General features: G+C 39.7%; 19 protein-coding genes and 2 non-coding genes across 37 annotated transcripts; 14 read left to right on the top strand and 7 right to left on the bottom strand.

Moving 5' to 3' along the window:
- Nucleotides 1-1,612: 1,612 nt before the first annotated feature.
- On the bottom strand, nucleotides 1,613-3,355 carry LOC141911110 (uncharacterized). The gene is made up of 2 exons (XM_074802070.1): nucleotides 3,223-3,355; nucleotides 1,613-2,990 (listed from the first exon to the last, which is right to left on the bottom strand). Exon 2 carries the CDS (start codon nucleotides 2,981-2,983, stop codon nucleotides 2,222-2,224), a length of 762 nt encoding a protein of 253 aa, XP_074658171.1. The 5' UTR covers nucleotides 2,984-2,990; nucleotides 3,223-3,355; the 3' UTR covers nucleotides 1,613-2,221.
- Nucleotides 3,356-5,754: 2,399 nt separating this feature from the next.
- On the top strand, nucleotides 5,755-8,426 carry LOC141910578 (uncharacterized). The gene is made up of 4 exons (XM_074801270.1): nucleotides 5,755-5,836; nucleotides 5,936-7,158; nucleotides 7,359-7,887; nucleotides 8,131-8,426. Exons 1-4 carry the CDS (start codon nucleotides 5,755-5,757, stop codon nucleotides 8,424-8,426), a joined length of 2,130 nt encoding a protein of 709 aa, XP_074657371.1.
- A 2,495-nt stretch (nucleotides 8,427-10,921) lies between these two features.
- Nucleotides 10,922-24,907, bottom strand: LOC141910971 (GTPase-activating protein skywalker-like). Of its 2 annotated transcripts, XM_074801880.1 has the most exons (11): nucleotides 24,838-24,907; nucleotides 19,693-20,033; nucleotides 18,861-19,177; nucleotides 18,664-18,768; nucleotides 18,260-18,350; nucleotides 17,039-17,136; nucleotides 16,473-16,694; nucleotides 16,169-16,255; nucleotides 15,416-15,574; nucleotides 13,992-14,200; nucleotides 10,922-13,540 (listed from the first exon to the last, which is right to left on the bottom strand). In XM_074801880.1, the coding sequence occupies exons 2-11, from the start codon at nucleotides 19,982-19,984 to the stop codon at nucleotides 13,405-13,407; spliced, it is 1,716 nt and encodes a 571-aa protein (XP_074657981.1). In that variant the 5' UTR covers nucleotides 19,985-20,033; nucleotides 24,838-24,907; the 3' UTR covers nucleotides 10,922-13,404. The 2 variants fall into 2 exon arrangements, with proteins under 2 accessions (XP_074657981.1, XP_074657980.1); XM_074801879.1 differs by lacking the exon at nucleotides 16,169-16,255 and having other exon boundaries at nucleotides 17,039-17,196.
- Nucleotides 16,839-16,932, top strand: Trnay-gua (transfer RNA tyrosine (anticodon GUA)). Its single transcript is given in 2 exon segments — nucleotides 16,839-16,876; nucleotides 16,896-16,932. It is a non-coding gene; the product is annotated as a tRNA-Tyr (tRNA).
- A 105-nt stretch (nucleotides 24,908-25,012) lies between the features above and the next one.
- Trnag-gcc (transfer RNA glycine (anticodon GCC)) lies at nucleotides 25,013-25,083 on the top strand. Its single transcript has one exon. It is a non-coding gene; the product is annotated as a tRNA-Gly (tRNA).
- A 289-nt stretch (nucleotides 25,084-25,372) lies between these two features.
- LOC141911047 (choline-phosphate cytidylyltransferase A-like) lies at nucleotides 25,373-42,047 on the top strand. Of its 7 annotated transcripts, XM_074801996.1 has the most exons (13): nucleotides 25,373-25,545; nucleotides 25,766-25,990; nucleotides 27,306-27,326; nucleotides 28,093-28,188; nucleotides 30,071-30,088; nucleotides 31,951-32,059; nucleotides 32,632-32,748; nucleotides 33,960-34,111; nucleotides 34,465-34,547; nucleotides 35,328-35,466; nucleotides 36,026-36,193; nucleotides 38,173-38,836; nucleotides 39,037-42,047. In XM_074801996.1, exons 2-12 carry the CDS (start codon nucleotides 25,892-25,894, stop codon nucleotides 38,440-38,442), a joined length of 1,272 nt encoding a protein of 423 aa, XP_074658097.1. In that variant the 5' UTR covers nucleotides 25,373-25,545; nucleotides 25,766-25,891; the 3' UTR covers nucleotides 38,443-38,836; nucleotides 39,037-42,047. The 7 variants fall into 7 exon arrangements, with proteins under 7 accessions (XP_074658097.1, XP_074658099.1, XP_074658098.1 ...); XM_074801998.1 differs by lacking the exon at nucleotides 27,306-27,326; XM_074801997.1 differs by lacking the exon at nucleotides 30,071-30,088.
- A 726-nt stretch (nucleotides 42,048-42,773) lies between these two features.
- On the bottom strand, nucleotides 42,774-45,837 carry LOC141911048 (WD repeat-containing protein 53-like). The gene is made up of 2 exons (XM_074802004.1): nucleotides 45,722-45,837; nucleotides 42,774-45,183 (listed from the first exon to the last, which is right to left on the bottom strand). Exon 2 carries the CDS (start codon nucleotides 45,101-45,103, stop codon nucleotides 44,081-44,083), a length of 1,023 nt encoding a protein of 340 aa, XP_074658105.1. The 5' UTR covers nucleotides 45,104-45,183; nucleotides 45,722-45,837; the 3' UTR covers nucleotides 42,774-44,080.
- Nucleotides 45,838-47,702: 1,865 nt separating this feature from the next.
- Nucleotides 47,703-50,813, top strand: LOC141911074 (F-box/SPRY domain-containing protein 1-like). Its single transcript, XM_074802038.1, has 3 exons — nucleotides 47,703-48,270; nucleotides 48,964-49,039; nucleotides 49,370-50,813. Exons 1-3 carry the CDS (start codon nucleotides 47,707-47,709, stop codon nucleotides 49,477-49,479), a joined length of 750 nt encoding a protein of 249 aa, XP_074658139.1. The 5' UTR covers nucleotides 47,703-47,706; the 3' UTR covers nucleotides 49,480-50,813.
- A 3,057-nt stretch (nucleotides 50,814-53,870) lies between these two features.
- Nucleotides 53,871-60,411, bottom strand: LOC141910791 (uncharacterized). Of its 5 annotated transcripts, none has more exons than XM_074801598.1 (6): nucleotides 60,353-60,411; nucleotides 56,760-56,819; nucleotides 56,164-56,412; nucleotides 55,487-55,603; nucleotides 54,842-55,058; nucleotides 53,876-54,527 (listed from the first exon to the last, which is right to left on the bottom strand). In XM_074801598.1, the coding sequence occupies exons 3-6, from the start codon at nucleotides 56,397-56,399 to the stop codon at nucleotides 53,964-53,966; spliced, it is 1,134 nt and encodes a 377-aa protein (XP_074657699.1). In that variant the 5' UTR covers nucleotides 56,400-56,412; nucleotides 56,760-56,819; nucleotides 60,353-60,411; the 3' UTR covers nucleotides 53,876-53,963. The 5 variants fall into 5 exon arrangements, with proteins under 5 accessions (XP_074657696.1, XP_074657699.1, XP_074657698.1 ...); XM_074801597.1 differs by lacking the exon at nucleotides 60,353-60,411 and adding an exon at nucleotides 56,905-57,026; XM_074801595.1 differs by lacking the exon at nucleotides 56,760-56,819 and having other exon boundaries at nucleotides 53,871-54,527; nucleotides 60,353-60,387.
- Nucleotides 57,240-62,720, top strand: LOC141911312 (ribonuclease H2 subunit B-like). Its single transcript, XM_074802303.1, has 11 exons — nucleotides 57,240-57,387; nucleotides 57,976-58,044; nucleotides 58,169-58,276; nucleotides 58,742-58,815; nucleotides 59,493-59,607; nucleotides 59,945-60,012; nucleotides 60,395-60,497; nucleotides 60,601-60,682; nucleotides 61,472-61,547; nucleotides 62,362-62,433; nucleotides 62,537-62,720. The coding sequence occupies exons 1-11, from the start codon at nucleotides 57,333-57,335 to the stop codon at nucleotides 62,633-62,635; spliced, it is 921 nt and encodes a 306-aa protein (XP_074658404.1). The 5' UTR covers nucleotides 57,240-57,332; the 3' UTR covers nucleotides 62,636-62,720.
- A 2,056-nt stretch (nucleotides 62,721-64,776) lies between these two features.
- Nucleotides 64,777-67,542, top strand: LOC141911022 (galactoside alpha-(1,2)-fucosyltransferase 2-like). Its single transcript, XM_074801968.1, has 2 exons — nucleotides 64,777-64,891; nucleotides 65,974-67,542. Exon 2 carries the CDS (start codon nucleotides 65,979-65,981, stop codon nucleotides 67,143-67,145), a length of 1,167 nt encoding a protein of 388 aa, XP_074658069.1. The 5' UTR covers nucleotides 64,777-64,891; nucleotides 65,974-65,978; the 3' UTR covers nucleotides 67,146-67,542.
- A 3-nt stretch (nucleotides 67,543-67,545) lies between these two features.
- On the top strand, nucleotides 67,546-69,393 carry LOC141911023 (galactoside alpha-(1,2)-fucosyltransferase 2-like). Its single transcript, XM_074801969.1, has 2 exons — nucleotides 67,546-67,726; nucleotides 68,172-69,393. The coding sequence occupies exon 2, from the start codon at nucleotides 68,177-68,179 to the stop codon at nucleotides 69,263-69,265; it is 1,089 nt and encodes a 362-aa protein (XP_074658070.1). The 5' UTR covers nucleotides 67,546-67,726; nucleotides 68,172-68,176; the 3' UTR covers nucleotides 69,266-69,393.
- Nucleotides 69,394-70,569: 1,176 nt separating this feature from the next.
- LOC141911069 (galactoside alpha-(1,2)-fucosyltransferase 2-like) lies at nucleotides 70,570-77,194 on the top strand. 2 transcript variants are annotated; one of them, XM_074802030.1, is made up of 2 exons: nucleotides 70,570-71,060; nucleotides 75,309-77,194. In XM_074802030.1, exons 1-2 carry the CDS (start codon nucleotides 71,039-71,041, stop codon nucleotides 76,427-76,429), a joined length of 1,143 nt encoding a protein of 380 aa, XP_074658131.1. In that variant the 5' UTR covers nucleotides 70,570-71,038; the 3' UTR covers nucleotides 76,430-77,194. The 2 variants fall into 2 exon arrangements, with proteins under 2 accessions (XP_074658131.1, XP_074658133.1); XM_074802032.1 differs by lacking the exon at nucleotides 70,570-71,060 and adding an exon at nucleotides 74,806-74,861.
- On the top strand, nucleotides 71,831-74,294 carry LOC141911114 (uncharacterized). Of its 2 annotated transcripts, none has more exons than XM_074802075.1 (2): nucleotides 71,831-72,329; nucleotides 73,114-74,294. In XM_074802075.1, the coding sequence occupies exon 2, from the start codon at nucleotides 73,116-73,118 to the stop codon at nucleotides 73,641-73,643; it is 528 nt and encodes a 175-aa protein (XP_074658176.1). In that variant the 5' UTR covers nucleotides 71,831-72,329; nucleotides 73,114-73,115; the 3' UTR covers nucleotides 73,644-74,294. The 2 variants fall into 2 exon arrangements, with proteins under 2 accessions (XP_074658176.1, XP_074658175.1); XM_074802074.1 differs by having other exon boundaries at nucleotides 71,831-72,619; nucleotides 72,991-74,294.
- Nucleotides 77,195-79,068: 1,874 nt separating the features above from the next.
- LOC141911289 (secretory phospholipase A2 receptor-like) lies at nucleotides 79,069-83,573 on the top strand. Its single transcript, XM_074802286.1, has 11 exons — nucleotides 79,069-79,145; nucleotides 79,300-79,398; nucleotides 79,548-79,730; nucleotides 80,568-80,644; nucleotides 81,344-81,371; nucleotides 81,574-81,675; nucleotides 82,138-82,158; nucleotides 82,399-82,554; nucleotides 82,995-83,077; nucleotides 83,226-83,403; nucleotides 83,509-83,573. The coding sequence occupies exons 1-10, from the start codon at nucleotides 79,097-79,099 to the stop codon at nucleotides 83,397-83,399; spliced, it is 972 nt and encodes a 323-aa protein (XP_074658387.1). The 5' UTR covers nucleotides 79,069-79,096; the 3' UTR covers nucleotides 83,400-83,403; nucleotides 83,509-83,573.
- A 701-nt stretch (nucleotides 83,574-84,274) lies between these two features.
- LOC141910577 (uncharacterized) lies at nucleotides 84,275-87,128 on the top strand. Its single transcript, XM_074801269.1, has 8 exons — nucleotides 84,275-84,292; nucleotides 84,616-84,673; nucleotides 84,825-84,884; nucleotides 85,037-85,219; nucleotides 86,037-86,113; nucleotides 86,628-86,655; nucleotides 86,846-86,944; nucleotides 87,100-87,128. The coding sequence occupies exons 1-8, from the start codon at nucleotides 84,275-84,277 to the stop codon at nucleotides 87,126-87,128; spliced, it is 552 nt and encodes a 183-aa protein (XP_074657370.1).
- Nucleotides 87,057-88,245, top strand: LOC141911374 (lymphocyte antigen 75-like). Its single transcript, XM_074802373.1, has 5 exons — nucleotides 87,057-87,120; nucleotides 87,355-87,519; nucleotides 87,648-87,730; nucleotides 87,947-88,126; nucleotides 88,227-88,245. Exons 2-4 carry the CDS (start codon nucleotides 87,399-87,401, stop codon nucleotides 88,112-88,114), a joined length of 372 nt encoding a protein of 123 aa, XP_074658474.1. The 5' UTR covers nucleotides 87,057-87,120; nucleotides 87,355-87,398; the 3' UTR covers nucleotides 88,115-88,126; nucleotides 88,227-88,245.
- A 507-nt stretch (nucleotides 88,246-88,752) lies between these two features.
- Nucleotides 88,753-90,908, bottom strand: LOC141911139 (uncharacterized). 2 transcript variants are annotated; one of them, XM_074802112.1, is made up of 4 exons: nucleotides 90,796-90,908; nucleotides 90,125-90,365; nucleotides 89,462-89,911; nucleotides 88,753-89,366 (listed from the first exon to the last, which is right to left on the bottom strand). In XM_074802112.1, the coding sequence occupies exons 2-4, from the start codon at nucleotides 90,219-90,221 to the stop codon at nucleotides 89,119-89,121; spliced, it is 795 nt and encodes a 264-aa protein (XP_074658213.1). In that variant the 5' UTR covers nucleotides 90,222-90,365; nucleotides 90,796-90,908; the 3' UTR covers nucleotides 88,753-89,118. The 2 variants fall into 2 exon arrangements, with proteins under 2 accessions (XP_074658213.1, XP_074658212.1); XM_074802111.1 differs by having other exon boundaries at nucleotides 89,462-90,365.
- Nucleotides 90,909-91,621: 713 nt separating this feature from the next.
- LOC141910576 (allatostatin-A receptor-like) lies at nucleotides 91,622-102,015 on the bottom strand. Its single transcript, XM_074801268.1, has 4 exons — nucleotides 101,754-102,015; nucleotides 100,084-100,148; nucleotides 92,980-93,124; nucleotides 91,622-92,595 (listed from the first exon to the last, which is right to left on the bottom strand). The coding sequence occupies exons 1-4, from the start codon at nucleotides 102,013-102,015 to the stop codon at nucleotides 91,622-91,624; spliced, it is 1,446 nt and encodes a 481-aa protein (XP_074657369.1).
- A 5,316-nt stretch (nucleotides 102,016-107,331) lies between these two features.
- Nucleotides 107,332-109,821, top strand: LOC141910575 (von Willebrand factor A domain-containing protein 2-like). The gene is made up of 4 exons (XM_074801267.1): nucleotides 107,332-107,425; nucleotides 108,502-108,653; nucleotides 109,195-109,362; nucleotides 109,489-109,821. The coding sequence occupies exons 1-4, from the start codon at nucleotides 107,332-107,334 to the stop codon at nucleotides 109,819-109,821; spliced, it is 747 nt and encodes a 248-aa protein (XP_074657368.1).
- Nucleotides 109,822-110,398: 577 nt separating this feature from the next.
- On the bottom strand, nucleotides 110,399-115,800 carry LOC141911209 (alkaline ceramidase 3-like). 3 transcript variants are annotated; one of them, XM_074802189.1, is made up of 10 exons: nucleotides 115,548-115,800; nucleotides 114,002-114,112; nucleotides 113,629-113,681; nucleotides 113,409-113,461; nucleotides 112,622-112,703; nucleotides 112,153-112,244; nucleotides 111,814-111,924; nucleotides 111,512-111,616; nucleotides 111,224-111,269; nucleotides 110,399-110,524 (listed from the first exon to the last, which is right to left on the bottom strand). In XM_074802189.1, exons 1-10 carry the CDS (start codon nucleotides 115,651-115,653, stop codon nucleotides 110,465-110,467), a joined length of 819 nt encoding a protein of 272 aa, XP_074658290.1. In that variant the 5' UTR covers nucleotides 115,654-115,800; the 3' UTR covers nucleotides 110,399-110,464. The 3 variants fall into 3 exon arrangements, with proteins under 3 accessions (XP_074658290.1, XP_074658291.1, XP_074658292.1); XM_074802190.1 differs by lacking the exon at nucleotides 115,548-115,800 and adding an exon at nucleotides 115,388-115,473; XM_074802191.1 differs by lacking the exon at nucleotides 115,548-115,800 and adding an exon at nucleotides 114,202-114,241.
- Nucleotides 115,801-118,004: the final 2,204 nt, after the last annotated feature.

Here is a 118,004-nt window from a genome sequence, read left to right as displayed (position 1 = left end):
GAATGATTTAGAAAACTGTTAAAGTTTTCCTCTTTGTTTTTATGTCAATTAAAGTCTATCCATTTTGTACTATTTTACAAACCCATGGACAGCATATCACAAAACAAACTCATCGAGCATCTAAACTCTCATCATTAGTGGAGAACGACAGCGAGTCTGAATTGCTTATAGTTTATTATTATCTATATCAATAGTCAATTTGAATGCACTTCCGTTTCCGGCGCTTCAAATTGAAAACTACGTACAATATCGATTGATTTTTCTGCATTAAACTCTTCACAGAGTTCCCACACGCCATCGATGCGAAATAGACTCCATTCCCCGAGACCAATATTCCACGGGCTAAAATTCGAATGTTTGACCCCATCCAGTATAGTGGCTTATTCAGAACCTCGCGCGTGATCTAAACCTTGCTTCACACAACAACGCAGTTGATCTTTACCCACGTTTTCGCGCGTTGTACCAGTATATATATTGATTTTTTTTTTTTGGGGGGGGGGGGGCACTATGAAAGTGCAATGAATAGTGCCGTTTCAAACTCCTCAGAATGCACCAAATAACATGGTCAATTTTCAAATGATTTATGTTTGACCACCAATAATTATTTGGTTGCTACTACTCCCCCTGCGTTCAATAATTTGATTCCCGCATTGAACTAGCTAGATTAGATTGTGAATTTATCTCTGGCATCATCAATATTCATGTCTGCATATATAATGGGTACGGATGAAATCATCCATTGTCCCCAAGTTTGACCCGACGCCAAACAACAGGCGTCACTGTATGATACGCATGTACGAACAAGGGCAAGGATCGTAATTAAAACATGTATGGAATGATGGTTGTTAATGATGATGCGCAGTTTGGCAGACTTTGACAACAAATTGGTAGAGAAAACTGAGTGAAAATTGTGTGTGGAATTAGATTGAAATTACACTTACACGCGCGCGATATCTCGAATGCGGAGCCAGGAATTTTGAATAGGGGGCCCAACAAATCCGAGGTCTAGTTGTAGTACACGTACTCGGTAGCCCCCCCCCCTAAACAAAAAAAAAATTAATTGATGAAAAATGCATAATTTTCAAAGGGATTCTAGAACAAAATGACCAGCAATAATTTGTATGTGTTACTTTCATAAGCCAGGATTTGAAAGTGTGATCTTGACAAAAAATAGGGGCCGAGCCGCATAGGCCCCACCTTTGGATCGGCCCCTGCAATTGGTTTTTGTTAACACCAAAGAAATGATTTCAAGTAGAATATCCAAAATACGAATGTTACGGTCGTTTCTATTTTCAGACAGCGCAGAAAACTGTCAACAATGTGCGCTATAGTTACCATGGTTGCAGTGACGTATGCCCGTACACTTGGCACTTGAATGGCGTCTATGACGTCACACCCGAATGCTGTTCGTACCCGTTATGCAACAGAGCGACACCTGGATTTGATAAATTGAACTATTCATTGTCGGTCATCATTTTGGCAATGTTCGCTAGTTTGATAACGCGCATTTGATAATCACGATAATAGAATGTATATAATTCACTACAAGATAAGATTAAGATTAAGATATAATAACTTTATTCTCCTGACTAAGAAATGGTTGTATTAGGAGGTCTAAAAAGGTCGTAGATTTAAGAAAAACACAATGGCGAAAAGATACAAGATAATCCTTGCTGAAGCGTAGTATGTGGCGCCCCCACATGAGTTATCACGTTGAAAAACAGAAAATTATGACCACTTATTGTACTGGATAATACAGATGCGTATGCGTGATGTATCTAATAGCTTATGACACACTGACATTACGTAGGTCTATCGATTTTCCGATATCAAAACCATTTCAGAGATAAAATGTTCAATGTATGCATCTGAACGTCATGGTTTTAGTTGATTCTTAGAAATTTAGAGTCGTTTCAGTGTGCACTTAGTTCACATGTATTCACTCTAGTGGCTGATTCACCTTTCTACGAATTATCATGAAACTTTTTGTGAATTTGATCTGAATCTTGTTGATATTCGTTCTCAAATCCTATGGAATTATACACAGGGGCTCATAGTTGAAGTTTGGGGGTGAAATGTAGCTTAGATCGACCAGTGTCCCAGGTACTTTTAAGTACTACATACTCTGTGGACACAGGGTGTACCGAGCTGCATTTCACCCACAAATCAAACCAAATTTAAAGAATCAAATAAATAAGACTTCAAAAGTTACATTCGTTGTCTATCTAGAGTCACAACATTCACAGGTGTAAGAGGCGAGTACAATGCAAATGATAGCGATTAGAAAACTCAAACCCACGTGCACAAAATATATCGGAAAAACGAGGGATACAACCGTCAAATAGGCAGCCATGGCCAACGCAACGATGACGGAACACACAGCGAATATCCTCGCGGACGCAAGTTTTCTAGTATTGCTTTTAGCAGTATGGGCCGCGATACCCGTGCTTATGTACAGCGCACCACCCCAGTAACCGTAGTACAGCCCGCCGAGACCTGTAGCTACTTGTAGATATATACCAAAACCGACGCATACAAAGCCGAGAATGATGAGAAGTATATCGCAGCATGTGATACCGCCTCGTCGTAGTCCAGGTCGTTGAAGTGTCGCGACTGTTGCAGGTTGTTGCTGTATGACTATAGCTGGTCCACCAGTCGCTGTGTACGCTACTTGTGGTTGACTTGCGTAGGCGTAGTTAACTTGACCCTGCCCAGGTTGCCCAGGCTGACCGTACATTACCAGTCCTGGTTGGCCGTACGGTACTTGTCCTGGCTGGCCGTACGGTACTTGTCCTGGCTGGCCGTACGGTACTTGTCCTGGTTGGCCGTACGGTACTTCTCCTGGCTGCCCGTGCGGTACTTGTCCTGGTTGGCCATTTAGTGGTGCTTGTCCTCCTTGCTGGCCGTATGGAGCTTGCGTCGGATCATACTGCGGTTGCATCGGAACGACTTGATCGTATAATGGAGGTTTCTCCGAAGACATTTTCGTCCTGTAATTCGAATAGCGTTCTCGTAAATATATCGAATCGGAACAAAAATACGCGGGGCTGGAGAAATTGAGAATCTGTGATCTACGTAGACGGTACGAGGAGCAAAGTGAAGGATTTTTACATTGAAATTTTAATCATATCCATTTTCTTACGTACTCAGCCTTTAATTAACCTGATGATGAACTTATTCTGACAATGCGAATTATAGCTTGTTTTTCATCCGTCAACTTACCTGATGTACTTTCCTCTATACCGAACACTCTTCAGAACAAATCGGTAAATCCTATAGCACTAAATACAACTCCGTGTTGGTGGCCTGCACTTGCTATGCAATGGACGAGATAACGGAGGAGTTCAAATATGCTTATCGCCTTTGATGACCTCTAAAAGTGACCCTGCGCACGTTACTTGATTATGCGTCATTTTGATTACTGGGAATATTTCGTTCTCGAATTCTACGGGATTAATGAGAACAATTGCAAAAGTCAATTCGCTATATTCGGATGCAGTTCCGGGTATAAGTTCACGATAAGTAGATACATGATATGATAAAGATGAATTACAGCAGGGCCGGCGGAAGCAAGTTGACATTGGCCTGGCTTTGACGGCGTGAGGTGTCAACCATCCGAACAATTCGCGTTTGTTTTTTCCTCTACGGGTTCGGGGTCTTCCCCGGCGAAATATCTTTTGACGGTTGCATTTCAAAGGCTTTTGGGTTATTCGACACGATAGTTTTCTGGTTGATTGAGCCACTTGTTATATGTTACGGATAATAATGTTATAGACGCAGCTTTTTCAAAGTCGATCACAAAATACGTTTTCAGGGATGGGTGCAGCTAGCTGAGGTTCCTGAAAACCTTCAAGAAAAAATCATCATCGACAAAATTATTGGCCCGGCACTTGTCCTGACACTTGCCTCCGCCGCCCTAGATTATAAGGCATAATGAGTAGCGAGAAAAAATACTAGTTTTGAATTGGTTCTAATTAGGTACTTATCTTTGGAAACATGTAATTTTATTGTTTTATACCAGGATGTTTGTTAATGCACGTATTGAAAAAATAAATCAATTCAATCGATGAAATATCGGTTAGTATTTATTGCCGGTGGTCTAGATATATGTTTCATCATGCAACCAAATGGACCTCACTTCATTAGAAAAACAACTCTCAAACATCATGTAATTTAGATTTTATTCAACTTGAAAATGACGAGTTAAAGTTAAAAGGTACATTTGTGTCTATGGCCGCGTTCACACTACCAATAGATAGCCGGTCTAATAAGTACCTCTTGGGGTAACGCTGGGGCAAATTTGGGTCTAAATAACGTAGTGTGAAAACGGTTTAAGTAGCGTCGCAACATTCACAGGTATAAGAGGTAAGTACAATGCAAACGATATCAATTAGCAAACTCAAGACCACGTGAACAAAATATATCGGGAAAGTGAGGAATGCAACCATCAAATAGGCAGCCATGGCCAACGCAACGATGAAAGAACAGATTGCGAAAACCCTTGCGTACAAAAGCTTATTAGTTTTGCTTATTGCAGTTTGGGCCACGATACCTGCGATTATGTACAGCGCACCACCCCAGTAACCGTAGTACAGCCCGCCGAGACCTCTAGCTACTTGTAGATATATACCAAAACCGAAACACGCTGAACCGAGAATGATAAGTATATCGCAGCATGTGATGCCGTTTCGTCGTAGTCCAGGTCATTGAAGTGTCGCGACTGCTGCAGGTTGTTGCTGTATGACTATAGCTGGTCCACCAGTCGCTGTGTACGCTACTTGTGGTTGACTTGTGTAGGCGAAAAATTGTCACATCAACATGAAACACCCCACCCAATAACCGTGATGTGTTGTCCTCAAAAAACCTCCAACCAATTTATATAGTTATCTAGATTCACATTAGAATTCATGTCATATACATCGCTACTGCTCGGTACTTTTGTCGTATTTTCCATGGTGGCCCAAAAAGTGATCATTCTGAAACTATCGGAGGTTGCTCGTTCTCCCTGCTTGGCGTATAAGCTAAATTCCAAAGGGAGAGACCAACAAATTCATGAATGTGCGCGCTAACAAGGCAGATTGAGATAAACCAAAATTACTTAATCAAAATGATCATTGATAGTTTTGCTCATTGATTATAAGACCGTGTTGCGTAGTAAATGAGTTTGTTTCTCTTAAAAGGAAGTGAACAAGTTGGTACCCATGATTGCAAATTCTCGCAGAGCCACGCGGTTACCTAGGAATCGGAATTTTACATCAGAACGTATGCGCGGCCCTCACACTCGGTCTCTGAATGAAATTGATGAAATGTCAAAAAGTGTACAAATTGAGAAAAACTTGAATCCGTCACTATCAAAGGAATCTTCCAGTCGAACAACGGATATAATTGCCTACACATAAGTCGAAGGAAACCATGACAGAAGTCATTTATCAGGGTACGGCGGCCATTTTGTTTTGACTGGAGCCAGCTGTGTTTAATGTATGCGGGTATTTTACATCAAAAGGTATGTACTTATATTATATCAAACCTTCGCGCTATTTGATTTTTATGTTTAAATACATAATAGATCAACGCGTCGACCAATGAGGCAAAACCATTGAATGTTTTCTTCCCACTTGGACGGGTGAAGATCGCGCGATAGTTGAGCGTTTGCAGCTATGACAGGGTCCGTGGACACCACCTTCAGCCATAGGTTTTATCCGAAGCCTGTGATTTATTCTTTCTAGCGATAGGGGCTACAGAATCAGCTACAGAATGGAACAAATGTTTTGCTTCCTGATTTTGCTGTTGGTGTTTAGTACTGTCTGTGTGAACCGAACAACGGCTTATCAACAAGGTGCGTCTTCATTTATTTCAGCCTTTGTTCGATTATGAGAACTAAGATTAACCCACTGTTAGCGGAAAGCTAGCTTAACTAGTAACTTATTATTTCCAGCTCCCAATTTGCACGCTACACGGCAAGGTTCATGCGACGCTAAAAGCCCGACATGCGAACTGACGCTGATTATCGAGGAAAAACTGACGATGATGCACGGAAGTACAGCCCTCGTGACCTATAACGGTTTGTTGTATAAATACGCCGATGTGATGGCGGTAGCCAATGCTGGGTGGCGCTACAATCTACTAGCTGGATCTGAAGTGAACCCGGATGAGGTTTTGGTCGCAGACGGTTTTAGAGTGCCACGATTGGCCATAACCGCCAATGGATCTTTGCCAGCGCCACCTATCGAAGCATACGAAGACCAGGAGATGGTGATAAAGGTCGTCAATAGATTACGAACCGAAAACGTGGCCATTCACTGGCACGGTATCCATCAAATTGATACCCCTTGGATGGACGGAACAGCCTTTGTGACGCAATGCCCAATTTTGCCCGGACAAGAATTTACATATCGGTTTATAGCGGGCCCTGGTGGCACGCATATGTACTACTCAAGTATCGGGGATCAACGTAGTGTAGGCCTCTACGGAGCGTTCGTCGTCAAGTCGAATTCAACGACAAACCATAACGCGGCCGCCGAGTCCGGGGAACCGGAACGGGAACACGTGGTCGTGCTGTCCGACTGGTCTCATTATACAACGGACAAAGAGCTCATTACTCGCCCGTCACGTGACCCGAACTTAGCGCAGTCTAGCAAGCGTATTCAATCGATACTAGTGAACGGTAGAGGGCGCAATAACGATCGTTTACATCAGACATTTTCACCGTTGACTGAGTTTCACGTTGAACTGTTGACCGTGTATCGGTTTCGAATGATCAATGCAGCATCTGAGTCGACGTTCAAAGTTTCGGTTTTCGGAAACCAAGTTGACGTCGTGGCCGTCGACGGCTCCGAAATCCAGCCGGTCAAGGTCGACTACATCAACATCGGCCCTGGCGAGCGAGTGGATTTTCTGTTAGACGTTATGAGTCTGCAAGACACGTGGTTACACGCCGAGGCGGGAATCATTACGGGTGACGCTATAATACGGATCAACGATCCTCGCTTGCCGACCGTCGGAAAAACGGAGCGACAAGAACCGTTCGCCATACCGAGACAGTGCACGATCGCGAAACCGTGCGTTGAATTCGCTTGTCCTTTTAGTAACTATGGACCCGCGGCTGTTTCAACCTGTTTAAACTGGAATACTATCAACGCAGCAGCTGGCAGTCCAACGGTATGTTTTATTGACCAACCAACATTTCTGTCTAAATAAATCGATTTTCAGATTTGCATAATTTTTGCATGAATCAGATTTGCATATGCTTAACCTTACTTTTCTCTATCTTAGAACAAATTGAAATTGAATGTCATATTATGATATAGTGTGACATTGCAAGAAACTTGAATCATTAAGGAAGATCCTCTTGAATTCAGGTGCCGTCTTTTTCTGCGTCGTCCGTTGAACTGTTCATGAATTTCGGTTTTCCCAGCGCCGGCGTCAACTATCGTCCCGGTTCCGTGAACGGTATCCGATTCGTCCAGCCGACCGGATCATTGTTGACCAGTCGCTGGTCGCATAGTAACGGTATCCTGTCGACCCCGTGCACCGATCAGAGCGGATGCAGCGGCGTCGCCATCTGTAACTGTACGTCCAGTGTAGAACTAGCGGCCGGCGCTACCGTTCAACTCGTGCTGTCCAGTATAGGTGAAGGTCGCGCGCAGGTACCCGCACATCTTCACGGGCATCGATTCCACGTTTTGAAGGTCGCCTTCGCGCGGCTGAGTAGTGAAACCGGTCGCGTAACCGACGATAACTCAGATCTGGAATGCGCGAACGGAACGACCAAGCTACCATTCTGCAATCGAGTGCGATGGTCGAATACGTCACTAACCGGTGATGACGTCACCAATTTGAATTTAGTCAACCCACCGCTGAAAGATAGTGTCACCATTCCGTCAGGAGGTAATGACTGAAAATGTGGAAATAATCGTTCGTTTACCATTGAAGTTGATGAACGTAGGCTTCGATTGAACGTTTTCCGATTTAAGTATCAATTCCGGAAATATCCACCGGCCATTTCTATCGGGTTTACAGATTACTCTATTCCGGAATAGGTATTCTGGTCGAAAACCAACGAGGCAAAATCCCAGAATCGGTAGAAACCAATCGAAAACTGCTTTACGTTCCTTTCGATTTTCTTTTTAGGATATGTGGTTTTGCGATTCAAGGCCGATAATCCTGGTTTGTGGTTACTGCATTCGATGGTAGTCGATCAACAGGAAAGCGGAATGGCAACATTACTATCAGAAGCAGAGGACAGGGTACCGTACCCACCACGAGGGTTCCCACAATGCGGCAGCTTCAACGGAAATTTCAAAATCAACAGATTCAACGACCAACAATACAAAAAGGAAACCAGAGTTGTTAGCGATAAGAACGCGGTAGTCGAGAAAACCGCTAAAATAGGTAACGAAAGAGGATTGAATCAGAGGCGCGAGTGAGTGGCATCTGAAGAGGAGTGAGGTTTGAATCTGGGGTAGAGGGAAGGTAATAGATGTGGAAGTGCGGGGGTTTCATGATAGGTTAATGAATGTGGGTTGGGTATGAGATTTCAGTAACTATCAAGTAACCAATTTCAAGTAACCAATTTGTGGATGAGCAGGAATTGGGAGAGAACGATATGATCTGTAAATGGATAAAGATGATCAGCGAGAATTGGTTCAGAGATCAGCATCGATGCCCTATTTCAATGATTGTCCTTTTAATTATATGCATTTGAAACTTCTGAAAACTTGCACGGCTTGTACTTTCAGTTGTTGAATGTAAAGATAAGGGTCTTCAATGTAAAAAATGGAGGAATTACTGTCATCGTTACGACGGCGCATACGTGCGTTACATGGCTGAAAACTGCGCTAAAACATGCGGATTGTGTCGACAGCATCGCAGTAAAAAACAACATCACGCAACTACTTCACCTAAAGTCGTCTTCGTGTGCGTATTTTGTGATATCACGTTCTTCTCATCCTCGCTTGCCAGGGGTCCGGTATCACTCCCGAACTCGCTTCCACCAGCCCCCTGGCCTCACGAAGCGTGATTTCATTACTGGCGCTGTTGCGCGTGACGTCATATATCGATTTGCGAAATACTTCCTTGTTCGGTAAAACGTTCGCTGATTGGTCAATTTAACGGGAAAACCAACAGAAGTCTACTGTCGGTTTGTTACAAGCGCTGTGATTCTGGTCGGCTAGTAACGACTCCAACGACTCGTGAGGTCAAGGGGTTCGGGGAACAGCTTAAGCGTAGTGGGTTCGAATCCCTTGACGGGTAAAGATGCGTTCTTCTACACGTATGGGTATCGGTAACGTTACTGTGGCAATCGAGGATAGGTTCGGTTCATAATCGTAGTCTTTTACGAGTAACGGTGGGACCTCATTACAACGAACTCCTCCAGTATATATGTGTTATTGAAATTTTCCTACTTGGAACAAAAGTCAAAGTTTTTTTTATAAATGTAACCGATAAATCGTTATATCCGAGGTCATGTAAAGAGGTTCCGCGATATCAAATTTTTGAAAAAATTCCTCTTTAAAGCTTCGAAAAAGTGCGGAGCCCCGGGGAGACCGTGACATAGTGAAAGATATATTTTCTTCTTATTCGAACGAACAGATTATTTCGTTCCCACGACAAAAATATTTCGTTTCGTAAAAAGCGTGTCGAAATACATAAAATCCTATAATTTTGAAAATGTTTTCTATTCTCAGGAGATGCCGCGATAAGGAGATTAATTGCCCGGTTTGGGCGTCATACTGTAACGTTCCCGGTAACAAAATATACATGGAGAGAAACTGTCGTAAAACGTGCGGGTTTTGCAGAAAGATTCCAAACGCTGTCGTCCGAACGAACTTGCGAAATCGACTTCACGCGCCGTCTTTCAATTTCGGCTGAAACGCTTTTAAGACTTTGTACATAGTAGCATTCATCTAGTTATGTAGTTGTGAAGATATTAGTCATTGAAAGTTGTTGAAAAGGCCCTATAATGGGGTACCGGCAACTCGACGAGCTACGTTACTTTTCCGCCCGTTTCAATTTTCCAGCAACTAAACGCGCTTTTATATCATCTTATCAAAGTAAATCAGTTATTTTTGAATACCGAACGCCCGATTCTGTGGATTGTTAAACTGCTTGGCAGCTTTTCTTAATGATAACTATTTTGAGATCCAGGCAAAAGGTTGGTTGAAATTGAACTACGTTCGTCTATTCGAAAAGATAGTTTTCCAGACACAGTTTTACACCAAAAATTTATCATTCTACGTTTCACCTCGATGAACAACGGATTACGTCCTCTCTGCTAAACACTAGTAAATTATAATAATATTTCGTCGCTTTCATTGAAATTTTACAAAAAAATCCAAAGAAATCAAGATTTTCATAACCAATACACGGCAACTGTGGAAACACACATATCATATACTGTAAACATTACATACATCGGTTGTGGGAGTTTCAGACGTCAACCGACTGTTATCCGCGCAATCTGGTGGGTTGCCGGTACCTCGTTGAGATGGGTGGTCCTTTTCGAGATATAAACTGATTTCCACGAGCGGTTCCAATTAGCTTTCTCCCGTTGCCGCTGGAAACCGCTCGTGAATACCAGCTTAAGTTATACGTTATATCTGACCCTAGAATTGAGAGGGTCGAGTCCGCGGTAATTCATGATGGCAAATACATCGTCGAGTTTGTGGACATTGTTTTAATCATTTAAACGTTACTTTTTTGATTCGAGTCAATTAATAAAGGAAAGTGATAAACTGTTTGCGAGTTGTTCTGATATAAGCTGCAGTCCACACGAACCATAAGGAAAACGGCTGTCCAAGGTCCAGGGGACATCTTTTATGGACAGCCTCAAATAGGCATATATCATCCTCCACGATTTCCAGCGATGTCTTTTCGCCAGAGATCGTCAATAAAACTACAGATATTATAATAATAATACATGTTTATTTTATTGCTTTAAAGCACATTTTTGGTTCACATCGAACAAAGCTGAACATTTATTCCTAATTAACGGCGACCTTCATCATTCAACCTCGGCATTACTCAAAGATTCAACTGAGAGGTAAGCAGCGGATCCAGGGGGACTTTTTTGAGTGCCCTTTTTCATTTTGTCACCAAAGGGAGTACAATATAACCTTTGTGGATGTCTAAGTGTCATTTTGGGCTGTGACAGGCTCTTCAAAATTGTCCTCTATATCCGCACCTGGAGGTAGCAAGAGCAAATCTATCACTGATTCCATTCCATCTACCCTCCTCCCACAAACAGCAACATCTAGGCAAACTTCCCCTCCCCTCTCCCAAGAGAACATATACAGAGTACTTATTATGCACTATCATAACACTAACAATACGTACTTTGCATACATTGTACAATATTGCAAAACTTATAAATCACAAATCTGACCACAATTGAGTATCATTTCGCTAATAACTTGGCACTATGTATTTTAAATCTATAAAACACGACCCGGTTCTACGCCAGAGTAGTGCATTAAACCAGGCAGACGCGAGATCGAACATTCGAGATAAAATACGATTCTCACGGCACCAAATTCTCAAACAGGATTTATGGTTACCGTGTAACAGCCAAATAAATCTTGGCCGTCTGCAACTGTTTTGCGGAAAATTGCTATTTTCAAACCTATACTTTTAAAGCTCCATAAATTCCTATTAGATTGCGACAGTACAGATTGTATCAATATTGCACGTTGAAATGAATAGGTTTGTTTTACACGTGACTAAAGTAGACTCCGCTCTAGTCCGGCCCTTTTGGGACCGTAAATTTTTGTTCGACTTCTGTGTGATATCAGAGTTAGATGTCATCAGACATTGCTTCTCATATAAAGTGTTGAAAATATATTTCTTTACTCTTTTCAATATTTCATAAAAGACAAATAGGTGAATCTTCGCGTTGTTCAATTCGAGCGGGGTCCATCTTTTACTTGCACTCGATCAGTATTTTGTGCATAGAATTTGGTACTGGACAAACAATAATCTCTATCATATCATTCATATTTATCATGTATAAAACAGTTTATAACTGTTACCACGCGCTCCTTAAAAAAAAACAACAAAATCTTAACACTATGATTATTACGGCATTAGACTCATCCTCTTGTGGTAATCCAAATTATTTTGATCTGACGAAATAAACCTGATTTATTAAAAATGCCGATTAAACATCATATCAAACATCAATAATACAACAGGGTCCCCACAGTTCAGTCATTTCTGGATATAAGCAGTTTCATAGGAAAAAATTTCAAATTTCGAGGAAGTGTGTCTGCATCCCAATAACAATAGACTCCTCCTAGATTGATACTGTTTATCTCGGTAAACCATTAATTCCGTGGTTTTATAAGCGAATTCCTATCTTAATTCGGTAACCACCTAACTGGGCGACAAATCCTGGTCTTAACTGATTTAGTCGAATAAAAGGAGTTTCAAGCACATTTGAAAGCATTTTCCATTCTTAAGGAGTTCTTAAGGTATTAAGGAGTTGTAGGGACCCTGTAATATCTGGATCAGATCAAAAATTCTGGTAACACTGTTCTGGAGTAAGCAGGGTAGATTGCGCTGCTCTTCTTGCCACCGAGTCTACTTCACTGATACGGCAACCGGCTTCAAAGATGTTTCCACAAACTTCTTTTTGTAAAAGATCTATGCCCATATTTGGAATAGACCGGCACAGAACTGCATTGCTAACATAACATATATACATCAACAAGAGTATAACATACAGACATACGTGTAACAAAAAATATCACTCTCATGTGCAAGCACTGGCAAGTGAGGGATTGACTTTTCACATCAATTCCAATATAATTTAATTTTATGTACAGTATTATGTTGGAACTTTTTGGATTGGACCTTATTTTTGGACCTTTAAGATTTGTTCAACATTATTTCAGTAGGGCCTATAGTCCGGACTAAACCACAGCCTGGTTACTGACTAAACCACAGTTTGGTTACTGACTACTTGTAAACTGTAGTCCAGATACTGACTAAACCACAGTCCGGTTACTGACTAAACCACAGTCCAGTTACTGACTAAACCACAGCCTGGTTACTGTCTAAACCACAGTCCGGTTACTGACTAAACCACAGTCCAGTTACTGACTAAACCACAGCCTGGTTACTGACTAAACCACAGTCCAGTTACTGACTAAACCACAGTCCAGTTACTGACTAAACCACAGTCCAGTTACTGACTAAACCACCGTTCGGTTACTGACTACTTGTAAACTGTAGTCCAGATACTGACTAAACCACAGTCCGGTTACTGACTAAACCACAGTCCAGTTACTGACTCAACCACAGTTCGGTTACTGACTGTCTATAAATAAGACTGACATTTGTTATACATTAAGTAAAGCCGCACCACACATTGGAACAAAAGCACTTTGAAGATTATTTTATGCGAGTTCATTGTAAACCAAAAACTTCAACAGTCGAACATAGAAACTGTGTACTCGAGCACAACGGTTCGTTATTAAAGGTGGCGCTAGTGTCCGATTCGCCGTGTCGTAATTCTTCATCCAGTCGGATAGCGACACCATCACTGCAAAATAGAAAATAGACAAGTCACTCGTTTGAATGCGATATTCTGCAAATATTCATCATCAATATTATTGAATACGGAGTTGAGCATTAAAGAAAGAAGTTTTTCTAAAAAACAAACTAAGGATTCGGAATTTTTCCCTTGTAAACGGTAGAACTATCACAAAAAGCGCTCTCCAGAATCAGGTGATGACTGGGATAGAAATGTTGTGAGCTCGAAAGCTGGGAGTCAATATCAATATCAATATTCATCACAATTTTTACACGTATTTATTTTGAAGTCCTTCCATGGATTTACGTGGAAAATACTATTTCATTCCCTTTGCCCTCCCATTTCTTTTCTGTAAACAATCCGTACTCAAAGTAATTAAAAATCAGGCCTGAGAGAAGGTTTGTAAGATTCTCTGACTCGGAGTGAGGTGTTCCGATGAAACAAGCAAACGCTGACTTACCCTCCACCGATCATCAGCACGTTATGATCGCCGGCTATGAACAAGTTCTGTTTGGCGGTGACGTCCTGTTTGCATCCGACGCCGACCCAGTCGTATTTAACGAGTCGCGGTTGGAACGAGAACAGAAACGTTTCACCCGTGCCGAAAAACGACAGCTTGTCGCGTTTACGTCGACACGACAACGACATCGATAAATATGCACCGAATTTCTGAAGGAAAAAAAAAGCAAAATTTTTAATTCATTGAAGATAGAAATAAGAACGGTTTTTACAGACAAGTGACAGACTTATGCAGCTATCAATGTGAACCCTGACCCCCCCTAGTTCATCCATCGCCAGGATTTCGACGTGAAAATTGGTGGATCCTGAACGAAGACTTTTTTAGTAATTAACGAATCTCTGGCGAACCCAAAAGAAATGGGTGTCGTATCTCTATCGAATGCGTGACGATTATGTATTCATTGAGCATCGAATGTCTGGCGGATTCCAATCTAAACCTACTTCGAAAGTCTGACGAAAAGCGGTTTGATATGCGGTTTGAACATACGGGACATATAGTCAGTTTACCTTCCGTTGTTACGCTCCCGATCGGATATGTCGCTTCACTAAAACGTCAGGTCGCCAGAGCCTCTATATCGTGGGAAATTCTCACAGAAGTTGTCACATTTAATTGTTAGCTTAGCATTATTTATCACTTCAATCTGGTATTTCTTTTACAATGAAGTTTGATCTTGGAAGAAACATGACGTTGCTTCATCTATCATGTCTGCAGCATGTCACTGCTGTTTCAAAAGGCTTATAAAATGAGTTAAGTTTTGTTAAGATTTTATAGTTTTAATAAAAGAAATGAAATTAATAAACATGCTACATTGTGTCGAATACCTGGCGTATTGTATTTCTTAAGGAAATCTGTCTAGTGGAAAGCTGTCGAAGCCCTGACGAGGTTATTCTATAAAAGTGACGAAAACCTGACTAATGTCATCTATGGTAATAGTGATAATCTGTCGAAACCTGAGCGGAAAGATTTATGGTATGTGTCGAATTGGAGTCGAATGTCTGAACTAGGGGGGGGTCAGAGTTCACATTGATAGCTGCATTAGTACATCAACACACCGCAATGAGGTGGACTAGCAAAGTCCATCACAATTTATACACCGCACTGCAGTGCGGATACACTGGAAGGGTTAAAATGACTGAATGAGACAATTAAGTACATCAATACACCACAGTGCAGTGTACTAGCAAAGTCCATCATGATTTATACACCGCACTGCAGTGAGGATGCACTGAAAGGGTTAAAATGACTGAATGAGACAATTAAGTACATCAATACACCACAGTGCAGTGTACTAGCAAAGTCTATCACGATTTATACACCGCACTGCAGTGCTGAAAGAGTAAAAACGACTGAATGAAATAAGTTACCTCTCCGTTTGAAGTTTGTATTATAATAATGATAGGTTCCGATTCTTCACATCGACTGTACAGTGTTTTAATGCTTGTTCCGTGTTCCTGGGTCGTGTACAGTAACGTCGGCTGATAAACCGTCATCCTAGTCGGTACCCACTGCCATAACATCTGCCACTGTAACGCCAATTCAAAAACTATTACAGATTCAATTTTCTATTCAGATTCCGCGTAATTCATCTTATGCACATTCAGAATCAACCCATTACAAAAAATTACCAATTTCAATTCGTTTTATAATATACAGTTAATGGCTCGACTACAGCAGAATTTGGAAACTCAACTAAAAACTAGGTCAAATCTACATGCCCAGTACATGCGGCCAAACGAACGACAAGAAGGTTAAACTTCTAATAACAAAATTCAAGCCTTTACCTCGGGCTAACAAGCTAGTTCAGGCGGCAATATTTCAGGTTATTGAACAACCTTTTAAACACCTAAATACATAGAGCTATTTACCTATTATTCTTACATGCATTTTTCTCGCGAAAAAAGTTAAGGGCTAACATAAAATTCAATTGAATTTAGGAAAATTATAAGATGCACCATGCGTAGAAGCCTGGAAGAAAAATCCGCTCTAACATTTAATAATACAACCGATCTGGAGGCAGACGCTTGGGCGTTGAAATCATTTCAAGGCAGTAAAACTAAAAACGAGGTCCTACGTATTTCTGGAGACATTGAAATTATACCAGACATCGAAGAACTTACATCTTGTAACGTCAATATGGCAGATTTAACGTCTGCCAGGGCGATGACGCCGAGCGACCTTGACCTCGAACGAGGACAGCTGGCGAACTGCAACGCAGCGAAGTGTACAGAATCGGAAAACATCGCAAGATTTAGTTTTAAGCAGAAATTTTATCGTTTGTTTTTTTAGACCTATCAGGTTCGAATTCACAGATATAGTTTATACAAATGTGAGTAAATTGGAGCAAATTGATTCGAGTTAGAAGGAGTCTACTATAAATCTGTCCGACAACTAACGCCCTCTATATGTAGCAGACTAACTGACCTGATCGTGAGACAACAGTGAACCGCTAGGTACGCAAACTGAGTGCACATCGTTTATTTCGCTGGCCGATTTCGAAACTTTCAAATCGAGCGATTCGCACGACGCCGATTTAGTTAAATGAGGCACCTGCAGGTGGCGCACGCTGTTCAAGTACATCTCATTTTTGACTTGTAGTTTGTGGATTTCTTTTTTCGTGAAGCCGCGAAGATTTCGAAACGCAACCTGTTGAAATAGGAAATACGATTTGTATCAATTATTGTCAGGATGTTTTTTTTTCTAACAGGTGAATCCAATGACTCCATTACCCACACCTGGCATCAGAGACAGTAAAATACTTAGTCTCAAGACGTTACAATTATAATATCTGCCCTCGGTAGCTCAGTTGGTAGAGCGGAGGACTGTAGAGGCATCGCCATAGCTGACTTCCTTAGGTCGCTGGTTCAAATCCAGTCCGAGGGCAACATTTTTTTTCGATATCAAAAATCTTTCCGCAAGTTTTGATAAAAGATTCAAACTTATCAAACACAATTTTGAGATCAACGGAATGAATCGAATTTGTATAATACCTTGAACAATTTTTCCCTGGTGACAGGAATCTCTTCGCAGAACTGGCTGATCGACGAGCTAATGCCGAGGGTCGGTTTACGCTGCGGAGACTGTTTCACTGGAAATGCAACGCACGATATCAGAGGTGATAAAACACGCCTCCGACGACGATGTTTACCTAAAAAAATGTCCGAGCGTGCAAGCTTTGTGAGAGCGTTAATGAAAATAGTGAAACCTACGCGGACCGTGAGACCGTTAACCAACACCTACGGGCAACGAGAGAGATAGGGTACTGGTACACCACCAGATGGCATGACTAACAGTCCGTTTTAAGTAGTAGTTCAGATTAGTTCAATATCAGTGTTCATAGCAGGAAGGCCGACGCAAAAGTAAGCACTTTCAGGGTGGTCACTTTTTTACTTGCTTTTCCCCCGACTATTCCTGTCCGTATTTAGTATAGTTTTCATCGACGATTGATTCCCAAAAGAGAAAAAGTTCATCCAATTTCAAATAAGAAACGTTGACGGAATTGAAGCGTGAAAGACCGAGTAACTACTAGTGAACCTTGCCAATCCTCACTTGCCACGGTAGCAGTACCGATACCCCGTTTGAAAGAAACTTTTCTTAAACGTGAAAAAAGAGAAAGTTACGTAGATTTGAAGCAAAGATGTTTTAAAACCTATTCAAATGGTGTTTTACAGTAAAAATGAAAAAAAATATTAGTACCGGGTATATATAGATATAATGCGTGCGTCATGCAAGCTAATAGCCTAAAAGCATACATACATAGTGCTTGAAAAATTCTAAAATAATGACGAGTGAGAGGATGTTCAGTTATATGTCGTTTGCCTAAAAATATGTGCACTTTTAAACTAGTTTTATTGATCACTCATGAACCATGCGTGAAATTTCATCCAGAAAATTTACATAAACCGGCAAATACTTCGTTTTTAAATTCTAAGCAGCTCAAAACCAGGGGGCTGGTTTTATATAGTGGTATCATCCTAAACCGGGGCTTTAACTCGATTGAAAATGAATTATGGAGTTTCGTCCCCAGGTTGAAATTAATACCAGTCTACAAAACGAGTGCCCAGGGGCCTAACTCCGTGACAATTATGTCGTAAACTTATCAACGGGTTCCGACCAACCAGGGACACAGGATTGCCAGGATTGGGGATATTACTTTCAGGGACTGCTCCGGGTGTCAGCAAACCGGAGCCGTTCTCCTGGTGCGAACTTACCCACATGTTTGTTGTATAATATAAGAATGGCCAACGCGATCCGATAAAATACTTTCATTCCTTCGAACAGGTAACAATCCATAATACGAACCTAGAAATACAACATAGATAACAACTATACTCACTCGCCAGGGTAACAACACGCCATTCCCGACCGTCGATGCAGACAGTAGCAGTTTTAATTGTGATTTTAGGTTTTTGCTTCATATTCAAATCCACCCAACTGTGGAACTACTGGATTCATATTAAACCCACACAACTGTGGAACTAGACAAATAATTAAACGCAAGTGGAACTGGATCCAGAGTCCATTCAAACTGGCACAACAGTGGAACTGGATTGAGAGGCAAGTTAACATAACTGCGGAACTGGGCATCAATGACAATAAGATAAGTGTAACTTACCAGATAAGCGAATGGTAAGTCTCTGAGAATCCACCACATCCAGTGAGTCCACGGAGGTTGATCCGATTCATTCGTTTGTTTACAAATATAAGAATATGTGGAACGCTGAAATTATCGAAATTTCCATAAAATATCAGATCATCAAAATTCATCTCAACGAGTCCAACGTTTCCCGTCGATTTTTAGTGAAAACTTACGGCGTATTTTTTAGCTAAATCACGTAAGACTAACGCGGACGCTTCGTACGATAATTTCGTCTGCGTCAGGAAATCGCCTTTGGTATTGCGCACGAGTCCGTATACGCAGTTGAAGCAGTCCTCGTCCGACATATAGTGCAGGAATAAACTGGCCGTGGCGAACAACGACGGACTGAACGTGATATCGGGATTCGTTTGACCGATGATGCAGATGATTTTCTTGACGACGTGAACGCCTCGGTTGTTCAAGTGATAGTGACACATGAACGACGGGTCGACGAATGACGGTAGCGACACCTGGTGGCTGTCGTCGTGACCTACAACGAAATAAGATCCATACATCGATACATGTACAAAATAGGCCTAACTTCCGAGTAGGTTTTTCCAGAGTGATGCAAAGTCTTTGTTTCTGTAGTTTCTTTGAGAAACTACAGGGTCCCTACAGATCAGTCATTCCAGGATATAAGGAGTTTTCAAGGAAGAAATCTAAAATTTCAAGGAAGCACCTGCATCACTTTGATATCACAATTATAGCAGACTCCTGCTAAATCAGGACCCTGTTAAAAACTATGAACCACGAAGTTGACTATCTATCAGGATATAGTCAAAACGGTGTGATTAACTATCAACCCTATTTTTCATTAACCCTCTCAGGGCGTCTACATCACAATCTTTATCTCGGTAAACCAGTTATTCGGTGCTTTTACAAATTTACAATCACAAATTTCATCGCAATTTACAAAACGACCCGGCCAATTAGGAGAAACAAGGTAAAATTTTGTTTAGCCAGGACCCTGTTACAAACTATGAACCACGAGGAGATAAAACTTACCGTGTCCGAACAACGAGTCCAACATCTCTTGATAAATACTGCCGGAATCTTTATAGCAATGTTTACACAACGTCGACCAGAGAACTTTACGAATATCGTGATTAACGGGCCACGCCTGATCGCGCAGGAACAACTTCAACTTTTTATGATCGCCCGCCGCGAGCATCGCGTTCAGCTCCGTGTCGGTGGCGAGCGACGCAGCCGACGACGTCGGAGCCGGAGTCGGAATGAAATTGTGGTCGACGTGTTCCGTGAACAGGTCGCGATGATGTAACAACATTTCGCCGTTCATTGTTGGTCGTCGCTACGGAAATGCGCCAATTTTTCGAGCGTGAACGGATCTGAAAATATACGGACAAGTGAAAATGTTCGAAATTAAACAGTTCAGATATCAGTAAAACATAGGCCTAAGTGTTTCTATACGTATATAGGAGACATCATAAAAAACGTTATCGATTCAGGGACGGTTCATTTAGTACTCCGCAATCTACGTGATCTTAATCATTATCAGGATTGACGCTTTTATTTGACTCGCTTTATCCCTGACTTTTAACTATCGACTCTATTCTTCATTAACCCTTTCATGGTGTCTACATCACAGAGCGATGAAAAAATCGATGACGTACTTCGCAAGTTCACCGCATCGCGGTGTATTAATGTTGTAAGTGATGAGTTTTTAAGATGGCAGCAGTGAAATATTTGTAACTAACGATACGCCGCGCTTTTATTCCCAGCCATGCGGGTACCTATTACCTAGTTAATCAGCACTGAAAGGATTAAGTGTGGGATTTGAAGCATTATCCTCACAGCACGGTTGGTTGCACAGTTTTTAGAAATTCATTCACTTTCAATTAGTTGAATTGAGTGAAATTCTAAATGAACCGGAACCGTGGAAAACTGGGACCTGATATGTATTCAAATTCATGATCAAAACCACGCCATTTTATACAGCGTATAACGAAGTGCTGTGAATTTGATGTTGGGATTGAGCAATCAAAAATACATCACAAATCAAGTCAGCTGCAGATTAGACCCGAGAGCAGGGAAAGCGAGGAGAGAGTGGAGAGAGCGAGGAGAGTCGTTCATTATGGATATTTCGTAATAATCAAGTTCGCTTTCATTAATCATAGTTTATAGAGTAGAAATTAATGACCAACTCGACAACTATCTGAAAGCTGTAATCTGAATACCGGCTTTGGGTTATTCCTAGAACAGTGTGAATACCAGCTGATATTACGGGTTACCCCTAGAACAGTGTGAATACCAGCTGATCTTACGGGTTACCCCTAGAACAGTGTGAATATCAGCTGATCTTACGGGTTACCCCTAGTACAGTGTGAATACCAGCTGATCTTACGGGTTACCCCTAGAACAGTGTGAATACCAGCTGATCTTACTGGTTACCCCTAGAACAGTGTGAATACCAGCTGATCTTACGGGTTACCCCTAGAACAGTGTGAATATCAGCTGATCTTACGGGTTACCCCTAGAACAGTGTGAATACCAGCTGATCTTACGGGTTACCCCTAGAACAGTGTGAATATCAGCTGATCTTACGGGTTACCCCTAGAACAGTGTGAATACCAGCTGATCTAACGGGTTACCCCTAGAACAGTGTGAATATCAGCTGATCTTACGGGTTACCCCTAGAACAGTGTGAATATCAGCTGATCTTACGGGTTACCCCTAGAACAGTGTGAATATCAGCTGATCTAACGGGTTACCCCTAGAACAGTGTGAATACCAGCTGATCTTACAGGTTACCCCAAGAACAGTGTGAATACCAGCTGATCTTACGGGTTACCCCTAGAACAGTGTGAATACCAGCTGATCTAACGGGTTACCCCTAGAACAGTGTGAATACCAGCTGATCTAACGGGTTACCCCAAGCGATGGCTGGAGTTAACACTACTTTCTGCATAGCCTCATGTTCGCCTCATTCAGCAAAAAAACCTACACAGTAAAGCTTGATTTTTTCTTCTAAGAAACTAAAAGAAACAAAAGCAGAAATCCGAGGGTGGCATTCCTCCTATCCCTGGATATTGTCACAGATGCGCTAGAGCCGCGAACAAAGACTGTCATTAAAGGCTACAGATAGAGAATGAATGCGATACTGTCGAACAGGGGTCCTCGTGTCAACACGAACTCTATACGTGACCGTGAATTTTAATGAAAATCGTAGTCAGTGTCAAATTAGCCGCGATCGTCTCAAAACATAAATCAATACTTTCCGACGACTGGAAATTTAATATCGACGAAATGTCGTGACGCGGAACGCGACAGACATCGATACTCGACGATACGATATCTTCACTAACTGAATCCCGATATTCATATATGTTTAAGAACACGGTCTGTGGTAGCAAGAGAATTCCCAGGCAGTGTTCTCAGCAACAGGTTTCAGGAGGGCGGCCACCTCTTTCATCTTTACATCCATCCCTCCCTCTGAAAATCCGCCACTCCTTATAAAATATCTGCTGCCCCTACCAGAACGGATGTCAATATTGTTATCAATGCTGATATTTGCTCGGAAATACATTTGAGCTTATGTGAAAAATAGAAGATTCCACCAAAATTAAGCTTAAGTATTTTTTGCGTGATCGAAAGCCTTGCTTCTTCAGCAGTCTCGATGTGGTACAAAACACTTCACAATGAATGCGGCCCATTTAAAATCCCAGCATATGGAGAACACTGCCAAAGGGTTCGAATTTCACTGGTTTCAGTAAGAGGGCTTCGAGGAAATCTTTATTTCAAATATTTGGATTGCGACATTTCCTGCGACGAACAAAACTCAGTGAGTAAAACTAGGTCCTTACTTTGATTACAGGCCTGAACTCAATCAGTTATCATATCGATATCAAGGACATAATTATGCCTAACCTCGATTATAGGTACATTCAAGAGGATTCTAGCTCAAAATTGAACTTGACCCTTTAGATTCTTGGCGAATGCATGATGCAGAGAAGAAATTCTGAAATACCAATAGATGCTACACTGAACACTGATTTGTGGCTCCTCAGCCAAATAAATTTTTAGTTTGCATTCTTAAATACAGCCCTACAAGAACCAGGCCTCAGTCGCATAGGGTCCGAATCCAAAAATGGTCTTTATAACTTAAGACTGGTCTTCAGTCATACGATTAGCTAGGGGCCAGTTCCATAGTCATAGCTTAGATTTAAGACTAGTCTAAGACTATCCTAGTTCTAAAGCCAATCTAACAACTTAAAACCAGTCTTAAGATTAAAGACGACTTTTGGTTTTAAGTCTAAACTATAGAACTGCCCCCAGACGGTCTTAAATCCAAGCCAAATCGTAAAACTGGCCCCTGAAGATCTTGTTCTATCAAGCAGTTTTCAGAAGAATATTTCTATCAGTGAATATCAGAAGAGAGAATCATACCTCGGCTGTCTGCGGTGATGAATGTCGTTGTTGTCGTTGAACCGCTCTACCTCCAGTCTCTCCGCACACACAGCTTCTCGACAGTATAAGGTAGAGTAATAGAGAATTTATTGATATTTCAGAGCTCACTATTTCCCAAACATACCTCGATGCTCCGAGCAGCTAGGTGTAGTCGAGTAAATTAGCCTCCGAGACCAGCTGATTATTGCGGGACCCTGTTGCGCTCGTTTGTAAATGTCAAAAGACGGCTACATTTTTCTTCATCGATTAACCGAATTAGACAAGACTAATTCAGTGGTTGAAGGCAGTTAACCGAATGAGTGGACTGATTATATCGAATTGCAAATCTACGTTGTAGTAGGCTACCTTCCTTACGTCAAGCTCTTCCAAGCCTTTGGTATATGAGTATCGTGTACACAAACATCCATTTTCAACAATCTTTCTAGTCAGTATTTATCTGTTGTTCCCGAACAACGGAACCCTGTAGGTTCATACATCATCTGGTGTTCAGACTATCTTTGACAGCCCTTCTAATTCTTAGACACTGTGGTTGTTTTGTTGAGTACTGATCCAACATGACCCACTAACACTATGGCTTAAGATTGCTTCGGAATCATTTTCTTTCTGGAACATTGGGGGAGGGTAAGAGGGAGGGGTTCTGTCAGGTACAAAGCCTATCTATGTCTGCTGTGGACTGTCAGAATCTAATTTCAGGTATAAGGCCTGAGACACTTCCCCTGCAGTTACTTTTTAACCAGATGAAATATTACAGATACAAAAAAATGCAAGTTTAAATGGGTTTGAATGTAAAATGGTCACAGAAATTCAATATTCTACGTCAGAAAATTAGAAAAAAACCATGATTTCGATCCATTCTCCATAAATGGACTGCCTTCAGACAATATTGTTCTCTGCAAAGTCACCAAATAATCGTTCCTTACCATAAAAACTGAGTTTACTAAAAAAGGCGATTGTCTTATAATTAGACATTAGCAACATATCGGCACTTCCTTAAAAGTATTAAGAAACAAAGTCGTTCATTAGTGTTTGCAGTAGATCAGACACGAAGGGTCTTGGTGAAGATATGGGGTGTAAGGAACATCGCGGAACAAACTGTGGCACCACGTCAATCGACCAACAGGTCAACACGCATTTACCACCATCTCTCATACTCATCACAAAATTACATGCCACAATAGTCCTATCAAAAACCATTGACTTGTAATTTCCAAAAACACCACAATATCGAAATTCGCTACAATTGAAATATCATTCTCACTTGCAATTTTCAAACACAAATAGGGCCTAGGGCTAGGCCTAGGCCTAAATCTTTTTGGCCATTTTTTGTAGAACTGCCTATAATCTAGACCCAGGCCTAGGCCTATGCCAACGAGGCAACATTTGTAATCTTGACGACTGTCGATCACTCAACTATATCTGTACTGTACTTCGATTTCCGATTTCCAACTCAAACCCCCTGTTTCGCTCCCGGCAGGTGTGGTGGGTTTGTAAGGGACACCAAAACAGAAAATCAAACGAAATCTACCAATCAAATAAATAACAGGGTCAATCCCTAATTTCAGATAAAAAAGGCAATATTTCTCGACTAGGGCAAGGCAGGCCGGGCAGTTGATCCTTGTTGTTGACCCCTTTCTGAGTAGAAGAGCAGCACTCAACTGTCACCTGATGATTACTGCACAAAAATATCAAAAGTGAACCACAGAATAAGAAACGATTGTAACTTACGTTCACAGTGAGCAGTTATCTGTTCAGTATATTCCCACTGTATCTATCCTGGTGTATTATCAGTATTCAGTGTTTTGAAGCTACAAATCAAAAGCTTCCGGGTGTCAAAATAACTTCCGGGTTGCAACGCTTACTTTATTATTCAAATATGAGAGAAATCCAATCAATGCCAGAAGCATCGGTGGTTCAGTGGTAGAATTCTCGCCTGCCACGCGGGGGGCCCGGGTTCGATTCCCGGCCGATGCAACGATTTTTTTCCGGCCGATGCAACGATTTTTTTTCGAAGATTTCCATAGCCCCGGAAAAATTAACGTTCAACCGCTCGCTGTTCAGATTTTTTTAATCAAATTATTGCTAAGATAGGCCAGGCTTCTGTTGTAGCCACCCCTGACCCCTTCGTCACGCTTAGTATAATATAAATAAATAAATTGAATTTAATCCAGCTATGGCATGCGAGGCTAAATTTGAATTGAATTGGAGTACACCGATATTGATGACGTATTCAACACGGGCTGTTTATTTCCGGGTTTGGAAGAATGGGAATATTTACGGATATTTGACGCTACAACAGCTGTTTTACTTAGTTCAGTTATAGGAAGAAGTGTCTGGATTTCAAGAGCAGTAACAACAGCAGCGGCGGCGGTGGCACGTTACAGTGACAAGCGCTGCTACTACTCGGAGCTGAAATACGAGAGAATCAAATGAAACGTAAGCGTACGTGCAACTCAAGTCTCAACTCGTCTCAACAAGTCGTAAATTGACAGTAGTTGACAGTTGTTGTATTTATTACTGCTACTACTAGTGACCTAGTTTCTCTTTCAGTCGCTGCGGAGATATCGAACTAATGTCTGTTTCAACTTGACTTGAGAGTACATCAGTCGTCATTCTGTCAAATAAGTTTGTGTTAACTGTTCTTCTCGTATTACAGGCCCTTTCCTGGGTGAGAGAAAAGTGCAACGCATTTTGAGAAAAAGTCAATCGAAACACTGAGTGTAAGACGCCTGACTCATTTTGATGCAGTAGCCCGGTACACTACGCTGAGATAGAAACGAAAATGTCGTCGGGTCGAAAACGAAAACCGTCGGATTTAAACGAAGATTGCGGCAATGGAAAGTTGAGCGAACAGACTTCTGAACAGCCTGTCAAACGAAGGGTAAGCTTTGTTTAGTATCTCTCCTTGCTTTTATCAGATTTGGTTCGTAATTTTTTACAGGAATCCCTCAGCCTTTGAGCTTGACAATACCGTCAGGACGTTCTCATGCATTGAGTTGTCGAAAGAATTGTCTAGATTGAAATCATTAAAATGGGCCTGGCAATCAAAGATGTCTTGTGCTGGCTAAATCTTTAACACAAGACAGCCTGGTATTGTAAACTGGGTACTATCTAAATTATTTCTAGGAATAAAGCATTAACACCGGCCTGTTTCTGTAGACTGGGTATTAAAAAAGTTATACTTTGGAATATAACATTAACACCAGTCTCTGTCCTCTACTACTACAATACAGCTGGGTCTATTCAGTGTTCTTCATATGCTGGAATTTTGAAGGGGGTGCATTCATTGTTGAGCGTATGGCTGCTGAACTAGCAAGGCTTTCAATCCCCCGAAAAATACAGAAAATTAAACTTGATTTTCTGTAATCTTCTATTTTTAACATTAGCTCGATGTAATTCAAAGCAGTTATCAGCATTGATAGAATATTGACATCATCTCTGGTAGGGGCAGTAGAGATATTCTATTAGGGGTGACTGATTTTCAGAGGGATTGATATAAAAAAGAAAGGGTTGGCCACCCCTCTAAAACCTGTTATGGAGAACGCTGCCTATTGTAGTTTATTGCTTTGAATAAAATGTTTGACTTTGGTATCTATAGACTTTGGCATTGATACTCTGTATAACCTGCTATATGTTTATGAGTTTATCTAATCAGTAGACCTGCTATTTGTAGTTGTAGAATAAATCATGATATCTATAAGTACATTGTATTTCACAAGTGAAGATTTTTTTCTATTTTTGTTTGGATCTAACTGTGAAACTGGATCCAGCTGATTATATCTACACAACTGTGGAACTGGAACCAAAATCAAATTTGATTCAGACAACTGTGGAACCGGGGCCGGTGTCTGATTTTATCTACACAACTGTGGAACTGGGACCAAAGTCTGATTATACCCACACAACTGTGGAACTGGATTCAGAATCAAAACAAATCCGCACTACTGGGGAACTGGGTCCAGTTAAATAAACGCCGCTAGGCTCATTTGGAACTGCCTTCAGTCAAATTGAACCCACAACTGTGAAATAAGTGTCAAAAGTCAAATCAAACCCATTGATCCACAGTGAATACCTTTAACTGTAAAAATGATATACCGTAATGATATAATAGGGTTAGGTAGAGAATGATAGAAAATCCTGTTTCGATGTCAATGCTTGCTTGTTCAGTGTTGTATTATTTGTTGTCTTGTTTCTAGCGTTATTGCTCGATCAACGAGGTAAGAAAGCTAACAATCACCCATAGTTACGGATGAATAGTAACTAGTTAGTAACTAGTTAGAACGACTCGGGTTTTTTTCGTGCCTAAATTCACGAAAAAATCTTAAAACTCTCAAATTGATTTAATCTCTTCTCGTTAAGTCAATTCTTCGTGAAATGGGGCCCGACCCGATTATTTTTTAGTTTGTCTGACATCTTATTTTATTAACGTTCATCTGGTTTTTCTAGCTGCTTTTGACACCAAAGCATGTGCCGTATCTGATTCATAGTGCCTATAGAACGGTAGATCACATTATAGGGGTTAGTTTATAGGTGTCTAATCATTTGGGAATTTCACGATGTCGAAGGGGATTTATGGACTTAGACATTTTTTCCGAAAGGGTCTCGGTGATGTCATTAGGGGTAATGAACAAAACCCACAGTTGATGAATCAACGATTCATTTGAGTTTTTACTAAACTTCATCAACAGAGAAATGAAAATGGATTCTTTTTCGTTTCACTGATGAAAAAGTTTAGTCAAAACTTCGAAACTGTCAGAATGAACTGGTTAATGATCATCTGTCGGTTTTGTTCATTAACTCTGAAATATTGAGATCAAATCAGTGATCAATATCAGTCTACCAGGGGTGTTTATGGTGCCTGCCTGTCAGCACGGTTTCTGTTATAATTTCAGTTTTTGTTGTTTATTTATTTCGTCGATTAATTTTGTAATTCTGTTCTGTTTTGTTTTTTTTTTTTCGTTTTTTTTTCTTTCATGTTTATAGCGTGGCAGACCCTCGCGTAATACTCAAAATAAAAATCACCAATCTGCTAACACCAATTCAGCTGCTCCTCCCGAGACTGATGCAGTCTTGAAAAAGGTATCGTCTATCTCGGTCATCGACCGCTCTTGCTTAAATGTCAGATATCAGTCCGTAGCCTGCATGGCTCCTATACGACCCTTCAGACATCAAAATTATCGATCACAATTCATCTTCCAAGTTTGGATGATCCAGGCTTCTTATTGTACGTAAACTACAAACAGCAGATATAATATATTTAATCAGGACACTTTCAAAAGGTGAACGTCCACATTTCACACGTGTTCAATGCTTCACCTTCAGCGACATTTTTAATTGAAAATTTATCAGCATTTTATCAGCTCTCTTTTAAAAACTGATCGCGCACACTTCGCATGTGTGTTCAGAACTTCACCCGAGACATTTTTATTTTTGATTGAAAAGTAATAGGAAACCCCTGACATTAGACCTTGTATCGGCTCACTTTCAGAAACTGATCGTCCAAATTTCACATGTGTTCTGAAAATAAAAATCCGAGACATTTTTATTTTCGATTTAAAAAATTGAATTGGAAACATCTGACGTATATAGCTATCGTATCGGCATACTTCGCTCTACCACGTCTGAAGGGGGTGGCTCAAGATGGCTCTCGATTGATATCTGCATCAGTATCCACCATTGATAAAACACTATATCCGTGTTGTGACGATAAAATAACCAGAATCCCGCAATGATAATGAAAGACACAAAGTCCGAATATATTTTCTAGAGCCAGTAGTTTATTCGACGTTTGACTTTTCCTCCCTGAAGATGGCTATTAGAGTATAGTCGAAACGTCGAATAAATTACGGGCTTTAGGAAACATTTTCGCACTTTCATTATCATTGCGGGATTCTTGTTATCTTATCTGCATCCACCATTTTGCTGATCTCTTATTCCTCTTTTTGCTGTGCTGCTATGCCAAAAAATCTCATCCCTTCTATATCTGCTAGTATGACTTTTAATGGGTTGTAGGCCATTTGGTGCGGGTGCCAGAACGCAATTCACAGCTCAAAATAGTCAATCATCCTACATGTTTATGCCCAGCGTAACTGGTTGATAATGATCGTTGTATTGTGAATAATAAGCGAGCCGACTGGAAATATTTAATTGCATAATTTCATACACATCTTCCCTCAGCTATTCGGTATGCAGACAGTCATCTGACCAAGCTGTTACCTGTGTTTGTATTAGTCGGCTAGAGTTTATTATATCTGTGTGTCTAGGGTCGACACATCCCGTTACAAAAAAAAGATGTACCAGTTAGTTATATATTGAATTATTTGTGCAATCATCCCGTATTAAATTAAACTCATATAGGGTCTAAAAGTGGAACGAACTAGATTGAGATCCAATGTCACACAACTGTGGAGATGGCTCCAGAATCCGTATTAACCCCACAATTGCGGAAGTCGTGTCACACTTATCCGCACTGTGAAGGGGTGGATGTAGGAGGTATTTTCTGGCCTGGGGGGGTGCCTAGGCCCTTGCCTCACCATTGAGATTGGCCTCTGAATTGTTAAAACCTGAATATTAGACACTCATCATCTCGGAAATTGCATCTTTTCGAATTCATTTCTTGACAAATTTCTCACAATGAGGGGAACTTCGATATAGTTATCGGAGGAATGCCCTTTCTTTTCCTCTGGACCCTGCCTTCCGATATTCCTAGATCCGTCCCTGGGTCTGTGTTGGAATTGCTCGTCAGCTGGCTATGGGGCGTAACGTCTTTCTATCGCATACTTGGTCTAGGCCCGATGAATGCCCCCTGATGAATGCCCATCTCGGGAGCTATTTAGTTCAAAAATCTTTCTTCTTTCCCGTACTTGACTTAATGAACACTCCCTGTAGAGATCTGATAGCGTGTATTAAGTGCGATGTGTATTTGTATTCTTTTCTGATTTTTCTAACGATTCTTTTTCAGGCCCTTTACGTAAAACAGGTGACAAAAATCATATTCGAAATCTTCAGCCGTGATTTAAGATTTGACTCAAACAGATTGGAAACCTTTAGAATCAAGGGCGGATTTAGAGGGCCACCTCAAAATTCCAGCGTGCCATCCAAAAAGTCAGGAAATGACTTCTGAGAAAACTTCAAAAATCTAGATTGGCCCTGATAGAGGCAAAAATTGCCCCGGTTTGTCCAAAGTTGTGGGATGGCTACCAGAACCCCTACCAATGCAGCCCTCGCATTGCCAAATCTGCCCTTGGTCCATCTGCTTCAAACAATCCTAAATCCGCCCTTGGGAATTAAATCAGAATTCAAGAACTAGTTTTTCAGTTCACGGTTAGAAATTGACTCCAAAACTACAACATTGAATATGAACTCGTGGTCAAACTTAACCGGCAACTGTGGACTCCAATTGATTGAGCAATTGAGGCTGGTCCATCAGAGACCTTGTGTAACTCGACTAAATTTCGTTTAGGACATACAGTAAACCTCGTCTAACTAAGGATAGGAAAACATGTTAGGAAGTCAGAAATGTCCGAATTGGTCAAAAGTCCGAGTTGGTCATGTCCAAGTTGGTCCGAGTTGGTCATGTAAGGCGAGGTTTTATGTATTTCTTGTATCAAAATTGCTTCAAACACGAATAGAAGTCTTTTTGAGAAATATCATGAGTTTAGCAAGGTTTTTGTATCCCGCCATACATATGATTACAATAACCTATTTTTAAGAGCAAATTCCGACACAATTGCGCAATAGTTTTGACATTTTAGTGTCGAAATAATGTTAGAAACAACAACCTTTGATCGATTTTACAAAGTTCAGAATTTATCTAATTTTTTAATCAGAATTCGATCATATCTAGAAGTATTGATTCTAAGACTAAGATGATTTTCTCAATGAATCACTGTATTTAGATAACAACAGTTCTAATTTTATTTGGGTGTAGAAATTACTGACAAATTCATCAATTGTTTGATTTTTACAACGTAGAAAAGCATTGAAAACAGTTTCTAAATATGTGTTGAAACCTGAAAAAGGCAGTTAGTTACCGATAGCCTATAACTGATATAACAATTCTTATTATATGCCCAAGCAAAAAATCTCGTAAGGTCTATAACAAAATGCTTGTCAGTCCCAAGTGAAGGATTCTACATTGAATTTCTATTTGATTAACAATGATATTTGCAAAAAGGACATGTTTCCAAAGTTTCTTGGGGGCAACTGCCCCTCAGCCCCCACTATCTAAGCCCTGTATTTAATTGAAACTATACTGACAATGCACGCAATTATTTTTGCCCTTTGAATCTTGGTTAAGGTATGCATGGCACCTACTATATAGGCATGCGATAAAACCCCATTTCTAAAAATACTCGAGATTTCTAGTACAAAGTACTAACTATGGTATTAGTACGCGGTATTAGACCCTGTACGCGAATGCCATTAAAAACTCAATTCACTTTCTCTTTCAAACCGGTCCGAGATTTCGATCATGGTAACAAGTCGTTTCAAGACCCAGTTCCACAATTACGAGTTGAGTTAAACTCTCAGTTCGTTTTCAATCGGTTTCGAACTTCGTCGTGAAATTGTAACTCGTCGCAATTGTGGAACCAGGTCCTGTTTAATTCTTATTTTACTAAATTTTTTTTTCGTTAATAGTTAAAGACTTGCTTTTGATTTGATTCAAATTCGTAGAAGGGAATTGTTAACCCTTTCAGTGCGTTTACACCGCAGTGCGGTGTATAAATCGGTGATGGACTTCATCAGTACACCGCATCGGAATTAATTAGCACTGAAAGGGTAAGTGATATTCGTCACTTTTACCGATAATTGATATCTCGTTCTCGAATTATGTTGTAGGCGTTGTGCGAACCAGCTCCGTTCAGCGACGATCCAGCCGCCATATTAGAGCGCGAATCTATCGATTACTCAATAAAAATCACCAAAGAAATGGCCAACGATGGTTCAGGTAAGAGATGTCCCGATTTCGGGAATTTCACTGGTTTGTATTGGATTTAGAGGATGCTTTTTATACCAATTTAGCCATCGTGTACTTCTTACTCCTTATAATAATATAAGTCAAGATTTGACACTGAGTTAACTCATTGGAATTCACAACTACATATATGTCTAGGGTCAAATCGATGTGAAAAATCCTTTGAAAATGTAAAAAGAATATGAGAATGTGTGAAAAAATTGTTTAAAAAATGTCCGTCAAAATATTGAGATCGCCTCCTAAGCCATGTAGCCTATTGCATAGATCAGAATTAATGCACAAGCTGTGTTTGAGAGATCTTAGATCGATATATCCGCATTGTGATCGTTATTGTTATATAGGCTGTGATAAGCCTCTTTCGGATTGCAAAAAAGATACAATGAATGCAATGCAAATACCTTAACATGAAAAGAATATGAGAAATCTGTTAAAGAAAAGAAAATATGAAAAAAAGCCAATCGTAAGGATCCCAAAAAAAATGGTTTGATCCGATTCCTGCCAGCCGACCCATTCAACTGAATCATGTATGATATATATATTTATAGCTGGACGACCGGTTCGTGTTTATGCCGATGGAATTTACGACATGTTTCACTCAGGACACGCCCGACAACTGATGCAAGCCAAAGGTTCATTCCCGAATGTCTACTTAATTGTCGGAGGTACATGTTTGAAAGCAAAATCCCTTAGAATGCCTTTCTCCTTTTGAAACTTACCTTATATCCAGGAATGACCGATCTGTAGGGACCCTGTATAATCCAGGTATGACCGATCTGTAGGGACCCTGTATATCCAGGAATGACTGATCTGTAGGGACCCTGTATATCCAGGAATGACTGATCTGTAGGGACCCTGTATATCCAGGAATGACCGATCTGTAGGGACCCTGTATATCCAGGAATGACTGATCTGTAGGGATCCTGTATATCCAGGAATGACTGATCTGTAGGGACCCTGTATATCCAGGAATGACCGATCTGTAGGGACCCTGTATATCCAGGAATGACCCATCTGTAGGGATCCTGTATATCCAGGAATGACTGATCTGTAGGAACGCTGTATAATCCAGGAATGACTGATCTGTAGGGACCCTGTATATCCAGGAATGACCTATCTGTAGGGACCCTGTATATCCAGGAATGACTGATCTGTAGGGATCCTGTATATCCAGGAATGACCGATCTGTAGGGATCCTGTATATCGAGGAATGACCGATCTGAAGGAACCCTGTATATCGAGGAATGACTGATCTGTAGGAACCCTGTATATCCAGGAATGACTGATCTGTAGGGACCCTGTATATCCAGGAATGACCTATCTGTAGGGACCCTGTATATCCAGGAATGACCTATCTGTAGGGACCCTGTATATCCAGGAATGACTGATCTGTAGGGATCCTGTATATCCAGGAATGACTGATCTGTAGGGACCCTGTATATCCAGGAATGAATGATCTGTAGGGATCCTGTATATCCAGGAATGACTGATCTGTAGGGACCCTGTATATCCAGGAATGACCTATCTGTAGGGACCCTGTATATCCAGGAATGACCGATCCGTAGGGACCCTGTATATCCAGGAATGACCGATCTGTAGGGATCCTGTATATCCAGGAATGACCTATCTGTAGGGACCCTGTATATCCAGGAATGACCGATCCGTAGGGACCCTGTATATCCAGGAATGACCGATCTGTAGGGATCCTGTATATCGAGGAATGACCGATCTGAAGGAACCCTGTATATCGAGGAATGACTGATCTGTAGGGACCCTGTATATCGAGGAATGACTGATCTGTAGGGACCCTGTATATTGAGGAATGACTGATCTGAAGGAACCCTGTGAATAAAGTTGTCACGTTGTTCGGTTACAGTTTGTAATGATGAATTGACTCACACGTGTAAAGGTAAAACGGTAATGAACGAAGTGGAACGCTACGACGCGCTGCGACATTGTCGTTACGTCGACGAAGTGCTCACTAGCGCCCCCTGGAATTGTACACCCGAATTCCTCGAGAAATACAAGGTACGAATAATATATACGCATTGGGAATTTAAAGGGTAGCGCCACTGAGTTGGAAAACTCAGGGGGTCAGAAAAAATCAGGGAATTTGACAAATTTTACCGAAAACCTGGAATTGAGCGGGTTTTTCTTCGTCAATACCTGATTCAATGAAAAATGAATGAATTGTAACATTTTAAACTGAAAAATTTCTTTGATTCACTCAGGGAATTTTGTGTAATTACTTGGAAAAATCGAGGAAAACTTGTGGTATTTGCAAATTGGTGGAAAGTGGCGCCACCCTGATTTATTGAGTTACATATCTATAGTCTACACTTAGTTCCTATGAACAAAAATCTGTCATAATTTCATTGTAGATTGATTTCGTAGCTCATGATGACCTCCCGTACGGTGCTGGTAATGAGGATGATATATACGCGCCGCTGAAAGCAGATGGCCGGTGAGTTTCAATATTCTAAACCTTTGTTTATTGAACCCCTAAATGGAATCAATTTCTACGAAGGGATCATTAAATCTATACCGTACTCAAGTGTGGAACTGAAATGCAGGTAGAATTGTTTTTTCCCAGGGTTAGATACCAATCGACGAAACTGTGGGAATTTTGAAATATGTCGCCCGATGCCGATAGAATTCGCGATCCTCTGAACTCTGAATGTTTGCTGTGATGAAATTAAGCAATCGATTTTTCCTGGCAGCTGCTGCTGTGACTATTCATATGTTACGCATATATCAGTGATCAAATTGCTGCAGATGTAAACAATAAAACTTCAACTGCGATGATGCTTGTCCACTGTTCAGTTCACATGTGTTCAATATTGATTTATTAACTGTTAGGATATTTAAGAATTGGCTACTTATTATTTTTGTTGGAGCCCGGTTTGAAAGTTTTACTCGAGCATCTGTAGGGTAGCACGAGTGTGAAGGTGTTCAATGAGTCGGTGGAATGGAAACCTTGTCTCGGGATGGATCTGTGGGATGGATGTCTTGGATGGGTCTGTAGGGTGAAAAGCTTTTCTCAGGATGGGTCTGTGGCATGTGCCTTAGCATGAGTCTGTGAGGTGGATGTCTTAGGATGGGTCTGTGGGGCATGACCTTTCACGATACCAGCTCCAATTAACAGGGTCCACGGTGAGCGTCCCTTTTCCTCATCTGCAATGATGCCGTGCAAAGTTTTCGTTCCCTTCTCTTTAATAATGATTTCTTACTGATTTATTTGAAGATTTGTTGCTACTCAGAGAACGGAGGGTATATCTACTACAGACGTGATAGCTCGCATCATTAAAGACTATGATATGTACGTTAGACGTAACCTATCACGAGGTTACACGAGAAAAGAGCTCAATGTCGGATTTATGAAGGTATCTACACTTACCTCTACTCTACCTCTTAATCTCTGCTAGTTAATCTACTTTACCCTTTCAGTGCTGATTGATAAATACCCTCATAATTTCATAGTACCTCTTTCCAGATATTTACCTACTTACCCTCTCAAAACCTTTTTAACACGCCACACGATTTTTGAATTGTTTTCATTACCGGGGTACCGGATACTTCCAGAAGCTTCCCCTAAGATAGTGTCTTGTACAGTGGCATTGTACATGTATGATTCAGACCCTTGCCAAGCTCTTTTGAAGGGCAGTTCTGTTTTAAGAAAAAGGGCACTTTTTCAATGCAAAAAGGTCCACTTTCCTATTGAAAAAGGACAGATTCTTAAATATGAATTTTTCGATAACTGATTCTTGTTGTGTAGCATAACTTTTGTGCATCGGGTTTTCTTGTAGGGGATTTAGGAGTATATTCCTAGCTGGTACATACTCAACATGCTACGGAACTACGAGTGTATACTCCTGTGCAGTCAACGTGTTAAACGATTGAATTCAATATTGCTAAGCATTCCGTGAATATTTTCGTTTTCAGGAGAAAAAGATACAATTTCAAGAGAAATACGAAACGATTAAAGACAAGGGCAAAAATCTGATCGATAAAGTCGAGAACAAGTCGAAAGAGATTATACAGAAGTGGGAAGATAATTCACGCGAGATTATCGGCAATTTCCTCGAGTTGTTCGGGAAAGACGGACGAATCGTAAGTATTTTACTCGCTTACCATTTTGTGGTTGTACATTGAAATACACTTCAATCGATTTTTTACCCAATTTGACGGCAACGAAATTAAAACCGAGTTTAGGTAGTTTAAAGGATAGAAATTTGCTTACAAAACCACTGAATTATCGGTTTACCGAGATAAGCAGTACCGATTTATGAGGAGTGTACTGTAATTGGGATATGAAAGTAATGCGGACACTTCCTCAAAATTTGAGATTTTTTCCTTTTTAAAACTCCCTGAAAACTCCTTATAGGTCTATCCAGGAATGACTAATCTGTAGGGGCTGTGTAGGTGTAGTTAGTTAGCTAATCGTTGGTGTTTAGCTTTTATAAGCTTTTACACCAACGTCTGCGGAAATATCCGAGCGTGAAACCTTGGAGTAGTCATTTTCAAATGATTACTCCAAGGTGAAACTAAACCACAGACAGGTTACTGATTATGTAGGTGGCGCTAGTATGATGTGATACTGTCTGGTACGATCCCCTGTCACGGGGTAAGATTATCCGCATATTAAACGTGTATTGTAGATGAATGGTGACGTTCCTGGTTTTCGCACTTTACGAAGTAATTTGATTTTACATTTTGGCTCGCATATTCTAAAAGCTAAAAGGAAACACTGGCAAGCGGGTCGCGGTACAACATAGCAATCTTGAGCATGATTCACGCCGTATCTGTCATTGCACGAGTATCTTTTAAAATGCCCGTTCTGTGCGTATGAACTATCAGCCACATCTCCCATTGTAGAGGGGAATTCAGATAATCTATAGGTCTCAAAACTTATGGGTACAGGGAAAGTTTAATTCAAGTTTATACAAAATTTTAGCGACTTCCAAAGACAAGATATTATGGATAACCATTCCCGAGGGCCTAAAATATGGGTATATTCGAATATATTGAGAATCCCACATTGATATAATGAAAGATGTAGTCCGAACAGTTTCCTTAAAGCTAATAATTTATTGATTTGATGTTTTGACTATAACCTAATAAGTCATCTTCAAGAAGTCATCTTCATTCCTGCAGGTTATAGTCAAAACGTTAAATCAATTAATTATGAGCTTAAATAAAACTTTTCAGACTTATTTCTCGTTAGATCGGTGCGGGATTCTCTATATATGGTCACAATACGGACATAGTGTTTCACCAATGGTTTTAGGAATATTTGAATTCAAGAATGATGTAATCGAACTTTGGGCCTAGAAAGATAATTGATACCACAGCTGAATTCTTGATACTGCATTTGATAACACAGCTTGAAATTTGACAGATGTTCCTTTGGCAGAAGGTCCAGCACTGAGCATATGGGGTGAAATAGCAGGTGCTTGCTCCACCCCCTATCAACATGTGTTCATTACAGCATATTGTACAAATATCATTAAGCTTTATTGGTTTACTATGAAATTCTAGCTTACAAATTTAAAGCTTCTAGGGTTGCAATATCAATAAATACTGATTACCAATCTATTCTCGATTGGAAAATGGTGGTTATTGGCAAATATGAAATGCCTCAGACTGTATAACCAGGAATTACATGATTATGTCTTCTTCAAATGGACCGTCGTTGCATGGTGAATGCAGTTCCACAGTTGCAGCAACTGAAACCTGATGTCTCGGGATCAGAGTCGAATTAACTGCGTACAAATTAGGAACTAGACCCAGAGGCCAATTAAACCCACACAACTATAGAATTGGATCTATAGTCAAACAACTGTTATACCACACAACTGTAGAACTGGGTCCAGGGACAAATTTAACCCACTCAACTGTGGAACTGGACCCAGAGTCAACTGCCGATTCAACTGGGGCACTGGAAAGTAAACCCAAGCTTGAATCTACGTTTTTTTATCGGATGAAAAGAGGGATAATTTCGAAAACGCCAGCTTGATAAACTGGTAGATCCGGTGACTGATCGCGTCTGCACGTCAAAGGGGTTAATTCATCTGTTATCTATTTTTCAGAGTTCTTGGTTGACAGAAAGTCGAATCCGAGTGGCGCGAGCGATATCGCCGTCGAATGAATCGCCTCCAGGGAGTCCCGGCAGTCATCCTCCGACTCCGCCGTTGAGTCCTCCGTCGCCGAGCAGCAGTCCGCCGACGAAACGCGGCCGGATATCGCCGTCCCAGCCGACTGCATCCGCGACCTTGAGCAGTTTAAAGGCGACCGCGTACTTCGATGACGACGACGACGAAAGCGAAGTGGACGATTTCGCTCACGAATTATTCGTATAATCGACGAGATCTTTTAAAAACGATGCGCAAAATTTTATCCGATCGAAACCTAGATCAAATTCATTCTCGTATCAGTAATTTAAGCAAGACGCAAACAAACCGCGCAATGCAGGGTCGGATCCGGATGCATATTGTATTAGGTGTAGGCACTGAAAAAAGTGCACCAATTTTTTCCGAAATGGAAAAGGTACACTCAAAACAAGTTGATGGACTTGTGCAAGTCTCGCAAGTCCCGCCATGATAAACGTCGGAAAAGATTAGATCGCTTTTATAGGACGAAAAAAAAAAAACTGAATTTCGTAATTAGAAATATTCGTTTGCGTCGTTCCATGTTTTGAAACGGTTTGATGGGATTCATCGCGTGTGCTCTCGTTGTTTGAGCGAAGTGATTACGGTATAGTCTTTCCATATATATATAAATATATATATATATATATATATAAATATATATATATATATATATATATATATATATATATATATATATATATATATATATATATATATATATATATAAAACTGCTGCTGCTGTGGCTTAACAAATTTATATGTGGGGTTTCAACATATGTGTAATTTCGCGCTTTTTATGTTTAGATATTTCCACGTGGATTTTTCTGTACATGGGGCCATAGCTTGCACCGTAAAGCCTGCCTACCCCTACTGGTTCGAGTTAAAAGTGGTTTGTTGATAATTGTGTATTCTCCTATACATAAGTTGCTTCATTTTTTTTCGAGTAAGGACACGAATAAAGACAGTTGAAAACCTACACATCAAATTCTAATCCAGTTGATTTAAGCTTCGGTCTTTTGGGCGTCGGTTAGTTGACTTGCTTTTCGTGCGAAAACCACTTTAAACTGTGTGGTAGGTGCGTTGGCGGTTGTAGGGTAGGCAGGTTTGGACGTACGTAGTAGATCTCCGGCGTAAATGTTTTGTAGGCTTATTTTAGAAATTGTTAATCGTTAACGTATATTGTATATTGCTTATATATTAAATTATGATATAAATGATTGTTTAGGCTTGAAACGTTGATGTTTATTAGGCAGTTGTAAGAATATTTGTATTTTCGGGTATATGATTTTAACATTCCTGTTGTCGGGGACGTCACTAGGATTTTCTAAATCAGGGGGTCAGAATTAATACAAGCGGAACTATTCGCCACACTTTGCACTGTATCCGCCAAATTCTAACAACTTTTAAGGCAACATATTTATGAAATTGCTGGTATGTGAAAAAACAAAATTCAGATCTAAAATATGCGGGACTTGGATTTACAAAAGGGGGGTTGTCCACATCCCTGACCCCCTCTGGTGACAACGCCCATTGTTGTTAATTGCCAGTGTAAAAATTGAGAAAGAGAGATTAGTTACCGCTGTTAACAGTGTGTCATACGTGTAATCATCCAAAGAACCAGTCTACACTTCAGATAAAACCAGCTGATTTTCTTCCGACAACCGATCGAAGAATTCAAGTCCTTCTAGAGTAACTTGTGATAAACAATCATCTATCTATACTTAAGTTATCGATGCTGCAGAATATATTTCTAAATGATGATGAAAATCCGTAACCGCAAAAACAGTACAAATCTCATTTTCTAATGAGTAAATATATTTATTGTTGCCAACGTTTTTGGGAGTTACATAATTTACAGTAAACGTTTGCTACGATACCAGGTACTTACTGATTAGAATATGAGATTAGTAGTGTTTTTTTGCTATTACGGATTTTCAACTATTTGAATCTGTCTTCCATTGCCTATCTTGAAATGACACCTTCTGTTTCAATAAACTAGTCGGGGAAACTATAGATGAATCGTATTGAGCAATATTGAGTACCAGGTCGTGATTGCGAGATTTCTCGGAAAATTGCAACGAAGGTTTGAATGTCTGAGGGGTTAGGTCCAGGTTGCTGATTGATACACGCGTCGTAAGGTCATTAGTTGATTCAACCCAAGTATCAAATCTGTATCAGACATGAATGATTCAACCTAAGTATCAAATCTGTATCGGAGATGAATGATTCAACCCAAGTATCAAATCTGTATCAGATATGAATGATTCAACCCAAGTATCAAATCTGTATCAGGCATGAATGATTCAACCCAAGTATCAAATCTGTATCAGATATGAATGATTCAACCCAAGTATCAAATCTGTATCAAATATGAATGATTCAACCCAAGTATCAAATCTGTATCAGACATGAATGATTCAACCCAAGTATCAAATCTGTATCAGATATGAATGATTCAACCCAAGTATCAAATCTGTATCAGATATGAATGATACAACCCAAGTATCAAATCTGTATCGGAGATGAATGATTTAACCCAAGTATCAAATCTGTATCGGAGATTAATGATTCAACCCAAGTATCAAATCTGTATCGGAGATGAATGATTCAACCCAAGTATCAAATCTGTATCAGATATGAATGATTCAACCCAAGTATCAAATCTGTATCGGAGATGAATGATTCAACCTAAGTATCAAATCTGTATCGGAGATGAATGATTCAACCCAAGTATCAAATCTGTATCAGAGATGAATACCTTGCGTAGACAAAGATCATTTGAACAATGACAATTTCTTCATAGTTTCCTGATTGAGATCGAGTCAAAATAAGCTGCATTTTGTTATTGAAGTAACGCGTTTTTCTAATCAGTTTGTGCGTGGTTAATGAAGTTTATTTGATGAGCAATTTGTAATTTATATTTATTTAATGCTTAATTCATATAGAGTTCAATCGGAAAATAGTTTTTCGATTAGTACAAAAGTTTGAATTTAAAGATTTTTTTCTTAAAAACTTTTCAGTGTTGCAGAAAATGTGATATGCCGTTAACTACTAAGGGGTCATTCATTTATTACGTACGCATTAGTTCGTTATAAAAGTAAATATAATACGCTCAGACATGATACATACCGGTACTGGAGATTTTATTTTCAAACCAGTTGAAATTTTGCGTGCTATGATTCGTGTGCTTTTATTACCTGTTGATGATATGAATTCTAGTTATTTGCCACCTTCTATAATTTCCAATAGAACAGGACAAGGTTCATAGTTCCCATGACCAATTTCATTTAAGGACTTTCAAGGACCCCCTTCTCAGGGCTTTTTTGATAGTTCATAAAATTTCCAATATACATTTGGTCCATTCATCAGACTAGTGTAGGCTACTAGATCTAACAATACTGATCGTGTGCACCATAGCTGTTGAGGCGATGCCATCCAAGGCCCATGACAATGATTTTAAGGATTTTAGAGCCCGTTCCAATATATTCAAGGCCTTGAATTGACAAATTCCCATTTAAGGACTTTCAACAACCGCTATGAACTCAGCCGGGAGCTGTTAGACAGTTATGGGCTGAAATTCAATGAACTAAATCTTGTAGATTCAACTGGCTCATATTTTGCTTTGCCGTGAAACCCGATTCGCGATGTGGTGGCAAATTGAACTAAGATTTAGCTGTATATTTGTATACACGTATGTATTTCTATATCTAGTGAGGTATATATATATATACACAGAGCTTGTAATTATTGCTATGAATTATAGCGACATTAACGTGTAAATTCAGCTTGCGATGATAAAATGACATTCATTAGAATTTGCCACTTTTCTCTCATTTACTTTTTTTTAAAGTCAAAAGGTAGGACTTTTCAGCAGTTTTTGTGAAAGTCAGGCGCACAAATCAGGACGTTACGTAATACTTAGTCGTAAGGATGGCTGGCAACGTTTATACAGGATAGGGACCCCCCTGTAAACCCCCATGGTGGTATCATGATTCTGTGTAGGAGACAGACAAGGGCCGCGCACATCTCCCTGTGATCCCAATTGACAAGAAAAATGAAAACCCTTGTCCCTTTGCCCAAGTGGTATGCAGATACTGCTTCCATCACTAAAATGGCTTGTTCACCGCATACTGTACTCTTCTTCCTCGTTAGCAGAGCGCCATATTCTGCAGGGGCGAATCCAAGGGGACTTGTAATAATAATAATTGACATTTATATAGCGCAGGTATCCTAACTAGTCTTGTTCAAATGCGCTCCAAACTTGGTATTATTACCCCCAGCCTATAACTCTATTCCATGTATCAGTCATCTCACCCTGGGGAGAGGTAACTTGTACAAGTCCATAAATCTTTTTTGAGTAATATTGCCTAAGGGGATATCAGTGTCCTTCTGGAATGTGACACGTCCTTCAAATATTCTCCTCTAGATCTGACCCTACTCTATTCTAGCCTCCTCTTATCATCTCGATGAGTTATAACAGGACGAACTCGTGATTCAGATCCTAGATAAGATATCTAATATTGACTCATTGAAATTGGGTGATATGAAGATTTATTCATTATTTACACGTACATTGTTCTATCATTAATAGTATACACTTTAAACACCAAATTTTGAGAAAAATTCCGACCTCATCATAGATACATTCAATCACTCACCACACAATTATCCACAAATTATGAGAAAAAAACTCGAGAATAAATTAAGGATATTCTATCCATTTTTGCATAGTTTGCGCTGTTTTATGTTGATATCAATTTTTTACATCCATGAAATTAGAAAACTATCAAACCAGCCCCTAGTCTGAATACCAGTCGTGGTTACGGTTCCCTCGAACAACTGTGGAACGACGACTAGGTACTAGACTAACCAGCCCCAGTTCTATTCTTTGTTGTACCTTGGAGTAATCATTTCAATGATCACTCCAAGGTTGTACATAGTAACTGAGAGGGGACTGTACAGCGGAACCTCGTTACAACGAACTTCAGGGGACCTGAAAAATATGTTTGTTATATCTGATAGTTCTTTATATCCAGCATGAAATTATCAACATTTCCCTGTTAAGGTTGATATTGATAGTCTATAAAATAGGCCCTAGGGCTCAGGAAACCATTTGTTCATTATTAGTGAGAGGTAATACTATATAGAGTAGTACTATATAGGTTTTAACTTGTTTACTCGACGCACAAGCTTTCATTACAAATAATAGCTTCATCAGGTGAATCAACATTTATCTACATAGTATAAAATTCTAAGTTTGTAATAACTGATTAATCGTTATTATAACGAGGTTCCTCTGTGTACTCTAAGAACTGTTTCGGACACGTCTGGCTGCGTTGGTTCGTACAACATAGATTTGTAATGTGAACATTTTTAAACATCGATCTTCAAAATCAACACAACACATCGTAGAATAAACATAAGAGAAGTGCATCTGCAATATTTAAACAGAGCAGATGTACGGATTAAACTAAAGCGATGACAACTGACTATACAAAACAGAATGCAGAATTTAGATTCGAAATACCCGGTAATAGGGGAGAGGAATAAAACAGAATCCCTACAAATTGTTACCCTTAACATTTCTAAACTTGGTTTCTAATTTGGTAACTGCTTAATCGGGTAAAAAATTCAGGTCCCAACTGTATCGATTGAGGGATAGTTTACTATAAGACTAGACAAAAATTACTAATTGCCTTTCTCAAAATTGAAACAGTCTAAAAGGAGTTCTAGGCCTTGTTAAAATCAAAGGAGTTTCAAGCACCATATCCTGTTTTGTAGGAGTTTCTTAAGGAATCAAGAAGTAGAAAGGAGCCTGTTAGAAATAAGGGGGGGGGATAAAATTCATCTAACTCAAAGTATACGCGCTGATTAGTTTTGATTGATCAACGACTAGAATTTGATTTCCGTTTTGTTTCCAACTCGACAAACCGTTCACTTTACTCCCGTGTTCGAAAATCTTCACCGCGTCGTCTGCGCTATCGGCGGCGCCGGTGTCCGTCGCGCTTGTACCGGCGGCGTCATCCAACGATTCCTTCTTCTTCTTCGGCGGCGTTAAAATCTCGGCGACGTTCTTCCAAACAGCGACCGTCGAATCGTTGGCGCCGGAGATGAGAACGTGCGATCCGAATGCGGCGAAGTGAACGCACGCGACGCCCTGACGATGCGCGTTCAACGACTTCTTATAAAACACGCCTTTACCCGACGTGTCGAACAGTTTAATCTGCGCGTTGTCCAATCCGGCGGCGAGAACGGCGCCGTCTGCCGATATACACACCGAATGAACTAACGGCGGATTCAGCACGAATCGCGATTCGTCGGTTTTATCGACGAGTTCGTTCATATCGAATCGACGCAGCGGTCGCGCGCGTTTAAAATCCCAGCGCACGACGTTGCAGTCCATTCCGCCGGTGATGATCTCGGTCGGTCGGTCCGGTCGGAACGCCGCCGTCGTGCAGATGTTATCGTGTTTCCGCAGCGTTTTGAACAGTCGCCGATTCTTCAAATCGACGACGCGAATCGCGCCCGAATCGTCCGCCGCCGATAAATACTGCTCCGCGCTGGCGCCACCTATACGCAGATCGTTCACTTCGTCGGCGTTCACCGAATAGACGAACAGCGGCGTTTTTAAATTGCGCGAGTCGTAGTTATAAATCTGGTCGCCGGCCGCGGCGTAAATCTCCGGTTTAGAACGCGCGAGTCGTACGGCGTTCACTCCGCCCGTGCCCGCCGTTATTTTACCGGTCGCGACGCCGTCGGGCGTCCACAGAATCAACGACGAATCCTCGTCGCCCGAGGCGGCCATTTTGTCGGCGGCGTCGACGCACAAGACCGTAGACAGGTGCCCGACATCGAACTTTACGGCGGCCATATTTATTTTACAACATCGATCGACACAGTTTTAGATACAACGTGCGGAAAAAAATTACGTATAAACCAATTATTGAACACCTAGAAAATATAACAGACATTTGAATATTAGATTTTATCTGAATTCGGGCGACTGAAAGATTTGTACAACTGCAAACATTTCTAATTGCCTATTTCTCAAAGTGAGAGTTTTGGGCATTGTCTTCAAATCAAAGGAGTTTCAAGCACCTTAAAAAGCATTTTCCGTAGAAGTTTCTAAGGAACCAAGAGTTGTAGGTTGTATGGACCCTGGAAAACAGTCCAGACATAGACGGAAAACTGATGTTAGGCTGAAATAACCTATTCTAATTGCCTATTTCTTGAAGTGAGAGTTTTTGGAATTTTGCTCAAATTAAAGGAGTTTCAAGCACCTTTAAAAGCAATTTCCATAAGGAAATTCTAAGGAATCAAGAGTTGTAGGGAATCTGGAAAATAGTCCGGACATAGACGAAAAACTGATTGATTGTTTGGACGATCTAACAACAAATATTTAACAAGCCGGATAAAGCAGCCGTCCTGATAATCGCAAAACGTCAATATTTCTGACTGTTTTCGGGATTCAAATCGGTTTTAAACGTACCTCGGGTGAAGTATGAATCTCTTTAAGCCTCACGTCTGCTGTCTCTTCCGAATAAAACTTTACCGCGATGATTGAACGTATAAAACGATGTACGATTCCCGATAGTTTCCCACGTTCTAAAATTAATATACAATCCATACAATAATCAATGACGGCCCTTCTTTTTTCAGATAAGATGGCAAATATTAAATAAAATAATCAAATAAATAGACGAAATCGGAATACTTTTTCAGGATTGCTATAAATAAGGAATGTTGGAACTGTTAGTTCTCATGGGTCGAATCGGAGAGATTGTTTCTCTGAGCCAATCATGTCGGCTCTGACATTCACAACACTAACCTCAATAGTAATAAACAACTAGTGATGGATTTAGGGGGAGAGGGTCACCGAGACATTGTGCAGCCCCTAGGGTACATCCCCTAAATGTTGTGCACCAACCTTTCCAGAGCATTGAGTCTAAAAACATCGAGATACTTGTAAAAATGTATCTAGCGGACTCCCGCGTCTTACCAATGAAACCGGCCCCTGCTTTATTGGCACTACCGAGTCAATTCCTGGATGCACCGCTAACAGCAAAGATATTCCGATATCTTGTTTCTGATTTAATGATGTCATAGGGGGACTTACTTGTTTTCTAATTCTTCAGTAGCTCTGATTTCTCGTAGGTCTCCGGCGACATTTACAACGCCGTAACACGTTATAATCAATCCAAACAAACACTGCACCAATATCTGAACGAAATTACATCAGAAATATCCTTCAAATACAACACACAGTTGACGGACCTTGTTAAGGCCCTTTCATGGAGTAGGTACTGCCACAGTAGTTAGTTACCTAATCGTTGGTGGTAAGTTTTGATAATCAGACGAGCTTATCCGATCGTGAAACTAAACAACAGACAGGTTACTGACTTTTTCTGCTTGTCAAACATAAACTAATCTACGTAATTCATTTATTTCTGATTCTAGACGATATCAACCGAAGGTTCTATGTATCAGGATTTAGAGGGGGTCCAACCCCCTAAATTTGAAGGTCCCTAGGCCTAAAAAGAAATCCTAAGTGACATTTTGTTATCAAACGAAGGTTCTATGTATCTTATCTGATCAGTTTAAGGGGACGTTATAGATGTGGCTAAAAAAAAGCTGGAACAGCGCAGCGGACTAGGCTGGCGGCGATATCATCCAACCTTCTTCATTCACGTGTCATGATATGTTGGCGATCGCTGACAAGTATTCTTTCAAGACAAATCAGCCAACAATTCATAAATTTAAAATCGTTGAACTTACATCGATAGGTAAACGGGTGAATTCTTGTTCTGTTAAACGTATGTACGTGCGATCTGTAAAAAAAAAAATAATGACCGTCAGGTGCTGCCACCTCGTTCGAACTATACCAAAATTATCGACATATTTTAGCCATTTTTTACAATTTAAAAGCGTAACTTACGTTGAGTAGCCGAGTAGGCAGCGTGCAATAAAGACAACAGTCCGAAAACAACACAAAGTTTCTGTAAAGTCGATGCCATTACTGTCAAATTAGCGCCAGAATTTCTGCGTTCGTACCTAAAAATCTTCCAGTCACGAATTCGCCATTTTTCACCGGTGTCGCCGCCTATCAAGCATTTTTGAGAATTTGAATTACATTTGCGGCTGATGAAATATCATAATTTGTTAGAATTGTTTATGGCTTCGAAAAGCCATCAAAATTAAAATCAATTCAGCTGTTTTTAATATCACGGGAGAAGACATGGTAGAATTTTATATCATTTTCATTCAACAATAAGTTTGACTTAAATCTACCTATTTATCCACTAATTATAAATCTAAGTGATCTTCTGTCAGTTTGTTTATTGTTTTCTTAAAAGACCGTTATGATGTACAAAACAAAACTATATTGGTAAATAAATTCTAAATTTGATTGAATTCAATGAAATAAAGTCAACAATTGAATTGAATTGAAATTGAATCATCATGGCTTCTGCTGTCATGAAATTCTCATCGGGAATTTTGGAGATAATTTTCAGCTATTTGGAGCTGGAGGACCTGAGAAACTGCGCGCTGACCTGCAAGTCCTGGTATCGAATCCTGAACGACGAGAATAACGACGTTTGGCGCTTTCACTGCGTCAGGAAACTCGCCGAAGTGGCCCTGAAATCGAACATTCTCAGCAATGTACCCACTTACAAGGCGAAATTAAAATCCTTTTTCCACGCCTGGAACCCGAACGACTGTTCGCGCAATATGTACATTAAAGACAACGGATTTACGATCCATCGCAATCCGGTCGCGCAAAGCACGGACGGCTCACGCGGCAAAATCGGTTTCAAAAACGGCCGACATTGTTGGGAAATTTGGTGGGAAGGACCGCTCGGTACGGTCGCCGTGATCGGCATCGCGACGAAAAAAGCGCCGAATCAGTGCCACGGATACGTAGCGTTACTAGGCAGCGATGATCAGAGTTGGGGTTGGAATCTGGTCGATAATAATTTATTACATAACGGAGATTGTCAGGGCAACTACCCTCAATTAAACAATGCTCCGAAATATCAGGTAAGAGACAGTACTGTACTCCTCCAATGTGAGAAACGACTCCTCCAGTGCAATGTGCTCCAGATGGAGTGCTATGATATCACCCCTTCAGCAGTGAGAGTGCTCCATTGTGAGCTATCACTCTTCCAGCACTCCAGCAGTGTGAGATATCACTCCTCCAGCACTCCAGCAGTGTGAGATATCACTCCTCCAGCACTGAGTGTGCTCCATTGTGAGATATCACTCCTCCAGCTCTGAGTGTGCTCCATTGTGGGATATCACTCCTCCAGCACTGAGTGTGCTCCATTGTGAGATATCACTCCTCCAGTAGTCTGAGATATCACTCCTCCAGCAATGAGGAGTGCTCCATTGTGAGATATCACTCCTCCAGCAATGAGGAGTGCTCCATTGTGAGATATCACTCCTCCAGCAGTGTGAGATATCACTCCTTCAGCAGTGTGAGATATCACTCCTCCAGCAATGAGGAGTGCTCCATTGTGAGACATCACTCCTCCAGCAGTGAGAGTGCTACATTGTGAGCTATCACTCCTCCAGTATGCTCCAGAACCCAGTTCGACAGTTGTGATTTAAGATTTGACTCGAGAGTTAACTCATTGAAAATGAACTAATTTTAACTCGGAGTTAACTCTAAACTCATAACTGTGGAGCTGGATCCTGATGTAGTATTTTAAGGTTTATGTATCCATATTGTAGGTTGGTGAACGAATACGGGTTATACTAGACTGTGAAGACAATACTCTTGCATTTGAAAAAAATTACGAATTTTTAGGTGAGTTACATGTAGTGGACAGCTAGGGCCAATAGTGATCAGGCCTGATAGTTGGCCCCGGGTAAATTCCTTGTGGACAGCTATGTTCAAGTGATAGTGGCCGAGCTGTAAAAGACTGCTATGGATTCAAATACTGTGTTTTCAATAACAGCCAGGTCCCAGGTCTGTCTGTTGTTTGTAAAGGACCCGCCTGGTTTTTCAAACTAGCTTTTGTTTCAGGGACTGTGACATAGGCTAGGGGGAACCCTCCTGCTTTTCTAAGGGACCTGGCTTGTTAATTTCTTATCGAAAACACTGGAATATAATTGCGTAAAAATGTTCTATTTGTAGGAGTTGCATTTAGAGGATTACCAGATACTCATCTTTACCCTTCAGTATCAGCAGTTTACGGCAATACAGAAGTATCAATGGTGTACTTAGGTCAACCGCTGGACGGATAGCGACACGGTCCGTCTGTCAGTCAGTCAGCAAACATTCAACGCGATGTGTGCGAACGGTGGACACGACGTTATATTTTGCATTTTAAACTTTTGAATTTATCGCCGGGACGTATTCGTTCGGGGGCGGATGAGGATCTGAGGTGGCGAAATCTCATGACAAAACGAAAACCAACGAATCTCAGCAGCTGCTACAAAAACAACGACGACGATAGTTTCGCCTGCAACGTTTTTCAGCTATGACGGGTAGTCACAGCCACCACGGCTGTCTCCAGGGAAAATTGATACTCCAATTTCCTCCATTTAGGTACTTAGTCTTTTATCTGCAGGCACCTGATTCAGGCAGATGAGTTCAAACATATGGCATACTGACAAAACGAAACATCGAATTAACCCTTTCAGTGCCGACTAATTTATTTGAAAATTTTAAAAAATTCCACCCTTCTGTGTTGAATAACGAGCATACGGCTGAAGTGCGTCTACATCGCAGTGCGGTGTATTGTTAGTTACGAATATTTAACTTAGTTTGACAGGTACTGCCATCTTTCAATAAAGATAAAAACTAATTTCCGATAACTACAATACACCACGCAGTGCAGTGTACTAGCTAAGTCCATCACGATTTATACTCCGTACTGAAAGGGTTAATCCGTCAAAGTGTCATATTTTACCGGTCACAACTAAAACATCAAATTTACTCGTATAATCTACGCACATTATATACTCAAAATATCATATTTGATGCATAAAGATACCCTAGATTAAACTGTCAAAATTACAACTACACGGTGAGGCTTACCCATCAATTTTATCATGTTATAACCTTCTAAACATTGAATTTTAATCAGCAGACTTTCTTATTTTAGAAGAGAAACATTTTGACAGTCTATGATGGCAATTTGTTTTGATAGTTGTATTCTTCATATTTGATCAGTTAAACATGATGATTTTAGTTTTGACTGGTAAAAATCTGGTGACTACATTCGATGTTTCATCCAAGCCATGCGAAGATGTTGTCATGTGGCGATATCTGTTTAATTAGTACAACCTGTGATTCCCGATGACGAAGAGCTTCTTCCGAACGTTAAAATAAAGTCGGAACTTTCTTTGGTATTAGCGGAGTGGCATTAATGTTTTAAAAGTGCCAAATTTGTGTTCGAACTCCTGGTTTTCGTTCGGCTTCGACGCCGGAAATTCCGAAGCGTGTTTGTTTCGAATCATTAAAATAATCATGACGTCTCACTCTCATCAATGATCTTATGATGGAAAGATCTACTGAATTGTGTTCATCATTCATCTTCACTCACGTCAGCCGCAGAATAACGAAATAGCTTACTCAGAGGATGGGGAGGAAGGGAGGGGTGGGTGGTCAAATCTTTAATTTATTAAAAGTGAATTTATGTAAATTATTATACGTATGTAAATATGTTATATAGAAATAGAGTCGAAAATGTTCGAATCGAAAACTTAGAAAATACCGATTTTCATTCAACGCAGTAATAGAATTAAGTATTTAATTATTACGTTTTCTCAAAAATTGCGTCAAATCTAGCGCGCGCGCATAGCGAGTAAAACATCGAAACAAGAAACATTTGTGTTCGTGCATGTGTAGTTTACCCGCTATTGCACATAGTGAAACAAGAAACGTACCTACAGCGTCGCTAAGTGATGAGAAAGTAGTAATTGTATGAAATGGTTAATGATTTCGATCAGTCATACGATCCGATCTTCGTCACTAGTTGTTTATTATGTTGGTATTTCTTGTTTAGCTATTCCGTGATATCGAACTCAACAGAAACAATTTTCTCAGTCGGTTTCTCAAAACTGTGTTTCTTGTTTTAGTGCAATGTATGAAACCTGTGCGTGCTACTAGTCTTAACTGATTGAGAGTTGGTGTCTTTCGGATTTAGGCAATTTTTCTTTTTGTTAGAAAAGACAAAAATTGTCATTTTTGATCGTGTAAAAACTGATATTATTGATTAGAGAGTATTGAGAATATTTTATCGCGTGCGCGTTTGTTTGTTTTACACTGGTTTATGTAATTTATATGGAAGAGCAAACCAATCAAATTTAACTATTTATCGGCGGCCGAAAAAAACTTAATTCGATTTCGACTCGTGACTTGGCCTCTCGCAGTGGTTCATCGTAGCATTGGTCTTGTCACGTTATGAATTCATGGAAATTTTACCTCTTATATTCGGGGTTTGAACGAAATGTACGATATTGAAATCGCGAGGTTTTCTGTTTATGTTGGTAGCAATCTGCAGCCTGAAGCCACCCACTTAAAAATTCACACCGCAAAGTACAATGTATTGTAAGTGTATCAAGTATGGATGAGCACTTTCTGTTTGAATGTGCTAACAAAATAGAGACAATGTATGGTGTTTGTAGTTCATTTTCAATGGGATACCAGCAAGGCAACCATTATTATATACAATAGACTTCGCTCAAGTCAGACCTTTTGGGACCGTAAAAATGTATCCGACTTGAATGTTATAGGCGCTTTTACGAAACTGAATCTTTGTAAATCGATTTAAGTTTCACGTTTACGGCACGCGGTTAAGTGAATCCGATTTGGTAAATCAACTCGTTTATGGAAGCGGTTTAGTAAACTGATTTATTAAATCGACTAACTTGCTCGCCGAGCAAGTTAGTGGCGATTTAGTCAGTGAAATCCAACATGGTGTCCTCTTCGACCGCGGGCTTAAGACATCTATCGCAGACCATCATCTATCAATAGTTCGGTCACCATTGACGCCCATTTTCGTTTGAATCGCGACCTTTAAATTGATTAGACTCATTTACGAAAACCGATTCGATTTACTAAACCTTTTCCGACATCGAATCGGATTTAGCTAAACCGAATCAGATTCAATTTCGTAAAAGCGCCTTATGTTTTTCATGTAACCTGTCACAAAAATATTGCAACAAACATCGGAGAGTTGAACAGTTATCCGAGTCCGACTTGGGCAGAGTCTGCTGTAGAATAGAAATTTAATGTAGAACCCTTCGCTCGGGATTTACAAGCATTTTGTTATCCAGACCTAACATTGTTTTTGTTTGGGCATATAAGAATTGTTAAACAGTGGAATCTCTAACAACGATTTTCACAGGACCAGAAAATCTGTTCGTTATAACCGATAGTTCTATATACAGTGGAACCTTGTACAACGAACTTCAGGAGACCAGAAAATCTGTTCGTTATAACCGATAGTTCTATATACAGTGGAACCTCGTTACAGCGAACTTCAGGAGACCAGAAAATCTGTTCGTTATAACCGATAGTTCTATATACAGTGGAACCTCGTTACAGCGAACTTCAGGAGACCAGAAAATCTGTTCGTTATAACCGATAGTTCTATATACAGTGGAACCTTGTACAACGAACTTCAGGAGACCAGAAAATCTGTTCGTTATAACCGATAGTTCTATATACAGTGGAACCTCGTTACAGCGAACTTCAGGAGACCAGAAAATCTGTTCGTTATAACCGATAGTTCTATATACAGCGGAACCTCGTTACAACGAACTTCAGGAGACCAGAAAATCTGTTCGTTATAACCGATAGTTCTATATACAGCGGAACCTCGTTACAGCGAACTTCAGGAGACCAGAAAATCTGTTCGTTATAACCGATAGTTCTATATACAGCGGAACCTTGTTACAGCGAACTTCAGGAGACCAGAAAATCTGTTCGTTATAACCGATAGTTCTATATACAGTGGAACCTCGTTACAGCGAACTTCAGGAGACCAGAAAATCTGTTCGTTATAACCGATAGTTCTATATACAGTGGAACCTCGTTACAACGAACTTCAGGAGACCAGAAAATCTGTTCGTTATAACCGATAGTTCGTTATTATCCAGTATGAAAATAATGAAATTTTCTTACTCAACTCGGGGACACAATTCTATATTTGTTATATCCGATGAATCGTTGTAGCAGAGTTCGTTATAAAACGAGGTTCCACTGTATCGGTTTTTGACTTGATAGGCAACACCTTTTTTGGTCCCCCCCCAACAATCAAATGCTAGGTACGACCCTTGTGAACACATGTACATTGTGGCGATGACTAAATGTCGAGGTCAAAGGGGTGCATTGTTCAGGCCGAGTTTTGGTACCGACATAACAAAAAACTCGGGATTAGGGGACATTATGAAATTAAAAAACCTCAACAGAATGCATGCATAGGAACCAGTCCAAATGCTGGGATGGGCACCAGTCTACTATTTGTAGATGTACTATTGCGTTTAAAACCATTTGAAATCTTAAATATGTCGTCGTTTAATGTGTAATGTCTATTGTTTGTTCGTTGATAATAAAATTCAACAATTTTATTGTAATAAAACGAATCCATTCTTTGTGTTATTTTTGCCTTCATTATCTATGAGTAATGCTAAATCGTAAGGACAGAGTGTACCACACTCACCATACATAAAAGAAACACAGAAATTTTTTTCAAGATTTTAAAGGAATTATTTCTATTTCACTTCAGACTTTTTTTCTCTTCTTTAGGTTTACGCGTTTTATCGGGACGTGGCGCCATCTTTTGAATTTTAGCTGCTTTATAATCCGGTTTTTGGCGCGAATTGTCTGAAACGAATTTCTTTTTCACCGGTTTGCGTTTAATGCCAGATTTCGAGTCCGATTCTGACTTTGACGCGAATCCTAAGATCCCGTCCATAACGAGTGGTTTATTTTCCGCTTCGAACTTCGTCTTAGTTTCCCGATCAGACATGTCTGAATCCGAGTCCGTCGTGTCTATTTTAATGAAATCCGCGTTAGTTTTGAAATCGGTTTTCCAATCTTTCCGCATTACGTACAAATCATTAAAATCAGTCCCGCCTGCTGATGACTCATCGCCATGGCAACTAACTATTTCGTCGACCTCGCTATCATCATCACTTTCCTCATCACAATTTTCCTCTAATGTCTCCTCGTCGATACTAGACGCCGCGTTTGATAATCCCATGAATTCTATCGGTTTGCTAACTTCGTTCACATAATCCACGATGGAGTCCAAACCCGCATTTTCATTTTCACCGCGTTTCTATAAGATATTATGCAGAAAGGAAATGAACAATTTGCGACAAGAGTTTTAAAGAGAAAATGATACTTAGGCTTATACAATTGATACCTTGTTTTTCATTTCTGCTAAGCTTGAAAAAAGTTGACCCAGCCAGCCACCTATCTAACCTGTACATTACTTTTTTTAAAAATCATGATCAAGCTTACCATTACAGACCCGGCAGTTATAGAGAACAACTGATTACAAATTTCCTCGCAGTTTATAGTATGACCCGACGGATTATGAGAAACAAGGTATTCTATTTTTAGCCTTAATTGACGCGGAACTTCGCTTGCCTTTATTCCTAAGGTTGTCAAACATTTCCGCCGTAATAACTCGCCGAATATCGCGCTGAAATCGTGCATACAGACAGCTGGGCACCCTCTGGTGGCGAGTAATGGAATTAACATCTTAGTCAGTTGAACAGGCGACGATCGACAGATCATCACGCAGCGTAGATTGTCTCGTTCTAAATGTTTCATAACTTCGTTCATTCCGCACACGAACTGACACCTGAAATCAAGCGCGAGAGATCGATTGATGCAGATACAAACCCGGAGCATGGAGCTACCTACTTTAGCTTGGAGCCAGAATCCCTCAGCCTGGAGCCACCCCTTCAGACCAGAACTGGAATCCCTTCAAAATGGAGCTACCCCCTTTAGCTTGGAGCTTCCCCTTCAGACCAGAACTAGAATCCCTGAGTGGAGCTACCACCAATCTTGGAGAACCAGAATTCCATCACCCGGAGCCACCCCTTTGGACTAGAACCTGGATCCCCTAAGCCTGGAGGCACCTCTTTAGCCTGGATCCGGCGTCAATCTCATTATGTCATCAATTTTCCAATTAGAAGAACTGGAATTCGCATTTTTCATTTTGTCTGCAGGAGATACTAACAATGCCTCAGATTGATCGAGGTCTGTATGAATCCTATAACAACGTACCTCAGTTCGATGATATCCGGATGTTTCTGATTAAACGAGTTTCGTTCCGTAATTCTTTCGTTCTTCGTTTTACCATCGACCGCGTAATGCTGATCCAATCGTAGATCGATAAAATGACTGGAAAAATTTACACAAACAAAATAAACTGTGGTCATATCGTACGTTTCAGTCGAGTTTTGATTTCATTCTGATGTCTAAAACTTGTTCATTTAGATTCTATATTCTTGAATTTCAATGAGCTATGGTACAGGAAAAAAATTCATAATAGTAAAAATGGTACAACTCTTATTTTCTGATGGGTAGATATATTTCTTGTTGAAAATATCTGATCTACACCGCAGCGCGGTGTATGAATAGCTGTTTTACCTAGCTAGTACACACACCGCATAACAATGCAATAGACTAGCTAGTTCACTGCATCACGGTGCAATAGACTTAAGTTTTAATAATATAAAGTTATCTAGTTTTATCTCTATTGAAAGATTGCAGCACTTGGCAAACAAAGTTCAAAATTAGTAATTAACGATACAATGCGCCTGCGGCGTAGACGCACTAAAATGCTATGACCGTTATTCAACACACTGGGGTGGAATTTCTTTAAATGTTTACCTCCAACGTTTTCATGTAATGATTAGTCAGCACTGAAAGGGTTAACGAAAAACAAACTTATCTAATACCGTTTCAAAGTTTGTAGAATATTCGTCTGTTCAGTTCTGGGAACGTCAGGCCACGTCGCCTCCTCGTACGGGTCGAGTAACGTGGTCTTCTTCGCCTGTTGTTTCTTTTTCTGAGCTTTCAACTTTCGGCTGTTCAACGATTTTCGCAGTTGTTTCGCGTCTATTTTCGGCGCGTTTTTCTTCTCGACCGTGGTTTCTAGACGATGGTCAGCGGGTTCTTCTGTCTCCTGCATCATGATGTTTGATAACCTGTTGAATGAAAACGATCAATATCATTGGGATAGTCTATCATCGGGTAGTATGTAACAGGGTGGCGCCAGTTTTTGCCCATTTACAAATTCCCCGAGTCCCCCCCCCCCCGAATTTTCCATGACCATGTCCAACACGCAAAATTCCACTACTACGTGTGTGCCGGGGGGGGGGGGGGGGGGGGCATGTTAGATATCTCACCAACTTACTCCAATTTCTATTCGGGTAAAAGTGCAGATCCACACCTCTCGTGATTGACGCAATCTACTGAATGCCAGAATCCTGGCTAAAATCATTCTACTCTCTAGTGAAGATATCTTAAAATTTACCAATGGCAATGTACGTACTGAATTGCTGATGACACTGTCTGTCACTGTCGTCACTGATGTCGTGATGACATTTTGAATCTGAAACAATGATATTTAACGTAATTGATTGAACGCGGAGAGGTGCGGATCTGCACTTTTACCTCTATTCGTTTTTTGAGCTTACCCGTTATGCAATTATTACTCGTTATTTATTATCATAGCGGTACAACACCGCCGTAATGCAAAAAATGAGAAACGGTCTGGTAATGGTTACCGGTCTCTATCGGGACAGGCAACCAGTCTAAATGAACCCGCGTACGGTGCTCAACGACCTTGAGTATGAATCACTACCGGTACGCTTACTGTCAAATTTTTAAAATGTCTATTTTGCATTTTGTTATTTTAAAATTTGTAACTTTATTGAATGTGGAAATCTTATATGTAATGTTTAAAGTGAGGACCAATAAAGAATTGAATTTAATTGAATTGAATTGTCAGTCTCAAGGTCGTTACGCGCATCTTTATTTTGTTAATTTACGATTTTTCTGGCGCGGTTTATTTCAATAATTTCACTTTTTCACTATAGATAGAAATTCCTCCCGAAGTTGGAGGATGGCAGAAGAGCTAGGAAGAGTAAAACAGAATCAATGCATCCTCATTTTACCTGGTAATTTTAGTCAGACTCAGAGGCCTACTACACACACCTGGCCGAACCGAATTCTGAGTCGGTCCTGTAGCTTCCTACTTGTTTGCCATTTCTCCTTGAAATTTGTGATGGGTATTCTTTGGCAAGGGTTATTTTAAACCTGAGATAGGTATTTTTTATCAGCCAATTATGGCGCAATTGGCGGCCATCTTGGTGTCATCAGTAGACAGTACTGATTCGTAGATGGGAAAAAGTTTTTCCACATTATATTGATACCTAAGCATGATTTGTTACCACATTCAATTAGAAAGTTGTAGCCCATAACGTGTTTTATGATTTTGGTGAGTATCAAGGTCATTGGTTTTTGTATATGGCCACCAGGGGGCGTTGACACCTGGGAAAACACTGCACTTGAACTCTGCTATCATTTCTGAATCCGTCTCTGCAACTGAAGTTCTTTCAAATTATCAAAGATTTTGGTATATTGTAAGGAAACTTAAACCCATTGCTAAACATTTAAATCACGACTCGTCACTTCTCTTTATTCTATGCAACTCCTTTCAACTCTTCAATTGATTCGAGAATTTTTATTTTTTTGAATCATTCTAGAAACGTCTCTCAGCGCTCAAGATACAGAAAATGGTCAGAATTTCTATCAAATCAGACATCCCAAAACAGGTCAGTTCTCGTTCAGACTGTCCGCATCGGTCTATAGATAATATCGCTTGCAATTCGATGATGTCATAGGGGGACAGGAGGTAACGAACGCGATGTTTTAATTTTGCGTTAATTTTTTTTCCAGGGGAATCGTGTTTATTCATGATTAGCAATGGAGGAACTCGGCTGCACGAAGTGATCAAATTTGATGAAAGCTATCGTTCGTGGTTCATCGGAAATCATGTTCAACAAGGTATCGATATGTTACACTGTATCTGATTGTTATAAGATAATTGATCTTTGTAATATGTGTTACACCGTCAGATTGACAGACGCTGTGAGATTGACAGACACCGTCAGATTGACAGACGCTGTCAGATTCAAGAAAAGAAACATGAAAATATCAGTAGAACTAACTTCATTTGGATGACAAGGGACTCTTGACTGCTTATACTTCCGACTCCCATGTAGTTTAAATGGTTCGTACGTCAATAGACCGAATATATCATCGGAAGTTTAAGTGAAAATCCGGATAGAAAAATCAGAATTAACCAAGTTCTAGTGTATTCAGTAAATAGATCATAGACCATTCTCCCTGTCCTCACTTGACGGGGTCCGGTTACTGACTGCCAAAAGCCACACTCGGCGTATTATATTTGGGTTAGTTTCTGACAAGGTTTCATCGAGATGATTTATTTTGTGTGTTTATTACATCTAGATGGTGGTTTATATCTGGTTACTCCGATGGATCCGATATTCTTACTATTGCCGTACCTTCAAAAGTCTCTCAAGGTAAATTCATCGTATTCATCTAGCACGAGGCTTATCCCGTCGAACACATTTCAATTACTTTCGATCTCAAGTAAAAATGAGGACCTTTAAGCGATGTTTGGGGGCGCTTGTAAAGTATACAGTCAAGGTCTGTGGTAATGCCACCATCGGGATCGAGAAAATATGCAGTTTAACGAATTTGGCATGATGGATGATTGTATTTTCATTGGATATCATTGAGGCATATTTGAATATTGGATCCGTACTCCGAGTAGTTAAAAAAGGCCCTACGAATGTCCCTTAACCCTTTCAGTGCTGACTAATTAATACCCTATAGTGCTAGAGAAAATTTGAAAATTCTAAAAAAATTCCACCCTAGTGTATTGAACAATGGGAATACCACTATAGTGCGTCTACACCGCAGTGCGGTGTATCATTAGTTACTAGTATTTCACTCTGTTTGACACTTGCTGCCATTTTTCAATAGAGATAATTACTAATTACTAATCACATCAATACACCGTAGTGCGGTGTACTAGCAAAATCCATCACTGATTTATACACCGCACTGCGGTGTAGACGCACTGAAAGGGTTAAACGCAGAGTATTGAATATGCTATGACTTTTTCCAAATTGCACTACACATTTGGTTGATATGGGGTAAGCAGGTATGTTATCTATTTCGTTTCGATCTTTAGGACAATCGCTCGGTACCATTAGAAGATATCCTCACCGATTCAACCTACAGCGACTTATACCGAATCAAAAACTGCCTAGGTATGGAGCAGCTGGACCTAATCGCTGACACTCGAGGTAAGAACAAGGTTTAGTTGCATGGATGAGGGATGAATTAACTCCCGGCATCCTCGCTTTGTCCTCGCTCGGCAGCCGCCAGTTTATGTATTTAGCCGATCAGATGCGTTGTTTTCATTAGCAGATATGCTCTATCAAAACAATGCATGTGATTGGCTAGATGGACAGACTGGTGTCGGCTTAGCGGCAACCTGTCCGCCCAAGAACTTGGTCAGTGTTAAAGACGAATACCGGTATGTGGCCAGGGTTGTGTTGGCGTGAGCTTTTGGCAGAAGGCAATCAAACCCTGGCAAGCTGAACCCCTGAGGGATTTTATAGCACTTTATTTCTATTGTAGGTGTGGATGATGATTTAATGGCTTATAGATACAATCAAGAGAAGACGCTAACTTGGTTAAAAACCAAGGTAAAATAATGGATAAATAACTGTCTAATTGAAACCCACAATATGATGACAGAACTACAAAAGCATTTGACATCTCAACCAAAGTCTATGAGTCATTCGAAACTTTGAGCGCCAAATATTTCTTGTGGTGTTTTCTTAATATTTCGGGTTTATCTTCAAGGTAGAATATTGCTTAAAATCCTGGATCCAGTTCCACAGTCATATGTTAACTCTGAGATAAAGTCAGTTCCTTTTCCGATGAGTTAACTCTTGAGTCAAATCCTAACTCACAACTGTGGAACCGGATCCCGAATATTAAACGCGCATGGATTCGGAAGGATTCAGTGGTATTTTTCTCAACTTCGAAATTTTCAGCCGCATTTCGGTCTTTTATGCTCTTCAGGTTCGCAGACTCGCCGATAATCTGAAAAAGAGACGATTCATCATCGATAGCGGCCAATCAGACGTCTTTATTAAATCTATGAAACAGAATGAGTCGAATATAGGTCGGTTTTATGTTATTTCGAGCATTTTTAAAAAGGAAATCGATCTTAGTTTCAAACCTTCGAAGTTGGTATTATGTACATCGCACGTGTTCTATTTTTGCAGAGGAATATCTGTTATATTCGCACGGAATCATATCTGATTATTTGCCCGATGATTTGTCTCAGAAATTAAAAGATTACATGGGGTAGGTGTATAAACAGGCAATTCTCATATGGATTTGTTATCAAACAGGGTCACTACATCGAATAAATAAAACTCGAAATAAAACTCTCGATCAGATTAGTTGCTACAGTGGAACCTCGTTCGATGAACTTCGGAGACCAGAAAATCTATTTGTTATAACGGATAGTTCGTTATATCCAGTATAAAATGATTGAAATTTTCCAATTTGGGATGAAATTCTAGGTTTGTAATAATAACTGCTAATTCTGTAAATCCGAGGACGTTATAATGATGTTCCGATGTCCAAAAATTTGGAAACACTTTACAACGAACTTCGGGACCAGAAAACCTGTTCGTTATGACTGATAGTTCATTAATATATCCGGTATGAAATTATTACCCTTTCTGTGCGTCTACACCGCAGTGCGGTGTACGAATCAGTGATGGATTTTGCTAGTACACCGCACTGCGGTGATTTAATTAGTAATTACTAATTATCTCTGTTGAAAGATGGCAGCGCCGTCAAACATAGTGAAATACTAGTAACTAACGATACACCGCGCCGCGGTATAGACGCACTATAGTGGTATTCCCGTTATTCAACACACTAGGGTGGAATTTTTAAAAATTTTCAAATTATCTCCAGCACTATAGGGTATTAATTAGTCAGCATTTAAAGGGTTAAACTAGTCCTATTTGGGACAGAATTCTAGGTTTGTAATAACCGATAAATCCGAGCCGAGGTGGTTATAACGAGGTTCCACTGTAGTACGAACAGGTGCACTGATTGAGGTTGTGAATATATTTTTAGTTTGAAAGATCCTGAAATCGAATGTCCGACGCCAGTAAAACTTCAAGAAGAATCAAATGAAGAACCGCCTTTAAAGGTATGAGCATTTCTGTTTGAACTCCGGTGGCGACACAGTTAATTAGTAAGTCAGTATTTCACTGATCAATGCTGGGTTCGTGGGAGATGATAGCAGAGGGTCTTTCTGGGTCAAGGGTTCTTCTCTGGCCTCTCATCAATAGGGAGAAAATCAAACCTGCTAATGAAAACGTGAGTGGCGCTTTAGCGGGTCGAGGGGAAAGGGGCCGTGCATAAAGTACGTACGCTTGACTTCCGGGTATTTTTAACCCCCCCTCCCCCTTGTACGCTCATTGTACGTTTTTTTATAACCCCCCTTGCGTACATACTTTTAGGGGTAACCCCCCCCCCCCCAGTAAAACATAATTTTCAGGAATAATGGTTTGAAGAAGGCAAAATCCACCCTGATTCAACAGAGTTCCTGCTGACGTTGATCAACGATCTTCCATGGCGACGAAATGAAAGACGGAAAGTGGGGAATTCCCGAGATCCAAATATAATATATTGAATGCAACAAACCCAGGGAGACCGGTTTCGCAATTAAGGCAGTGTTTGCTATACATTAAAGGAAGACAGGTTTACCCACAGACATATGTTTCTTGCACAAAGTACGTACTATTAATATTAACCCTCCCCCCTTGGAAAGTATGTACGCTTTTAGCTGACCCCTCCCCTCCCCCTGTACGCTTTTGTACGGATTTTAAGAACCCCCCACCCCCACCCCCTACGGACGTACGTACTTTATGCACGGGCCCCAAAGTGAAAATGAAACCTCCAAACCCGCTAATAATGCCTTGAATGCTGTTCGCCGAATTAAGAATTTATTCTCTTTGCAGAAATTGAAAATGGAAAAAGAAAATGGTCCAAAGGAAGACTACTCACAGCAGCTTCCTAAGGACGCCAAAAAGGTGCGTAAGAAGGCAGTTCATCGCACTGAATTATTATTGGCCTGGTAGATTTTTTCCTGGATTCGTGTTTTAAAAAAATCGCTTTTTTTCGCTTTCCATACAGACGAATATGAAACAGTCGAGAGCGCAGAAAAAACTCAACCAGGTCGATACAAAAGGAATGAAATCTCTGACGAATTTTTTCTCTCCCAAATCGAAATAGCAGTTTAGAATATATAATAGAATGCACACAATGCTATTTTAAGAGACATTCATTTATTGAATAAGACAATATTCAAATTTTTTCACAATTATCATTTTTGTTGCATTTATGTATGTATATATGTATGTATATATGTATGTATATATGTATGTATATATGTATGTATATATGTATGTATATATGTATATGTATATATGCTGTATTTTGCTGCATGACTACCGTTTGATAATGATAACAATACATGTACGTGAAGTACATTGATATTTGTAAAATGAATTCATGAAGTTGTTTATTTGTTGTTTTTTTCCGGTTTTCTTTTCTCACAGTCAGCCCCGGATAAATTACCTCCCAAAAGAGTACCACTCCCGCCTAACGACAATTATTTTCTGATAACGGGCACAATTATACGGACGTCAAACCGGTATACGACACCAAAGTGTATAAAACATGTAAATACACGTATCATATAGAATTGTAAATAGAAATGGAACCCCGTCGATTTCATGATTTCTCATCTATATCTCATTTGGGTTCAAGCAGAAGTATTCTACCGCTCACGTATCGATAGTCAGGGGTCCGATTTTTATTGCGTACGCATTGGGGGAGGGGGAGTGGTCAGTGCAATTGCGTACTGTAATGCTTATATATGAAAAAATGGCCGATTTTGCGTACAGAGGGGGTTGAAAAATTCGAATTTAATGCGTACGTAATAAATGAATGATCCCTAAGTTTAGTAGATGAAATATTCTTAGTTTTAATTGCTGATTGTAGGCGTACACTTGATAACTATTTCAAGAGGCCAACGCTGCGTCTTTATTTTCAAGTTTTACAAATTCCCTGATTTGTCCATACATGCGATTACAAAAAATTACAGATAATCACTGCAATATATTCACAGAATCCTCATATAAATTTCTATGTTCAGTAAAGTAACCGAGTCCGATTTTTACAGCCGGGAAAAATGAAACAAACATCACCAGAAAATACAAATTGCCACGTTTCTAACGATATATAACTTTAATTTTTGTAGCAAAAGGGAGACGGACGACAATAAATCGCGCAAAAGGTTTTAAGTATGAAAAATGTAAAATTCTGTCCAACAATGCGGGACCCGTGGGACCGCCTCAAAATGGCGCCTGGTTACTGGATATTCCTTATATTATACATGCTAGGCAAATGTTTTGTTTACACACGTAACTTTTCAAATGGTGCATTTGGTCGAAACTTTAGAACCCGATACTTCACATGAATCCGAACTTTACTTGAAAAGATGGGAATTCCAGTTTCCGCGATCTTAGAATTTGTCTAAGGCTAAAAAAAATTGATACCTTGTTTCTCCGCTCTGCTGAGCTTAAATGTTGACCCGGCCGGCCGCCTATCTACCCTATACATTACTTTTTTTAAAATCGTGATCAATTTTACCATAATAGACCCGGCCGCTATAGAAATGAACTGTTTACAAATTTTATCAAATTTTACAAAAATGACCCGGCCGCTGCGGAGAAACAAGGTATCATTTTTGTTTAGCCTAAATTGACCAGTGTTTGAATACATGTTCCAAGGTACAGAGGTCAGTTGCTGAATGGTTGTTTTCCGTTATCTTATCGGCGTTTAGATTTTTGCCCTCAACTCTCATACTCAATAAACATATATATTGTTACTAAAATGAATCAAAAATCGAGTAGATGATCAAACCCGATGCAGTGCCAAAGTAAACCTAGTAAAAGAGAAACAGTTGTGGTAGACGTACACGTATAAACAATTTGAATTTGAACGTAGGTTATAAACGTAGTACAGGCTGTACCAGATTTCTTTTTTATATATCAAAAAGTAGTTCATAGATGGATTTCATCGTCAAATACAATTATACTGGCCACGCGTCAAAGCATTATCTATGGAAGATGTTATTCAAACGCAAGGAAAACTAAATGAAAGTGGGAAAAATGTGAAAATTAACAAAAAATGAAACAACAAAAAACCACTCTGAGACTCGCAACATGTGAATACACGTATCATATAGAATTGTCATGGAACCCAAATTATTCGTATATTAATCCAATATAGAAATGCTTTCTTCGGCGCAACAAGTCGCATTGAAAAGTCTGTCAATGTTTTTTTCACGTCCAATGATAACCGGTTTTCCATAAGATGTATAAGTATATACTATAACCGGTACATTACTTCGCGTGACTCAACCGTCTGATTAAGGCCGCTACTAGCAGAAGTATTTTACATCAATATATCTATACAGTACAAGTAAGTTTAGTAGCATCCTAAGTTTTAATTACTAATATCTAACGTTGACTTCTCATGAAATTGTTATATACCGTAAAAACCGGCGTATAAGTCGATTTTACCACTAAATTATTGACCTCGACTTATACGCCGAGTACAGTTTTCTACGAAGTATTTTCTCACAAGAAATATTGATTCTACCAGACAAAAAAGACAGTGTTCATCTTCTTACTGCTATAACAGTTTGAATAATTATTCATGATAAATAAAGTTATTTAATGAAAAAAACTTCTTTCATTTTGACACAGCTTTATTTAAAACGATGTATTCATATATGCGCGTCGTGTGACTCACACTACTGTATCACTTTTAGTGTACTATACCCGAGTGTGTGTGTAACAGTCTATTGTTAACACACAGCATGCAGCAATCAGGCTGACGCGTGGTGACGTGCGTGAAGGCACACATCGTTATCAAAACAAACTATTCAATATAATGATACTAGTAATTATTCTTCTAAGAGAAGGGACTCGACTTATAAGCCAGATATATATGTTAAAATCATGAAATGTAGGTCTAAAAATCGACCTCGACTTATACGCCGCGTAGACTTATACGCCGGTTTTTACGGTAAGTAACTATTTCAAGAGAAGTCATGTTGGAAGGTGTAGAGAGACGACAACATGCAAGTGGCTGAACTGCTTTAACTTAGAGCAAAAACGAAAACTTCGTTTTTGCTCAATAGGTTTCGTTTTGCGTTTTTCTATAATCGAGGTCGTGTAAAAATTGATGCATTTGGCCCTTATCAGCCACCATATTTACTACTGCGTCTCCATTTTTGAGTTTTGTCACGATTGTAACATAATTTTCCATCTAATTGTTTTTTGTAAAGAGAAATATAAATATGAAATCAAGGTTCAACTTCAAATTGCCGTTTCGAACCGTGGCTTCGATCCCTTAGCCAATCTAATTATGCCAGATCAATGCACGTTGAAATCCTCTGGGCAGAAGTTGGGAAGTTTACCTATATCTATTCCTCATTTTATTAGGATTTCATTAAGGATAATTGGATCACTAAATGGTCTTCAATTTCATTATTTCAGTTGTAATGATGTTTATCCGTACATTGTTCAGTTTGATGGACCCTACGAGGCGGCATCTCTTAGTTAGTATTTGCGGGATGTTATTCGTAATTTCGACCGTTTATTTTTTGTTTGATACGAAAGCAATGACCAGTAAACAACAACCTACGACTTCAACTAAGAAACTACGTCGACAGACGACAACTGAGAAACAGCGTCCGCAGACGTTAACTGAGAAACAGCGTCCGCAGACGTTAACTGAGAAACAGCGTCCGCAGACGAAACGAACAACACCTAAACCTACACCGAAAAAAATCGATAAGAATGTTGCCGCTAATTCTAGCATGACGGTCATTACACTGGCGCGATTGGGCAATAATATGTTTCAGTACGCCGCTCTTGTTGGGGTCGCGTTAGCTAGAGGTCACGTGCCCATCTACCTCAACGAAGGAAACGGTTTGAGGAAAATATTCAACATAAGTGCTGAAAAATACCCGGACAGTGAATACAAATCTCGAGTCGAAAATAATACCAATCGCTACAACGAGACTTGTTGCCTTTTCGACCCGAAGTTGATGAAAACTGTCAAGATCGCAGGGAATTTTGTGCTTAATGGTTTTTTTCAGAATTGGCGTTATTTCCATCCGCACGCGTCCGATCAGCTGCGTCGTGAATTCACGTTCAGGAAGCCGGTCACAGACGCAGCCGAATCCTTCCTGGCGAATGCAACGGCAAATTATACACGAAAACATCGGACAAAAAGACATAGTACAAAATTGACATACGTGGGCATTCATGTTCGTCGTGGCGACATTACAACCATCGGCTATAGAATAATGGGTATGCGGCAACCGACGATGGATTATTTCAAAAAAGCGATGACAATTATGGAAAGTTTATACGATAACGTTTTATACGTGATCTGTAGTGATGATTTGAAATGGTGCCGCGAGAAATTCGGCTCGATGCCGAACACGGCGTTTTGTCCCGGCACGGATCGTCTGGTCGATCTGGCGATCTTATCGAAATCAAACCACTCGATTCTAACGATCGGATCGTTTGGATTCTGGGGCGCGTTTTTAGCCAACGGTACAACGACTTATTTCGGCAGCGCCAGGGCACTCGGTTCAGATGCCGATATTGTCTTTAGTTACGATCAATATTTCATGCCGGAATGGATCAAAATTCCGTAGTCTATCGGTTTTTACTGCAATCTGGAACATGCTGTGCTTCTAGATATTTCCGGAAATTTATAATGGTTATCTTTTGAAAAGAATTTAATTCTAACTATATTTCATGTATCAAACAATTACTGATAAATTTCTAACTAAAAGATCTTTCGATAACTAGAGGATCCAACAGGCTTCCTTTCAACTATATGGAGAACCATTTCTAAACCTTGTAAAAGAGACTCCCGGTACAAGAAGTGCATTGGCAAACCTACTACAAAAAAAAAACAAAAAATAAAACAACAAAAAACTACTCTGAGACTAGCAACATGTAAATACACGTATCATATGGAATTGTCAATGGAATCCAAATCATTCGTATAATCCCATAGAATTGCTTTCTTCGGCATTACAAGTCGAGTAGGTCAAGGCATTGAAAAATTTATATTTATCAGAATATATTTCACGTTCAATGATAACCGGTTTTCCATAAGATGTAATGTTCAGCCCTATGTAAGTCTTTACCCGGTACATTACTTCGCGTGAATACTCAACTAGGCAGCTACTTGCAGAAGTATTTTACAGCAAATATCTATAGAGTTCAAGTAAGTTTAGAAGATGAAATCATCATCCTAAGTTTAAATCACTAATATCTAACGCTGACTTCTCATGAAATTGTTATATAAGTAACTATTTCGAGAGAAGTCATGTTGGAAGGCGTTGAGAGACGACTACATGCAAGTGGCTGAACTGCTTTCACTACTGCGTCTCCATTTGTGAGTTTTGTCACGATTGTAACATACTTCTCCATCTAACTGTTTCTTGTAAAGAGAAATATGAAATCAAGGTTCAACTTCAAGTTGCGGTTTGGAACCGTGGCTTCGATCTCTTGGCCAATCTAATTATGCCAGATCAATGCACGTTGAAATCCTCTGGGCAGAAGTCAGGGAGGCCTGGGCAGGGAGGTTTACCTAAATAAATCCCTCATTTTATTAGGATTTGATTAAGGATAATTGAATCACTAAATGGTCGTTTATTTCATTATTTCAGTAATAATGATGTTTATCCGTACATTGATCGGATTGATGGACCCTACGAGGCGGCATTTCTTAGCTATTTTATGCATGATGTTATTCGTCATTTCTACTGTCTATATTGTGTATCAAACGACAGCAATGACCAATAAACAACAACTTCAGATTATAACTGATAAACAGCGTCCGCAGACGAAACGAACAACACCTAAACCTACACCGAAAAAAATCGATAAGAACGTCGCCGCTAATTCTAGCATGACGGTCTTTACACAGGGAAGGCTGGGCAATAATATGTTTCAGTACGCCGCTCTTGTTGGAGTAGCGTTAGCAAGGGGTAACGTGCCCATCTACCTCAACGAAGGAAACGGTTTGCGGAAAATATTCGACATAAGTGCTGAAAAATACCCGGACAGTGAATACCAATCCCGAGTCACGAAAAATTCAAATCGCTACAATGAGAATTGTTGCTTTTTCGACCCGAAGTTGATGAAAACTGTCAAGATCAAAGGCAATTTTGTGCTGTGGGGATTTTTTCAGAATTGGCGCTATTTCCATCCGCACGCGTCCGATCAGCTGCGACGAGAGTTCACGTTCAGGAAGCCGGTTACAGACGCAGCCGAATCCTTCCTGGCGAATGCAACGGCAAATTATACACGAAAACATCGGACAAAAAGACATAGTACAAAAGTGACATACGTGGGCATTCATGTTCGTCGTGGGGACATTACGAACGCACATAATCATGACAAACTGGGTATGCGGCAACCGACGATAGATTATTTCAATAAAGCGATGGCAATTATGGAAAGATTATACGATAACGTTTTATACGTGATATGCAGTGACGATTTGAAATGGTGCCGCGAGAAATTCGGCTCGATGCCGAACACGGCGTTTTGTCCCGGCACGGATCGTCTTGTCGATCTGGCGATCTTATCGAAATCAAACCACTCGATTCTAACGATCGGATCGTTTGGATTCTGGGGCGCGTTTTTAGCCAACGGCACGACGACTTATTTCGGCAGCGCCAGGGCACCCGGCACTTGGGCCGCTCGTCTATTTAGTTACGAACAATATTTCATGCCGTGGTGGATCAAAATTCCGTAGATATTTCAGCTTTTTTCAGGGCCGTACCTTGAATTGATTCTTGAGAGGGGGCAGATAAACCTGAAAAGTGGCCTTTTTATTGCACATAACAATCATAGATGCAAAAAGGGCTCTTTTCCAAAATCTCTCGGTCGAGGCGGGAGACTGCCCCCTGCCCTCAGCTTGGTAAGGTCCTGTTGCAGTGACTCGAACCCAATGATTGAAATCATGAAACTGGCTGATTAAGCCATAAACGACTGTAAAAGTTTCAAAACTGAGTGATCCATAAACGGCTGATTCTGCCGTTATTGGCGGAAAACGCCGAAATTGGCAGAATAAGCCGTTTTTGGAAAGTGTTCCTGACTGATTGCTGATGACATTTTGAATCTGAAACAATGATATTTAACGTAATTGATTGAACGCGGAGAGGTGCGGATCTGCACTTTTACCTCTATTCGTTTTTTGAACTTACTCGTTATGTAATTATTACTCGTTATTTATTATCATAGCGGTACAACACCGCCGTAATTGGCTGAAATTAGTTGTGGAGTCGGCAACTCATCGCAGAAACACGCACATCGACGACGACGAGTCGGCGACTGGTTCCGTCGCGTCGTAGAAGTAGAACATGTTCAACTCCTGCGATTCAGTCGCCGATCGTGAAAAACTGATCGACTAGAATCGGCGACGAAAATCGTGCGACGATCGGCGGTAGTCGCCGGAAAACCAGTCGCCGACCAGTTGAGTCGCGTCGTAAGGTCGATCTGAGCCCCCCTTTAGTGTATTATACCCGAGTGTGTGTGTAACAGTCTGACAGATCATTTCACTCCGCGCATGCTTGACGTCGGTGTAACTTTTGTTTATCGACAGGTTCAATTAGATATGCGTGAATAACCGAGGCGAAATTCTATATAAAGGATGAGTTTTTACAAATGGATGTTTTGCGTTCCCAGTTTGCCTCCCTCAATTGGGATAACTTGTCGATATTTCGGTTAAGGTATTGTTCAGCGTTTTAGACTATTCGCCGCGCTTGTACGCTTTGCGATATCAGTTTCTGACACATATGAAGGGTCATGGTCGTTTCGAAATTTTTTTTTTTACTCGAAAAAAAACTTCAATTGAAAAACTACTTGTAGCCGTCAATCAAATCCGGTGCCATGGTTACTGACCACTTCATCGGCCACGTGACTGCGCTAGGGCGTTGGCTACGTTTCGTATACGGATACATATATTTTTCAACAATAGTATATAGATCATTCGAGCTTCGAGCTTCGGCAATAGGCGGCCCACTTGAACGGGAAAAATAATGGAAAGCATATCTGCACGTACTTGAAAATATGAAACTATCGTTGTGCACAGCTTTAACATTCAAACACAACTTTCCCAGGGCAATCGACCAACTCTGTTGCGTTCAGCGAACATGGAGGACCCAGGTCAGAGTAAGTGTTTTAAGAATTCGAAAGGTAACGCGACTTGGCTAATTCATTACCTCTTACTGTTTCTCTAAATGGGGCTTTTGAAGAAGAACTTTTTCGAGTAATTCGCTCATCGCTTGACGATCTATTGTTATATTTGCCGCAAAATCAGCCCGCTGATGACGCGTCCCCGCGACGCCGGCGACCAATCAACGCCCGAAAAGGAATCGGGCTTACTTTATTTTCAGGCCGCCCGATCCGGATGTCTTATAAAGTCCTGATGGCAATGACGGCGCGATCAGACGACCGTATTCGACGATCGAAAACCCAAACGTGCGCGGGCAGAAATACATAGCCGACATACCCGCCATCAGTCACTATGCGTATCTACACCAACCCAGGTAAGTATAATTAATACTTTTGTTAATTTACTTCTCAATTATAATTTTTCTTGTTAAGTTACCGGTTTGAACTTTGTTTTTCATATTGCTGCTGTTCTCTTTTATCTCTTGAGTTTGTTTTTCGTGTTTTGTATTTTGAAGTTTGAAGGTATTTTTCCCTGTTCGGCAATGCGGTGTTTAACATAATTATATACAGTAATATCGACGTAGATATGAAATATGCCGAAGTGATATAGATTATAATACGGAGCAAAATAATATATGCGTATTCGTGCAAGTGCGAGCGGGAATTGATTTTGTATATGATGACATTGCTGCGTTCCGTCTGCAGACGAGCCCACGTCGTGTCGAGCTAACACGTCACTGTTGACGAATGAAGCCGCTTACGAGATGGATTCCTGTCGGTGGAACTTTCCGCAGGTGGATTCCTGTCGGACTTAGAAGATCCGGGACCCAGTTCCATAGGGTTGTGAGTTTAGCCTTGACAAACACGCGTTGAGCTCTACTATAGCTGCTGGCACGGGCATTAAGATTTTATTCTCTTCTAAAGGTTCAAACGTTGAAAAACGTGCTTCGATTTTGCATCAGAATGATCTTCATTTCTGAGAGTTATCAGTTTTGATATTCCTCGTTAATGACCATAATATCTATTTTTCATTTCGATTATAACAGATAGAAACATATATTTTAGATACTTACATCTTAAGATCCGATATCATTTAGGATGCCTGAATATACAAAATGTCGCGGTTGTTTATGTCAAAGGGTGATATCTTTATTCCGATTACGATTAGTATAGTCACGACTTAAAATGAGTTATGTGCCTGGTTAACTAGCGTAACATACGTTTCCATACGTTTTTTTGTAATGACCCAGCAAATTAAATTTCGTACTGTCAACGTTGTCGCTTAACGGGTAGCTAAATTGCTAAAATACCAGATTGATAGAAAGTCATCGGAACTGTCGAAATAACAATATTCTTTCAGTAAGTGACGATTATCTAAATTGCTGAAATACCAGATAGATAGTCTTCGGAACTATTCTTCCAGCAAGTAACTTTTTTCGTTCGGGAAAACCCATCGGGAAATAGTAATGCGTAATTCCTTGAAGCATAAATAGAACGATGCTTACTCGTTGTACCGCTTATCAAGAACACCCACACACGATAACGGCAATGTTAGTGGAATTTCAAATGATTTCATACGGTGTTTCGGTGAGTGTTAATGCATGATAAACGCGAACTTGGGCGTGGTTATGAGTAGGGTATAGGTAGGTGTTTTTAATTAATCGTGACGGTTCCTAAGACGAATTCACTTCAGTTACATTCAAATCAAAGAGAGAAGATTTTGTAGATTGATATCGGATACTGTCCCGTTCCCACGGTCTTCATTTTTTCTATAGTTCAATTTATGTATTAGCAATCAGGCTGACGCGTGGTGACGTGCGTGAAGGCACACATCGTTATCAAAACAAACTATTCAATATAATGATACTAGTAATTATTCTTCTAAGAGAAGGGACTCGACTTATAAGCCAGATATATGTTAAAATCATGAAATGTAAGTCTAAAAATCGACCTCGACTTATACGCCGCGTAGACTTATACGCCGGTTTTTACGGTAAGTAACTATTTCAAGAGAAGTCATGTTGGAAGGCGTAGAGAGACGACTACATGCAAGTGGCTGAACTGCTTTAACTTTCTAATTGTTTTTTGTAAAGAGAAATATAAATATGAAATCAAGGTTCAACTTCAAATTGCCGTTTCGAACCGTGGCTTCGATCTCTTGGCCAATCTAATTATGCCAGATCAATGCACGTTGAAATCCTCTGGGCAGAAGTTGGGAAGTTTACCTATATCTATTCCTCATTTTATTAGGATTTCATTAAGGATAATTGGATCACTAAATGGTCTTCAATTTCATTATTTAAGTTGTAATGATGTTTATCCGTACATTGTTCAGTTTGATGGACCCTACGAGGCGGCATCTCTTAGTTAGTATTTGCGGGATGTTATTCGTAATTTCGACCGTTTATTTTTTGTTTGATACGAAAGCAATGACCAGTAAACAACAACCTACGACTTCAACTAAGAAACTACGTCGACAGACGACAACTGAGAAACAGCGTCCGCAGACGTTAACTGAGAAAAAGCGTCCGCAGACGTTAACTGAGAAACAGCGTCCGCAAACGAAACGAACAACACCTAAACCTACACCGAAAAAAATCGATAAGAATGTTGCCGCTAATTCTAGCATGACGGTCATTACACTGGCGCGATTGGGCAATAATATGTTTCAGTACGCCGCTCTTGTTGGGGTCGCGTTAGCTAGAGGTCACGTGCCCATCTACCTCAACGAAGGAAACGGTTTGAGGAAAATATTCAACATAAGTGCTGAAAAATACCCGGACAGTGAATACAAATCTCGAGTCGAAAATAATACCAATCGCTACAACGAGACTTGTTGCCTTTTCGACCCGAAGTTGATGAAAACTGTCAAGATCGCAGGGAATTTTGTGCTGAATGGTTTTTTTTCAGAATTGGCGTTATTTCCATCCGCACGCGTCCGATCAGCTGCGACGTGAATTCACGTTCAGGAAGCCGGTCACAGACGCAGCCGAATCCTTCCTGGCGAATGCAACGGCAAATTATACACGAAAACATCGGACAAAAAGACATAGTACAAAATTGACATACGTGGGCATTCATGTTCGTCGTGGCGACATTACAACCATCGGCTATAGAATAATGGGTATGCGGCAACCGACGATGGATTATTTCAAAAAAGCGATGACAATTATGGAAAGTTTATATCATTACGTGTTTTACGTGATCTGTAGTGATGATTTGAAATGGTGCCGCGAGAAATTCGGCTCGATGCCGAACACGGCGTTTTGTCCCGGCACGGATCGTCTGGTCGATCTGGCGATCTTATCGAAATCAAACCACTCGATTCTAACGATCGGATCGTTTGGATTCTGGGGCGCGTTTTTAGCCAACGGTACAACGACTTATTTCGGCAGCGCCAGGGCACTCGGTTCAGATGCCGATATTGTCTTTAGTTACGATCAATATTTCATGCCGGAATGGATCAAAATTCCGTAGTCTATCGGTTTTTACTGCAATCTGGAACATGCTGTGCTTCTAGATATTTCCGGAAATTTATAATGGTTATCTTTTGAAAAGAATTTAATTCTAACTATATTTCATGTATCAAACAATTACTGATGAATTTCTAACTAAAAGACCTTTCGATAACTAGAGGATCCAACAGGCTTCCGTCTTACAATGTTTCAGTAATAGCCTTAAAAGGAAAATTTTATTTTTAATTGGAGGTCCTAGAGATTTTAACCTTCTCTTATAGTGGATACCTCCTTATAGTGAAGTTAAAATCTCCTTTCAACTATATGGAGAACCATTTCTAAACCTTGTAAAAGAGACTCCCGGTACAAGAAGTGCATTGGCAAACCTACTACAAAAAAAAAACAAAAAATAAAACAACAAAAAACTACTCTGAGACTAGCAACATGTAAATACACGTATCATATGGAATTGTCAATGGAATCCAAATCATTCGTATAATCCCATAGAATTGCTTTCTTCGGCATTACAAGTCGAGTAGGTCAAGGCATTGAAAAATTTGTATTTATCAGAATATATTTCACGTTCAATGATAACCGGTTTTCCATAAGATGTAATGTTCAGCCCTATGTAAGTCTTTACCCGGTACATTACTTCGCATGAATACTCAACTAGGCAGCTACTTGCAGAAGTATTTTACAGCAAATATCTATAGAGTTCAAGTAAGTTTAGAAGATGAAATCATCATCCTAAGTTTAAATCACTAATATCTAACGCTGACTTCTCTCATGAAATTGTTATATAAGTAACTATTTCGAGAGAAGTCATGTTGGAAAGCGTAGAGAGACGACTACATGCAAGTGGCTGAACTGCTTTCACTACTGCGTCTCCATTTGTGAGTTTTTTCACGATTGTAACATACTTCTACATCTAACTGTTTCTTGTAAAGAGAAATATGAAATCAAGGTTCAACTTCAAGTTGCGGTTTGGAACCGTGGCTTCGATCTCTTGGCCAATCTAATTATGCCAGATCAATGCACGTTGAAATCCTCTGGGCAGAAGTCAGGGAGGCCTGGGCAGGGAGGTTTACCTAAATATATTCCTCATTTTATTAGGATTTGATTAAGGATAATTGAATCACTAAATGGTCGTTTATTTTATTATTTCAGTAATAATGATGTTTATCCGTACATTGATCGGATTGATGAACCCTACGAGGCGGCATTTCTTAGCTATTTTATGCATGATGTTATTCGTCATTTCTACTGTCTATTTTGTGTATCAAACGACAGCAATGACCAATAAACAACAACTTCTGATTATAACTGATAAACAGCGTCCGCAGACGTTAACTGAGAAACAGCGTCCGCAGACAAAACGAACAACACCTAAACCTACACCGAAAAAAATCGATAAGAACGTCGCCGCTAATTCCAGCATGACGGTCTTTACACAGGGAAGGCTGGGCAATAATATGTTTCAGTACGCCGCTCTTGTTGGAGTAGCGTTGGCAAGGGGTAACGTGCCCATCTACCTCAACGAAGGAAACGGTTTGCGGAAAATATTCGACATAAGTGCTGAAAAATACCCGGACAGTGAATACCAATCCCGAGTCACGAAAAATTCAAATCGCTACAATGAGAATTGTTGCTTTTTCGACCCGAAGTTGATGAAAACTGTCAAGATCAAAGGCAATTTTGTGCTGTGGGGATTTTTTCAGAATTGGCGCTATTTCCATCCGCACGCGTCCGATCAGCTGCGACGAGAGTTCACGTTCAGGAAGCCGGTTACAGACGCAGCCGAATCCTTCCTGGCGAATGCAACGGCAAATTATACACGAAAACATCGAACAAAAAGACATAGTACAAAAGTGACATACGTGGGCATTCATGTTCGTCGTGGGGACATTACGAACACACATAATCATGACAAACTGGGTATGCGGCAACCGACGATGGATTATTTCAATAAAGCGATGGCAATTATGGAAAGATTATACGATAACGTTTTATACGTGATATGCAGTGACGATTTGAAATGGTGCCGCGAGAAATTCGGCTCGATGCCGAACACGGCGTTTTGTCCCTGCACGGATCGTCTTGTCGATCTGGCGATCTTATCGAAATCAAACCACTCGATTCTAACGATCGGATCGTTTGGATTCTGGGGCGCGTTTTTAGCCAACGGCACGACGACTTATTTCGGCAGCGCCAGGGCACCCGGCACTTGGGCCGCTCGTCTATTCAGTTACGAACAATATTTCATGCCGTGGTGGATCAAAATTCCGTAGATATTTCAGCTTTTTTCAGGGCCGTACCTTGAATTGATTCTTGAGAGGGGGCAGATAAACCTGAAAAGTGGCCTTTTTATTGCACATAACAATCATAGATGCAAAAAGGGCTCTTTTCCAAAATCTCTCGGTCGAGGCGGCCCCCTGCCCTCAGCTTGGTAAGGTCCTGTTGCAGTGACTCGAACCCAATGATTGAAATCATGATGTTCCAGTTAAGGCTGACTTAAGCCAGCCTTTAGGTACTGTCTCCATGCTTTATCCGTCCGGGGATTTCGATGAATCCCTATGAATGCGCATAAGTGTTTTTTCATGTTTTTTTGTTCCGCAAAATGTTCATTTCCGCAAATTAAAATCTATTTATGATATCCTTATACGAGAACGTACAATTTAGAATTGGGTCTCACCTATCACCTGTGCATAGGTTTCTAATCTCCATCTACATAGAAACGAAAGAATGTGCCCAATCTGCAATGTTTTTTGAGGATGAATTACATGTTCTCTTTGATTGTACCCTTCTTACCGAACTTCGCGAAACCATACCAAATTTAGACACATTTAGAAACTTTGATATATTAAGAACTCCAAATTTTCAATTAGCATAATTTATTGAAGATAGTTTAGATGTACTTAGATCCCCTCCTGTAGTCTGTCGATTGTAAATAGTACACTGTATTTGTATATATTGTAAATAATGTTGTTATGTTTTTAAAATCTTTATAAATTTTTTCTTGATATGTAAATATTTATAAACAAAATTATTTTTCCCTCCACGTACCATGAAAATGGTTGGAGAGAAATAAAATTATATATCTTATCAAAATTAGTTCATTTTCAATTAACTTTTAACTGAATTTTTAGGCTCATTATCACAGCACCCACCAAAAATATAGAATGAATTCATGTTTTTCTGCTCAGATATAGGTATAGTTTTCATTAATAATAGATTTTTTTTAAGAAAAAGTTCATTCGGTTTTTATTGAAATTTTGAAGAAACCGAACGCGAAAACGGAGTAACTACTAGCGAATTTGGCGGATCCTCGCCTGCCTTAAGTGGAATCCTCGATTGCCAAAGAAGGTCGAAGGTTCCCGATTAGCTTACGGCGTTAAATCCATTTCGATTCATTTCTATTGCTGCCGGTTCTGTTATTGTCAGCTTGATCATGATTTTCAAAAAAGTTATGTACGGGGTAGATACTCGGCCAGCCGGGGCTCGGCACAACGGAGAAACAACGTGTCAACCTATCATTCTAATATATGATAGTTTATAGTTAATTGAGCCTAAACGAATATGCATGAAATATGCTCATTGGCTTAACTTACTAGAAAAATGATAAGAGAAAAGAGAGAATTCAAGATGTTTTAATTCAAAGCTTCGATGAACAGATGGGTTTTAGACTGGAGTCACGTTGCAGTCTCGATACCATCAGGTTCGAATCCCTGCCAAAGGAGGATGGTGCAGTGGCGAACGGAAGGTTTCATTTAAAACTAAAAACCTAATTGCGACGATTGATTAAGTAAAAGATTAAAAACACAACAACAACAGAAAAACAGGTAAAGCATAAGATCGTGGAAGAGTACGAAAAGGCTACATGCCCGACTAGAATAACACGGGAGATGACTAGCTTGGATTGATTGGAGTTGAAAACAATTAAATCCACAATGTGCAATATCAAAGAAATATGAAAAAAATTGTTGTTGGCAATATGGTGTCTGTGGCGTAGGGGTTTATTGTAACTGTTGGCGGAGATGGATGAATTGAGACTGGTATGTCACCTGACCAGGGTCACAGCTGTATGGTGGAGATATATCAATGTTCGGAGAACGTCTGTGAAATACTTGTTTCAGACGTTTTTAAGACATTCAGACGTCGCATCCTTAGATCAACAGGTAAGTCGCAGTTTCACAATAAAAAAATATAATTTCACATCGATTTATTCGATCCTATACGCAAACACTAAATCCACCATTACCCATTCCATTCTGATACGAAGTTTTTGAGCAGATTTTTGAAATGAGGTTTTTATTTTCATTTTGGTTTAAAAAAATGTAGAAATAAAAACTTTTCGCGAGGATACATTTTTATAATGAGTAAATGCCTTTGGGGGATTTTCATTTTTTATTTTACATCGGTATTCACTTGTTTCCAAGAGATACGCCAAACCATTTTAAACAACTTCAAAGTAAAATGAATGGTGAGATTATGAATTTGAAAGGAAATGAACCTAAATATGAAATTTGAAAAAGATTTTGAAATTAGAAAAAAAAACAACAAAGATAGTGCTCGATTGTCAGATTTCTCGGGAGGTATTTCTGATTGCAACAGGGATGATGCAGATATTGAATCAACACTAAACTCTAAGTTTGTGAATCCTTGATATATTATTACGCCACGTATATTATGCCACACCAATTATAAACGGAATGATTATCAAACCCGTTGAGGATCGGATCACACATGTAAATTTTATTTGTTTCTTAACATATCACGCGGGTGGGCGATTCTGTTTTTTTTTTACGTTTTAGAACGTTATTTTTTCGACGCTGGGTGTGAAGAGAAACAAGGTGTCATTTTGTTTGGACTTAAGGAAGTACATAAAGTTCATCTATATATTTGTCACTTTGAGCGAATCTTCATTTCGAAATTTTTCACCGACACAGGTTTCAACGATGTTATTGTGTGTAGTGTTGATCGGTTTCTTTACCGGTTCTGTCAATGGTAAGTTTCGATCCGAGCGAGCCTGCAATCTAATCTTATCAACTTTATCACAAAGAATGACTACCTCCTCGCTTGGCACATTTTGCCTGTCTCCAATTACAAACTCAAATATTGTAAAAATACGTAAAAACGGATCGATCTATCTTATTTTCAGGATTTGGATTTGGATTCCCGTTTTCAGGCGGCGGTTGGCCAGGTGGTCCACCCCGAATGCCGATGCCACCTCCACCTCCAATGACCAATGTCGAAAAATGTAAGACAAAACAATTCCGTACTGTAAATATTTGAAGATTGACCCGAGATAATAGAAAATGAATAATCTTGGGTCAGACAGGAAACTGGCGAATCTTGGTGTCAGAATTGCACAAACGTTCTAGTTTATTTTTCATGTTTTATCTTCAGGTTTGAAATATGGCCGACCATGCGGAATAACTGCTGGTTCCTGGTTCCAAGAGAGCGGAAATTGTTTCTACGTAAATAAGGACTTGTTGAGTGTCAGCGAAGCCAAAACGGCCTGCGAGAATCTCGTCGCCGGCGGCCACCTTGCTAAGATCAATGATGGTCTTCAAAATAGAGGCTTAGCTGGTAAGTTAAAATGGCCTAACGGTAAAAAGGTCTCAAAGAACTCAACGAGAAAATGCTACGTTATCATGCCTCGACTTAATGCGGTTTACATACCAGGTTAAAATGAAATCAACCTTTTGCGTCAATTTTCCGTCGAGATTGTCTACAGACTATTATAGGGAAAGGTGCACAAGGGCTCCAATACGAGACCATCTTAAGTCCATGTTAGTTCTTATTTTATGGACCTACGATTTCAGTTGAATGTTGGACTAAAATCATGAATAAATGAATTTTTTATTTTGCAAAATAAATTATTACATAATTACAGGATCATAGGATGAAATGACCTTTGTCCATCTTAGTTCTTATTTTATGGACCTAAGATTTCAGTTGAATTTTCGACTAAAATCATGACCGTTGAAAATGTAGACTCTCGTCATATTTGACCTAATTTCCTTATCAATCAAACGTCCCGGATACTGATATGATTGTAACATTGATATTGATTTCAGTATCTATTCAGAGTTAATGAACAAAACCCACAGTTGATATTTTCGTCTCTCTAGTTATGAAATTTGGTTAGAAAAATCAGTAAAGAAATTGCCGCATCATCAACTGTGCGGGTTTTGTTCATTCGAATACTGTTTGCTTTTACAAAAGAGATAAAGAAATCAAACCATGAATTCGACACGTCTAAAGCAATTAAACCTGGCGATAGTTGAAACAATAACAACGCCTTTAAAACTCCCACGGATTTTTATCCCATTAGAATTTAGAACGAAACACATTAATTACATTTCATTCTTTTCAATCGGATGTGTTTGACATGTTCTTATTTGTTTCATTCTCGTGCGTCAGCTGCTTTGACTAAATTCGGAATCGACTCAGCCATTTTCGGTTACCAATATCTCGACAACAACATATTTGCCTACGATGTAAGTACTGATAACAGCTCGAAATGTGTGTACGAAAGACAACAAGATTTTTAGATTTTTTATCAATGATGGTTGCAGTTTGTTAACCTCCTACCAGACTAAGAGCTGAAATAACATCAAAGCGAAATGAGAGTAAAGTTGTGCCACAAAATAAAATAAACAACGATATAGTAACATCTGAACTATATAATGCCAGTATCCAAGAGAAATATATGGAAGTTTATTCAAAACACGGTTCAAGAAATGTCTATACACACAGGAGCAGACGGATTTGTCACCTCCCAGAAGGGCACTTCGATGTCCAAAAAGACAAAGTACCCGGTAGGGGCTACCGTATTGAAATGCACCAATCGTCTATGTTAACAAAATGTTCGCAAAGGGCACTCGAGATAATTTGAACCCACCGCTGCAACGACTGCGTAGAGACCCGAGACCTCGATTCCCAAACTAAAAAAAAAAGAATAATGAAATAAAATAAACAACAAAAGGCTGTTTACTAGATTAACCTTTAAAACTAGGAACCAGTCAATCTTCCGTACATCATCTGCATAATATCGCCATACCGTCTGAATTTATTGATCAGATATCCCAGCCAGAGTTAATTGACCGAGGCGGTTAACTAGATTCGTTAAACCATAAGTTAAATGTTGTGAGCGCTATGAGATTGAAAATATCATCAATGCGTATTATGTTTTTCAGGGCAACGCTTTCGCCCCAATGACTACCAGTAAGTGTTCATCAAGAGTTTGCTATTGATCTACTGAATGATAAGAACTCATTCAATTCATTTGAGAATCATTTCTCATTCACATTCTATAAATATACGTGACGGTCAAGTAATACCTCCTAGCACTTCCTACATACACCACTACGATTATTAAGGAAGTTGTTTCAATCGACAATTCCATCCATTTTGTTTACTATTTTAGCCGGTACTACTACCGATGGATGTGGTCAAATGGACGCTACTGGTGAATGGTCAACTTGCGACTGTGCTACGGCAAAGCGTGCCTTTATCTGCGAAAAACCAGGTAAAACAACGAGACATTCTCTCAGAGATTTTAACGATAAAAGATCAAGTGAAATGCATGATATCAATACATTGAAAAATCCACGATAGGATGAAAAAACTAGTAGAGAATCTGACGTTTATCTATGAGCCATTTTCAATTCATTACATTGATAAATTAGATTTTGAAAATGGCTTATTACATTTCCTTACATTAATGAATTAGATTTTGAAAATGGCTCGTATAGATTTGAGTCGAACCGAAATTTCTCTCTTAGTTTTTCATCTTATTGTGTTATTTTCATTTGAGAATGTCCCGGGTGTTGTTTTAAACAAAGAAATAACTCGAGGCTACGTACATTGTATGTTGACAAACAGTGTAGCTGGAAAAATCGATCTTTCAGTCACGAAACTGACTTTAGAACTTTGCATCCTGGTTCGTATGTTTACGTGTTTTGTTCTCTGATGTTTTTCCTCTTTGCAGCGTATTTCAAAGATCCTCAAGGTGAGTTACGAATAGAAAATGAGAGCAAAATTCATTCACTTTGTGTAAGATAAACCGCTAAATCTGTGATCAATGGCTCCTGCAACGCGCAACATAAACAAAAAAAAAAAAGATAAAAACGTCAACCCTTTGGTTTCTATTAAAGTTGGGGGAAATAATCGGATATTTTCACCTTCAATAATTTCTCGATGATTTCTAACCGCGATCAGTCAGCGGTATAACGTATTCTATTGGTTATAGCTACATGCGACGGATGGGAGAAGTATGGTTTCGCGATGAAAATGTACAAAGTATTCCCGGAGGAGAAACTGTGGAGTGAGGCATCGGAAGAATGCAAAAAGAACGACGCCAAACTGGTAGAAATAATGAGTCTGAAAGAAAATAACTTCATTCACAGTACGTAGAAAATTAATCAATTGACACATCGATTTAGTACGTATACACGAACATGTACTTAAATACAGTAGGTTTCGAGTCAACATCATCGATAATACATACCTTTCTAGGGGGTTTGATTTGTAATCTTAAAGCATTGCCAGTGGGCCCGATTGGGATAGTACTACAAGCATTTGTCTCGTGTTTTTGTTAAAAAGAACCCTCCTATGGAAATATTTGAAATTCTACACTCGGGAATTTCAAACTTAAGTGTTGCATCCGCTAGAATGAATATATCGGGCGCTTTTCTTTAGAATTTGTTTCCCAAAAGCTGTTAAAAATTATTTTTTGTCATTGAGCACAGAGCATAGAGCACTAGTTAAAATCCCCAGAGGATTATTCTCTTCTTCACAGAAGAATGGTCTATGATAATGATCTATTCTTGAGTTTTTCTATACCAGATATGTTATTGCCGGGTAAAAGTGCTTTCATTGGATTACACCGCACCGACTTTGCTAATACTGGAAAACCATTTGTTTGGAATGTGAGTATTCATTACCAGCCCGAGTTCCCAGCAAATTACTATTTGGCATGTGACCCCACAAACTTATTGTCTTTTTATGTTTTAAGATATGTTTTGGCTGCTATAATGGTTTAAGTTTATCATAATTTCTGCGCATCTAAATTCACAGGAAAACAAAGACGTTTACAAGAAATGGACTGAGACCTCAGTAACGGTGCCGAACCCGATACCGGCAGGCGAGGCATATTGCGCCGCCCTGAAGAAAGACCAAAGTTGGGAATTGGTCGAATGTGAACTGGCAAAACATGCCTCTATCTGCTCCTATAGAAATCCAACTATTTAGAGCGGTAACTAGTCCTATTTTTGCTTCAACATTACTTTCCAAAATGAAAAATACCTAAATTCCCACAGTAGAATTGCACGGAAAGCATTGATTTCTTAATTCTTTTCAGGTGGTAGATGAAAATTGTACAACCCTTTATTCGATTGTATTTGAGGATAATAAAGTAAATATTTGAGAAGATTATTCTGTGTTGACAATTAATGTGTGGGGGTTGTATAGATTCGGGCATATTTATCAATCTTCGTACCCAGTGGAAACCACCCTCCTACACGTTCTCCGATATATTTTGTCATATGGGAACTGCATGTACATCATACTAAGGCTTTTTTAATAACTTGGAGCTAAGAAAATTGAAAATTTGAACTTGAAAATGTTGTTGTTGAAAAATTGTAATGAAAACTCGTAGGACTAAAACATATTTTCTTAGATTTTGATGGTTTTTGCAGAATTCGGGGATCCCTATTCCGTGCAATAAAAAAGGTCTTACGAGCGCATGTACTGTTAAAACGTCCAATGTCTGGTGCTTGTACCTCAGTGCTCGTATCTCGATGCCATCAGGTTTGAATCCCTGCCAAGGGAGGATGGTGCAGTGACGACTGGAAGGTTTCATATAAAACTAAAAACCTAATTGCGACGATTGATTAAGTAAAAGATTAAAAACACAACAACAACAGAAAAACAGGTAAAACATAAGATCGTGGAAGAGTACGAAAAGGCTACATGCCCGACTAGAATAACACGGGAGATGACTAGCTTGGATTGATTGGAGTTAAAACCAATTAAATCCACAATGTGCAATATCAAGAAATATGAAAAATTTGTTGTTGGCAATATGGTGTTTGTGGCGTAGGGGTTTATTGTAACTGTTGGCGGAGATGGATGAATTGAGACTGGTATGTCACCTGACCAGGGTCACAGCTGTATGATGGAGATATATCAATGTTCGGAGAACGTCTGTGAAATACTAGTTTCAGACGTTTTTTCGGACATTTTCAGACATCGCATCCTTAGATCAACAGGTAAGTCGCATTGTCAAAATCATATCGTGTATATATGAACAGGGACTAATTTCACATCGATTTATTCTATACGCAAATCAATTATTGCCATTTCTAAACCTCTCCACGTTGACGTTAAAGGAGTTACATAAAGTAGGCCTACGCGTTTATATTTTTCACTGGGCGAATCTTCATTTTGAAATTTTTCACCGACACAGGTTTCAACGATGTTATTGTGTGTAGTGTTGATCGGTTTCTTTGCCGGTTCTGTCAATGGTAAGTTTCGATTCGATCGAGCCTGCAATCTTATCTTATCAACTTTATCACAAAGAATGACTACCTCCTCGCTTGGCACGGTTTGCCTGTCTCCCACACGATGAGTTTCAGAACTTCCATCACTAGATGAATCTAATCTCTTCAATTTCAGGATGGTTTTTTCTACCACCACCCCCACCCCGACCGCCTCCAATGACCAATGTCGAAAAATGTAAGTCAACAAACAGTTCTGAACCGTAGATATTGGACGATTGACCCCGAGATAATATAAAATGAATAATCTTGGGTCAAGCAGGAATCGGATGGAAATTGGTGTCAGATATGCATAAACGCTTTGATTTATTTTTCATGTTTTATCTGTAGGTTTCGGATCTCGCCGACCATGCGGAATAACCGCTGGTTCGTGGTTCGTAGAGGGCGGAACTTGTTTCTATGTAAATAAGGACTTGTTGAGTGTCAGCGAAGCCAAAACGGCCTGCGAGAATCTCGTCGCCGGCGGCCACCTTGCTAATATCAATGATGGTCTTCAAAATAGAGGCTTAGCTGGTAAGTTAAAATGGCCTAAAGGTAAAAAGGTCGCCTTTTTAGGCGCATTTCGATAAAGAAAAAGAGAAAATGCAACGTTATCATGCCTCAACTTAATGCGGTTTACATACTAGGTTAAAATGAAATTAACCTTTTGCGTCAATTTTCCGTCGAGATTGAACTCCATGTTAGTTTTTATTCTATGGACCTGCGATTCAGTTGAATGTTGGACTAAAATCATGAATGAATGAATGAATGAATGAATGAATTTTTTATTTTGCAAAATAAATTATTACATAATTACAGGATCATAGGATGAAATGGCCTTTGTCCATCTTAGTTCTTATTTTATGGAACTACGATTTCAGTTGAATTTTGGATCAAAATCATGACCGTTGAAAATATAGACTCTCGTCATATATGACCTAATTTCCTTATCAATAAAACGTCCCGGATACTGATATGATTGTAACATTGATATTGATCTCATTATTTATTCAGAGTTAATGAACAAAACCCACAGTTGATATTTGCCTGTCTCTCATTATGACATAAAGTGAAAACTGTCAGTAAAAAAAATTGTCAAATCAACTGTGAGGGTTTTGTTCATTCGAATACTGTTTGTTTTTTTATGCAAAGGGCATGCATGTTAAAAAGAAAATAGATAAAGTCATTAATTCGACACGTCTGACGATCTGTTGAAACAATAACAACGCCTTTAAAACTCCCACGGATTTTTATCCGATTAGAATTTAAAACGAAACACATTAATCACATTTCATTCTTTTCAATCGGATGTGTTTGACATGTTCTTATTTGTTTCATTTTTGTTCGTCAGTTGCATTGGATCGATTCGGAATCGACTCAGCCATTTTCGGTTATCAATATCACGACAACAACATATTTGCTTACGATGTAAGTATTGATAACAGCTCGAAACGTGTATACGAAATAAAAAACAATTTTTAGATCTTTAATGAGAGTTACGGTCTATTGAACCTCACTGAAAGGTTTTGAGTGAACGTGAGCTACGGTATTGGTTCCGGGCGTATATAGCCGACGTTGCGAGAAACTATCCGCTGTGTGGGCTGTCCATTTTTAAGCGCAAGTCAATGACCGGCAGTTATAAAAAAGTACTAAGGAAGTAAATGATGAGATCAAAGTGAAATCATCTAATAAAAAGGATTTCCACACAAGATAACATCGATCAGAAAAGAACACCTGAACTATGTACATATATCAGTATCCGAAGGTCAATTTTCCATCATCCCACTGATGAAATCTCCTACAACATCGTCATGCCGACTGATTTCCCAAAAATATCCAGAAAAGATGATCGCCTTAACGAGTCAATTGACCGATATGAACTAAATTTGTTAAACCGACGGATAAGATCAGAAATATCATCAATGCGTATTATGTTTTTCAGGAAAACGCTTTCGCCCCAATGACTACCAGTAAGTGTTCATCAAGAATTTGCTATTGATTAAAACTCTTTCAGTTCATGTGAGAAGTGTCTCTCATTGACATTCCACAAGTGTCCAAGTATAACTTGTAGTTTCCGGGCTGTTGCTGCACATAACGCAACAATTTTCAAGGATTCTGCTTCTAATCAACAATTCCATCCGTTTCAATTATACACTTTAGCCGGTACACTCGGTGGATGTGTTCAGATGGACGCTACTGGTGAATGGTCAACTAGCGACTGTGCTACGACACAGCGTGCCTTCATCTGCGAAAAACCAGGTAGAACGACGATAGATTATTTCAGAGATTTTAACAATGAAAAACTCTTTGATCTTTTAGTCAAATGTAGAATGTGGAACTGAATTCAGAACTATCTCGGTTCCTTTGCATGCACTTTTCATGTAATGTTCGCTGATGTTTGTTTCTCTTTGTAGCAAATATCCTAGGTCCTCAAGGTAAGTAAAGAATGGGAAATGAGAGCAATATTCGTTTACTTAAAGCAATATAAACAGCTAATCTGTGAACACTGGCTCCTGCAACGTGCAATGTGAACAAAAAGGATAAAAACTTCAACCCTTTGGTTTCTATTAAAGTTGGGGGAAATGATCAGATATTTTCACTCTCGATCATTTCTCAGTGTTTTAACAGTCAGCGGTTTAACATCTTCTATACATGTATATTGATTATAGCTACATGCGACGGATGGGAGAAGTATGGGTACGTCAAAGGAGACATGAAAATGTACAAAGTATTTCCGGAGGAGAAACTGTGGAGTGATGCATCGGAAGAATGCAAAAAGAACAACGCCAAACTGGTAGAAATCACGAATCTGAGGCAAAATAACTTCATTCACAGTACGTTTAAAATTGATTAATCAATCATCGATTCTGACACATCAGTCGTATCAATACACTAAGCTTAGAGTGAATAATAATTCAAATATATAAGGGGTATATATTTTTGTTTTTCTATTCGATACCAGATATGTTATTGCCGGGTAAAAGTGCTTTCATTGGATTACACCGCACCGACTTCGCTAATACTGGAAAACCATTTGTTTGGAATGTGAGTATTCATTACCAGCCCGAGTTCCCAGCTTAAATACACATGACACTAAAGTCAATGTCCAGACCGTGGTTGAAATTACTATTTGGCATGTGACCCCACAAAGTTGATGTCTTTCCCCCATCTTTGTATGTTTTATGCTGTGTTTTGGCTAATATAAATGTTTAAGTAAGTTGATCACTTTTTTGTGCATCTAAATTCATTGCATCTAAATAGGAAAACGAAGATGTTTACAAGAAATGGACTGAGACCTCAGTAACGGTGCCGAACCCGATACCGGTAGGCGAGGCATATTGCGCCGCCCTGAAGAAAGACCAGAGTTGGGAATTGGTCGAATGTGAACTGGCAAAACATGCCTCTATCTGCTCTCACGAAATCCATTAATCCTTTAGAGGGGTAACGAGTTCCAATTTTTTGTTTCAACACCAATGAAAATTAACTTAAATTCCACAGTAAGGAAGCAAACAACAATAATCTATTCCTTTATTATTTTCAGAGGGTAAATGAAAATGGCACATAACCATTTACGCGATTAAATACGTGAAGAAAATAAATTGAATATTTGAGAAAATTATTTTGTGTTAACAATTGTTGTTAGGGCTTTTTGGATAGGGCATATTTTTCAATCTACAGATCCCTCCTACACGTTCTCCTATGTGTTCTGTCTATGGGAACTGCATGTACATCATCAGCAACGCGTGTGATGTGTTTGAATATTGAATGTCTGGTGTTTGTACATTAGATCATTTGTTTCAAGTAAAGCTTGGGCGACATGGATGTCGTGATCGAGTTTTGAATGTCCGGGGCGGTGTATGCAATTGGCGGAGACTGCCCGCTTATGACCGATCAGTCAGCAGCGAACCGATCGTTCAACTAAACCTCGCACCTCTCCGACCGTTTCCACGATTCTACGGAACGAAAGGCAGTCATTCCCGCGATGTTCGTGTTGTTCGAATCGCTGCGACAGACGAAATGACAAAAATGATTCCAAACATACAAATGCGAAGTTTCATTCGACAGAAATATTTATATCACATTATATCATTACTATCCACCCTAACAGCACCATTCTAATCTATGCCATTTTATCTACAAAAATCTAAACTGTACGTAAATTAACCTTGCCCCTCATTGACACGACAAGGTCATTGATAAGATACATAATAAACAGTACAAATTTGGTACCGCAGTGGTCATGGAAATGCATGGTCGAGACAATATTTACCCTGTGTTTTGAGCTGAAGAACTACTGCACCAATTACTAACATTTGCAGTGAAACCACCACAGGAATTAGTGGGAATATCCGTATGTTTATTTCATACTGATTCATCTTTCTTTCCAAAGCCTTCAGTTCGTTGTTAGGGGGAAAACTGTTACATATCACTGATTATTTTTTGTCAGATTTCTTTTTCGAGTAGTGTATCACTGGATCGGAGGGCGGTGCAGAAGGCTGAACGCGTGAGGTAGGTGGCGGCGCGGTCGGTAGAATACGTGCCACCTCTTCGTACGGCGGTGGAGAGTCAAAACTATCAGCGGTACGCGGTGGAGGGTTCTCTATCACATATCCTCGGAGACTCGCCAGGTCGGAGTCACCCATACCAAATATAGAATCTTCTTCATCCTGAGCTTCTTCATCTGGAAACATGATTCGAATCAAAAGAAATATCCGCTGCGAGCTCAATGTTAACTTTGAACAATGTAAAGTTCAACGAAATGGATAACAAACCTACCGTCGTAAAAATTATCATGGAGTTTCTGATCTTTATTCTGAGGTGGGTTACTATGTTTGGTCCATGTTTTGCTGCTTGTACTCGGCGCTGGGGCTGCATTGTCCGTAGCATTTTCTGTGCTAGTCGCGTTGTTCTGGCGTAAAATTTTCCTATGGTGATCCTTACGTGTCAGGGCTCCTTGAACGCAGCCACAAAGCACTGACGATGCGGCCGTTATTTCTAAAAGACTCGAGGCCACGCCGGCTAAGGCAGTCCATCTTAGCCTCGTGTAGTCCATGCATTCTTCTGGGGTTATCACCGCTTCGATCGTTTCGTTAGTGGGAGCCAAAGTAGTGGTAATAATGGTTGCGTTGGTGCCGAGCTTTTCTTCTCCGCAATCTTGCGTGTAGGCGGCATGATGGATCAGCCCAACAAGCGACACAACCAACGTCCATATCGAGTAAAGTATGCCTAATATAGTAACACGACACAAACTTACTAGGAAGAAACCGGCCGGGTGTTGACACGTGAACCAGGCTACCAACGCGTAGGCAAAGTAGAGCATGGCTCCCAATATGTAGGTACCGGCAAATAGGCCGTACGATTTTGTAAAAAGTTGCATCTGGAAATATAGAATCGGAGGCACGAGACTCGACAGAAATGCCACGATGTAGAGAAACGTACCGATAAAAACCCAATAAGGACCCCAGTATTTTGTTTTGGCAACTACGTGGTCTTCCTGCGTCCATTTAGGGCGAGGATCCGCGAATGGATTCGACATGTTTTCAAATTGTTAACGAAACGACGGTTATCTTTTAATCATGATGATCATTTTCCAGTCTCAAACAGGAATAGCGAATCTCATGGTCATGTTTTCGGTGCAGGAGATTGTTGTCTCCGATATAAAGCATGAACGCGAGGCAATCTGTAACGAATAAAATTCCAATTTGATTAAGGTGAATTAAACACTCAAAATACTGAATGAATGGTCACCGGAAGTATACTTATTCACGTGACTTCACAGCGCATAGATATGTCCGCCACGACTAAGTAAAAAGTCTTCACTGCCAGAGTCATTTGACTGACAATATGACACAAGTGAATCCAGGCCACCTCCCTGATCGTACAAAAGACTTGGCTTCGTGATTAAGGTTTTTAGTCAATGCCAACAACATCTAAACGTAGGCACTATTTCTACTACGAACATAGTGATTCGCAATGTCGTGCGCATGGGCCTTTTGTCAGATGTACATAGGAAATGCTAATGCGTACCCACCCAGCTTCCAAAACATTGACAACGACAGATTCAAATCGATTTAAGTCATCAAACATTGAACAATAGTCTAAATACTCACCATAGAGATATATACAGCAGCTATTTTGTCGACTAGACCTTTACACAGTGTACCCGTAGTATATAATACCGACCTGTGTATCGTCAGTGAGTGAATACTGCAGTACTGTGTGCTGATAGCTCAATACTGGCGCGCAGTAGTATGGCGGATCGATGAGAAACCTCGTCGCGTAAATGGAGAAGTTCACGACCTCGCTAACAATCCATGTCGCACCAATTTTGTGGTCCTTACTCTTCAAATGGGACTTTGTTGATGACACAAATGTCAGCGAAGATTTCTTAACCTCCGTTTCACGCAGCCGCATTTGATTCTTAAGGAGGCACCGGTTTTTTTGCTACGGCATAGACGTGCAAAAAGACGACTGTGAGACAAAAAGGAAAAGAAATACTACATATCATTAACGACAAGTGTGATCATTTATTGGAAATAACAAGAGGAAACATATCTTTACGAGAAAACTTCTCCGTGGAAATATTGAAAACATAACATAACAAATAATATCAAAACAACATAATTTCGTACATAAACAAGTGTTAAAAACTATAGCGACCAGACACGTTGTACCGATGTAGATTATTGGGCCACTATGCTATCATACATAAGGAACAGTTAGTCAAATGATAAAAAAATTGAACACTGGTGCTTGGAAGTAGCCTATTTCAATTGACCGAAGAGAACTTGGAAAAATTGAATTGATTTATATGAACTGATAAAATGATCTGTGATTGGTGGTATTCCAGTTAACAGAATGAATACGGGAAACACTTAAAACAAGTGAAATTGTTCTTACTTCCTTGAAACGTAAGGACTAACAGTAAAAAGTGCATTATAGGTCAGTCCCCGGTCGACTATCATCCAAAACACATCCATTGCCAACTACACGTATATCTGACGATTCCGGGGCTCTATTAGAAGGTGACCTCGGGGGCAGCTGCTGCTGCTGCTGCTGCTGCTGCTGTTGCTGGATACTGCGATCCTCTATACGAGACTGCAGTGCAGCTGAAGTTGGAACGATCGCATTCGCCTTCACAGTCGAAACCGTCGACATGTGCGAGCGCGGTGACCTTGAGCACGGTAGTCTCGCCCTGAATTCGCGTTTGAAATTGTCATTAAAACCGACGTAAGCGGCCACGTTCAGCCAGCTGTTCGTAAAGGAAATGACGTCAAACACGTCATACCAGATCAGATAGTCGAGGAACGGACCCGGTCCAAGGTGCACGTATAACTTCCATACGTGTAACGGAAGTTGACAACAGGCGAATAGAACGACAATGGCGACCAACATTCGAACAACGCGCGCGTTTCGGACGCGTTTTTGTTCGGTAAGAAAATTCACGTTTTTGTCGTAAATTCGTCGAAATATTCGCGCGTACAGCGCCAACAAAACGAACAACGGAACGACATAGGTCGACAGGAAATCGTAGATTATCAGTCCGCGATTCCAGGCGTTGAAATATTTGGGTATTCCGCATGCGTGAACGACCGTCCAGCCACCTTTGCGATCCCTATACAAGTGTACCTTAACGTCGTATATAGCAGCGCCTCGCCACGCGCTCACCGAAGACAGAGTCCAAACGAAAGATATACAAATCAGACAGTATTTCGTCGACTGGAAGGTCGAAAATGGATGTAAAATGCTGCGGTAGCGATCGACAGCGATCACCACGACGCCGTATATATTCGCAGTTAGAGACACGTGCACGAAAAACTGGAGCGTCTTGCACAGATGTGACGTCATGAAACGTTCGTCGTAGTGAGCCATGATTTCCATCGGTAACGCGAATACAGCCACCAGAATATCTGTAAAATACGTTGAAGACGTTGTTAGTGATTTATAGCGAACATGTATTTAATGGAAAAGAACGAGGCGATTTATAGCTACAAGTAAAAGTACCCGCGTACAGGTTCCTTTGTTCAACCCCTCTAATATTGAATAACGTGATAGAACTTAACAAAGAGGAATTCATGATAACCGAGTTGGTTACCAGATAGCGGCTTTAAAAATTGGGAAATGGATATATTCCCCGAACGAATTTCCTTAAAACCACAGACTATGATAGAAAAGGAATATTATTCAGTCGGAATAGACTACCAGTATTCATTTTACTGTATAACATATATATGTAAACGTGGAGTAATCACTCTGATTACTCCAAGGCTTAAACTATAACCAAAGCACTTTACTGTAAACAGCTAAAGTTAAGTAAACTGTGATTAGTAAACGGTTTAGCGAGTTGACTGGTGGAGATTTGATGGAGTTGAATCGTGTTGACTTGTCGTTTTGGTCCGAGTGTTGAAATTTTGACCGGTAGTGGAGTTGGCATGGAATCTAATTCTATTCTTGGGTTTGGGTGATTTGAATATGACATAAGATTATATGTACATCGTATTTGATCCAAAACGGCACCACCATCGCTATCTGTGGCTAGCGAGGACCCCGTGTAAAGTACCGCTAGATTCTCTTGTGGTTACTCAGTTTAAGTATTTCCATTTCATCTACAGACTTTCCTCATTAGTAAATCAATCTTAAGTGGAATATTCACCATACAGTACGTGGGAAAGCCAATCTAATATCGATTCGTTGGCTCGTTTGATACATAAGATATTTTTGGATTCGGGAGCAAAGAAAATCCCAGTTCAAAAATTAACTCATTTTCAACCAGAGTCTATTGGTGCGCCATCTGGTGAGTGCAGGTACCTCATTGGTCGTTTGGTCAATTAGTTTGCATACTTCGTATATGCACCGTTTATCAAGGATCGTCTAATACCGAGAACAATGACGACGACATCCTGTACAAAATAGTCGACCTAATGGTTTTTTACATCCGTTGATTTAAGTTTTACGATGAAAATAAAATCGCCTGTTACAGTTCCGTACAGTGAGCGGTAGAGAAACCTACACAAACGACTCTGAAGATCGTATAGCGTGTATGCATTTTAGACACTTCCGGAAAGCGTCAATCGTCGTTCCGGCCTCGTCATTGCGATCATTAAGGCGGGAATTTTTTTCAGGCAAATTAGATACTCTGTATCCTGACGAATTTCGTCCACGAAGAAAAAGAGCGAACGTGGCGGGAATTCTGAATACTATTTCAGAGCCGTTGGAAGGGAATTTTCAGTGGCGAGGCTTATTTGAAAAATGGCTTATGGAAAAAAATTTGAAAATTCAATCGCTGGAGATGCGTTTTGGGGCCATTTCACGGTCTCATTCACAAAACCACGAGAAGTCGTGAGCCAACCACCTAGTACAGAGAACGACGAGCTGCTACGCGGTACAGCGTGCTTTTGAAAAAGCATAACAAAATGTTTGTTTAGCAAAAAAGTGCCGCCCCCGTTCCGACGACTCTGTATTTCGCTATATACTATTCGAAAAAGAAAATTCGCGTACTAGAACTACCCCAAGAATATAATTCAGTATAAAGACGTCGACAAACCATAGATCGGCGCCACACAAGAAAAACTTATCGAAACTGATTATGAGTGGTTCTAATAAAATCTAAACACGTATCATATCAAAACACGTGACCCATAATTTGTGGACAGTCTTGAGCGTGGATCTGGTCTGGGGAGAATGAACGGGTCTTTAATATCGACCGAAAATCGTCAACTGATCCTTCGATGCAACGCAATGATACATTATGAAGATGCAAAAATACCCATTCAATCAGCAGTCTTAGCAACCGCCATTATCAGCACAACAATTATCATTGCGTGCACCATTGGATTTCTCTCCTATTTATTCAATACTTCTAATGGATTTCGGACACTCCTTGAATATATTGGCGACTGGTTAAAGCGGCCTAGAAATGACCGCTTCGCGTAATGTTGGCCACCATTTTAACGTCTAGATTGTAGGTGATCGATCACTCTCGTCCTAACGCTAATCCTCACGATAATACTTAATATGTACGCGTTGTTAGTTCACTCTGTGTTTGTAGTCTACTGCATATCGGAAACTGAACTCTCGTGTACTCCGAGTTCTCCAAATTGCTCAACAGCGAAGTTTGTAGAAAATAACGGGAAGACAACTTCCGCGACGTCCTAATGCGCCGTCACGCGCAACCTATACAATCGGGGCTGACATCAAAAGTAATGGTTCGTCCGCTTCCCACACGATGAGCGCTGCAAATTAATATCTAAAAGGTCATTAAAGTCTAAGCCGAGTGGGTGCATGATGAAGATCTAGCGTTCCTGTTGTTCTCTGTAACTCCGGCGCTGGAAAATGTGAAGATTGAAATCTGAAGCTCCTTAGCTGAATCGTACAGATTCTGGAAATTAAAACAAACTTTTTCCGAGTTTCATCCTAGAGTGTTGCATTTAACCTGCGTATCCGTTGTACGTGATATATATTTGGTTATACCCTGAGCTCTAATCAATAGGCAATAACAAACATTGGAATCGATTGAACTTATAACCATAAACATATCTATAACTATTAGCAAACATAGACTCAGCCAGCGGGCAGAATGTGCTTACGTATCTGCATATCTAGAACCATTAAATGGCAAGCGTAAGTCGTCCTTACACAAAACGAGATACATTTACTGAACTTATAATGAACCAGAGGAAACCATTCGCAGATATTTATTGTTATTCCTTGATAACGCTATCGTTAAATCGTCGTAGACTAGTCGGTGGTATTTCAAACGATAGACTTAATCTAGGCTCCTCGACTACAAAGCTTTTGAGTCGGAGGAGTTGACTCAGAATTGGAGGTTTACGAAATTAAGAGAGAATTGTCTTAGCACATTATTTGGTCCTATATTCGATAAGATGACGAAGTAATTTCAACATCATACATAAAAGCCGAAATGAAAGCTGCGCGATGTATATTTACCTGACCTATGGGCTGCAATAACCCCGTGATCGCTGCCTTGCGGCTATATTCAATGTTCGACTCCCACTAGTCTCCACCCAAGGTTCAAATCCCGGAGATGAATATATGAATTTTTCAACGTATCTAAACATTTCCGCATGCGCAAAATTTTATCGCTGCCAACATTTTCACCAATTTTCAGAACACGTTCATATCTCAATGATACTATATCTGGCAAATGTGACCTTTTACAAGCAAGCTCGAGGGATGATAATTTAAGTGCCTAAGATGATACGCTTAGTTGTAAAGTTGCAACTAAAAATGACTATATTAACTTTCAGTCACGCATTGTCAATATTCGATTTGTATAAATCTGAAATGTCATCGAGTTTATTTTCCAGTTTCTTTATTTCTTTGGAAATCGATGTAACTGTTTGGTTCCAGTAGCAGTACAGTCACATTGTGTATTTGTAACATCCCTTGTATCAGTATTAGTATGGTAATCGACGGGTATTTATCGTTTGATACTACTATTTTATGACATGAATATCTACACAAAATTGTCCCATTGGTGTAGTTGATTATGAGTAATTTTCTTAACGTAATTTACAAAGACTACAATTACCAGGAAAGTGCCTTTGAAGTGGATGGAACATTGCGAGCTGTCTGCGTCAATAACATCTCCATGTGAGACTAAGCCCTAAACGCTCTTTTCTAGCGGAGATGGATTTTGCCTTCTTCGAACTATTGGGAACAAAATCGCTCCTCGAGACACGACTTTCGACACTTCGACACAGACTTTCGTTAAAATGGCTTCAACCTCAGGCGCCTGAATTGATACTTCACCGATAATATAATTGCCCATCAAAATTCTATCGCTAAAATAAAGCAACATATCCACTTACAATTTCGGAAGTATTATACCAGTTTTATACATGTCAAATCGATAGTTCCTGAAATGTTTGAATTTTTAGGAATAACGAACTTCAAAGTTGAGTACCATGAATTTTTAATCGTGTGGCAAAAATTGGCCACAGTTTTTCATATGTTGGGGCTGATGTCTTCTGAAATAATATAGAATCGAAGGGAATCGCTCAGCATGGTGTAATAGGTGACGTAATGGAGGTAGTTGTCTTTCTACCGCATCAGCCCCGAAACAACGTGTTTGTATATGGTACATACGTAGACCCTTAACTAGAGTACGAGTACTTGTCTTAATTATCAAATCAACCTGCTGCTTAGCTTACGTCGTCTTCTCGTCACCGGCGATAATTAGTTCAAATAAACCACTGTTTACGTGACCGTTATCATCCGGAAAGTAAAGCTTGGCGGTGTGACGTGTCTCTTCCGTCACGTGTGCAATCAGACATCTCTCACATATACAGTATATGCACTATGCATTAGCCTAACTCTCGTAGATTTTCAGTCGATATCTTTGATTTTTCGAGGTAGTTTTGTTCGTAAAAATGTCAATGTTCGCCCACGGCGTTTCGATTTATCGCGTTCATAAAATGAATATTTTCGTTCCCTGCCCTTTTCCGGCTAGTTTTGTTCCCAAATAACCGTTTTGGTTACAGTTTGTTCATAAACGGGTCGCTATCGGTTGATCGCCTTTTTCGGGTCGATCTGTTGATAAAATCACATTTTGTCTGTATCGGTGTTTACTTAATCGAAATTGACCGTCTTTTTTTCACAAAAATGCAAAGCCAATGAAGGCGCCCGAGTACGTCGAGTTCATTAGCCAATCGCTTATAGGAAATATAGAAAATAATATAATGATTGTACGCCGGGCACCGGTATTCTCAGTTCGCCCTTGCTCGTTTCGCCCCCTCCCTTTCTGTTTTATTACCATCTGGACTCTTCCAGCCCACTCGAGCGAAGTCGAACGGAAATATTATTGCGAAAGTCGGACCGATTTCATCGTCTGCCAATAAATTATCGAACACCGACTTGTTGGAAGATGACGCGCAGAAAATGATGTTGTTTCAACCGCTGCGCAACTTGTATTTGAGTAAACGGCGAGGATTAATAAAAATCGATTCGACGCTATCCGTAAACACACACACCCCTGGCAATTTACGACTGCGGAGGAGTCGACTTTCATATTCATAGTTTCACTTTACTTTCTTTTCATTATCCGGGGATATATATATGTATTTAAAGAAATCGTCACGCGTTACAGAACAGTCAATACCCGGTAAAATCAGCGCGAAGCCGTGTTTTTTGATAATAGTAATTACCAAACGGAAGGCACTTCATAAATAGTTACATTACCGGTAAAATTTACCTCGAGGGACACAGGAAATGCGCTGATTTTGAGCTCAATGAGTCTAATAATTAAAGCCGCGATCACATGAAGACGATTTGGTCCGTATCAAACCCGCGTCAAATTGAGCCCTACACCGTTGCGAGTAATGTTTTGATGAATGAATGAATGAATGAATGAATGAATGAATGAATGAATAAATGAACACTTTATTTTTCAAATATAATCTACAGCATAGTGTACAATATAACAATACAAAAAACAGTAAATTAGACTTGGAGGGGTCTGTAGAACACTAAGAAATAGTTTATAGAAAACGGGTCCCTCACAAGAGAAAAAAAAGAAGAAGAAAAGAGAAAATACAAAAGAAAAATTGATATAATTTTTAGTTTCCATACGACTGTAACAGATTATCCGACACAGTATCTGACCAACGAATAACAGAAACCTTATCATATATAATAACAGCGTCCTATTTCCAGAGTATCAATCTAATCAACTCGAGTAATATATTGGCTTCGCTCTTACAAGTTTTCACGTGCGCGCGAATTTCATAAATCAATTTAAAAGACGTTTTAAAACGCAACTCGCTGCTTGTTTCTAGTGCTCTAATAAACAGAAACAATACAGTTTATGAGATTATTATATGGTATATTCGGTCTGGCCCATTGTCCAGTTTCGACTAACATGCCCTGCGTGGCGCTAAGTGGGTTGAGGGTGTTAAAAAAGAAAATTTTGTAGCTACGTAGATGTACGTATATTTTGATACGGCTGATATACTGATGAAGTACTCTTAAATTTTTTCTAAATTTGCGACTAATAGTTGAATCCTTAAATCGAAATATGATGCAAAGATCAAGGGAAAAGCACACTTTGATATAGGCACGGTAAGCCTTTATGAAATATTATTTGAAACACCATGTTCGCATTTGAGGCGTTTGCAATGCATTTAATCAGACATTAGTCGCCGATATTCATTTCGAAAACCCGTTCTCTTACTTTGAAGTCGATAATAAAAGCACGTAATATCAAACGGACGCACTGCGCGATTGGTGTTTTTTTTTTAAATTTGATCGATTTGAATAAAAGCTAAAAAACCGCTACTTTTAAAAACCGACGCGACATAAAATCAATATTCCATGTATGGATATTGGTTTTATCGATCAATTGGGAGAGCATACAGTGAGATTGAGAAAAAAAAAACAACATCAATTCCGATGACTGATGCGCGACAGACGGTCAAGGTCATATCATGTCAAGGTCGTTTGAGGTATGTCGAAATATACAACGTTTTAGCCGTAATACCGCCACCCTGTCGTCCGGCTTTCCATTTCTAATACTGTCAAAAACGACGCCAAGCAATCCTCACAGATTTAATGCTCTTACCAACAAAGCTGCTGGTGACAACTCGCAGTAGCGTATCAGGTCTCTCATCTGATAGCATAATCCGGTGCGAGAATATGATCTAGCTTTATTCTCCTGATTCGTAAATAAAGTATACGGAGGTTTAACAAGGTTCATTGGTGTAGGTGATGAAAACTATTAGAGCAAAGACTGTTTTATGCATATACAACGTAGTTAGCGGGTTAGTATCTTATTGAGAATAGAAAATAATAGATCTATCTATTTCGACCATTGCGACAAAGGAAAAGAGTATTTACATATATGATTGTAAATGAAATAAAGTATAGAAAAGAATAAGACACTATAACACCCCAAGAAGCAATTTTATTCCCCAATTCTATTGGCACAATCCGAGCATTTATAAATTCATAGATTTGATGAACACAACATCCAACAATCTCTTAAAGCGTATTGGAAAATTTCTTCGACAGATGTTTAAGGGACAAAAATTGCTTCTTAGGGTTACTTAAATGTAAAGGATATGTATGTATATTTTGAGGTAAAACACCAACTGTAAAATCAATGAAAGATTGTCATACAAGTATCATAATTACTTTGAAATAAATACATTAGTTAACAATACGATATGCGCGTGTCGCCCCAAGCGGACCCTCACTCGCCACAGTAACGTTGCATGTACGATCAAATGGAAGACTGACTTCATTCACACTAGCGCACCAAGTGGATCCTACATTTCCCGAGTAAGCCTTACCGAGTGGCCCTTTTCGTTCGTATTAATTGGGTATAAAAGGATTATCTGATTCTCATTAATCTTTCGTCATTTTGTCAATTAATAAATTACTTTTGCGTTCTCTTGGAGAACCTTATCCGAAGACGCTTTGGTAGCAAAAACGCTGAAGAGCGTTCCTGTCGATTTCGATTTATACGAATTTGTCTAATTTAATTAGATAAATTACTAACAGCTCGGACAAAAAGCGAACTTGACGATGATGAAAGCATCGTGCATTTTTGTCGCGCTCTGATCAAATCCCAGCTTAATTAAAAGCTTTTAGCCGTTCTAGAGAAGACGTTTTTTTGTATTACAACATCCCGGATGTTGCAGTGAATGCGAAAAATATAGCAATTATTCTTCCCGAATAAAAGGCCCCGTCCGTGAGGAATGATATCGGTCTATTTCGGCTTTATTCCGTTTCCTGGTGGATATCAAGAGAGTGTAAATCCTTTAGGTTCGTATATCCCAACGGTGTGGAAATGTAATCAGGAATGGGAAAAACATTTACTTCTGAAAAAGATTCCCCGATACGTTGGCGAAAGAAGCAGTAGGTTCGAGGCCCAATGGAATGACAATTAATTAAAACATGGACGCATACGTCCGTGAATGGTATCAAAACAACCGGCCAATCATTAAAGACGATTTAGGCTCGAATTCCATTAACAATTGAATTGAAAGGCGGAGAAACAATGAAATTAGTAATTTTAGTTTCGAATCCCAGTAGAAGTGAACTGCGAAGCCCAGCAGAAGTGATCTATCTTTTTCCAATATGAATCACTTTTTTCCTTGAATCATTTGCGTGTGATAGGAACGACCTTAATGGGAGGCGAGTAGGAAGACATAAAGCGCACTTTTACTATGCCCGTGATTAATTACTGGCAAAAACCTACCAAAAGAAAACGTTGTTTTCCTAGGCGATCAATTAGATGATTTATAGCTCGCACGACGGCAGGCCTTTCGAATGAAAAAGTGATTAACGAACTGGCTAATTGCAACTAACGCGCTCAATATGCCCATTCACTACTGGTTCTGATTCAGGTAACAACAGGCTGGTGTCTCAATCTCTTCTCTATCGGTATGCCTTTTTTCGATGCCTGACATTTTCGCTGAGTATTTCTGATACAATCAGTAATCCTCCCACCGAGTCCCACCAGATGACCTTACTTACATGATATGTTTTGGGTCGCAAGGTGTTGTTACTAAAATCACTCACTCTAATTCGTTTAATGTACATGTACATACATTCCTCCAATAGTTGTGTATATTGTAAATATTACCTTGTTATGTTTTATCAAGAAAAGTTTATATTTTCCTAACAATAAATGTCCCTAATTGCTTATACTTTTGACTTATTTTTGGGGTCAGCGTTGCCAAAATTTACACGAAGAAACGACTTCCAAACGCTACAACAAATTGAAAAGACATTCGAGATTTTAATGAAATAGAACCCTTACAAGTTCAGTGCTTTAAAAAGAATCATATTTGAGAGTATGCTCAGTGACAATTGCACAGTTAGACAAGGCCTTAGAATTCTCTTAGGTGAAGCGGTGTTTGACTGCGACTGCGTGTATCCGTTCAAATCCACACAATCAATCGTTCGATTTCCCGAATCAGACCGTTCTAAAAACTTCTTCCCCACGACATTCGATATGTTAGTTTAATCACAATTGGACGTATAAACTAGAGTTTATTCGTAGTTTATGCGTCCATGATTTACATTAGCCGTCTTTAAAACTTACCTGATACGCATAAGGACGTTATGTAGTAATTGGTTGGTCTGTGTAGTTTACGTTCGACGATAACCAACATCACAACGGTACAATTCCCGACCAGTACTAGTGCGATAAACACCCCGAATATTGACACGAACGCCGGGGCCGCTAATTGCTGTTTCTCAAACTCGAAATCGCTAAAAGTCCAGTTGATATAACCCGGCGACGTTTTCTCGTTAACGGTCGTTACTTCCGGTTTGAAGTCCAGACGACCACTTGTGGTCGACATAGTTCGGATGGAAGTTGAAACGAAGCGCTTTTAAACAGCGATAAAGATGCGTTGAATATTTTCAGGATTACCGCCGCTCATTTAACATTTCGTATACGTAAATGTATGAGCATAGAGAGACGGATTTGAATTCAAGTTCCTGTGCTGTAATTATCAGCAATTATTCTATTTCTTAAGATCGCCACGCACGCGAAGCACACGCGAGCTTCGCACCGCCATCTCATCTGATAAATTATAAACCACGAAATCAAAGGCCCGAGTTTTCTATATTCGACTTGTGAGCTGTAGGCTTAATAAACGGATTCCTCGAACATCAAAATGTCATATACCATAACAAGCTCCACGCGATACGCGTTTTTCTTAACTTAAAACCCATCTTCCGCAGGTGTTCGGCTCTGGAGGGATTCTAAATGATAGAATATCAATTACGTTACGACTATCAAAACTAGTAAAATGTGTGACTCTTTTCCCCATCGAAGTAGCGAAGTATTATATATCCTCTTTTGTCGCGCGCGGATATACTAAGATAGATCCTTCGCCTAATTAATGTCAAGTTATCACAGAGCAGTTTGAAGCCGAAACCACTGGAGCGAAACACAAGATTCTCTGTAACTCATTAGTGGGTGGAAACAGCGGTGTACACTGATAGCGAAACGAACGTCTTTCTCCCGTCACGCGCGCGCCACGCTCAGTGTGAGTCGGTGTAAAGATCGCAGACTTGCGCTCGTAACTAAAAACAAGGGCGTTACAAAAATTGATTCTCCATCCCTCGAAAATATTGGCGCAACGGTACAAAATCAAATCCGATTTCATTCGGAAATATTTTCTTATGAATATTTGAGTTATGGACGGGAAATAAACACGCTGCATGTGTTCATTGAATGAGAATATCTGGCAGGATATACTATGAGCAAGTCGCCGAAATACTCAGAAAATAAGAACGAAAGGTTGATAAGGGAGCACCAAACGTTATGCTTTAATTCTGTATTTTCGTGAAAAATGAGAATCATGAATTTCTGTCCACGGTCCTTCATTGTTGGTCTTTCTCTTGACACAGCCGAACCAAACTACCAAGAGTAGAGACTATTTGAATGATTTTTTTTCTGAATCTTGCAGGTACAGTTCAAATAGTTGAAATTCCGTAATAAGAAAAACATTACAAAGATCATTTTTTAAAGAGTAAAATAAACTTATTGTAGCAAACGTTTTCGGGAGTAACGTTACCCCTCTTCAGACATAGAGCATACACTGAGATTGAAAGCATTTATTCCAATGGATTTCATTTTCATTCAGGCTTAATAAAGAGCACCGATTTTTCTACCCTATGTTAGCAATGCATTGATGAATACGCACTAGTATACGTAGGCATATCCCTTGTGCCGCTATATCACAGACTGTAGACTGCCCGTCTTCAATCGTGTGTATAACGCATCAATCTTTATTCGATCGATTTCAATCGAGTCGGTCAATTTGTCTGTTAGTTACCGAATTATCGACGCGATGTCAATCATAGGAATTGCTGACCGCAGAAAGAACTGCAACTTCTTTTTTTATATAGCGATTGATTTATATTATCTTATATCAGCAACGAGTTTTGTATATCCGAGTATATAATATATACTCGGATATACAAAACTCGTTGCTGATATAAGAATATTATTCGACTATATACTTGAGAAACTCGTGGTGGTGACGGGCCAAACGACTCTTGATCCAGTTTCCGCGGTTTGTGTTAGATTTGTCCCTGACAGTTGAGAGGGTTTATTTTGACTCGTGAATCCAGTTCCACCGTTGTGTGGGTTAAATTTGACTTGTGCATCCAGTTCCACAGTTTTGTGGGTTTCATTGGACCCTGGGTCTAGTTCCACCGTTGTGTGGGTTTAATTTGACTCGTGAATCCAGTTCCTGAGTCTTGTGGGTTTCATTAGACTCTGGGTCTAGTTCCACAGTTGAGTGAATTTATCCCTGACAGTTGAGTGGGTTTATTTTGACTCCCATCTTACATTACTTGCTACAAGGTCTCTTGGGGAATAAAAACCCACAGTATATTTGTAGAAACAGTTTATTTCCTAATAGTTTCGAGGTTAAACTAAACCTCATCTTCAGAGGACCAAAAAATACTATATTGTATTTTTTGTTCCTCTGAAGATGAGGTTTATTTTTAACCTCGAAACTGCTAGGAAATAAACTGTTTCTTCAAATCTACTGTGGGTTTTTTATTCGTCAATTATGCTGAGATTTATATAAGTTCACTACAGTCGTCTCTTGAGGAACGTCTTGATGTTTTGGTAAGTTGAAGGAAACTATCAATTGTGCATTTTAAGATAACCAAATTTGCACGATTTGACCGCAAGCATTTTTACCAGGAGAACGTTGACAACACATAAGTCGAGATGATACATACACAATATATTTGGAGCATGGCTACTAGTCTTTAGCCGAAACGTTGCTCCAAGTATATCCATATATACACTTCTATTCAAGAACTTTTCATCTTTGGCTAAATTCATTGGTGGGATTTGTCTCGTTGGAAATTCATGAGTGGAATTTAACGCTCATTTGTAAAACATTCGATTCGACGAAATCCAGCTGCGTACGTTTTTGAGGTCAAGGTCTACGTAGACCATTTTTATCGATAATTGGTTTGTAATTTTTTGTTATTCTTTAAACAAACGAAAAGTATCCCTCATCAATGAAAAGAAACGGACTGACGATCGGGAAAGTATTTTTGAATGAATACGACTCGGAAGATGCCGATGACAACTCGACCACTAAGATTCATTGTCTTTATATCGTTACACGTAACTCGCACGTATTTTGAGCGTGTTATCATAATCGGTTTGTTTGCATTTACTGGTGGTAGTTATTGGATAAAACCGATATTCGAATACATCTAAAATTCGAACAAGTAAAAAATCTGGCAAAAATGTATTATTTCTGCACGTTACTGTTCTGTTGGCATCTGACGAATGGGAATCCCATTGTTGACTGAAAATAAGGCGGGTATTCATTGGCGTTATTAGGTTGTACTCATCTATGGCATCTGAAACCGACATCCGACTAGGTGCAAAAATCTAAGGCTTAGAGACCCGGTAAAATGAAATTAAGGCTGAAAATTAGTTCTTGCTCAATAGAAAATGAAATGAAAACTGTTCAGGCGGGTGTCGGTTTGTCTTCTTGTCGTTCTTTTTCATTTTATTGGGGTTCGGACTTACCGGTGCTGGGGGTCAAGAATTTGGTCATTATTTTGAAATATTATCTCAAGGTCTTAATCAGTGACGAGTAAATTCGTTTGACAAAATACATTGGATATGGTTTTGTGTGAGAAATGGACACAGGACCAGCCAGCCTTGGTTCTTCGTGTCATCAAGATATTCAAGGCATGTTAAAGACTGTAGAATACATTTTTGACAATGTTTTCATTCAGCAGTAATGCATATGTAGTGATTTCTCAGTTCTGGTATGAGTGAATGCCCGCGAACCTCTTTAAAACACTTTTTGTCGATGCTCTGCTTATGTTTTTGGCTACAAAATAGAAAACGGAAAATTGCTGACCCAACAAAAGTACGCGATTCTGCATAACTCTCTTGTAGTATATGGTTGAAATTTATCAACCTTTCAGCAACACTTACCCCTGTACTTACACATACATTTTTCGTTATACATGTACTTTCTTAAAAACATTCCCCCTGTTGATTACAATCAGCAACACAGCCAGAACACCAAACATTATTGGAAAAATCATCGGCCCCTCATATCGTATCGTGAGGACAATCAATGTCACTTTGAGCAAATATTTGCTCTAATGACTTCTGAAGAACGTGGAGAAATTACAGAAATCTTAAATGTGAGAAAGACAGTGTGCTAACCCTTTGGACCCTCCAGACCCTAAACCCTGCGATTCACGATTAACGTACGTAGGTGCATTCTGACAGTATTTCCGCGAACTTTTTCTTTTACTAAACAGTGTTTTGGCAGCAAATTGGGTTCTTGAGCCAACCAAATATTACTGTTAAGGTTTCAATGTCGACCTTCTTGAACTCTGGCATGTTGAAGATAACTGAATTGTGCATTTTCAAATTTTCATGATTTGTCTATCATCATTGTTAACCTATTAGACTTTATTTTTATACTCCGTATGCCTCGGTCGTAAGGATTTTAAATACATTAAAAAGGTTCTTGAATTTAGTTGATTTGGCCACAAGCATTTTTACCAGGAGCGTGTTGACAACTCACATCCTCCTTAGTTCGGTTTGGTGATCGACGTTTCATATCAATTGCGAATACGCTCATTAAAGTGTAAAACACTCGATTCGATGAAATCCATCTGCGTGCTCGTTATTATCGATACTTTCAACGGAAGTTCTCGCGAAATCCGTTAATTGGTTACTTTTTAAGGTTTTATTATTGTGTTAACAAACGAAAACAAAATCGTCCCTCCTCGATGAAAAACCTGAAAAACCTGAAAAGTCAACGCTTTCCTGAAGGTTTCAATAACGGGACTGGCGACCTGGAAAGTATTTTTGAACGAATATGACCGGGAAAATGCTGATTCAATTCGACCTTCTCGATACAGTTCAAATGTCTTTTTTTCGTACACGTAACTCGTACGTACTTTAAGGATGTTTTAATTGGTTTGTTTGCAATTGAAACCGATATTCGATTACAAGTTAAACATCTGGCAAAAATATCGCGATCGGAACACCAATTAATGTAAGTCGAATGATCACTTGGTTTTTGGCGACGATACCGACAACATCTCAACTCCATACTTCGTGTGGTAAGCAAGTGTTTTGAAATTAGTGAGTTTTGAAAATAATTTCTTTCCAGCTTTTTACGTTTGAGTTTTTCCCTGATGTATCACAATAACAATTTGATAAGTTCATCTATGATTATTACTTCGTTTCGCATCAGTCTGAGTAAATTCGTCATTATAATGCGTTACCCTTCATTCTATACTTATTTGCCATCATTCGTGAGTGAATCAATTTTTTGTATTTTCTGTAGACATCACATTTACCGAGAAAATATCATTGTCTCATATTTGTCTCATAAAAGTTGTGTTGATTATTTGCGGACTGATGTTCAGGGTGATTTTGCTCTGTGGTTTTCTTTTTCTGTGATATACTGTCTTTCTGTTTTTATGTGTTTATTTTTCTACTGTTTAATGTTACTATGCCTCCGAAATAAACGAGTAATAATGATAATGATTTCGTTTGCGGGGTAGGCCTACAGTTGGGAGGAAAGATTGCTAGGTTTCAAACCAATGAAAATACTTTCAGGAGTTAATAAATCCGTTTCGTTCTTCAGATAAATATGGCTGACCAAAAATGGTTGTGTTTGGTACTGGGTACCGTGTTGATACTAGGTTTCAGTTCGCAGACTCAGTCGGCAGACTCCACTAAACCGGGTAAGGATAAACATAAATATACGTCCCCAGGGGCGGATGCAGAATTTTTGAGCAGAGGGCCGCGTCAAGCGCAGTGTTTTCCCAGTTATGATTTTTTATATTTCAATGAAAAATGCATTCTTCTGAAATTTAACGATCAAACTTTATTCGAAATCAAGAGTTTCTAGCAACATTGCGAATTATTGAATGCGAGAAAAAATTTCGTTCATAAATATTTATGCCTTACCTGCAATACTTATTTCTGGCAGACGCCGGAAAAGCAAAAAATTGAATATCAACTTAGAAATAAAGATAAAGATTTGAATTGTGGTTACTTTCATGATTGATACAATAGTGTATCACTATCAGTCTTAATTCAGTTAGGTAATTCATTCATTGATATGATATGATTTGATAGTTCCCTGTGTACGCAGCGCCCGTCCACTCAGATCAAGTTCTGACAATGTTCTCACTGTCCTCTCATCAATACCGTCTAAATACATATTCGACGACTTTGCTTCCAATCTATTGTCTCATCTAAGTGAAACTCTGGACTCACACATTTGGAAAATTGACGATTTGAACATAGTCTGAAACTGATGCAGTTGAACTACCAAACAAAAACGCTGGTGAACCTTTTCTTAATGAAACAGCATCCTCCCTCTGCAGGGACTCGAACCTGATGGCATCGCTACACTCAGCCACGGCACGAACCCCTGCATCAGTAGACCGGTGCGCAGGTACATGCGCAGCTTTCCGAACGAAAACTGGCGGCACCAATCAGATTGCTCGTTGTATAATCGTTGAGGCAAATTTCAAGGAAGAACTATAAATGGGAAAACCCGGGCTAAAATAAAACGGGATTTCTGATTGGCTAAAAATCACATCATCTGAACTGCGCATGTATCTGCGCACACGGTCGATTATGGCAGGGTTTCGTGCCGTGGCAATCTGGATGCCATCAGGTTCGAATCCCTGCCGGGGGAGGATGATGAAACAGGCGCTGTACAAATTTACAGATTATTACTATTATTATCATAATTGATTAAAAATGTAGTTTTATTAGATTCGTACACGTTGTATTTCTATAATTCCAGTATGCAAGTCGCCCACTGATATTGTTCTAATGTTAGATCAAAGCGGCAGTATGAAAGAAGGGGAGCGAGTCGCAGTCGTGAAGAAGGCTGCACAGGAGATCGTCAAAACACTGGCCCTTCCAACGGGGTCATCAGATAAACCGATTTACAGAGTAAGTCACCTGGGCTGGCTGAACTATAACCTTTAACCCGGGGGATGAATTAATTCATTTTCAATTGAGTAAGCCCCCGGGTTAAAGGTAATACCGGTCTATAAAACCGGGCCCTGTGGCTAATTACTTATTTTCGGCATACTTGAGACCACAGCACGACGGACCGCGCATTTTCATGACGTCATTTTGGGGAATAAGTATTTCTCCAAATTTATTTGATTTTGCGATGTCTAGACTAAGGGATTCTTATAAGCCAAACCCTGCCTTCGACGCGTTTCATATCATCTCGCGAGTAAGAGCAGGAATTGGGGCCAGATTACGATCAACAACTGCTACTTTAGATAATAATCTTCTTATTCTCAGTTACTTCAAAAATCATAAATCTAAGGCGTACATCCTTTGGTCTGCGGATGGCACCAAGTTCTAAAGTTGTCAGATCTAACTCTTTTGCCAAATTAAGTAATTGCGTCTTGATTCATCATTAGTATCAAAACTACTGTATGGCTCGTCTCGTAAACTACTTTGTTTTTCTTGTGTCCAGGTCGGAGTTTATATGTATTCGGGCGCAGCGGAACAGAAAATAGTTCAGCAGATGATTGACCTGAAAGACAAGAAAACCGTGGACGATGTCGTCAAGAAAATAGGTGAAGCAAACGTGCATCACGGTCAAACACATACCGACACTGCCCTGAAAAACGTCCGGGAGAAGGTAAATACCAGTTGTTAAAGTTTAAAATGGCCTAAAGAATCTTGAGATTGTTTTGAATTGTTAACATAGGCCCGGGACTCATTTTGGACTTAACATCCACTTTAATGCGGCATTTCTTTACTGCAGATGCTTCCGAAAGGTCGTTCAGACGTCCCCAATACGGTAGTAATGATCGCTGATGGTCAGATATTCAAAGGGGACAGTGCCGATGTCAAAAAGAAGGCCGTAGAGTCATTGTTTGCGGAAGCAGACAAGATGAAAAAAGAGGCTCGCATCTTCGCCATGGGAATCGGGGAAAAGCTGGCCGAATTCAGGGAACAATTGAAAAAGGTGGCGACTCAACCCTCGAGCGCCAACTACTACGAAGTATCCGATTGGAAGAAAGTCGAGAAAGAAGTGCCGTCAGTGATATCGGCGACATTGACATGTCCGCCAGCGGCAGAATGCAAGAAACCTTAAGAAATAAATACACTTGCAGTGAACATACCGATCATTTCTCGTAGTATATCGACTATTTTTAAATTATAACCGAATGTCACAAAATAAAGTTAAAACAATAATTAGACCGAAAATACTGAACGACCCGATTGAGTGTCGTTATGCCTAGTTCCAAGACGATAGCTACAATTAGGATGAAGTCGTTTTCGATTATCACTTGCAACTAGTCGATAGATTACGATTACTGAAGGTATACTATATAATATGTAATCATCTAGACGTTCGCTTAATGAAAAACGAGTTTTCCTTTTCGTTTTTGACTGTGGAAAATGTCCTGTTTGTACAGTACAGTGTATCTATAAATCAAGATATTTGTGAACGATCTGTCTCATCCTTCATGTGTTACGCCGCGTGAGGTTTCCTCAGAAGAAAATCCTACCTTTATGATTGTAATTATCATAACTCGATGAAAGAAAATTCGTGCTCCGTTCAATTTTGGGTGATGACAATTTGCAGGAAAATTCATTCAGAATGATTTAAGAAATTCTTTGAAAACAACTCAGCACACAAATGTATTGTTACAAATAAAACGTGTATTAGACGAAATAAAATTGTGTTATGGTTACAACATAGAAAACAAAATTCTTTAAACATTCATTTATCATCAGTAATTCTGCACGTTACTGTTCTGTTGGCATCTGACAAATGGGAATCCCATTATTGACTGAAAATAAGAAGAGTAGCTGTATCTAATCACGATAGGTAAAACACAATATCCGTGTTGACGCGATGAGGAGAGAATCCCACAATGATAATAAAAAGTCCGAAAATGAAACTTCGAGATAGTAGTTTATTCAACGTTTCGACTATATCCTAATAGTCATCTTCACTATTGTTGTTTATAATCACCCCTTAGTTTGCTTCCCTTTAATCTATTTTAGCGTGTAACTGTTTCTACGTTAATTTTCCTTTAGTTTGTATCATCTCTGATTACTTGAATTAGTCTCTTTGTCCCTGGATTGTATATATATCTCATAATTTCTGTAGTATCTCATTATTCCTGAAGATGACTATTAGGATATAGTCGGAACGTTGAATAAACTACTATCTCGAAGTTTCATTTTCGGACTTTTTATTATCATTGTGATATTCTCTCCTCAGCTGTATCTAAAATCGTCAGAATATACGAAGATGAGCTGGTTGCGCAAGAGTCGTTAGCTAACGGTTTCTCTAAACGTTTGTTTGAACAAGACAATTTAGCGACTCGTTAGGGATGTTCAGTCGTTGAGCTCACAACTGGTTAAAGTTAACCAAATATTCAGCAACTGACCTCGTAAGTTACATAGACCCTAACTCTAGTGTTAACTCAATAATGACTATAGTCCTTCCAGACTGATATGCGAAAGCAGATAACTATACTTACTAAAATATGGTGTTTATTTCCAAGGTGACTAGCCCTAGCGTATACTCTGAAATGAGATGTAGTTTTGGTTTATACCTCGGTAACGGTATTAAGTTCAGCTCAATACAGCAAATAACTCAGAATGAATACAGGTATCAACCAGCTGCATGGACCCCCATCCCATTGTTAGGGGTACGGATACTTCCAACATTCTTCCACACTTTACCTGATGTCACTGGAGACACTTTTTTGTAACGATCAAATGAACTACAAACATTGATTCGACGTAAATAATCGGTAAAAACTTACAAAAATGCTATTGTCGTAAATCCAGCGTATGAGCTCAGAATGTGCCAGCACGTGTGGAGCTGAGTGATCGGTCTGACCGCCGGGAATATGTGAGTACGGAGTGTCCTGAATTAAAAAAAAGGATATAATCAACAATCGACAATGATACTGTGACAATGGAAGATTCTACGAAGTTCGCCAGCCATGGCGGGTACAGCCAGATGGCAGCCGCTTACAAAATCAAATGCGTATATGATGCCGTAAGTGGATCGGAGATTGTAGTTTTTGAAAGGTAAATAATCTTGGTGCGTGTGTATAATTACCTCAATTTACTACAAGCAGCAGTGTCTATAATCCACAAACAAAATGCGACCAGCATCAAAATAAAAGCTTTGTAAAACAGGGTTTTGTCGATGTTCTGCATATGTTTTTGGCTATAAAATAAGAAACGAAAAAATTACTGACGAATGAAGAATTCTGTACGTGAGTCTCTTCTGCCTTTTAGCAATTTGCGAATATTGTCAAAGTAAAATATAAACAGTAGCGTTTTAAACTGGTTAAAGAATGATCAAAGCTCTCTTGTAGCATGGTTGAAATTCAACAACCTTTCAGCAACACTTACCTTACTCTTGTAATCTGACATAAATTTTTCGCATACTTACTTGAAAAGAATTCGACCCATAACAATGAGCAACATAGCCAGAACACCAAACGTTATTTGAAAAATCAACGGCTCCCTTATAATCATATAAACCTGAAATGAGAGAAAGTATGCTTTACCGAATTTTCCTAAAATGCAATGCTTTTTGGCGCTTTTAAGGATTCAACTGCATTTTGTTAAATGTGTTAATGTATGTAAATGAATTCGAAAAAGGTTAAAGATCAACTATTTCTAACTTATATATCAAATAATACATTATATATCTTACCAAGCGACGCGATACATTTTTAGAATTAATGAACTTATAATTAGTAACACATTTCAAAAAATTCAAACTGTCACATACCCAACCCGTGGGAGGAACCATTTTTTAAGTTGTGATATATTTGAGCTGTATTCGAGCTGCTATTCTTGAATTCATATTGTTGCCAATATAATTTCTAAGCATGTAATTGATGTAGAATACTTACAATGGCCGAGGCCGACACCGATAGTAGAAGGCCCAGTAAAACGACCAGATTAACTTCTTTACGAGATGATGATGTTGTCGCCCTTGAAAATGATGGTTAAATTTCAATCGTAAATGTGGAGCCCATCAAACAGTTATATTAGCATTTACTAGCTGCCATCCTTTTTATTACCACTGCTCAACGCCAACACTTTCCAGAGAACAAATTTGCACAATCGAACTAGAATACTAGTCTTTCAAATGCCAAGTTCGTTATAATGCTATGTTTTTCATTGGTCCCAATCGAAACATTATTAAGGACTATTTTATTGTAATTGATTTGAAATAATTCTTCATGTGGCCATAATAAAGAATGGAAAGATTATTGAAGCGAACTTTTGAACTGACTTAATCACCGACGCAGACAGTTCTGATAGCGAAACAAATGATGTCTGTGGATGGTTTGAAACGCAGTAAACCATGTTTATCGACTAGCATTTACAAGCTGTTACATAAACTGTACGCCTATCATACAATCATACATCATTATGTATCTATATTGCAGTGCTATTTTAGTTCAGTTCCAATGACAGCATTAACAGTGGGCCTAGATCTAAAAGGCAATGGGAACTATAGATTCAGAGAAAACGTACATATTCAGTCGACGGTTTAGTTCCGTCAACACTCATCAACAGTCGGTGTGTTAAATACAAAGATGAGAATGCAAGCGAATTAAAACTAACAGATGGTCGTTTTTATGAATAATATGCACTAATTTGTATGTATATATTCGTCGGGGGTATACTTACATCGCATAGATGAAAATGCTGACCAAAACCAACATGGGAATTTCATCAGCAAGCTGTAAAAATGAAAATACATTTCCAGTATGCACCCGAGATGTAAAATGGCCAATTTATGGAGCAAGAGAGGCACATCCGTACAGTTGCAGAAGAGACAAGCCTTTTACGATGATATAATTTACAAGACCGCACTAAGAATTTTAAAAAGTGCGAAGCACGTACATACCTGTGAGGAATATCTCAAAGTCATATGGAACATCCACGAACCTATTCCAACCACTGAATTTGGAATGAAAAATATTCAGCCATAACTATATATGGTTAATTTATATATAAATATACTGTTGATGCAGGGCCGGATCGCGGGTCCGATTTTGAAGGACATGTCACATCCCAGAAGGACACTTTGATGTCCATAAAGACGATCTTAGGGGCGATACTGGACTGTAATGCACCAATTATATTTGTTGACAAAATGTAAAAGGGCAAAAAAATTTGACGGACTTGTACAAGTCTCATAAGCCCCCTGGATCCGCCCCTGCGATGAATCGTTCGATTGATGGAAATAGCTCAAATAATTGGGTAAAACATATACTTACGCAACATCGTCAAATAACAGGCTAGAAATCTTGTTTCTAATTTGTCCCTTATTGCTAACGAAATGGCAATAAGTGAGGGTAGTATGTAGAATAGATTGCTGATTGTGTTCCCTAAAAACGATAAAAAATATAGTTCCATGTTGTCTATTATTTTCTAAATTGGCAATATCTTTATATCCAAGCGATGGACCTATATATACATGAACAAAATTCGAATTATCATACGAAATTTGCAAATTATTATGTAACCGCCATATCAGTGGTAAGTCTACCAATAATTTTGTTATGTCATAAAAGATGTAAAACTATGACTCAATCCATGAGTCCATGTCTAGACCATGGACTCTAAAAAGAGTCAATGTCTAGACGAAACCCGTTTATTACGAATTCACTTGTTACAGGCCAAGAGTTCCACGAAAGGATCCGACTGTCGCAATAAATCCCGTGTTTCCACTCCTCTCGATATTTCGTCATTAATTCACATTTAATCGATTAATAGCAATATGGAAACGGGTTTTACAGTTTATGCAGGGCTCCTGTTACATTACAACTAATCATAATTGAATCGGTGAAGTCATTGAAAATGGAAAGGTAGTCACTATCGAGAAACCGGGCCTCAGGATCACAACAATTTCTTTTACGATCAAACAAAATAGTGCCAGCCACGATTGTACTTCAAAAGGGGTCAAAGGCTGCTCCAAAAAACATTACACGCTATAGTGTGGTGTTACACACAAGGCTTGAAGCATTGATCCGATTGTCTGTAGCAAAAGTACGATGTCAACTCCATAAGTTGCAACCCGTTTTGTGTGAAAAAAACAGGGTCAAACGAGAAGACAAGTTAGTCGACATAGTCTTGTCTTTTGTCACTTTTCACGTATCGTCTCGGGCGAAGCTACATTCAAAACAGATTCGTCTGACGTTTTCGTAATCACTGTGGACAGTTAGCCTAATTGTTATTGCACCGGAAATATATTTAGCCTAACCAAGTCTTAGAATGCAGGTAGGCATACTAGTTATCCGTTCGAGTCTTTGCTTGGCGACATAGCATGATTGCTGATTACAGGTCAATGTTTAAAAAGTGCTCCTAAGAGGACTCAGATCGGATTTTGTTTCGGAACCGGCAACAATCACAAACCGAACCCCATTTGATATATGATCTTAAGTGAATTATTTTGATTCCGGTGGTTGTTACGCACCAGCACGTGACTAAGATATCGGTAGATCAATGACACTTGTTTGTGTGCGTGTGCGTGTGTGTGTACACATAAAAGACAAATTAGCACAATGTACAAATGTCAAAATAATAATTCCGGCCTGATAACTGCATATATCTATATTTATATCCAGGCCGGACTGTATGGCTTTGCTAGGAGGCAGCCTAACCTGGCTCCATCGCCGGGCCCGACAGATCCGGGCTTTACATCAGGTGATCGAGTCATCCCCCGCGCGTTCGGACCACGATCTCATCGCTCGTACTAAATGACAAACCCGTACCTCTGGTATATGACGACATGCATACACTCACTGATCGATTAATACTTACAGAATTCGGCAATGTAATACGTAGTCTCATAGTTACTCTCGCACCAGTCGACTAAGGAGGTGGTCGGGCCCCAGAATCCGGGAAAATTCCCCTTAGCGTCCGCCATTAGTTAATGCACAGCTGACAGAGCGCTGTCACTGAGCTATACACAGCACTCTACACAAAAAAATCGAGCGCGTATTTTGCGGCGTGCGCGCGCGCCTCAACGTCATTTGATTTTAGTTTGGTCCTAGCGCACACGCGCCCGTTGCCAATGATTTAGATGGGGGCATTTTAATCGAAATCGGTATGCTACATGATAATAGGCCGACACGTGCGGTTTCGTCATTAAATATCACAGAGGGAGTCATAAATATATGTATTATATGGTTGGTAACGTGTAATCTCCAATAAAACAGACTCGACTGGCGATTCACAGTATATAGTACCGTACTGAAAGCTGTATTGGATTCGGAGCTGTGTATAGATAGTAGTCAGCATACGTACATTCTATCATGAAGAGAATAAAGCAAAATCGTGGTAAAAAATGTACACGCTAGAATCATGCCACTGCAGCGCTGGAGGACTCTGGAGAAACTGGAAGGCGGGGAAGGAAAGAAAAGGCATTTCTGGGGGGGAAAGCAACCACCTGACTCTATAGGCCACAAGCGGGTCACGCCCTCGGTGTTATTTTTGTAGTACCGTATATCCGAAAGGATGCTATCCGAGATTAGGATGAGAGTGTCTAAATTTGCAGGTTTTAAATCTCCTTGACGTCAAGGGCAACCAATGAGAAGGCAGAGGTCCAGACCCCGTGTAAATCAGTGCATTGCCAGGTTCGTTGCTACTGAGCTTTCGACTACAGGATATGAGTTTGGCAGTTGATTTTAGAAAAACTCGCCGTCAGGTCTGTATTTTTAAAGGTATTTCATATTCAGCCACCGATCCCCTTGAACAACATATCACCAGGCCCTGGAGTTGTCCGGTAACGAGAGACGCTTGTTTCCAGTCTGTTCTGTTTATGGTGAACTGGAATAAAAAAAACCCGCCCGCAAATTATCGCCTTGTTCGTCTTACAGTGCCAGGAGGAATTCAAATAATCCTACATCAACCACGCGAAACAAACCAATTATGGGGTGGGGCAAATATAACACTCTATTTATATGTATGATGTGAATATGACTGATGAATATACATTTCAGGTTCAGAGTTTTCAAATTCATTGCTGGATATCGGTTCTATACCATCACGTAGAACTTAGAAAGGATCCTGTGGAACATTGATATTTGTCTTTATGTATTCGTGCTTGTTGCCACACACCTGTGAATTATCAATTGGCCTTTCATTTATCTGTCTATCTCGCCTCGTTCCTTAATGACGTGGAATAAAAAAGCCGCCTTGCCCTTTGATTCCTATATGATTTTTCTCTGTCGCACCTGTGAATCACATGTCACATCTCGTCACCCAACAACATTTGTTAGTTTAGCACTAGTTGATTTTTGTTTAATGCACTGATTATTACATAGATGTAAATATTCAGCGGCGGATCCAAAGGGTGGTGCACAGGGGGCACGTGCACCCCCTCCCTGAAGTCCTCGCTATTTTTCTACGGACTGACCTTTTCGTGAGAACGAAGACAAGCATGTGAAAAATCCCTGAGGATGCGTACACTGATGTCGTCGTTTACAATTACCAGCGCTTTTTCTATCTTTCATGAAAGTTGTGAAAATCACTATTCATATTTCGAGTTAAATCGTACTCTGATCGTGCTCAGAACGCGTCTCCGCGCGTCTAATTTTAGAAAATTTTATGGGGGAGGACCCCCAGACTTTGCACTTGTGCACCACCCTCCATGGAATCCTGGATCCGCCGCTGATTATAGCGCATATTGTATGTCATAGCTTCAAGCGAACACAAGTTTCAAATTGGAATAAACTACGACACGATCAGAAGCAAAATTTCATACGTATCTCTCTGGTATTCCAAACCTATGATCAAGGTTTTAGACGACGAACAGCCAGCAGCAAAGCGACTAACGGTATATATCGAAAAATTTCAGAATACAGTGTAGAAAGACAAAGTCTGAAATGTTTCTTTGAACTAATGTTTTAATTTCATTTCAGCTCTGACTGAGTTCGCGATACAAACCTTATTCACATGACGTCACAGCGCAACGTAATGTCCAATATCAATAGTAATCAAGCACTTGAAATAAAACGTCACAGTAACTGCCAAAAATACGAGACGTGTGAAAAATATGTAACATCTGTGGATAAGGTCTATACATTGAATGTCAATAACCCGTCTCAGATGCCGACGGTTCCAAATGATTTCGCATCATATTCGAGAGAAAATATAAATTAAAAAAGAGATTTATGAATTTTTACTGAAGCCAGATTCATTTTATTGTTCTGTAATTTTATTCTTTTTAATACATGAATCATTTGTGCCTTTCGCTGGAATTTGAACCTACTGGCA

This window comes from Tubulanus polymorphus, chromosome 9, assembly GCF_964204645.1.
Source record: "Tubulanus polymorphus chromosome 9, tnTubPoly1.2, whole genome shotgun sequence".
Classification (NCBI taxonomy): Eukaryota; Metazoa; Nemertea; class Palaeonemertea; order Tubulaniformes; family Tubulanidae; genus Tubulanus; species Tubulanus polymorphus.
Note: the sequence above shows the minus strand (reverse complement) of the source record. Positions and strands in the feature narration are given on the sequence as shown.

Excerpts from the sequence above, each read along its gene's own strand:
- LOC141910791 (XM_074801595.1), bottom strand. The coding sequence starts at position 60,372 with ATGCGGCTGAAAATTTCGAA. Across the intron at positions 56,413-60,352 it reads ATGCGGCTGAAAATTTCGAA|GTTATCAAACATCATGATGC; the intron begins GTTGAGAAAAAT and ends TTCATTCAACAG. Across the intron at positions 55,604-56,163 it reads ATTCTACAAACTTTGAAACG|TCATTTTATCGATCTACGAT; the intron begins GTATTAGATAAG and ends AAATTTTTCCAG.
- LOC141911139 (XM_074802111.1), bottom strand. The coding sequence starts at position 90,221 with ATGTCGAATCCATTCGCGGATCCTCGCCCTAAATGGACGCAGGAAGAC. Across the intron at positions 89,367-89,461 it reads CCATGATAATTTTTACGACG|ATGAAGAAGCTCAGGATGAA; the intron begins GTAGGTTTGTTA and ends TCATGTTTCCAG.
- LOC141911074 (XM_074802038.1), top strand. The coding sequence starts at position 47,707 with ATGAAATTCTCATCGGGAATTTTGGAGATAATTTTCAGCTATTTGGAG. Across the intron at positions 48,271-48,963 it reads ACAATGCTCCGAAATATCAG|GTTGGTGAACGAATACGGGT; the intron begins GTAAGAGACAGT and ends TCCATATTGTAG. Across the intron at positions 49,040-49,369 it reads AAAAAATTACGAATTTTTAG|GAGTTGCATTTAGAGGATTA; the intron begins GTGAGTTACATG and ends TTCTATTTGTAG.
- LOC141911374 (XM_074802373.1), top strand. The coding sequence starts at position 87,399 with ATGAAAATGTACAAAGTATTTCCGGAGGAGAAACTGTGGAGTGATGCA. Across the intron at positions 87,520-87,647 it reads GCAAAATAACTTCATTCACA|ATATGTTATTGCCGGGTAAA; the intron begins GTACGTTTAAAA and ends ATTCGATACCAG. Across the intron at positions 87,731-87,946 it reads GAAAACCATTTGTTTGGAAT|GAAAACGAAGATGTTTACAA; the intron begins GTGAGTATTCAT and ends GCATCTAAATAG.
- LOC141911312 (XM_074802303.1), top strand. The coding sequence starts at position 57,333 with ATGGCAGAAGAGCTAGGAAGAGTAAAACAGAATCAATGCATCCTCATT. Across the intron at positions 58,277-58,741 it reads CGGAAATCATGTTCAACAAG|ATGGTGGTTTATATCTGGTT; the intron begins GTATCGATATGT and ends TATTACATCTAG. Across the intron at positions 59,608-59,944 it reads CCTAATCGCTGACACTCGAG|GTGTGGATGATGATTTAATG; the intron begins GTAAGAACAAGG and ends TTTCTATTGTAG.
- LOC141910576 (XM_074801268.1), bottom strand. The coding sequence starts at position 102,015 with ATGTCGACCACAAGTGGTCGTCTGGACTTCAAACCGGAAGTAACGACC. Across the intron at positions 100,149-101,753 it reads AACGTCCTTATGCGTATCAG|GAACGCTCTTCAGCGTTTTT; the intron begins GTAAGTTTTAAA and ends CGAAATCGACAG. Across the intron at positions 93,125-100,083 it reads TTCTCCAAGAGAACGCAAAA|ATTCCATGCCAACTCCACTA; the intron begins GTAATTTATTAA and ends GAATAGAATTAG.
- LOC141911048 (XM_074802004.1), bottom strand. The coding sequence starts at position 45,103 with ATGGCCGCCGTAAAGTTCGATGTCGGGCACCTGTCTACGGTCTTGTGC.
- LOC141911114 (XM_074802074.1), top strand. The coding sequence starts at position 72,547 with ATGATACTAGTAATTATTCTTCTAAGAGAAGGGACTCGACTTATAAGC. Across the intron at positions 72,620-72,990 it reads ATATGTTAAAATCATGAAAT|TTGTAATGATGTTTATCCGT; the intron begins GTAAGTCTAAAA and ends TCATTATTTAAG.
- LOC141911023 (XM_074801969.1), top strand. The coding sequence starts at position 68,177 with ATGATGTTTATCCGTACATTGATCGGATTGATGGACCCTACGAGGCGG.
- LOC141910578 (XM_074801270.1), top strand. The coding sequence starts at position 5,755 with ATGGAACAAATGTTTTGCTTCCTGATTTTGCTGTTGGTGTTTAGTACT. Across the intron at positions 5,837-5,935 it reads AACAACGGCTTATCAACAAG|CTCCCAATTTGCACGCTACA; the intron begins GTGCGTCTTCAT and ends TATTATTTCCAG. Across the intron at positions 7,159-7,358 it reads CAGCAGCTGGCAGTCCAACG|GTGCCGTCTTTTTCTGCGTC; the intron begins GTATGTTTTATT and ends TCTTGAATTCAG.
- LOC141910577 (XM_074801269.1), top strand. Across the intron at positions 84,674-84,824 it reads CTTTGCCGGTTCTGTCAATG|GATGGTTTTTTCTACCACCA; the intron begins GTAAGTTTCGAT and ends CTTCAATTTCAG. Across the intron at positions 86,114-86,627 it reads ACAACATATTTGCTTACGAT|GAAAACGCTTTCGCCCCAAT; the intron begins GTAAGTATTGAT and ends TATGTTTTTCAG.
- LOC141910971 (XM_074801880.1), bottom strand. The coding sequence starts at position 19,984 with ATGAACGGCGAAATGTTGTTACATCATCGCGACCTGTTCACGGAACAC. Across the intron at positions 16,695-17,038 it reads CCAGGGAAAAATTGTTCAAG|GTTGCGTTTCGAAATCTTCG; the intron begins GTATTATACAAA and ends CTATTTCAACAG. Across the intron at positions 13,541-13,991 it reads GTGCTGATGATCGGTGGAGG|TGATGGTGTCGCTATCCGAC; the intron begins GTAAGTCAGCGT and ends TCTATTTTGCAG.
- LOC141911289 (XM_074802286.1), top strand. The coding sequence starts at position 79,097 with ATGTTATTGTGTGTAGTGTTGATCGGTTTCTTTACCGGTTCTGTCAAT. Across the intron at positions 79,399-79,547 it reads AATGACCAATGTCGAAAAAT|GTTTGAAATATGGCCGACCA; the intron begins GTAAGACAAAAC and ends TTTTATCTTCAG. Across the intron at positions 79,731-80,567 it reads TCAAAATAGAGGCTTAGCTG|CTGCTTTGACTAAATTCGGA; the intron begins GTAAGTTAAAAT and ends CTCGTGCGTCAG.
- LOC141910575 (XM_074801267.1), top strand. The coding sequence starts at position 107,332 with ATGGCTGACCAAAAATGGTTGTGTTTGGTACTGGGTACCGTGTTGATA. Across the intron at positions 107,426-108,501 it reads GGCAGACTCCACTAAACCGG|TATGCAAGTCGCCCACTGAT; the intron begins GTAAGGATAAAC and ends CTATAATTCCAG. Across the intron at positions 108,654-109,194 it reads CAGATAAACCGATTTACAGA|GTCGGAGTTTATATGTATTC; the intron begins GTAAGTCACCTG and ends TCTTGTGTCCAG.
- LOC141911110 (XM_074802070.1), bottom strand. The coding sequence starts at position 2,983 with ATGTCTTCGGAGAAACCTCCATTATACGATCAAGTCGTTCCGATGCAA.
- LOC141911209 (XM_074802189.1), bottom strand. The coding sequence starts at position 115,653 with ATGGCGGACGCTAAGGGGAATTTTCCCGGATTCTGGGGCCCGACCACC. Across the intron at positions 113,462-113,628 it reads CTTTGAGATATTCCTCACAG|CTTGCTGATGAAATTCCCAT; the intron begins GTATGTACGTGC and ends TCATTTTTACAG. Across the intron at positions 112,704-113,408 it reads AGCATTTTCATCTATGCGAT|GGCGACAACATCATCATCTC; the intron begins GTAAGTATACCC and ends ATCATTTTCAAG.
- LOC141911047 (XM_074801996.1), top strand. The coding sequence starts at position 25,892 with ATGTCGTCGGGTCGAAAACGAAAACCGTCGGATTTAAACGAAGATTGC. Across the intron at positions 32,749-33,959 it reads TGTCTACTTAATTGTCGGAG|TTTGTAATGATGAATTGACT; the intron begins GTACATGTTTGA and ends GTTCGGTTACAG. Across the intron at positions 34,548-35,327 it reads CCGCTGAAAGCAGATGGCCG|ATTTGTTGCTACTCAGAGAA; the intron begins GTGAGTTTCAAT and ends ATTTATTTGAAG.
- LOC141911022 (XM_074801968.1), top strand. The coding sequence starts at position 65,979 with ATGATGTTTATCCGTACATTGTTCAGTTTGATGGACCCTACGAGGCGG.
- LOC141911069 (XM_074802030.1), top strand. The coding sequence starts at position 71,039 with ATGCGTATCTACACCAACCCAG. Across the intron at positions 71,061-75,308 it reads GCGTATCTACACCAACCCAG|TAATAATGATGTTTATCCGT; the intron begins GTAAGTATAATT and ends TTATTATTTCAG.